Raw genomic sequence first — 121,896 nt, 5'->3', positions numbered from 1 at the left:
ATGAGGAGTACAGGGGACCTGTTCAGGAGCCACCCACAAAGAAACGGAGAATATTGGGAGAAGACATGCAGAGGAACAGACACACAGAGGACCAGAGACATTCTTGTGTCTTTTAAGTTGTGTATATATAGCTATATGTTGTCAATATGTAATATGTAATTGTAATATAGTTGTGGAGAATGCTGTGACAGGCTGTGACAAATGTATGACACTGATGCTGTTTTTTGTTTTGATTAGAGAGGGTATTAAAATAATCTGTTTTATGTTTAATTTTTGAAAATAACTTGGTTCTAAATTCTTTGTATGTTACATTTTAATAGGATAATTTCTCTTTCATTCTTCTCAACCTACACTCACCTTAGACACTCCCCCCTCCACTCACTCACTCATTCACTCACCCACTATTGATTTGTATAGATTCAGCTGAAATCATACCCTTGTTGTGAATTTATCCCTTGATTGTATTGTATAGTATTTGATAGCATAAAGTCTGATTATAGCTGTAAATTGTTACTTTTTCTGTGAAACTGAAGACTGAAATTAAATTATTATTGTGGAACTGTAGTCATTTTGCGACTGTTCATTTGAATGCTTATGCTAGATTAGGCAGGGAAATCTGTTGGCACACCAGCCCCACCAAAAAAAAATTTCACCAGCCGCCACTGGGGCAGTCAGAAATGTGAAGGGGGCATCATGTGTACACATCATGCTCCAGCACTTTTTTTCTGTGCTTATAGTAACGATGCTTTCTTCATTGAAAGGGGTCTATGTGTCCAACCCCAACCTGGAGAAGTGGATTGCACTTTGTCAGGCCTCTACCTTCAGACCTGTCCAACTTGGGTGTCCCACCTGAAGACTAACTGAGGCATGCAAACCCCCTGACCACAATAAGGTGGCAATCCCTCAGGGGGAGGGGGGACTGAAAAATAAAAATAAAATAAATGAATAAAGTAAAATGAAATAAAACATCCTTCATCCAGATTTTATCAACCAACAACATAACATTTATCTTAACTGGATGGCCTAATTCTCAAATACATTTTAACCTAAAGTAGGACTTCACACACTATAGTCAATATTTACAAAACTGAAAGGTAGTCTTATGAATAATAATAAAACATCTTCTCAAACTATTTTATAAAACACAACAGATATACATCAGAACATTTTTTGTCTTCAGTTTGTCACATGCAGCGGACATGGGCACTCATCTCTATGCTTGTAACGCTGCTGCTCCTTCAAAGTCTAAACAACTCCGCGGCAGTGCTGAAACCGGAAACAAACTGTCAGGGTAAATCTTGGCTCACTTCCACACTGCAACAGACAACAGTGATTGGATGTTTAATGAGGGCTGAGGCGTGTGTGCGGGTGTGTGTCTGAGCTGCGCAGCTAAACGCACAGCGGACAGAGAGTTGAGAGTGAAGCCGACACTGGAGGCCATCGTGTGTGTCCCTTTTTCGGCTGATTTTTCCGCTACTGCAGATTATTTTGTCAACTTGTAATGTATATTAATTGTGTGAGTATATTAAAATGTGCTTTCTCAACTTCCAAAATTTTGAAGTGAGGGGGCAAGACATTTATTTAAGGGGGCTCTGCCCCCTCTTGCCCCTGCATATTTATAATATTTTCCATCGTTGCCAAGTTCGTTCTGCTAAACACACTGAAAATTTGACATACTTGAAACTAGTTTCTTTATCACTCTTTCATATTTCTGCGTCCAGGACCAAAGGGCTTTTTAAAGGGGCTACTGGGGGCCTACCAGCTACGTGGCGTCTGTGCAGCAGTTTGTGTGCCTCTTCTAGCATCCACATGGAGGAGCACCGACCGGGGCTGAGAAGAGGCTGCACAACAGCGCCCTCCAGCGCCTGGAAAGCACCATTTCCGCTTTCCCAACCCGGCAGCTTCGATGCGATGCTGGCGGAATGTTTGAGGCGGGCTCCTCAGAAAGACCCAGGTGTTGGGACAACGTCCACGGGCAGCTAGTCCTTATCGCTTCAGTTTTATAACACATCAGCATTACCTGGTCCTGAGCCATTTTGGACACAGGAGTCGACTGACAGACTGTGCAGCTCGTCTCTCCCTCTCTCTTTCTCCCTCTCTCCTTCGTTCTCTATCTCTCTCTCGCCGCTGCAGTGTGGAAGGAGCCCACACACGGAAGAAGCTGGATGGCAGCTCTCTTCCAGAAGTTCACAATGAAGACTAGCGTATGTCTGCTACTGCTCGCCGCTTTTCTCTGCGGAGTCGTGCAGAGCGAAGAGAAGGCAGCCGAGGAGGTGCAGGTGGAGGTGTTGGTGAGTGTGACAGATGTGTTACAATGTCATTCAAACACACAACACAGTAACAACAGCTATAACACATTGACAAAATACGCGCAACAGTGTTAACACTTTAACTCTTCCTACCCAAGGTGAAACCCGAAACTTGCTCCACACTTTCCAGTATGGGAGACACGCTGCAAATCCACTACACGGTAAGACAAAGAGACGGGACTTTAGTGTCTGGTGAAACATAGACAGACAGTTATGCGTGCATTGTTACTAGGGATTGTAGTGAAACCGGCCCAGCTGATGACGAACGCAGTTGTTGTCTATGTGGCACCGTCTGCATGAACCATGTGGGCACCGCTGTGTTTGTGCATTTTCTGACTCTGGACACGGATAACAATCAACTCAGCAGGCCAGCAGCTGATTCTAAATGCCCCTCTGATTGAACATGGGACAGACTGTGGTTTTCAGCCTGTCAGTGTGATTTCTTTGGCTTTATCTCGTGGATCGCTTCTGCTTTTACTATGGAGTGATTGGGCGGTGCAACACGTCAGCAATAACAGCTCTGTCACTGGGGCAGCAGAAGCACAACCAGTTAACCCAGGCACACTGTTTTATCAGCCCTCACACATGTTAATCTGCAGGATCTGAAAAACATTGTTTTATGATTTGAATTTCAGCTGCTAAGGTGTGACACACATGCGAGACACAGCGGACAAGTATTACAATAGAAGATCAATAGTGAGATAGGCTCAAATATATACTGTAATGAAGTTAAGGTTCGCATAGAGACTACATAAAGTGGAGTACATAGTTACAATATCTCTATTATAACCAACATAATAAAATAGTGAACTCGGAAAAGTTTGTTACATCTTATTTTATTAGAAATCATTTAAATCCAGATGGAAATGTTCTCGATCTTGATACCTTCTGTTAGGCACATGTAGGCCTAGCTGAAAACATAGCATACATTGTACTGGCATTGATACTGGAATTTTTTTATTCTTTGGTTTGTTTTTTATTTTTATTTCCAGTGTCCTTTCCAGTGCACTTTTCCTTAATTAAGCATCAATTAAGAGTCTAATTTTGCTCAGGGTGCTTTGCAATTGATAATTAACCCTTAATGATTACGGCCTTTGGTTAAACAAATGACACATGTAAGATTATTGCTGCTTTGTTTACTCTCTGTTCATTTATTGCTTTACTTATCAGGAACAGTCCACATTAATGAATATTGCTGTAAATACGCCTGGGTTAGCCAAGAGGTTATTTTTCAACTGTAGTCTCAGAACAGTTGTAACAAAGTCACCCTAAAAAAGATTTAAAATAATAAGTTATTGAGATGATTTATAAGCCTGCAGAGTAATAGAGAAAAGAGAATGTTAATGTTAGGACATGATTATTCATTGTCAGGTACTAACTGAAAGATAAGCAATAATACAAAGAAATGAACATTGAGCTACATTTTTGGACACTAATAATGCAGCTCAATGAAATATGGTTTTATGAAAGTGGCCAATCTTTGAGCATTGTGGCTTACAGGAACAAAAGGAAACTATAAAGTGAGAAGAGTTTATATTTAAAACAGATCTGGAAGACAAATATAATGTGTTGTCTACTATAAGTGCTTAATTTATCAAGATCTTGGCCATTCATATTATGTATATAAAGTCCAATATAAAGGTCACAAATATTTGACAGTTGACTTGCACCTACTCCTCCCTTTTCATTTCTAACTTTAAGATTTGCACAGTGAGCATTTTTAATATTTTTTTACGCATCCACAATTTATACTTTTATTTATACAGCAGTATATTACATGGTGTAACTCCAACGCTATGTCAAAAACACAATATTTTCATTCTTACTTAAAAAAAGAAGAAGAAGCATGCAACAAGTAACTGGAAATGACACATAAACACATTGAGTTCATGTCTTCATTTCTCGCCTTTTGTTGATTTTTTTTTTTTTACTGACCAGGGTAAACTGATGGATGGGAAAGTGATCGACTCATCACTATCGCGGGACCCTCTTGTTGTTGAGCTGGGAAAGAGGACAGTTATTGCCGGTAAATGGGTTAGACAAATGGGTTTGCGGTGCAGGCTGTGCTACTCTATCAGTGACACTCTGATTTGGTTACATTGAGGAGATGACTGCAGCTTGTTTTGTGGCGGGGAATTTGCTTGCTTTGCTGATTAACTCTCTTTCTCTTTGTGACTTTCTTATCAGGTCTGGAGCAAAGCTTGATTGGTGTGTGTGAAGGGTAAGTAAAAAGTAAAGGTCCATTATGAGCAAAGGGCTTAGTGATTCTTTGAATGACTGCATGCACTCATGAATTGACTTCAAAACATACCACAGTTAATGGTTTTATGATGCGATGTGAGAAACACTTTCTCAGTAAATATGTTTTGTATTTCTCATTCTCATTCAGGCAAAAAATCAAAGCCACTATTCCATCCCACCTCGCATATGGGAAGAAAGGTTACCCCCCTACAATTCCAGGTACTGAACACAGGCACACAGAGTCAGATCAATTATTTCTCCTGTTCACACTACATTAACTGTAAACCACGGCCAAAGAAAGGGTGATATGCTTAAAACCAACATCACAGTATTAATAATAATGTTTTTATAGCCATATATAATATTAATGAACATGTATGCAAAAGGACAAAATAGTCAAATTGGTGTTGAATGCAGTGACCTCTGTTCTACTAGAGTATACATTTACAGAAGCTCTGCAGATAATGAAAGTTAATGTTTGCTCAAGTCTGCACAGTGCAGCTCTATACTACTACACCAGTATTATCACATGCATTTAACATCTGCACAGTCATAGGTTGATGTGGTAGCCTGATTAAGACACATATCACGTAGCCACAGAGTCTTCGGTTTGGTTCTAGGTGTGAAGCAGGTCAAACCTCTATCTCTGCCTCATCATGTTTCCTGTCCCTCGCTGCACTTTCAGCTGGTAAAGTAAGGCAAATATACCAAACAAGCAACAACAACAACATTAGCACAGTCACACTGAACATCTGTTAAAGGATGATTCTGGTTTTATTCTACATTTTTCTAACTATCCACAAATTACATGAACAAAACAAAACAAGACCAACAAATGCATTACGCAACCTCTCTGTACTGTCTAACTTTCGTTCCCTGTCTGTGGCTCTCTGCTCCATTTTTCTCCTGTTGATCTTGAATAATGCAGAAATACTGAACAGTGTGTCAAAAACACAAAAACAACAAAAAAATAAACCCCACGCTCAGTATTTTATAAAAAACACCCGCACAAATGTTACTCAAACAGGGGTAAATATTGCTTTGGTTGGGGATTATTTTCAGGTGTGGATTAGGGTTAGGGTGAGTTTTTAAAGCATCAGGACAGTGTATGTGCTCATATTCATTGTACAAATGACACGTCACCCAGCGCAACACTGCTTTTCACAGCACAATGAAGCTCTACTGTATATACATGGAAATATAACTATCAGGTGTAGCAACACAGACTGAACTTCTTAACACCATCACTTTATTGTTTTTTATTCATATAGAATGTCATCAGTCTTGTCCTTCAAAAATATGCCAGTGACTGTTTTTTCCCTTATTTTAGATGTTAAGTTACATTTATTATCCATATTTATTTACAAAGAATACAACAGATACAGACAGGTGGCAAATTAAAGGAAAAAAACTAATGAATACCTGAATGTGTTCTTGATCTGTCTCAGGTGATGCAGCTCTTGAGTTTGAAGTGGAGGTGATCTCGCTGACGCAGCAGACGCCCTGGCAGAAAGTCATCAATGACGTGTTGCCCCTTGTATGTTTGGCCCTGGTGCCAACTCTGCTTGGCTTGGTGGGACTTTACCTCTACAACAAGGCCAACGCCCAGAAGTCTATCAAAAAGAAAGCAAAGGACAAGAAGAGCAAGAAGAAATAAGGACAAGGCAAATAACTATTTAAATAAAAAAATAAAAAAATGTATTTTGTTTTCCCTCATGTTTATTTATTACAAAATGTGCTTTTGACAAGCGTAGTAAGCAGCTGTCTTTAAAGTTCAGTGTGTGTTGTAACAGCCTCAGTAAGAGTGATGTTTGTACTGTTTGTAGGGTAGTTTGAGAAATCATGCACAGGTGTCTGCCAAGAGTTACAACACTGACAGAAAAGACAGAAACAGAGAAGTTGCAGCTTCATGAACTTGAACTTGCAGCTCATGTGCCAGATCTACAATGTAGAAACAGCAGCTGCAGCAGAGCTTTATAATAGTGCTGTACAGTTCATCACTGAAAGAGATTAGACAAGCACAATTGAAGCAACAGTTATAACAGCATATTACAGGATTGCAGTATTATAAATTGTCTTTGCTCCTTTACTGGGGATTGCACAAGTACAAGTAAGAAGATGTTACTTAATTGCAACAAGACATTATGTCAGAGTGCAAGGACGTTTTACTGCTTCACAGAGAGCTCACAGCAGCTCACAGTAGTCTTTGTCAGAGTCTTCTTTGGATGTTTTGTAACTGTATTGAATAGCTTCTTGTGTAAAAGCCTGCTTCATCATAACCAGGTAAAGGGCAGACCATTTAGAAAACGCACAACTGAAGAACAGCATGTGTTACTAAGAGATCTCCTTGGAGATGATGGTAGTATCATCTCTGCTTGATATTCTTACAAACAAAACAGAAATGATCAGAATAATGCTAAGTGTTAACAGATTTGTGAAATAATACATAAGCTTATCTGTAGCTATTTTCCTCCAATATGTTTTAGTCTCTTGAACACAACGTTATCATGGGAGGAAAGGGACCACCCAGCAATCTGATTACCTCCTATGACTGTTTAGAACTTCACAAGAGGAAGTTGGATGCATCTACTTGAAGGTCTAGCCAAAGATGAGACAGGGACTTGTGTAAGAAAGGATGGAAAAATGTTTTAACCGTGTCATGATGACCTTGTTAAATGAAAGGAAATGAAAACTTTATTCTTAAGAGATCCTCTGCTTTGATATCATCATGAGCACCAGTATATCTACCGATCTTGTCACATCCTCTAAATAAATAAACTCTCTGCAGCAGTGTCATCCAACAGCCTCTAGATTTGTAGTTGCAGATTGAGGAAACTGCACACACATCAACTTTAGACAAACTACTGATCGATACTATACAGGAAATGTTAGATGCAAAACATATAATATTATACTGGTGTTTTTTTTTTTTACTTCTTTCATCCTGTTGCTTGGTTTCCACTTGGCTATCTACAGATCTTATGGGTTTCTTTTGCACCATGGCATCCACATCACCAACAGTATATTATGGACAGCAAGTCTTAATGCAGATGTATATGATATGTATGTAATTATCCATGACTGGTAAAGCATGCAGCAAAATCAGGTAAATTAGATTTTTAAGAGTGATAGTGAGAGGGGAAAACCACCTGTCATGTTCTTTATTTCCAACAAATACATAATCAATTTTATCCATCTTTCAGTGCATAAATAATTTCTCAATCTTAGAATGAAAGTCAGTCTGTCCATCTAATTAATCTATTAATTTGGTTTCAAGCCAGTTGTCTACTGTTGGTAGCTCCACCAAGTGTGTTTTATCCTGTTAACTATAAAATCACTTACATTACTGCCAATATTCTCCATGCATACCACTGAATTTTAGATTTTTATCTTTTCTCTGCCTTTGGTTTCATTTCCACAAGTTATGAAAATTAACTTGCAGACCCACGACTTGCTTGAGTTAGTTTATGCATGGCAGTGGAGGGTGTTATTATCTTTTCTGTTCAGAGTTGCATCAATGTCGTGTGGTAATGCAGTGCAGATTTTTGCAATCTGCCTTACATTACCACCAAGACCAACCAACTTTCAATAATAGCAGACATGATGTTCCTTGAAGCAGGTCATCAACTCAGTTTCAAGTTTCAAGTTGTTTGTTATTACTGTAACTGCTTTACACATTTAAAGTAACGTGTATGACATTGTACCCATTGACTGTATATAGTTTAGTTTAGTTTAGTTTTTGGTCACCAAACTCAAACATACATGTACAAACAAAGCAAAGAATCTTATGTCCCCTTTCCTTTTCCTTCATCTCCACTGCAACTAGTGACAAGCCAAGTATAAATAAATAAATAAATAAATAAATAAAGCAGTTTCTGACCGAAAAAGTGTAGGCTGAAGTCATTCAATAGATACCAATGTACATAATGAACACAAAACCTCCACAAAAATTGGCTATGTACATAATGCACACACAACAATACAGTGTAAATACACACATGCACACACACACTCTAATATTTGCTTTGAATTAGTTCAAAGCTTTGTTTTTGTAAAGATGCAGATTCCTAAAAAATCATAGTGACCTATATCAATATCTTATACACAGTCAATGAGTGTCACAAACATACAAAACAGGTACGTTTGTTTTAATACACGGCGTCGCACAAAGGCACTATATTCTCTCGGATTAATACAGGGACAGTACTCCGCTCACTCGGGTGATGGCTGGCTGCTCTGAGTGTCTACCTAAGCACCATAGACTGGTACCCTTCCGCGATTAAAAATTATAATAAATGTATTGTACAGAAAAAATGAACATTATTTACATTTTATATTCTTTCAAATAACAGCACTAAAATTAAAATATAAATCGAAAACCTTTTTATTATTTTTATTAAAATAAAATATAAAGTCAGAGGGCGGAGCGGAGTTGCACTACTTCTCGCGGCGCAACCTCTTCCGGTCCTCTTTCCAGCTTCCCGTTCAACATGGTGAGTTCGTGACAATTGTGGCCGCTCGGCAAAAACAGAAAAAACTGTAATTTTATTCGAAAAATCTCACATAATCAGTCCATCTCGTGTATTTTAATCACACAGCTCAACCACAATGTAGGAATCTGCTCTCAGATATCGCTCTAAATGATAAAATAATGAGTCGGGGCCTAATGCTAGCAGTTAGCAAGCTAACCGTTCTGTGCATGTGTTCATGTGGTAACGCTTCTGTTAATGTCAGGAGAAGTGAGCAGAGAAAAAAAGGTTAATATAAGCATATTACACTCTCAAGATGTTAACTAACACGCCATTTAAAATAAACCAGCGGAAAACATGAATTTTTATTTTGTATAATGGCTGCTGTAATGTCAACTTGTGCTGTCTATGCTCCTCTACGGACTGAATATAATACATTAGACACACATTAAAGGATTATAGTCATTCTACAACATTATGATTGCAGAGCCTCTTTGGTTATTTTTTAGTGGTATGCGGAGTTGTACCTCCAAATGTTTTGAGTTCTTTTCCTGCAAATGTTGAAAGGCGTACACGAAAATGTACTCATACAAATGATTAAAAGTAATTGAAAATGTCTTCAGTTTTGAATGTTGAATTGACAAACAAAGAAAAGAAAAGTACTGTAACTGTACAGTCTTTTAAATCTGCTTTGTGGCAACTAATAATTCTTTATTGGGGCTGGGTACTGTTGGATAAATATGAAAAGTTGTAAGCAATACATGTTTTTTTTGTTTTTTTAAACATAAGGTTTTTCTTCAACCAGCCTTAACTAGATAATTTAAACCAAACTGTAAAGCATTGAATCCTAGCTTATGTGGCAGTTTTTGATGAAATTGACACCAATATGATAGTTCAAAAAGAAACAGTGTGGTTCATTACCTAAGCTCTTGCTTCCAGGCTGTAATTTGTAGCTCTTTCTAAGTGTGGCCTTTGTTTTACAGACCAAGAAAAGGAGGAATAACGGTCGCGCTAAGAAGGGCCGTGGGCATGTGCAGCCCATCCGCTGCACCAACTGTGCCCGTTGTGTCCCCAAGGACAAGGCCATCAAGAAGTTTGTCATCAGGAACATTGTGGAGGCTGCAGCCGTGAGAGATATCACAGAGGCTAGCGTCTTTGACTGTGAGTGTTGTTTGATTCCACCCCACACATCAATAATGGTCTGTTGTGCATTTTTGTCTCTTGCTGCTTGTACTCATCTGTACCTTTCTCCCCCGTGTCCCCTCTGCAGCATACGTTCTGCCCAAGCTCTACGTGAAACTGCACTACTGTGTCAGCTGTGCCATCCACAGTAAGGTGGTGAGGAACCGTTCCTGTGAGGCCAGGAAAGACCGCACCCCACCACCCAGATTCAGGCCCACTGTGAGTAACATCCACTATGCTATCCTGTTAACTGTCACATCTGCTCAGACAAGATCACCGTTTAGTTTATAATATACCTTTTTCACAGTAGATAAGTTACAGCTTTGCTTAATGAGTTGTTGACCAGCAGTGAGACCTGACATCAATCTTAATGTTCTATTTTTGTGTTTTTCAGGCCGGTGCACCAAGAGCTCCTCCAAAGCCCATGTAAAGCATTATTTGAACATGCTGTACTACTGGCAAATAAATTGAAAATTCTTGACAAAAACTTTGAAAGTGTAAGGCTCATTGTTCTTTGCTATCATGCGTTTGTAGTTGTAGGAAAAACAGGCCTGTCAAGTATTTTATTTGGAATAGACTTTCTTACAGTACAAAACTGACAGTAGTTTTAAGATCGAATTACGCAAATGCATAATTACATGATACACTTAAAAAGGCTCTGCAGTTACTTAAAGCGAAAGACCATTTACAGGAGTTGGGAGGTGAAAGAAGAGTGAAACTGAAGGAAACAAATAGTGCAACAAGGGAAACTTCAGAAGTTAAACATTTGAACACAAGATTTCACAAAGGTTTTTTTTCTTCTTTTTAAGGTAAAGTCAGGACTAAGTCTTCATTTGGTTATCCTTAAGATTAAAATGGAAAGATGGGTTGAGGAGCAAACAGCATTGGTACCACATGCATCAGGTTTAGAAGCACATTACTTTCAGTGTAGCACAATAAGAGAAACATCTACACCCACATTCTCAACGTATGAAGGGGACAGAAGGCGGAACCTTTTCAGATGAGTTTTCCTCCAAAATTTGCAACTTAAATACAACTTCGGCAGAGGATTGCCTACAACATGAACTGTCCTCCTGGCTGTTACTGTTTTTGTACAATTTGGGTGACAAAAGGTCTGAGGGATCAGGTCAATAAAAGTTTTCTTTGGCTTTAGTGGTCAGCATCAAAGTTCTTCCCTCTTTTGATGGATCTATAGTCAACTGATTGCAAAAATGATAAATGAATTCTGCCTACTAGTAGGTTTTAGGTCCACAGCTGTAAAGACTTAAAAATGTAAAAATTCCAACTGTAGGGGAAAAAAATGTAGAGAAGACCTCAGGCCAAAGGCACAATAGCAAAGTACTAGACAGAAATCACACCAACTGATGAAGTACCATACCTGGGTCTCTAGTTGCAATTTTTTGCTTAAATAAAGAATATACAGTGAATGAGTGTAAGAAATCAGTTGGGCTTTTTTGGCAAACTTATGACAATTTCAGTGATGTGCAACAACTACGATGTCAAATGATCAGTTATGTCAGATTTTAAAGAGCAGGGAACATAGTTTTTGGAGTCTTTTCTACATGTTGACCACAGAATGAATTGTTGGTATTAAGGCAAAATAATTGGACTATTAAATTGAAACAATTACTTTGGAAGAGAAACTTTTAGCATCACCTACTTAGGTTTGTGTTTCTGTACTAGTGAAAAAACTCACCACAGTGCACTGTGCCTTTCTTTTAAGACTCACAACAATGTGCACTAAAACCAACTTTCTGATCAGGTAAGTGTGGTTTCACCTAAGAAAAAAATCTAAAAACATAAGTAAATTTAGATAAACATTTACATTTATTTAAAAAAACAAAACCCCAAATGATATTTTCTAAATGTCTCCTTCAAAACTGAATGGAGATAACTGAAAAACAGACATTTTTACCATCTACAAGGTTCAACGGACAGCAATGAAAAGAGGAATTTTACCTTTTGCGGTTTTCTTACTAATTCACATTGTATATACAAATTTGTCATATACTTTGACTAACTTTCCATTTATACAACTGTAATAGCAAAAAGTGCTAAAGAGCAGGAATTGGCAGTTCTTTGGCTCAGTCATGGAGAAACTGTATTTGGTGCCATAGAGAACCACACTTATGATGAGCTAAAACTGAACTGAAAAACCAAATGCTTTTGAAATTCCTCTTCATAAAAACATAAAAGTTTCTGCACATTTAGTTCAGTTTATAATGATGGAACGGAGGAATTGTTTAATCACTAAAATGATCATTTAGAGTATGGACTGGTTCTGTGGCTTCTGTGTAGCCTGCAAAGGACCCCTGAAAAGCAGCAATTCTTGAAGCCATAAGAATATAAACTTTGAGACTTTTATGAAATGAAATGAAAATATTATTTCTGATAAACATATGGGGAAGATCTAGCTAATCTACACATTTTTCTGCACCACACAAAAGTTCATGTGCTCAAGTCAAGTTGGAGGATCTATGAAAATTCAGTTATTCAGTCTGTCAGTGTCTTTCCCAAACTTAATTTCTGACCACTTTTAGAAGAGGTCTGTGATTATTTTTGAACTCAATTCTGATGTCTAGATTCAACAGGTTTGCTTCTTGGACAGCACTAACAGGAAAAACATCAGGTTTAAAACATTGATCTTTCTTTTACACGTGTAAAGTATGATTATTAAATGGTTGTGCAGAGCTTCTTTTTTTTTTAAGCAGTGCTATCAAGCATAAAGTAAAGCTGATAGTTAATGAAACTCTCCTTATTGTGTTCAATGTGTGCAAAATCAAATTGTAGCCTGACACATTTCAGATGCTTCTGCACTGTGTTAACAAGACAGGAGAATTTATTGTAGAAAACCACTGATTCTGAGAAACACCCCATCCCTTCTCCATCACCAGAGACTTTCTACAACTAACGTGTTTTCCAGGAAAAATTCAAATAAAACATTTTTTGGATTAAACCCGTGAGGACGGTAGTAAACTGCCACTCAACACTGCACTCATTCAGTCGTAGCAGCATGTGTCAAATGCCAAGCACATTATTCTTTGATACATTAGCAGAATCGGTTCTTTGCTAACAATTCAATGAAAAATCAACACTACATTTCTGTTGAGCAGGATGAAGAAAATATTGTGCAAACCTTTAAGCCTATTGTATACAACTGGATTGGATACAACTTCAGTACTTAAATTATTGATCTCAAAGATGATTAAAATCACCCACAAAGATCCTCTGTTTGAAGACATGTCAGCTGGTAGTTCATGTCCTCAAGTCTAGTAAATAAGGTTTGATCAGGGTGAAGAAAGGCACAATACAATGAGATAACACCAAAATCATTAAAAAATAACTTAAATGAAAAAAGTTGGTTTGCAGTTTTATGTAGTTATGAAGAGGAATCTCAGAGATATTAAACTCTTCACTAATCTCTAAAATTGTGGCAGTGATGCTCCGTTACCAGTGAGAAAAACACATTGTGATGTTTTCTCACCTTGAGAGAAATGTGCAGGTCATTAATGTATTCTATAAAATAGTTTAATATAATCATAGTATTCTGGCAGGTATCAGTGCAACAAAAGCAGTCATACAAAAGAAAAACAAACATATCATACTTGGCGCCACACGGCATTCACACAAATGAAGGCCTTCATTTTTCACTTTACTTCCAAAAACACAGGGTCTCTCACGTTCTCTCTCTCTCTCTCTCTCTCTCTCTCTCACACACACACAAACAAACACACACACACACCACACTCGCACTCAGATCTGTTCACCGCCCCCCCCCTCCCCAGCCCACCCAAACTTACAAATAAAAAGTGCGTTTCTAATCCACAGACAACCCCTCAAACATCTATTCGACTACGACCTGGTTCTTGAGTTTGGTCTGCACTTCATGTAGCGTTATAAAAACCACACTGTATGCAATCTACTCCTAGTTGGAAAAAACTTAATGTTTGTTAGGGAATCAATTAGTTGAAAAAAGTGCTTTTTAGAAGAAGGCATCAAAATCTCTACAGACGCTATCGACTTCACAGTTAACTTTTTAATGTCATATCTGTTAAAGAGCACAAGAGGGGAACGTTATCAGGTTATGGGCTGCAGTCAGATTTATCAACTGTAATTTGTGCGTCGGGTTTGAATCCTGAATTTTGGAGCAAGGCACGTCTGCAGATGAAAAAGTGCATTGGCTCTTCATCTGCATTAGAACACATTTGATTAAAAGTGCATTTTAAATTGATTCATTGTTCAAAGTGCATTAAAATTTTCAGGAACACATGTGAGCTTTCCATTCATAGTACATGTCATATACATAAATATACATATCAGTGCCTGTTTGAGATACTTCCATGCCTTCACTGCCCCTTTAAGCCCCCTGTGCAGACCAAACCCAACCAGGTCCTTGTCTCAGTGTAAAAATAGCTCTAGGTGAAGCAGGTTGTCCACCCTTTATCCTCAGTCAAGGATGTGCTCTCCGCGAACGATGTGTGAAGAAAATTCATAGCGGTCCTGGCTCCGGTGGCCACAGATGTTGCACTCAAAAGGCTGGCGAAAACCGTGGCAGCCCATGTGGATGGTAAACATGACATGGTCCAGGAAAAGCACACGACAGTGCTCACATCGAAAAGAGCGCACTGCTCGGCCCTCCCCGTCAACAACCCGATAAGCCTCCCTGCAGGTGGAGGAAGGTGCTGTAGGTGAGCTGGGAGTTGGAGCAAGAGCAGGAGGTGGGGGTACCGAGTGACCTCCATCCTCTCTTTCCACCTCCCTGTCTTTGGCGTGGCTGGGGCCGTGTCTGTCCCTACTCCTGTGGTGTACAATCAGAGGAGGCGCTGGGTTATGGTTGTGGGAGTGGAGGAGATGATGGCCGTTGTTACTGTGCAGAGTCGGAGTCAGAGCAGTACTGTTGCACGGCTCATCTGGCATGCTTTCGGTGTCCGTAGAGTCCTGGCAACCGTTGCTTGGTGAGGACGCGTGACTTCGACCCACAGGAAGGTCCTCGTGACCTTCTGCTGCCTCCCTTCCCCCGACACCCGCACCTCCCAGCCCAGCTCCCGTCCCTGTACAATCCAGGCGCGGGCCGAGAGCAACAGGAGTGTGAGCGGAGCTGTGGATCGGCCCGAGTTCTGATAAACATGAAGGGTGAGTAGTGGGATGGTGTAGAGGCCTCAGTGTGTCTGATACCCCTCCTCCTCCGTTACCTGCTAGACCTGCGTACTCTCCTCCCAGACCAGTAAAGTGCGGGCCTTCGAGGTCCCCTGGGTGCATCTCCCCATCTTTATCCAGACCAGTACTGAGCTCATAAGGTGCATCTCCAAGGTTGAGACGTATGTGCTTCTGTCCTGCAATAAAGAACCACAATCTTTTGATATTGTACTATGGAAACTTCTCACAGAAGCATTTCCCTAAAAATATTTGGGCTCGGCCAAATAGATGAACAGCCTGAAAAGGTTTTTGATTCATTGCGGATCTGGTAGTTGGCAGCGGTTAGTTATGTTGATTGATTTCAAAATCATTTTCTTATTAAATTTACCCCCTAAAAACATTTTAGTTAAGATGACTGGTATGGATTCTGTTATTAGTCTAGTTATGGTGGTCAAACGTGTTATCCCAGAGGGGTTACACAGCGCAGGACAAACAAAGATCCTACAGTCAAGAGAGAGACTCTGAGAGGCTGTACTAGGCACAACAGGGCTGAGGCTCATGGGAATATAAGTCTGTAGTTTTGCAGGTACTTGGTTATTAACTGAAGTTTCTTTTCAGAGGTTCATCAAAGTCACTGCAATTCATCCTGAGCAGGGCGTGAATAGCTGTAAAAATTCTCATGGCAATCCATACCAAGTGGTGGACCGACAGACCATGTAAAAATAAAACTTTGAATTATGGTGTATAATAAAGTTTATGAATGGTCACTATTCACTTGTCAGCTATTTAATTGAAATGCCTGTCTTAAGCCAGTGTTCACAACTCCCTGGGACAGCCATGTGCAACAATAAATTTCAACGCAAAGCACAGAATAAACTGATTCTGATTCACATTGATATTTGGTTTGAAGTGAATCATACAGCTTGTGATATAGCTACATAAAACCCAGAAATCTGGATCTCATACCACTAAGACCAAAAGATCAATGCTTATACACATGGTGCCCAATTCCAGGAGTGATTGTGGCTTTCTCAGTTTCCTCAACCTGTCCGCTCTGAGACCAAATGCTCACCTACAAATTTTTGTGGTGTGGATCTCTTGCGTTTGGTGATGCTGTTGGCGAGCCGATCGATAAATGCCATCTTGTCTGAGGAGGGTTGCAGTAGAGAGTCTGGTATAAACTCTAGCTCCCTCATCTCCTCTCCTGCACAAGATACAAACAAACTGTTGTATATTTTAGGTTTTAAGCAATCCTAAAAGTTGAAAGCTGGTTTTCATTAGACTCTAAACCAACACTGGATATAAAAGTTGCTGAAAGTGAGGGATTGTGTGCATTATCCTGTTATGGAGGTAGATTACATTTCTACATTATATGCTGTTACAATCCCTTCAGAAACACAACATATTGTGATTTACCTGAGAAAATGTTTTGTCCCTCTGACATGTTATCTCCATTAATGTCACACAACACACACCTGGATTCTGAGCACTGGTTGGCTGCTTTGACTCCAGGCTCTGTAAGTAGCTGTGGCAACGCTCACGGTGCTCCTCCAAGGTGCTCTGCTGCTTGTAACTACGGCCACAGTAACTGCACTTATAGGGCTTCCCTACAGTTGGAGAGGACACTGAGGACAAAGTAGGAAGATAACATTATTATTGTTTTTGTCCACTATTACACAAAAAAGTCAATTATCAGGGTTGAATCTACCCTACCTGCATGGGTACGAAGGTGGCCAGTAAGCGCATCTCGTCTTCGACAAGCATAGCTGCAGAAGGGACATTTAAAGGGCTTCTCCCCTGAGTGCAGCTTGATGTGACGGAGCAGGTTACCCTTTTGAGTGAAGGAGGCACCACACTGATTACACTGGAATGGTCGCTCACCTGTGGAAAGATCAAACCTGTTAACACAACTTCTCTAACTACATCTATGATGTCTGGCACACTGCCTCACATACAGATCCATCTATTAAACTGCAAGAACACACAGCTTTTAAAATGTCATCCATCATCCGATTAGTTCCCCCCCCTGGCCAAGTAGGTTTAAATAAGGTGTCAGCTCTCCACATTTAACTCAAAAAAAAAAAAAGTATGAGTGTGCATTGACATTTCTTATTCAGCAAATCAATATCAGTATTTTCAACAAATATTCAACCCCATTTCATGCTAAAGCTCAAAATCTTTTGTTCTTCTTTTTTTAAAGGGATAGTTTGGGTTTTTTGGCATGAAGTTGCATGAAATCCTCACCATCAGTATCGTGCATCAGCAGTGGCTTTTCCCCCACTGCGTCCTGTGAGCGGAGTTCCGGCTAGTTTCTGGGGTCACAAAGATAAAGCGTTTTGCTTCGAAAAACAATATGAGTTCAAAAGAGTAATACATTTGCATCACAAAATCGTTGTCTGTAAAAAAGTCAGACCTCACAATCACCTGGCACTATTTTCCCTCCCTTCGTATCACTGCGCACTGCCGCCCGTTGACAGCTGGGCACCTTTCCATCAGCTGTTTCACGGTGTTTACATGCTTGTATATGCGAGAGAGCTAACGTGAGAACTAGAGAGAGGTAAATATATTATTAGATAAGAAAATATATTAAAAAATGGTGAGGATTTGCGATTATGCAGACAGCAGCTGGTACGCTGGCCTCCACATCAATTGAGATCTCTTGCATCTGTGGCATGACAAGTTCCCATTCGTGGCAGCATTAGCTCTCCACCTCTGTCTGCATTAATTGACACTTTGAACAAGTGCACCACCATTTATCGCTCACTCTGTCTCTCATCACAGCTACAGCTGCAGGTCCAACTTCAGCTTGGACGTCTGTCTCTTTCCTCTCTCTCTGCCCGTTCTAACTCCATCTGACAAAGCTCGGTATCTGTATATTCGGGTTCATAATGGTATCCCTTTGGCTCTGTGGTAAAAGTCTTCATCACTCGTTTCATAGTCAGACATATTTACGTTTACCATCTGAGGATGTAGGCGGCAGCGCACAGTGATACGAAGGGAGGGAAAATAGTTCCAGGTGATTGTGAGGTCTGACTTTTTTTACGGACAACACTTTTGTGATGCAAATGTATTACTCATTTGAACACATATTGTTTTTTGAAGCAAAACGCTTTATCTTTCTGATCCCAGAAACTAGCCGGAACTACTTTCTTCAACACCAAAAGCGGGCCAGAACAGTGGGGGAAAAGCCACTGCTGATACACGACACTGATGGTGATGATGTCATACAACATCATGTCAAAACACCCGAACTATCCCTTTAATCCATTTCACAAAAATGAAACTCATTTTATGCTTTCTCACAGTGAAGGCTTGTCTGAACTAAATGGATCAGTTACCTGTGTGACTGCGTTTGTGCACCATGAGAACATTCGGCCCAATACAGATCATTCCACAAATGTCACACTTGAGCTTCCCATTTGGCAGTCTGGTGGCTCCAGTTGGCATGGTTTCAGGATTAGTGAGCTCCCTGTAGCCTCCAACTGCCTCAGTTCCTTGTTCTGCGCCTCCTTCCTCTACCCGCTCCCCTCTTTCATCCTCAGTACTGCGACCTGGGTCTTCATCACTGTACAACTCCACTTTTATGGAGTTGGCTACGGAGGCACAACAGCAAAAATTAAAAAGGGGCTTGAGAGAGATAAACTGTTGACCAATATGTTGAAGGACAAATGAAGTGGCACAGAAGGGTTAAAACAGGTTTATAGCACGTGACTTATATGATTAGAGTAAGGCTTATTTATCAAGTTGATACTGATATGCTTTACAATATTATCGTTTGTGTTAGTACCTTTGTATTTCTTCATGAACCAGTAGATCTTTTAGAAGTTTGCATACATTCAGCAATCAATGTTTTACAATATTTACTGTGGACAAACCAAGTTCAGCCTTTATTCTGGGTATTTGAAGCTACTTATAGCTGTCCTATATGTCTTATATTCTTTAGGCAATAAACAGATATTGGCTATTAGTCTAATTTTTATTCAGTCATGACAGCTCTAGTTTGAGGAATGTTTTCATGTAATTAAACAAGGAAAACAATCGACTGATTGATAGATAACAATGATTTGACATAATACAACCTCCATATTTTTGCACCAGCCATGATACTTTTGCAAGAAAGTCTTTCACACTTTACACAAAACTGTGGGATTCACACAAAGTTTCTCACTGACCACTAAGGGAGCGACTAGGAGAGGTCTCCTTGCTGTTGGGAGTGCTCACTGTTGGGCCTCCAAGGGCCCCAGAAAACTCCCTCTCCATTGAAGAGTCTCCACTAGCTGCAACCAAAAATAAAACAAAAGAAAAACTTTTCATTTAAATATGGTGAGAGCTGAGGTTAATAATACAGTATGTGTGGTAAAATAAGGAGACCTACCTGATATGTAAGACCGGCCATTGCAGTCATCACCATCCATACTAGTTCAAACTTATTACTGAAATGACAGTTATGTCAGAGGTAAATCATCTCTCTCACGCACTGATTCACTAGTTTATAATTAAACACATTCATAACTTAATGTATCATAACACCTCAGCAATCCCCATTAATATCCAGAAAATCAGAGAGTAGTTATCAGTAGAGGTCCAATGTGATTGAGTTAAATTGGTACTGCAAGGACATTCACAAGTTAGATGTTTTCAAAAAACTTCCATTGACAAAAAATAATAAAATATTGAAAGCTAGCATAAATATTAGCTGTCTACCATTAATTGTTTAAATGCATAGGTACATTTGGACTGCAACATGTATTTGTAAAATTAGCTCCTAACAATAAATATGCTGAAGATGACGCTAGCTGGTGTAGCTAGGTTAAGTAATCGTTACAGAAAATAGTTTACACGCTGCTAACTTAGCCCCAACTTTAACCTTAGCGGCCACACGTCAGCTGACTGACTCTTATAATCTGTTTGACTTATGACAACACTGATAAACTAACTCAATATTAAAACTATCTATAATTAGGGAGACAGATTGGTCTCAAGTCCAGATTGTAAAAGAGAAAGATAGCGTTTACGTTGTCGACACTTAAATATCTGTAAGTTTACGAGTCGGCCTCGGTGGCTAACACGTTAGCTTACTGCATGTGATGGACATTATCGTTAGCCGAGTTAGCTAAAGTCAACACCACAGCGTTACAACAGTTTTCCATCCTCGACAGCTTCCTAAACAGCGTAAAACAAACTAACGGCTATGTCATACGGGTGATCACGGAATGCAGATAACGTTGAGTGGTGCTACTAGATGACTGTCTGTCGCTATATTGGACATGCAAGTCTCTACTGCGCTTTGTTTAACGCTAGCATAACAAACCAGCGTTAGCCTGAGCTAGCTTAGCAACCACAGCCAATGTTTCCTAAACGGTTGCTATGGCAGCCACCGCCTCCCTACATGCTACAGCTAGCTGCTGGTTTGCTCCACCTCGCTCTCTCCGGCCTCAAAACCGTGAAGCTTAGCGGAGGCAGACAACTTTTAAGATGCTTTTTTAGAAGATGTGCAGTCCATTTGTCACTTGTGCATTACCTGTCCCTGTCAGGGCCGTTTCAGTGAGGTTATTCTGTTGTTGCATCTGCCTGTTTATAACGGCAGCATCTCCGGCAGCGTTTTACCCAAGCTCCAAACAACTTCCGGTTACATCCCAACTGTTACTGCCAATCAGCCAATGTGTGTGATATTCAAGTGATATTCAACTCATCAGCATGTTCATTTATTCACAAATAAAAATGACAACATGAATAGATGCTTTTTTATTACTATCTTTTATTTTTTTACTTGCAATTTTTTATGTTGTAACATATCAATCATTCAACATTGTGTACAAAATGCAAACTGTTGCGACAATCCACATGAATATTTTACAAAACATGCGTCTTCCAGTAATACATGTATAAATCATATACAGAGGCAAATGGAAAAAGAAAAGAAACAGAAACAAAACAAAAAATAAAACAAGTATCAAATGAGAGTATAAATAACTTCCTTAACTTTTTTCTCTTCAGAATAACTGTGTTCAGATAAACATAGCTCGGGGTATTACTTACATTTTTTGATGCTGGTGTCAAATAATGCATGCCAAACTAATATATTTTTAACACCATAAACTGAGGAATATAAAAGTATTTTTCAGATAAATAAACCAGGAATAAATCAGGGAATAAGGAAATAAGTCAGGAAATACCTGATCAAAGACTTGGCAGCATAGTTGCTGGCATTAGAGTGAATGATCAAGCATACTGATGGTGCCTCAAAACGCAGCCTCACAAATCTCTGAAGTTCAGAGATTTATCAGCTTTTGTATCGTTCAGAGTCTGAACGATACAAAAGCTGATAAAACAAGTGTGATGTAGCCTAGACATCAAAGCATTTAGTGTTTTAAGCAGTACACCCTTATCTTCACGAGTACAAGAAGTACGAAAATGTATTTACTGTGTGCATGTGTACTCTTAGCTTAACCAAAAAGCTAAGTCGCCATATATGTGTCTGATGTCCTTACCATCTGAAAAGTTTTCATAGTCATTAACCCCCTTAGGAAAACCCCAAGATTTGTAACAAAAAGGCCCAGTCTCCATTGATTTATTTGATATTTTTCATTCACTGACACATCTCCTTTACATTTGTTTTATAATGCGATAGCAAAAACAAATTAACAAAAAAACAAATAAAAAAACAAAAAAACATTCCACAATTAATAGTCAAGACTCATATTGAGTAAACATGTGATTATCTCTTGAGACAGGACAAACAGACAGTGAGAGAGAGTGGCAAAAAAGGATTGAGAAAACTAAAAAGACAGATTTTTTGTGAGAGGATAATTGTTCCCCCCCACCCCCAAAAATATGACAGTTGAACTGACAGCACTGCCTTATTCAATCAGGATTCAGACATTAGAAGAACCTGTAAAGGTAGAAAGATAAGGCATTTTTGTGCCCCTGACCCATTAGCTTTAATGAAAAAAAATGATTTTGTGGATAGATAAGCATGCTATTTTCTATTTCATTATCATATAGATATATATATCACATAAATTATATTTCATTAACTGAAATAAGAATTAAAAAACCCTGAAAACTAAACTAAATACTAACTACTAGAAAACTAAATTAAAAACCACAATGAACACTGCAAAATGAACTAAAACTAAATAGAATTGCAGATGAAATCAGATTAGTTTTCATTGTCACTGTAAAATAAAAATAAAACTACTTAATCACTTGTTAAACTAAAACTGAACTGAAATAAGACAAAAACAAACTGAAAAACTAATGAACATTTCAAAACTATAACCCTCCTCTGTACAAGCTCTTCAAATGTTATAGGGGTCAGTGACAAACAAAGATTGGCAAAAAAATATCTTAAAAATGGTCTTAAAAGCAGCATCAGGTTTTTTTAAAACGTGCATTTTGTATTTTTATTTTATTTTAATGTCATTTGAAATGACATTTGCAACATTTTCTTTTACCAAAATTAAGACTGAATGCTCCAGAAAATGATTTCCCAGATTAAATTTAATATTTAGAACAATTGTATTCCATTACCTTTATTTAATATGAAAAAAGTTATAATCTAAGATTGCGCCACACTAGTTGTTATGGTGTTTTATTGAAAATTTAGCGTTTATAAGCAAGTTTAATTTTTGGTAAAAAGTTTTTATGGTTACACCACTTAAACATTTTTGCCATAATCCTGTAAATGTATTAAAGGCACAAATTATATGCTGGATCCACAAAAAAAGAATGTGTACAAGATATTCATACCTTTATTTTCAATTTGTATCCCCTTTAAATTTGACTAAGACCACACGGACATAAAAACACGTCATTGGCCCATAGATGAGGATCTCATGTCGTTGGGTCAGGGTTAAACTTTCAGTGGTGATTGTGGCCTGAACCTCAGTCTGGAAAAGTCCACAGGATGGCTGTCAGAAACATGCTGCGACGCACAAAGAGTGACCTCTACTGTACAAATTGGCCAGAAAACACGTCCATGTCAGCCCTGACGTATGAGCTGGTTTTACGACGGTGTGCTTACACAATGACAGTTTCCGTCACTTTGACTCGCGAATCGTAACCGCGTTGAACGAGCGTTTTTCTGTTGCCAAAATCAGCTGCGACGACAATTTCGTCCTTTCAAACTATCGATCAACACAGATTCACACAGCAGATAAAGAGAACAGTCCAGTTTTGGGATAAGTACACGCTGTACTTGCTGCAGTGAAACTCTGAAGTTGAGCTCGAGGCCCAGCGGAGAGCTCGAGCGGCGGCTCCCAAAAAGTTTGTTGTTGTCACGTGACGCGAGACGAATGTGGCGATAAAAGTTTGTTTAGATAGTAAAACTAGGTGGCGTACTTCATTATTAAACCCCGTTCAACATCGTTGCACCACAATGCCTCAACCAAAATACCGAAAGATCGCAGTGATAGGTTACAGGTCTGTAGGTGAGTAAAGTGTGCTAACCGGCTAACAGGCTAACGTCCTGGCTTTGTTTTCCGTGTATCGGGCTGACTCCACTCACGATAGATTACCCATGGTAATGTTGATTTGTGTTACACGTGGTTGCTCAGACGCTGGTTATTAAGCCACACGGAACACAAATCAGCCGTATGTTGTTGTGTAGCTGTAGCCATATGTTAGTTGTTGCAACCTGGTCTGCGACAACAAAGTTTCCTCAGCCGGTGAGGTCCTGACATGGTGCCAAGTGTTTGGGTCTTTTTCAGTCTAGCGTGACAAACATAAGTAGTTGATTATGTAATGTCCCAAAATGAGAGAAAATCAGCTTTTAACGACATGTGCCAAAGTTAATACGAGTCTCATATAGTATAAACCCCACAAATTATGCGACCCATGAGGATTTAGCTAATATCACAGTCATATATTTGGTCATATTTCCATTGTTAACGTATTTATTATATTTTATCACATACTGTACTCAGTTAGCAGCTGTAATTGTAAAATGGTGATTCCATAGTATTAAGATATGGTCACAGATTTTGATAGAGACAGATACATAGGGGGTCAAAAGTGTGTTAAATGTGGTAGGTCTGTGTGGAGCACTAACACCACACCTGTATCACATCTCTTGGTCTTAGTTGATGCTCAATCTGACAGATTTTGGTACATCAAAATATTAGCTATCGAAATTTTCGACCTATGTACACACTGCATAGGTACCTGTGTTAAAATGTTTTGTCCTTTGTAGGTTTTCATAGGACGGCATAAACTGTTTGTGTTGCACTTATGTATTGTAATGACAAGGCCTGTTGCTAAAAAAAATGTTGTGTTAAAATGGTAGTCATGTCATGTTATGTTCATTTTCTTCGCACAGGAAAGTCATCTCTTACAATACAGTTTGTGGAAGGACAGTTTGTTGACTCCTATGATCCCACCATTGAAAACAGTAAGTGTCATTTAAACATGTTTGTAAGGCATTGCAGGTCAAAACAATCTGACAGGATTTTGCTGAATGTTAAGAAATGTTCTTTAAAACTTGTTCATTCCCCTCCCCAGCCTTTAATAAAATGGTCAGCGTTAATGGTCAAGACTTCAATCTTCAGCTGGTTGATACTGCTGGACAGGTGAGTTGTTTATCCGATCCTGATTGACAAATTGCCCATTTAAAGTGTCGCTTTTCTAGAAGTTATGATCTTCTTTGCCTGACTCTGTTTGATGATGTTTTATATTTGGTCATACCCAATGAGATAATAATACACCTCCTCTATCTGTAGGACGAGTACTCAATTTTTCCACAATCCCACTCATTGGACATCCATGGCTATGTCCTTGTCTATTCCGTGACTTCTATGAAAAGGTGAGTAGATGGTTATGTTTTCACATCTGTATGAATATTGTTGCACGCACAGTCAAAAGTCTCAGGTATCACAATGTTTGTGTTTTCTGTATTCATGAAGTTACTTTCAAGTCAATTTCACTTAATTTGGGAATTTCCAAATGAGTGAATTGTCAGAAAAATAGATGCATTTAATGTTTTGATCTTTTAAGTTATTTGTCAAGTTCCAGGTTATTAAAGGATTTTTTTCCACGTTTATTTGTTTTATTTTTTGTCAGAAATTTAAAAATGTCATCAAGAGATTAATCAAAATAATATTTAGATTAATTAAATATATTAATTAAATATACTAAAGTATAGGTTATTTGGACTGTATATGTATTATTCAAAGTTTCCAACATACAAACGTGATGTACTGATGGTATGCCTTCTCTCAGATAAATATTTAAAAGTACTTTAATGTCTGTCTCTGTTCAGTTTTGAAGTTGTTCAGGTTCTACACGACAAGCTGCTAGACATGGTTGGAAAGATTCAGTAAGTTTACTCAGATCTTTTAAAGTTCCATTTGTCCACAATTATATTATTTGTTTTTTCCATATTATTTTCTTTATTTCAACCATAATATATTCTTTTTAGGGTTCCAACCGTTCTTGTTGGGAACAAAAAAGATCTCCACATGGAAAGGTAATAAAACTAACACTGATAATGTCAGACTTTTTGCTCTTAAAATATACATTAACACTCAATATTAAACATTCAACATTTTCATGGAAAGTGCAGACCTCTGTTACCGTCGTTAAAGGAGATGTCTGGTAGTATTTTCTATGTTCTGTAGTGTCAACAAATTTTTGTCAAACAAAATTGTAACCATGAAATAAACAATGTATTAATTTTATCAAAAAGTACTGCCTGTATAGCCATTAGGGTTGCAAAGGGGTGGAAAATTTCCGGTAAATTTCTATGGGAAATTAAGCTGGGGAATTTTGGAAATATTCCAAATTGGAAACTTTCCATGGGAATTAAGGGAATTATGGGAATTAAATGGGAATTTATGGCAACTGAGGGTTTTTTGGTGGAAAGGTATCATCATATGATTGATTAATTGGATAAAAAAATTCCACCCCTTCATTAAAAAACAGAACATTATTTTAAGTTGACGATGAAAAAAGAAAAAAGCCTGAGCTGTTGAAGTTATATTAAATTATACAATTATTTATAATTTAATATTAAAAAAACTAAATGTTGTTATTCTTAATGGTTTCACGCACAACTCTGAAAAAATACAACAATGTGTCTGTGAAGCTGTACATCCCTGACAGGGGTGTGTCCAATGTGTCCTGGTGGAGATACAACTCATAAAATCCAAAATATACAAGATGTTTTTAAAACTATTAGTTATTGTTATTTACTTAGGTGCAAATGATATAACTAGTAACATCAAAGTTCCACTCCTGTCTGTTAAAGTGATATTTACTGTATAAATTGTGGTTTATTTGGTTTTGACCAGTTTTATTTTTTCCACCATAATGCTAAATATAGCACTTACACATAAAAATATCCCTAAATATATATTACCATATAATGTCATCAAAACCACAGGCTCAAAAGTCTGGCTTCAAGTTGTGTGCTCTGTGCTCAAAAGTGTGGTCTAGGATTGTAGAAATCACCTGTGCATGTGATGGAGGAATGCACAGTGCATGTAGGGGGCGTGGTCTCAGATAGCATAGATATTCAACTGTAGTGCATGATATCTGGTTGTTTTAGTTAGGATTATGGTAAACTATATTTAAGTTCCCTAATAAGAACATACCTTCAGTTTAGTAAATTCCCGGTTTATTCCCGTTAATTCCCATGGAAAGTTTCCAAGTTTGAAAATTCCCGGAATTTTGCAACCCTAATAGTCATGTCTTATTACTCTGTGCCATAAAGCTCCAAACACATCAGTGGACCACATTGTTGTGCCACTTTTTTTTTTTCTTTTTGAGTCAGTCCCTCATACTCTGTCCTGCTGCCATAAATACTCATGAGCACACCAAATCTGCAGCTAAGACCCCAAATATACACAATAGACCTGTTTGAGTAATGTTTGGTAGAATAACAGTGCCAAAGTGTTTAAGGAAATATTGAGCCTTAAAAAAACAGATACCCTTTCCTACAAGGTGCTATGGATAAACACCTTCTTTTCATGTATCAGAACGACAAGAACAAAAATATAGAATAACACCAGCCCTCTGCTTTAAAAGGAAAATATTATTTACTCATCTTTAATATTTCTGTCACCATCCACCTACACAAAAAGAATAATCTAAGTCACTCTGTTAGTGATGTGAAATAAGTTTTCTGTTTTGATTAAGTGATATTTCCATTTAATTTTTCTCAGGGTTATCAAGCCAGAGGAAGGAAAGAAACTTGCTGATTCCTGGGGTGCTGCTTTCATGGAGTCCTCAGCCAAGGAGAATGAGGTAATGATAGATATTTCTTTGCATACGTGGTCGTCGATGCAGTCGACATTATGATGTCCTAGCACACACACTCACACACTGCTGACAATATTCTTGCAATACAGACTGCTGTGGAGGTTTTCAAGCGAATCATATTGGAGATGGAGAAAGCCGACGGAAACGCACCGTCAGAGGAGAAGAAGTGTGCTGTGATGTAGAAGTGTACCCAGGACCTCAGTAAGCTTGTTTGCTGAAGACAGGAGGCACAACTTCACCAGCTTTCCAGTCGTGACCTCACAGACACCAAGATGCTGCAGCGGAAATCTGCTGCTGCTCCATTGTGATACCAGATTGATTTAAACAGCATGGCACCTGCCCAGACAGGGATACACTATTACACTAATTATAACCATATGGAGAAGTTTGAAAGAGCAAGGATTAGTCTTTGTTTTAGACAGAGAAGCACATTCATTGAACACTTTCTTTAAAATATTGAGATGTAATTTCTCACTGGGCATAATATTGATTTTTGAGTTTAAAACAAATGCTCAGAAAACAAAATAATATTGCCAAACATTTTAGTCCTAGGTAATCGTATCAAATTTTTCATGAATATATAATAACTAGATGTAAATCTTATATTGAGACATCATTGGCTTATGTCTCATAACTTTGAGTAGATGAATTCATATCCAGTGAGGGCTGGTTAATAACCTTTTTGAAGACTGGTGTATTATTTCATCAGGTCATTTTTGACAGTGATGGAGAGTCACAGTTCACATTGCTTTAAATGTGGTGTTAATATGTCACTATTTCTCACAAAAGGTGGATTTCCTCAAACACCCCAGAATGAGATTTCACACAAGAAATTTCACTGTAGTTTCTCAGTTCTTTTCACTGTAATTTTTATTAACTCATCTTCAGGTACCTCTCACCAATGAACTCTTGAGCTGTGTCTTCATGGATGGATGAATCTATTTGTACATTCAATGACTCACATTTTGGGCTCTTCTGCTAAGCGGATTAGTCTACTTCCATCGCTTCTACAGTTTTAATTTCTCTGTTTTGCCTGTAATAAAGCCGTTATCTTATGGAAGCCTCAGAGAAATTTAGTATAGATTAGAAAATATATTTCATATTATGTTATGGCCCTTTTATACATTATAAATAGTCTTAGAAATGGGTTTGGTACTATTGGTTAAATTTTGAGTGATGCAAGTTTGCACTCCCCTTCAACACAGTATGTGCTCACAAGTGCATTATTATTATGAACATAGTTGACTTGCAATATTTTTTTAAAATTGCATTTTATCTGTGTAAGAAAATGGCTAAGGGCCACTGAGTTAGCTTAGTAATTTTTGAACTCATGGTTTTGATGTGATGGTTCATGCAGGCTTGAGAAAGACGAACCAGGATGTCACGCAATGCATTAAATTCATATTGCGGACCTATGATCACTGTCAGACAATTGAGATCCTTAATGACTTGTTCTTCTTAGCTCCTGTAACCTTAAAAAGACATGATAGACTGTGGATTATTTCACCTTAATTCTCATGTTATTCCTCTAGTAGGTAATTGTAACATTTTAGTGCTTTGCTGAGTAAGTAGTTGATTGATGGATGATTGATGATGGTTGAACAGAAGCTGGTGATGCTGTGTCTTGTGCCTTACAGATCTTCAAACTCCCTCATCTGCTTCCCGTCATGACTAAAGGTGCTCTTAAAGGGGTTTTTTTTTTCCTTCTGTTGACTTGATCCCATGGTTTTAGGTGCACCTAAACACCAATATTCCCATGTTGGTCAATGTTAATTCAGAAATCTTGCTGTAAACAGTTTTGTATATAAATAAATCTGTTACTCATTTGATGTGTGGATTTTGGCTGAATTATTATTTAGGTAGCTAAACAAAAGTGCCCCCCTCCATTCAAAAATGTGATGTGGAAATTTGAAGCTTCCAGTGCACAAACACTGAATAAACTTAGTCAAGTGTTATTGGAACCGGTTTTCTTTTTTACCTTGTATTTAAAAAAAACAAACATCTTTATGCACCACAACAAGGCAAATGCCTTTTATGCACAATCCTACTTAGCAATAATCCTGTTTCTGATTCTGGAGGAGACATCTTAAAAAAATGTACTGCAGCAGCAGGTCATTTTTATAAATAAACATGCACGATAAATAGGCAGCATTACATATAACAATGTACCGCATGTCATCCAGTACTATACATCCAGAAGAGGCAGCAGGAGAATTTGATTAACCTTTTCAGCCCGGACAGTGTTCTGAGGTGAAAGTGTGATTTCTTTTCTTAGGATGGAAGAAATCATGACCCGCCCCCACTGTACGTTTTGATTGGCTTACCCTGATATTCTTACCCTACCCTAACCAATCGTACTCCTCATGTCTCTAACACTCTAACTTTACCAACCCAATTAACAAAAGCAATAACGCACACTAGCCAATCGGAGGTAGAGTAGGGCGTGTCATGACCTCGCTGTCCTAGATGGGAAGTTAAGAAATGAGTTACCGACTGCGCGCTGCCAAGACACAAGTTGTGGCGGAAGTAGTCGGGTAGTTTGTAAGATCTTGCTCACTGTACACGAACCCGGTTACAGGAAGGCAACACGGCCAATGGGATATGGAGTGTGTAAGTTATCTAATTCACACAAGCTTTTATGGCTCTGTAACGTTCTAATAAAAAGAGTACATTTACATCTAAAGTTACGCGACGTGACTTTCCGAAGTATGCTAATGGTAGAAGCTACGCTAACATTATATGTTGTATTCGCTGTTATACGACAGAGGTGAGACTGTGACCGTGTACGGGAGGAAAAACGGACACACTGTCATCCACTGTTAATGTGTAATCTGAAAAAAACAAATGTACTTCATACGAAAACCACAGCAGTAGCGTTAGCGAAGCGTTAGCATTAGCAAGCGTCCCAGTCTGTTGACATTAAGGAGCCAGTCTACCTGACTCTTTAATTTCAGCTTCAGCTTTTCCGTCTGAGACATTATGTGGCTTACTGCCTTGTTTCTGAGGTTAATTCACACTGGAAATGGACTGAAACCATCGTCATATTAACGCCTGACTATCATTAGAGCGAGCTGGCCTCTCAATGTTGGTTAATTGTAACAAGGTTTGTGTTCAGGTTGAAGCATTAGCCATGTTTATGTTTAACTAGCGGGCTGCAGTAATGTATAATGGATGTAACTACAACCCTTAACTAAAGTCACGAAGCAATATATGCCTGTCCTGGGATATAATACAATGGACCTTATTAATGAGACTTGATTGAATAACACCTTAATAAAACAACATGAAGCCCGGCTTCAGCATGCACACATAATTCTTACAGTTAACTTTATGTAATCCCAACTATAATAATCTTTATCTGTGCATGACACTTCGCAACCATAGACTGGAGTGTAACGTCTAGTATTATACCTTATCGTACAGAAACATATCAGCTTCATTTTACAGTAACTGTGCTGTGGAGATTATTTGTTTTTTGTGTAATAACAATGGGTGTAACGCTGAATTTGTTCTGCAAGTTGGTGGGAGGTTGCATAAACAAATTATGATCTTTATCTTTAAGCTTCCTGTAAGTCTTGATGATCTTGAGTGCAAGAAGGAGCCAGTCATAGAGGGTAAGGGACTAGTAGAAATCACATTGAGACCAAATTGAGAAACATTTAAAAAACTGAACAGCTGTCTTCAATAGTCTCTGTCACATCCCGTCAGACCCAGAACACAATGTGTACACCAGGTTTATGAAGTCCCATCGGTGTTATGACCTCGTACCTACCAGCTCCAAATTGGTTGTGTTTGATACATCGCTTCAGGTAAAACAAAAGATTTACATTTTAAAAAATGGAGTCTCTTCTCATAAGCCTATTTCGATTGAAACTTTTCATGTCATTAATTTTACAGGTCAAGAAGGCATTTTTTGCACTTGTTTCCAATGGGGTGAGAGCAGCACCACTGTGGGACAGTAAGAAGCAGTGCTTTGTTGGTAAGCATGATTATGAGATGGCTCCATTTAACTCTGCATAAAACAAAATTAAATGGGACTGACATAATGTTTCTGATGCATCTCCACAGGTATGCTAACCATCACCGATTTTATTAACATCCTTCATCGGTACTACAAGTCTCCATTGGTAAGATGGTGGATGTCTAAAAGTATATATGTAATTTATTTAATGTCAAACTTGAACAGCAAGGTTGTTTTGTAGGTCTATAACTATTATGATGCTGCTATGTGCTATTGCTGTCTTTTCCCTTTCTATTAAGAACTTGCCTTGATTTCTTTGAAAGCCCCACCTAAAGAAGACAACATTTTCTCTTGTAATATTTCAGGTTCAGATATATGAGTTGGAAGAGCACAAAATTGAAACATGGAGAGGTGAGAATGTTTGCTGAGTTTGGCATGTATTTCTTATCATTTACTCTGATAATCTAGAAGGTTAACTACAGTGTTTGTTCTTGTTTTCTAACAGAGGTGTACCTTCAAGACTCTTTCAAGCCCTTGGTTAGCATATCACCCAATGCAAGGTGAGTTTTTATAATTAATGTTTAGTCATACTTTTAAGCACCTACATTTTGTTATTGTTGGTGTCAAATATCACTTTTGGTCCCTGCATGCTGGGGTATACAACAAGGAGGCATCTGATGGTTAATCCTGTAGCAGTAGTATCCTCTATAGTGTATTCTGTAGTCAGAGTCTCTGTACATATAGCGAGGCATACACAAAACACCTCATTAAAATGAGCTATGGCTACAACTAGTATTTCTCTAATGTTGTCATTGATAAAGACAAATTATTAACTCAATGAATTTATCAGTATTTCATCAAACCTTTTGTTGTTTAGTTCAAAATAAATTGTCTTAAAAATCACGCTTTAGGTTATTACATATTATAGAAACCAATGACTGACAAACTAACATTCGTACTAAGCTTGTTTTCCTTTTAACTGTCTTATATCAAAACATACTACGTCCCAGTAACATGAGTGATTTGATCCTCTTTTACCTTCTCTGATTAGTTTGTATGATGCAGTGTCGTCTCTGCTGAAGAACAAGATCCACAGACTGCCTGTGATTGACCCCCTGACAGGAAACACTCTCTATATTCTCACGCACAAAAGGATTCTCAAGTTCCTGAAGCTTTTTGTATGTCTCCTTGATTTCTCTCTCACATTGAATACTGTAAATTATTGGCTACATCTTGTTTATTATGATAGTAAAATTTCCAGCTACAGTTAACAAAACAATGTATCCCACTATTTGTGTGCAAGTACATTCAGTCCCCTGCAAGTTCATCGAAGTAGTCTCTTGTTATTGTTTTCAGATATCAGAGATGCCCAAACCCTCGTTCTTGGGTCAAACTTTAGAAGAACTGAACATAGGAACATTCCGGAACATCGCGGTGGTGCGTGCAGATACACCACTGTACACGGCACTGGGTATTTTTGTTGAGCAGCGAGTGTCAGCGCTCCCTGTTGTGGACGACAAAGGTGGGTGGGCTGGTTGTAATGACATCCTTGTTGGTTTTGCACGGATGACCATGTGTGCTTATGTATTGATCTCTCTCTCATTCTCTCTCTCATTCTCTCTTTCATTCTCTCTCTCTCTCATATGCAGGTCGAGTGGTGGACATTTACTCAAAATTTGATGTCATAGTAAGTTGCAAGCAGTCCATCTGTACTAACTTTTTTGTTGATAAGCTATATTGGAGAGCAAGTAGAGATCTTACCCATACTCTTTAAGCTGAGAGTATGTTCAGCTTTATATACAAATGGTAGAAATTTTAGCTATACTGATTCAAACTAGATTCAAAAGCTTCTTCTACTTTGGCTTTCTGGATAAATTCAGTATAATATTCACTGCACAAACTCCATCAGTGCAACAAGAATTATGTCAGATGTTCCACTTTGACTTTTTCCCTCCAAACAATTTTAAGCTACTATGAAAGAAACTTTCACAGTCGTGCATCCTGCCCTTTTCATTGGTAGGCTGAGGAGGGCTCAAAGAAGAAACAACCTTTATCAATTAGAATTTGAAAAGAAAATGCCACTTAGAGCAGCAGTAATGAGTATTGCACAGCTCTGTAATTGTTGTACTGATGGAATTAGTGTTTGTACTGGAAATAGACATTGTAATCTATTATTTGAGACTTGGCCAAGCTTTTCAAATCATGAGCAGGGCTGGTTAATGACAGTATTGAATTTACAGGACTTTTGCTTTGATGTGATGAATGACCTCAAGTTGTGAAATATTTAATTTAGTAGATTACCCAGGAACAGACAGTCCAGTGTGTTTTTTAAAATCTATAGGTCAATGTATAGAAATTGAAATCATAAAATGATTTCTTTGGTGATTTCCCACATGAATTTCTGGGTTATAGCTTAAACTTATTTGCTTTGAACTGTGTAAGTGAAGACGGAGAAACATATTTGACCTCAGGCTCTGTGTTTATGTAGAACCTGGCAGCAGAGAAGACGTACAACAACCTGGACGTGACTGTGACCAAAGCCTTGCAGCACCGCTCTCAGTACTTTGAAGGAGTACTGACCTGCAATAGGCACGAGACCTTGGAGGCCATCATCAACAGACTGGTGGAGGCCGAGGTGAGAGTTTGATCAAGTCACGCTAACAATCTTGTCATTATGTGTCACTGAACAGCTGTTTGTTGTAGCCAGTGTTCTTTACATATTCTTTTGGCTGTAGTAGAAATTAGGATTAATTTGCACACATACTAATGGTCCTCCTGTGTGTTCCTCAGGTGCACAGGCTGGTGGTGGTAGATGAGCAGGAAGTGGTGAAGGGAATCGTCTCACTTTCAGATATCCTCCAGGCACTAGTGCTTACAGATGGGGATGAGGGTAAGTAGAGTTACCATCGTAGGAATATAGTAGTATAGTAGTACAGTTCATATATTTTCCTAAATATATCAATAGTAAACCAAGTGACAATTTGACTTTTCTGTCTACAGGCACCGCTTGAGGAACAAACAAGGAAAAGCTATAAAGTGTTAAGTGGAGACCAGAGCAAAGGGAGAAAGAACAGGCATGTGAGAGGGAAATTATGACATTATACTGATCATCATCATCATCCATCTCACTGTAAACATTGCTAACATATATACACAATTTTCCCTCTCTGCAAAAATATGAAGTTCACTAAGTTTCAGCAACTCAGCAATAAATATTGTAGTACAGGACATATCAGACCTCAAATTCCACATCACCCGAGTGAGCCAAAAAAGACATAAAAGCACAAGAAACTTCTGAAGAGGAGCTGGTGCCGCTCAGGATGACCAGCATCATTCCTCATCTGTGGCTGCTGTACTGATCAGCAAAGAGGACCATCACGTATGACTTATGAAGGTATTCCATATAATATAAATGAATTGTTAGAAAAAACAAATGATCAGTTACCAGCTAAAGGAAAACTGATTGTAAAGCCTGTATTGCCTTTTGTTGGCAGCATTTCTTCTATTTGGATCAAGGCAGATCTGGATACAAATCATTCTAAGTGTAATTTTAAACACTGCATAACTTTCTCAGATCAACGTTTTGTGTTTGTTGTTGTTCTGGCATGTTAAGACATTCGCCTCAGCCCTGTTCTTTATTAACATTATACAAGAAGTGAGATGTTATCCAGCTCAAACGATCTTATTCCCCTTCCAGATCGCTTGATTCTTTAAATTCAGATGGAGTTTTTTTTGTTTTGTTTTGTTTTGTTTTGTTTTGTTTTGCTTGACCTTAAACAACTAAAATTTGCACATCCTTTGTGTGAAGCTTTTACAAATGATATAGTTTACCATTCAAACACTAGGCACACCTTGAAGACTGTCAATAATCTGCACCTCAGTTTGATTTGAAATGTATTTAATCAATGTTAAAATAATCAGCCATCAGTTAACATGATTTGACTAATTTAACAGACTTTTAATGCTCATTTTTTGTTTCAAATCCTCCTTCAACATTCGGACTGGATCAATTTAAGGCCACCTCCAATTAACCGTAAAAATGGGTTTTATGTTCAGTTAACACAGTTAGCGGCGTGGAAAGAATTCAGTGGCTCAGGTTGTAATCTGTTGTGTAGCCAGACAGCAAAGTAGCAAACCTGGAACCTAGCACTTCAGGCTCCCTAGACCATCTCACTGCTTTAAGTCCAGAGCAGCATCAGCACGTCTGCTGTTAGATGACTGTTAATTGTGCTGTGTTCTGCTTGAATGCATAACGCCAACATATTTATGGGTTTTCTGTTATGCCAGTTTGTTTATTTTTAACGAAGTATAAAGGATTATACAACTTACTTTAGAGACATATTCTTCTGCTTGTTTTGTGACCCACACTTTGTGGTTTTGGCATTATTAGCAGTAAAGGGATTTGTTTATTGCTTCAGTGCTACTCACATTTTATTTGGAAAAGTGATCTTTCACTTGAGTACTAATGGTCAAATTACCAATCTTTGATATTATTCATTTGCAACAAACCTGGTTTGTGATTACTGTTGTTGTGTTATGTTAATGTCAGTAACAACATGTTGTGCGTTCATCAGTTTTCTTCTCGTCTTTATCAAAAATCTCTAAATGCCAGCATTTCCCTTCCATTTCCTTCAGAGGATAAGCAAAGGAACATTTCACACTTCCTGTTTTGGTATCCATGAAATGGAATATGTACAACTGTATGTAATTGCACAGATTTTGTACTAATCTGCATCGAGATTTAATTTAAAGGATGAGCAATAAAGGTTCTTTGAGAGTTTGTGTAGTGAAGTGGAGTTAATTGTTACATGCATGTATATCATATGAAACTGTCTAAACATGTTTAGTGGTAAACCGTGCCACCTATAACTCATTTACACTTTATCATCGACAAACATATTTAAGAAAGTGAAATGAAGAAAAACAAATAGACACCATATAGGAAAACAATTGTATTTCTTAATCTATGTATATTAGAAGTTACATGATTGAAGTCCTGAAAGGGTTTTTACATGGATATGGATGTGGTTGTCCACGACTGGACAGAGACGTCGGCTCTGTTGCAACCTGATGTATAATACCTAATTTCTTTGACACAGAGAGATACTTGAAGCAGGGTACTTAACACCTTAAATATGCTATACATCTTTAACATTGTAAGGCAAATACTATTGAACAAAATTCCCCCTTTATTGTACTAATGTGGTTGACATCCAACCACCTATCAAACTGTCCTCATCTGCAGCCAAAATCAAACAGCAACAAAGTGAAGTCAAGTTCTTCTTACGAACACACCATGAGACTTAAAACAATTCAGTGCAGGTGATTTAAAAATAAAAGTATTGGTCAACGACAGTGTGGAGACATTTCAGTAGTATTTAGTGTCAACATTTCTTTAAAAAAAAAAGTCAGATTATCAGTTTCCAGTCATAGTATACTGAAGTGGATTGGCATGATTTGTGAAAACACTGGAGGCCATGAGCGGAGATGTTTCTGAGAACAATTTGGTTGTAGTGCTGTGAGGTCAGTAGTCATGCACACGTGGCCTATCAGGCTTTCATATAGGGACTTGCAGCGAAGAAATATAAATAACACGGGAGAAGCTATTCACAAACAGTACCTGTAGACAGTGATTTGTGACAATGTTAGCTTAAGGGGAACAATTCACATACATTTGCACATTGAGGAGGTTTGGTGAACAAAAGAAACTGAAGGGAAACACTTCTTATAAATCAAATACTGCTCAGCAGTAATAGAGGGCTGTAAGAGAAAGTCTGACACATACAGTTATGTTACTTCAGAAGTCAGGAGATGATTCTGTTTACCAACAGCGAGACAAAAGTCCTTCATTTTTTCCCACCAGCATAAAATCAGATATAAAAGAGCATCACCTAAATATGAAAAGAAAAATCACATGAAACTTCCATACTGACACAAAATGAACATAAAAACAAACAATCATTTAGTCTCCTGGATTTAGTGTATTTAAAAAGGATTAAAAATAGAACTTTTTTGCCCCGTATTTAAGGTACAGTGTAAATAGTGGCGGCTGAATGTCTTGAAGGACTGGAGCAATGTTCACTTGTGGCAGCTTACACTGACTAAATCAACAGACAACAGCTGCATTAAGAACAGGACACTACAGTATAAATATACTACATGTACCATGGTGCTAAATGCCGCATGTAGTATTTTGTGAAAGTAATGTTCCTATTTGAGGCCGATGACTGTGTCCCTGGCACCTGCAACACTCTACATCTAACCCTCCATCCTAATGATGTACATTTATGTTAAATTATTGAGAAGTGTTTATTTTGCTAAAGCTGGTTTTAACAGACAGACAAAAAAAGCTTGTTTATTGGTAAGCACACTGAGGACCTGAGGTTTACATCAGCTTATGGGAAGCGCTCCAGGCAAGCCGTCCAAAGGCTAAATCATGTTTAGCAAAGTGCCCTAAAGCTCCAGTGACTCTGAAATCTCAATACACCTTATTTAAAGTCAATGGGCTGCATGTATGCCAACTGTCTCAACTACTACATGCTTACATGGTAGTTGGCAGACAGCTAAACAACACTGTTTTAGCAGAACCGGATGGGTTACTTGCCTTAAAGGATTTCTAAGCAGTTTTAGATGTGCCTGTTTGGTGTCGGTGTAGCATGGAGAAACCTACACAATAACCTCACAAAAACGCATACTATAAGCAACATCTGATCATTTCAGAATAAGTAGAAATAAGTAAAATACACCCCTAACCCTCCCGGGTTGCCCCATTACAAAGACGGTAAGAGCGAATGCTGTTTGTTCACTATTAAACAAGTTTGATCCAAGAGACTTTGAGGAAATATCAGCAACTGAGTTTTTAAAATGTTAACTGGTTAATTACATGTCCTGCTATTGATTGCATACAAGTACAGAAAATCCAAGGATCGTTGTTAGTACGGAGTATAGAGAGGAGAAAACGGTTCAGGTAGGGCAGCAGTAGCTGAGGACAAGACAGGAAAGGTGTTCTTGGTAGTTTGGCTGGGTAAGCGAGGTAGGGTTTGTCGGAAATCAAGTGGCTTCACAAACTGGCAGGAGTGTTGATGGAATAATATTTTACAAAGTGCCACTCTCCATCATATCCTCTTTCTTTGTGCGTTCTTGAAAGAAGGCCCGGTGCCTTCCTCTCTGTGTGCTACAGTCTTGAACCGGGTCCTCCCAAGTGCCATTTCTCAGTGCTCTTCGGACTTGGCTCAGACTTTAATGTCCTCCTGGATGCTGAGCTGGGACAGGGTCTTTTTGATCCGCAGAGCCGTCAAGCGGGCAGCACCATTAGCATACCAACACTCCCTCATAATCTTGCCCATAACACGCAAAGCCTGGAACAAAAGGAAGACAAAAGCAAGTAAGGATCAAGAGTTTACAATACAATATAAATTAAGCTGAGAATACAAATGTAGTTCAGGTAACTCGATGTATTGCATTAGAAGGCTTTTGTGGAAACACCTTGTTCCTGCTAATTTATCTTGAAAATGTCAATAAAAAGAAAGTTGTAAACAAAAAAAGAGAAAAGAAGCAGTTTTAAAACTCTCTCTCTCTCTGGTCTTATTTCCATGGCTGTGGCCAGTGTTTCTAGCAGTTGGGATCACATTGGACTGAACAGCATAGATTCTGAGATTTGGGAACAAACCAACATCACAACAATAAAATCCAATGGGACAAAAACACAATCAAGAACAATCAGATCAACTACAGCCTAAACAATACAGGATGTTTTTAAAACATTTTTTACATGAATTAAGAAATACCTTGAAAATGTAACAAATTATGCACTGGACAAGACTTTTTCAAATTAAAAAAATTAACTTATAAGTGCTCTCTGGTGGAGAAACTCTGTAACACAAACACTTTCCAAATGACCTCAAACATACCTTTCTGTACAGCAATTGACAGTTGCACGTTAGCCAACATATACAATGACACCACATTTCTGCTTTAAGATAATTGACTTTACTACATTGAAACCACTTGTTTGAGGTAAAATCAAGAGTGAGCACACTTGAAATGTGCATCTCTCATGGAACGTGGAAGGTATGGAGGGTGGTCTTTACACTGCATGATGCATGTTTACAACAGAGTTTGGATGATCAGTTTAACCTGAGGGTCCTATTTGGTAATGCCATCATATTCCTAGACGTCCTTGTACTCTGGTGAGTAAAATGTTATTATGTCAGATATGAATAATGGCACAAAAATTAAATGGACTTTGATTCAAGCATCATAAAACAGACCTTGAAACATTTACATAGACAAGAATGTAGTTTCAATTCAGTTAACTACATTTTCATTACCTCGTAGCTCTGCCACCAATTTGGGATGTTGGGTCTAAGCTTTTGGTCACACACCACCTTCCTCATCTCCTCTATGGAAGGGTCAGAAGGTACCAGGTCATAGTAGGGCAACTGATACTCTTCATGGATACCTGATAGCACAGGACAACATCATGGTCAGATCAGTGCTGTATGCTGTATTAAGCAAAAAAACAAACAAACACAGGTTGAGTAACCAGAGTGAAATTAGAAGAGTCTGACCTCCACTGTTACTGCGGCGTGCAATCTCCCAGTAGACCAGACCAAGGGCATAGATATCAGCACATTTGAATGAGTCAAAGTGACTCATGTTGATAGTCTCATCCAGCACCTCTGGAGCCATGTACCTGTGAGACGTACAAAACAATCCCAGTTGGTAATCATGTACAGAATGAAAAGAAGATGCTGTAAAAGGTATCAGTGGGAAAAGACGGTCAGTATTAGGTCAGGAAATGTAGGCGGATGTGTTGACACAGACCTCTTGGTGCCCACCCTTTGATTAGGGGCGATGTCGATGGTGTCTGTGGCAGAATCGTGACGGACAGCCAAACCCAGGTCGGCGATTGCACAGGTGCAGTTCTTCTTCACAAGGATGTTCTTGGACTTTAGGTCTCGGTGGGCGATGCCTGGCTTTCCTACCAAGATATAAATGGATATGACAATCACTTGTGTCACTTTTATTTCCACAAAGCAGTACAAAAAACCAAACAGAAACACTACCTTGTGTTCCAAGAATTTCCATGTGCAGATGTGCCAGGCCACTGGCAGCTGACAAGGCCAGTTTGATCATTCCTTCAGTAGTGACAGAGTAGCGGTTCAGGTAGTCAAACAGAGAGCCGTGTTCATGGTAGTCTGACACCAACCACAGCTGGGTCCATGTGCCGTTGTCTGAACACGATAAAGAGGTATAGAGTCAAAGAAGAAATTCTATGTTTACTTGTAGTGATGAACTGATTTAGATTAAATATACACAAGAAATAAAACACAAGCATCAAAAACCCTAAGCTATACATTTTTCATCCATTCTTTGCACCTTTGTTGTCAGCAGCTATAAAGCCCAGGATGTTCTCATGGCGGAGCATGATGGTCTGATAGATTTCAGCCTCACGGAACCAAGAGCGCTCTTCCCTGGATGAGAAGATCTTCACTGCCACGTCACCACCCCTCCAACGTCCTCGCCACACCTCCCCGAAACGGCCCTTACCAATGATCTCCTGTAGGACGATTGTCCTGGCCACAGTCCGCTGGACAAACAGAGGCAGACCTGTTCAGAACAGAAGAGAATGAAGACCAGTTATCAGCCGTCAGTCTAGTGATACAAACGTCACCTAAACACAACAAAACCATTGTGAACTACAACATGAATGTTGCCCCGCAGCTACATTGTAACGATGTGCACTGACCTGAGCCTGAACCAGATGTGGACAGGTCATAAATGAGGTCCTGCAGGGTCCTGTCTTTGGACAGGTAGAGGTGGTCACAGGAGGGGTCTTCAACCTCCAGCCTCTGCCTGTGGCTGTAGGCCCTCTGGTGGTACTGATACATGAACACGCCCACCAGCAGCAGCAGACACAGCAGAAAGAGTGGTCCTGCAATCACTGCAACTAGTTCCATCAGCCCCCATGTCCCACCTGGACCGTAGCCTCCCCCCACGCCTGACTGGGTTGTCACTAAAAAGGAAACACAAGTGAATTAATATGTGACAACTGCCATCCAATACAAATATGAAACTGACTATTTTCCATGGTATGAACTGCTTTGTGTCCTTGAAGGAGGACAGTGAGAAGCTTTCAGCTGGGCAGACAGTTAGAAAACTGAGTCAACAGACTGTTGCATTCACTTAAATTGATTATTTTCAGTTATTTCATAAAGAAATATTCAAATCTGCACACTGAAAGTGAAAAGCTGTTGTAACTAGGTATACTTCTACTGTAAAAAGTCTGCTTATTCCCATTTTAATCAACAATGCTTTTCCACTCTGCCCTTGATTTAGACCAATTAATTATTTTCTGGATTCCTCAAGTTTGCAATATTCTGGTGGGATTTGATGAAAACATATCCACACTCAATGAATATGACAACCAGAGAACCAGGCAGAGCTGCTTTGGGTTCAAATATCAGTCACTTTGTTTATACCAGATGTTCCTTTTTGTTAACAACCCTCACATAAACCTGTGTTTTATGTTCATACTAGCTATCCTTCCTGTCACAATATTCTACCCTGACATTCTTATTCCCATACACTATGCAAACATCTAACCACACAAACCACCAAGGGAAATGCTCATATTCTAACAAAAAGGGTGTATGACACTCACAGGAACTGAGATGCTTTAGATAACATCTCAATGTTAGCTGTGACTGAATGTGTGCTATAACTAGGCCACAGAGTCATTTTCAGGGCTAAAGTTGAAGATTGGGAGTTGACTCGCTCTGAATTAGGAGCAGGTTAAGCAGGGTGTTAAATGAAAAAATTGATCATCTGTCTTGTACAACGCTTCACATTTCTCACCAGAGGGCACTTTGAGGTCAATGCTGTTGCAGTAGTCAGTGTAGCAGCAGTGGATGTTGAGTAAGCCTTCTGCTCCGAGGCAGTAGAACGGCTGTCCAGGTGGCACAAGTTTGTCACGTGTGATGCAAATCCGAATGTGCTGCTCTTGGCCATCGATGAAGGAAGTGGAGGCCAAACAGGCCCCATCGGTCTCGCACTGGGAGCCAGTCTTGTCACACTGGGCTGTTGTGCAGTTACACCAAAGAGCTGCAGAGATGTAGAAGAGAAAAAGAAGCAACACAGTGAGAAATATGATAATTTGCATGATTCAGAGTAGGACTGGACAATATATAGGTATTGTATAAATATTGAGATATAATACTAGATATCATCTTAGATTTTGGATATCGTAATATGGCATAAGTGTTCTCTCTTTCTGGTTTTAAAGGCTGCATTAAAGTAAAATTACATAGTTTTCTGGACCTACAAGACTGTTCTAGCTGTTCTATTTGCTTTTACCCACTTAGTCATTATATCAACATTATTATTGATTATATATCAAACGGTAACAGCCAGTCGTGACTGTTGGCAAAACACCAAGAGGAACTTCGACTGTGGTTTCTTTAGCTTGTAAAACTCCATTTTTCAGTCATCGAAGATAATAGCAAAAGAATCGATATGCTTTGTAAAAGGTGCCAGTGATGTTGAAGAGTAAATCAGTACAACCCCTTTAATATTTTAGGGATTCAAGGCAAGATTTTCAGATGTTTTCAGTGTTAGAGGAGGATGCTACTGGCATGGTCAGGAAGAAGAGGAAGTGCTGGGGGTGTGGTGTGTTCGAGTGGCATGGACTTTAGGACAATGGGTGGAGGGTTTATCTGAGGGCATGTAGGAGCAGAGAGTAAATGACCAGCTGTGACTGTCATTAGACTAACAAGAGAACGAGACTTCCTATGTGAATGTAGAAGTAATGTTATTAAGACACAGACATTCCAGTAAGTCTGGTGGATTCTCGGCAGAAAATCGTCATGCTAGAGCCCGTCCTGATTGTGTCAAACCCACAGCCATGTCCACGTCAAATATGGGAAATATGCTGTTAATGTGTTTCAACATCATTTGACTCATACAAAAACGTGGCAGATACTGGTGGTTAAAAAACGAGAAACAAAGTAAGGAAATAAGGAAGATTAATGCTGACTAAACATGAATCAAAACTAACATTTCAGATTTTCCATGGCTATATATGGATATATGTCACAATTTGAATCTATATTGGGCTAATTGTTTTCAGCCACAAAGAAGAACTTGAAGAAGAAATAATGAAGTATTTCGGAACATGCCGAGACCACTGTGGTTAAAACGCAAAAATATTTCAAGTGGTTAAAACATAACCACAATGTATATAATCTTTACTTGTGAAATATAACAATATCACCACTGCAACTCAGCTGCATTAGAACGAGATCATTTTAGCTACATCTTTTCAGATTTCAGCCAGAACAGAGCAGGACAGAGATGTCATACTTTACAGCATCATGTCTTACAGCCTGTTCCCCGCTATTACAGACGACAATGGGAATGAGAAATAAGACATCTCAATATGCACAATACAGGACACAGAGTGGGGATTCAATGACGTGCAATATAGTTACAATTTGTTCCTGACGCTATTTAACAGATAGTTAAGACAGAGGGATGGAGAAGGAACTTTTCTTTGTTCTAGGGGCTAGGTAATTGGGTGATATGTACCCTAAAATGAAAGAATATGTGCAGGATACAACATTTGAGTAAACGCAGGGCTAGGACAGCCATATAGTAATGTTGAATTTACAGGATTTCTGCAGGATTTTTCAGATAAGAAATTCACCAGGTAAACTCAAGACAGACATCCCCCAATTTCCCATCTGGCTATTTTATCTAAATGATTTCTCAGTTCTAGGGTAATCAACAGTATCACATTATTACAATATAAACACTGATTCATGTTATGGGTTGAATAGAGAAAATTAATATCAGCTGAAATATCATTATCAGATTTATAGAAAACTTCCAATTAATCAATATCAGTATGGGCCTCCAAACTCTTGTATAGGTCAGGCTGTATAATACTCCTGCTGCTAGACACATCTTAATTATCTATACATTCAAGCAAGAGCAGACTACTGATGGAAACTACTGAAGATGAACTAATAACCAGGTCCTCAGGTCTCAGCAATAGTGAGTATTATCACCTTTATCACCCGTCTCTGTAGCTACACAGTCAGAAGAGTTTTTACTTGTTTGATCCTGGATGCTCCACACTTGAGATTATTATCATCTGACCACCTCATGCCATCATTACTTCACTGCCTGCCAGAATAATATTAGGCATAGTTTAAAAGGCAGAGAAACGCAAAGAAAAGACAAGACAAGGCAAGACAAGAAAAGGAAGGGTTGTAATTTGAATGCACATCCTCACTCACGCATTTCTTAGGACTACAAATAAAAGCAACCTGGCTTCAAATCTGAGCAGGACTGTTTGTGTTTACAGCAGAGCTCACATTATAAACGCTGTTTCAGACTAGCATCAATAACCAACAGCAGAAGACACACCATGAGACAAGTGTTAGTTGCATTTACACGACAGCCATTCATATAATACCCGTGCAATTCAATAACAGGCGGCTGTCCTGTTTTCCTTTCGACGGGTCAATACAGTGTGTGTTGTCTGGCTCGGCGAGCTAACCTAGCTAACATTAGCTGGCAGCTAACTCCACATTCGTCCGCCGTGATGATGATGAGGATGATGATGATGGTGACAGCGGTCCTGAGCTTATGAACAAAACAAAACAAAACAAGTTACTCACCCTCGCTGGTTCCGCACAGGACAGCCTGAACGACCACCACTAACGACAGCCGTAAATTAGCCATGATCACTGGACTCCCGGTGCATGGTCGCATCACCGCGCATTAAGCTAACTAGTTAGCTCCGATAGATGTGGAGAGAGGCGTGATGATGACAGCTAACCTGTCAGTGCGGCTCACTAACACGATGAACATGATCCACCAGCAGGCAGCAGTACACACTCACAGTACACAGGTCACTATCTATCTATCTATCTATCTATCTATCTATCTATCTATCTATTTGTCTGTCTATCTCTCTGTCTATCTGTCTAGGTTAAAGGTCAACACCATGAAATATTGATATGGAAGATTGGTATCTTTATATATATCGAATGTAAAACGTTAAATCCAGTTTGAAATAGACTATATAAGTGACCATAGCAGGGATTAAATAAGGGATGCATTTCTGCTCACTTTCATATATTTCATCAAACTGCATTTAACCTCCACTGTTGCATAATTTATTTATTGCACGTCAAGTTTAATTTTTGCTCTTGCTGTTTTTGTTCCTATATTTTACACACTTCATTTCTTTAACCAAAGCACTGTCTTTTCCTTTGTAGTGTCAATAATTTTTAATTTTAAGTTTTACGTCCCATTTCAAAGCTATTATTATTGCATTCTGTTAATAGAGTTTAAAAATTTCAATTTAATTGTAATATTACTTTGTTTACGCCAAGACACATTCTTTGTATGCTTGCTTGGCCACTAAAAAGGCTACATTCAGATTCTGATACATACACAAAGGATAAATATTGAAATATGAGGTCACTCAGATTTGGGGACTTTTGTCAACAGCTCCTGCAGAACTACATTTCCTTTTCAATGGCAGAATTAGACTCCAATTGCTGTGAGATTATTCCCCAAATGATTAGAGAGATTAAAGAAAAGCTTCATTTACCATGTTGTCAGCGTGTGCTGTTAGAGAATCGTCGTCTGAAATTGTTGTCTTTGAGTAGTCTTGCCTCCCATCAGCCTTTAGATATTAAAGTTACATTGACTGATTTTATCTCATTTTATTTGTCACTTATGTGCACCAGAACAATATGAAAACACGACATTGACATACAAGTTTGTCACCTGATAAGGCTGCAGCCTATTTTTCCATCCTGCAGATATGAAGGAACATTAGCATTCACTGGAGAAGTCCATTATTCACTCCTTCTATCTCCTTCAACTCCTGAGGGAAATATCTGGCTATTTAGCAACTAAATGGTCCTCAAAATGTTCACCAGCTAGTTACTAAATGTGTCAGTCTGCATGTTGGTGGTATAGAGTTGGTTTCTGAGCATTTCTGCTGAAAACTGCTGATGAGAGGGAAGTTTTGGGCAGAAAACCAAAACAATGAGCTGAAACACAGCGTATAGTTGATGGTAACTCCTTGTTGGTTCATCACTACAAACATTGTCTTTCACATTACACATAGTCATTTGATCCATTGGCTAGTGCAGCTTTAAACACCAATAATGAATGAATGAAGTAATACTCCTTTACTGTCTTATATTTATTTACAATTTGAATCCATGCACTCAAAGAGTTAATTAAAGCAGGAAGTATCATGTTATTGGCAAAAATCAGAAAATGGCAATCAAACTTAAAAGTTGAACTAGAGGATCTCACAGATCCTCCATTTTAATGTATGCTACATATTGTACAATATTTACATGTGGTTACATCGTTAAATACATATGTTAGCTTTTTTTTAGCTAGCTATTTACAGAAAAAAAATCTCATTTAGTTTTTTGTTTCTCTAAATTATAAATAAGTTCATAGAAAATAAACTTTTTCTCTGACTATATAAATCATGTATATATATATATATATATATAGTCATTTTTAGGCATTAGAAGCTGGATGCTTTAAACAGCTGCTGAAGAGTCTCTGCAGAGAAAAAAGAATCCTATGGGTTGTTGAATATTTCCAAGATATTTGATAGCTTGAAGCCCTGAGTTGAACACATTTTTAAAAACACATTATGATGAGAAGTTACAGAGGAGCAGCCCTTTTTTGAAACTTTATTTTTTGTTCTTCTTGTTTTCTTTTTCTTTTTCTTTTTCTTTTTTCTTCTCCTTTTTCTCTTTCTCTGCCTTTTCCTTCTCAGCTTTCTCCCTCTTTCTCTCTTCCTTAGCCTCCTTGTACTTCCAAATGGGTGGTTCAAGGTAGCCCTTTTCCTTCTTCTTCTTCTTCTTTTCTTTCTTTGGCGTTACATCTGAAGGCCTGTTGATGTTGATCTGGGGAATGCAGCCAGAAGGGAACACGCTGTTCCTCCTTGCCATACTGCGAGGAATAAATGCTGAAGCAACTTTGGTGGAGGCCAATGAAAGGATGCTCCCTCTCCGCTCAGTCTCAGCACAGCATGATGCAGTGACAGACTCTGCAGAGTGGATTGAGGGGATGATGTGTGATACTGAGCCGTTGCTGTGACACACTGAATTTTCTTCTAAGTCCTTCTCTGGGTGTTTCTTCAACAGCTCCGGCACAGCCAGGCGCTTTTTCCCAACCTCAGGAGGACTCGTAGGACAGAGTGGACGACATCCAGTTGTAATGAGTGGACTGTGGACACTGGTGGTGATGCGCACCATATGGTCCAAGACCCCATTGTCCTGGGGGTCACGAGGTAATCTGAATCCGAATGTGGATTTGAGCCGGTGGCTAAGTTTTTCCCTGGCACTTTTCTCAGATATGGCCTTGGCTACCAGCTCCTTGAGCTCAGGCCACTCAGGGACGTAACTTTCACAGAACTGCTCAGCTTTGGGACGCAATTTAAGGCGGCGGAGACGATGCAAGGTATCATAGCGACCTGTTTTCAGAGCCCAGTCCTGAGCACATTTTCCTTTGGTGGAGTCTACTGCGTTGAGGTCAGCCCCTGGAAAGAGAGACAGAAGAGCAGAGGAATAAGGAGAGCAAGGGTTAATTTTATCCTGAAATTGTAATATTTTAGGCCTTTTTTCATGCCTGACATTTAGACTTGTCACAGCAGGAAAAGCACAGGTGCCATTAATAATACTAATGATGGCTTCAGTTTAGAAGTAAATGCCCCACTAAACCATACCAGTGAGTAAAGCATGCACAATCCAGGACCCAGAAACTGGAAAAACTAAACTTAATGCTATCAATAATGATTTATTACACTTGTGCATGTTCTGCTATAACACCTCTGCTGATAAAAAATGTTGATAGTTGACAGGAACATTTGACAAAATATAGTCAAATTTGGAGAGGTTGCAGCAATTCTGGTCAGTAAATCAAATTCATATGATATCATAACGCGTAAGCCAAATACATAAAACATAAAACCAGAAGACCTAATCCAAAAGTAAAAAAATTGCCACCTCTGTGTGAATTTTGCTTTTCAGATTATCTTTAACCTTGTTTTAGTCAAATTTCAGGAAACATGGGAGAGAGAGGGGGGTGTGACATGCAGCAAAGGACCTCCAGCCGGGATTCAAACCGGGGTCGACTTTTGAATGCAATATTAACACGATTCTACGAGGGGTTTAATATTGTCAATTATTACCTTTCTTATCAATTTACTGATATGAAATTTAAATAAATGATAGGAATTTGATGTCATATAACTAAGAATATCCACAAAACCACACTGGCACATTGTGAACATGTCTTACTGTGATTATTATCAGGACAAACATATCAATGGTGGATTAAAAAGGTAAAAAGAAATCACAGATATATGCAGTAACACACATCAGCATCACCAAGGTAAATGTGACGATTTACTGTGATATACATCAACTTATGGAGCCCAGCTGTAACTTTAAACAATACATTTACACTAGCAGGGATTTTAAGAAATGCATGGCACCTTAAAAATAGCAGCGCAAGCAGCTAATCTACAACCAGCCTGCAAGACTAGTAAATCACAGATTACTGGAGGGTGTGTTTAGGAGTAATAATGTCTCAGAATGATCTCTTAAACCGGTCTGGCGTCACTGGCTCATTCACTCACGAATAGAGTTAGTGGGCTTCAAATATAGACAGATAAACCGTGGGATGAGCTATTCTGACCACCAGTGCTATAAGTATTAATTTGTAAGAGTCCTGGATAATGAGATAATGTCAAGGTTTCAAAAAAAACATCTATTAATATCAGAAGCTCCTGTATGAGTTCAGCAGTACCGCAGGTAGATGAATGAGCCAGAATAGTGTTCAGATCTTTGAATGTCTGCAAACAGTAGTTTAAATTTAGACAAAAACATGACTCTATATGTGCATGTAAATGTGCTTTCTATGCATTTTGTTACTTATGAAAAGGTTAGAGAGGCGACTGTGCTGTTCAACCTAAGACTCTGAGGACCATAAATGAGAGATGATACATGGTGCTATTTAACAATCAATGCATCCAAATAAAAAAGTAATCAATCATTCAAATCATTTGTGCCAGAAAGTTCATAGCTGTATCCTGCTTGTACGTACCGGCCATAATAAGGGCAGACATCACATCAGTGCGTCCGGTCATAGCAGCTTTGATGAGGGCAGTGAAACCACGGCAGTCCCTTACTTCAGTGTCTATTCCAGGATAGTAGTTCAGGAGATACATGACTGTGTTGACATGACCTGCGGAGAAATACACAAAATTCAGAGGTCGGATCAGCAGTATCTCACAAAACATTTGAAAACCCAAACAAAACGTTTGAATTTAATTTCCTCAGATGAAGGCAATTGTTGGGGTTAGTTAGATATATATCAAATGAAAATGTTACAGTCTCCCTGTTTTCAGTTTATAAGGGTTATATTTATTTGCTGCTGTGAAATGACACTCTCATTGGTAGTGTTGTTTCTTATTGGTTTATCTACTGAACTTGATATTTACTATATCAAGAAATTAATATTTATATTACACTTTGCTTGTGAGTGTTAACAACTAACTTTTCTGTTAATGTTCGGTGTGTAGGTGTGACTTACCTGCTTGGGATGCAATCATCAGTGCAGTGTTTCCTTCATTGTCCTGGTGATTTACATCTATAAAGGGACAGCTGTAAAGCCCGTATACAATGTCCACAAAACCTTTGCAGCAAGCCAACATCAGGCCATTCTGTTGGAAACATTCAACAACAAATAAGGAGTGTTTAAGTGTTTGAAACACCTCAGCAGGCCAACTCTATGATTTACAGGTTGTGAATTATTGCCATTATGAACAAGACTCTCACCCAGCCATTGATGTCCACCTCCATAACCTCCTCCTTTGTGACCCCTCTCTCCAGGACCTTTCGTAGAGAGACGATATCATTACGGGCACACGCTTGATACAGTGTTGATGCTGTGCCTGCATTTGCTCTGTCCTGTGTGTAGTCAGGAAGTACGGAGTCATCAGACAGGAGGCTGTCTGAATCAGACTCACTCCCTGACAGAGATACGTCTTCTTCATCAGGGCCTGAGCCCAGGTGGGGGTCCTCCACTGCAGTGGCCATCTTCCAACAGCAGAACAGGTGGGATGGTACTGTATCCTTTGGCTACATCTACAAGAAAATCAAAAATAGAAACTGGTTGGGCAGAAACTGCTGGATGTTGTCTATAGCAACAAAGGTGCAATCAGGTGCGCTCTAGAGATGAAAACGAATTTTTCTTCCTTGGAAAGCTCTCCATAATTTCTCATGATGCCAGGTTAAAATCATCTCCTTGTTGCAGGCACAAAGTTGTTAGCGAATCACAACATTGCTGTTTGAAAGGCCTCAGAGAACTGGAGATCAACACCATGACAGATCAAAAGTTTGCCAATTGACAGACTGACAAAGCACAACATGAGACTGTCAGTCAGGGATTGAGTGTGTCAACTGTGTGTCATGGTGTGGGTGTGGCTGTGTGAGCTCAGTGTGCCTTTACGATTGAGTAACTGGATCAGCATCTAAAAGCCCTGCTGAACATAGAAGAAGGCTAAAAGAGGAACAACCCACCTTAGAATAACCTCAGTCACATGTGGCCCTCACCAACTCGTGTTTTGGCTCTATCACTGCTTCTTGAAGCCAACATGGTCATCAAAACTAAAGACTACTGGGTTTTTGTTTTCAAACTATGTAATATTTATAAGTACATGCAAATTTCTATACTCTCAAGTTCCTAATATTGTGAAAACAAAGAGATATTCCATGTCTATAAAAAGGCACAATTGACTGTTTTTCAACTTATTTTAACGTTAATTATAACTATAATCTATAATTAACATGTGAAGATAAAGGAAATACACTTACTGTATAGGGTAGTCAATAGCAAATGTATCCAGGTGTCAGTCACACTTGTATGACTTCTTCTTATGACTCCTGACTTCCTCTAAATTTTTACTGTGTTGTCAGAGCAGAGGAAAGGTTACAGTTTCCTCTGAGGCCTGAAAATAGAGGTACTCTACTCATTTCCACCCTACATGTTGTCTTGATGACATAAAACTGAGAGGAGGAGTCTTCACAGACTCCTCTGTGTTCAGCTTTTGCGCTTAGCTCATCCCACTTACAACAGCTTTATCGAGAGGATTATTGACTGCTTTGGCCATTTTCATCTTTCAACACAACACATATGACCAAGTGGTTTTATACAACACCTGGTCGTTAATTATACCTGCTTTTTACTAGACTAAACTAAAAGTTTCTTGAAGTTCAATACCATTGTCTTCTATCATGTCTTTATTTTTTGGGACATTTACTCCCCATGTTTACAGTTTCTGATATACTCTCACAGATGCATTTAACCCTCAAAAAATTTCACTTATCTAATGGGATACTTTATCTGAAATATACAAAGAGGGAAAATAAGACAAGGCAAGACAAAAATTGGGGAAGATAAACAATCACACTTCAACAACATCATCATCTCAAATATGAATACATGTAAGTTTATTAAAAAATCTCACAGAAACCACATAAAGACCTTACCTCTGTCCTCAAACACAGCATTAATCTAATTGTAAATGTATACAATGTTAACTGTAAGCTGCTTAAACTAGAGGAATCTCATTAATTGTTAAGACAGGTGGCTATCAAATCCCATCAGAGATGACCAACATGCTCTCAGCTGATGGACCAGACTCCAAACTCAGAAGATAAAACAAAACTCATTTGACTGAACAGCAGTGGCAAGAGACAAAGGATGGGTGTTTCTCACATTTACCACAGGATGGTGACCTCTCACACAGTTGACCAGCACCAATCTCAGCCTGCACCCTTTGGTCATAACAGAGTGAAACTGATGAAATCTCATATGTGTGTCCTAAATATCAGAAATGTAACTGTATTAACATGATTACGTCTGAAAAGCCTATGTGCTCTATAAAATGAAATCTCAAAGGATTTAGATATATTTTGGCACCACTACAGGACTTAGAAATTAGTATAAAAAGTTCTGAGCTAGGTGCAAAAATATATAATGAAATTGGGTAATTAAAATCATATATGCAGTACAGTAACTCTATGATAATACAACTATGATGATAATAAAGCACATTACGTTTCTATGAGTCTGTTTGTCTGTTTTGAATTAGTTGAAACTCCTGCTCTAGGAACAGTCACTTGACTGAAATGAGTTTGTGAGACGTGACTGGACGTGCCTGGAAAAGAATGACCCCATCTTGACCACAGATCCCACTGCAATTGACCAGCTGTCCTCATCTGCCTGGAGGAGAAAACTGTCTGGTACAAAGCAAACACTCCTAGGCAGAATGGTAGAACTATTTGTCTAAAGCCTTTTAACTTTTTCTCTCTATGTCAACTCACTAAAGCACAGGATTGGGCATGGTTTCTTAAAAGTATGAGACAGAGTTTAAGGTGAAGAAAAAGGACGCCACACTGGGATCATTTCAAGAGGAATGCAAGATGAAGACTTTGGCAAAAGTGCAAGGGAAGACTGGACAACTTCTGGGATACAGGTTTGATAAAGTAAGTGTCTTTGGTCTACGTAGCCAAAACTTAATAAGTCAGGTGATGAAAATAATGATATTCAATGCTATAAATCTTACACATGTACTGACACTGTGTGAATGTAATCAAGTATAGGACACATTTTTACTAACTTGTAACAAGGAGACCACATTTGAAAGTAAGAATATGCCCACTACAATCATCTTTATCATGTTTTAGTTCAGTTTTGTCCCCATGAAATGAAGATTTCTTTTTTTTAATTAAAATGATCAGAACTCTGAGAGCTCCATACAAAACAGGGATGGATTATTTTCATCTTGTAAACACCAAGACATTGATGCTGCTTATCAAACTCCTTTGTCTTAAAAATCAGGGTGGTTTTAAGTTCATTTTTGTGTGACCCTTCTTCAATATACAATGCTTCATGCCTTAATCAAGTTTGTAAATCTTACATCCTTAAGAATTAAATCAGACTTCTTGGATTTGGTGTGCTTTGCTGATCAGTTTAGTCCTCTCAGAGAATTCCACAGATAAGATAAGAAACCACTTAAGCTGAAGCAAAAATAGGAATGGGGGAAGGGTGGAGAGAGGTGAAAAGTGTTATAATTAGCTCAGTCTTTCAATCACTTTCATTTTCTTCACCCTAAATCTATCACACATATTCATTAAAATAATTTAAAATAGAGAAAAGGTATTTTTTAATTTTTATTTTCTCATGGACACCCTCTCTCTCACATGTCCTGTGTGTAAGATTTCAGACACCAGCAAGGACAAACTTTTGGCGGATGAGGACAATCAGGACATCAAGATGGGCTTCAAATGGGCCAGGAAGTCCAGTGTGGCCACACGGTGCAAAGGTAACACTTATGTGTTTTAATGAATTTAGAGGGACACTATGGTTTACTGCTGTGTGCACTTCTCATGTCATCCATAATGGGGAGCTATCTGACAGAAAGAAAGTGCTGCAGACAGAATGGCAGCATTGACATCAGAGATTTTAGTATGAAGGTGTTCAATTTGGTGTTCAAAACTGTGGTTACATTTAAGATTTGAATGACCGAAAGCAACACTGAATGCAAAAGGCACACATGACTAATCCTAATGACTAAATATTGTCTTATTAGGTTTGAACACACACACACGCACACACACACACACACACACACACACACACACACATGCACCGATAAACAATAATCCTACAGTGGGGAAAGATCAGTGCTTTTCAGCTCACAAGGATCATCATTTCAGTAGAGTTTTTAAAAGCTTAACTCGATGGCAAAGAGAGCAAGAGTATTTTGATATTTTTATAGCCGTAATCTCTCCCCAGTGGACTGAGATTCCTGCATGTGTCTGTGCGTGTGTGTGTGTGTGTGTATGTTTGTGTAATACATGTGTGTTACATAGAAGCAACAGCTGTATCAGAGACAAATTTTGCTCTATTTGTTTAGTTTTTTCTTCTTCTATTTCACTGACTTTGTCCATGTTTGGGTTCGTATGAGTTTATGCATAAATCTCCTTGAATGACACTGCCGGCCGCCGTGAGCCTGGACAGCTGTGCTCAGAAGATCATGTAGTCATGAATACTTAATCTTGGTTTTGAGATTAAATCTGCCTGCCTTGGTCCTGCCAGTTCACTGTGTGTGGTATATTTCCACATGAGGAAATGTGTTTGTACCTGTGGTGATAAAGGAGAGTGGGAAGCTGCTTTATTGATTAGAGAAGGGTGAGGTCAGTTAGCAGCTTTATAGATCATGTTTGTTGGATTAGTTTTGATTTACATTCAATCTGCAAGTGCAAGTACGTCTGAGAAACTGGGATTGTCATGGTATTTTCTCTTATACTTTGGTGACTATAGAATCAACAGGTCAAGTAGATTTTCCAGATTTAAAAAAAAATCTCAATAGAGGAAGAGGAAGAAGACCACAATGGAAATTTTCAACTGTATTTTGTTATGCACAACATTCCAACAAAATATGAATTTATCAGTGTATGACATTTTTATATAATATTTGTTTTAATGTGTCAAATAAATAAAATCAAAGCAAAACAAAACCAATACAATAATTTCAGTGCGTGCATGTTCGATGAGTCCTGTGTTTGCACATCTGCAGCCAGTTGTGATACTGAGTCTCCTCTTGATTTATACACAGTGCATAAATCCATGCTATTATATTTTATTCAAGTGTGACATATTTTGTTAACTTACTTTGCTGTGTGGTTGGACAACAGTACACAGATGTACGATGGCCCTGAGGTGCAAAAAACACATTTCACAATCCATGTTTTCTTAAATTAGTTTTTTGTTTTGTTGTTTTGTTTCCTCTAATGTTGTTTGGAATCATTTAACATATTTAATGGAAAAATCATGACAGTGCCGAAGGTGCCACAACCACAGAACAAAAACTGAGAGGGGAAGCTGAGGAGGGAGGTCTGATGAAAGAGGGAGGTATGATGAGGGAGGGAGGAGGAAACAGAAGGGGAGGAGAGAGGAGGTGGGACTGGGAAGCAGATGCTGGCACGGCTGTGCAGCATGTTAGCTACCATCCCCTCCCTCACCGCAGCCACTCCCCTTCCCTGCCTCTGTGTTGCTCCCTCACTTACTTTTGGTCCCTCTCATAATCTTTATCCACTATCTGGCCACACAGAGTGAAGGGAGGAGAGTATCCTACTGCCTCGCTGCTTGTCTTCAAATCATGGGATAGTTACAGCAGTTTTGCTTTAGTCTCAGGGGTTTCTTCTCAAATTTGGAGGATGACCGTGGAGCTCGTTGTACACATTTCCTTCCACCACCTCTTGGGATTATCACAGAAATAGCGTGTGTGTATGTGTATGTGTGCGTTTGTGTGTGTGTATCTGTGTCTGTCCAGCGCTATGCCTACATCTAATATTCTTGAGTCTAGCAGCAGGAGTGGATCATCATGAGAGGGGGTCACCACCAGCGAGGGTGTGGTTGTCAGCACCTGTTCAGAAAACTGCTCAGCAAATGTGGATGCTGCTTTGTCCGAGTCAGAGGTATGTGGATGCTCTGCTCATCAGGAGGAAGTTTACTGTCACTGTTGGTTCACTGTGGAGTAAACACACCAACTTTATCTTTATTTATAATATACCTCTATTAGGTTGTTTCGCCAACCTCCCAAAGTTGTTGCAATTAATATTTTTTCTTGTGCACAATGATTTGCAAAGTTTGGAGATGCAACGCGGTACCACTTTCTCATTGAACCTTTGTTAAATTCACTTTACCTTTCTTTACAAATAATTTTGACTATTTTAAATATTTTTTTATCCATTCACATCCCAGTCGTATTGCATGTTACTGTAATACTGAAAGGGCGGCCACATATAGCTATATACACATATAGCCCCAAAAACAAATGATGGGGCTGTTCTTCTGTGTATCCTTCATATTCACTGCAGAAAAACTGAGAAAAAAAAACAATTATGTTTCTCTTTCTTCATTTCACTTTTACAGGATTCATAAAAATCTAGACAAGAGTATTTGAAAGAACACTGAAAACAGAATTATTTTGTTTATATTACAGTGATTTTACCTGCATTTATACTGTAGATGCAAAAAAATATAAATTGATTGCTGAAAAACACATAACTTCGGCTAATATGTGTATCAACTTTTACGCTAGTCGTCCTTGCATCCAGGCTAATATTAGCATTCTTATGCTAGCCATGTCATGTAAGTGTTGGTTTATTGGTCAACTATAATGTTGCTTGAGAGCTACTTCTTTGAAACTGAATAATTAGCTAAAATTGTGAACTGCTCCATATTCATTTTGCTAGCTAGCTACCTGACCAAAGTTTTAGTTTTGTTAAAATGCTAATGGTAATTCCTTGGGGTTACAGGTCAGGTGACAATTGCCCCTGGATTGAAGACAGAAAAAGTGTTGGTGAATTTTGCACTGAATAATGATAATATTCTATTACTTAAGAGATAGGACTGAAAATGGTGTAATATACCTTTGAATATAAACTTTGGCTTTGAGAAACTTACATCAGCTCCAAAATGACACAGTGGCAGTGTTGTTTGTGGATTTGTACACCTTCAAAAGAGACTGTTCCATATTTTGGATTACATTAACAGTAAATTTGTGGTCTGTGTTTGGAAATAACATGATACAGATATAGCAAGAGCAGCCAGTGATTCATGTTCCAGACGGACTAAAAGTCAGTGATAGAGACACATCTGGATCTCTGCAGTCAGGGTAGCCGCAGATCACTGAATCACGGAAGCACAAGACTTAATGAGTCACTGTCCTAAAATTCCTTTCCACAAAAAGCTTCACTTCAGATTTATGAGGCACAAAATGGTAACGTCATTGTACCATTATTGTCTCTGCATCACTGACATTAATACTATAAATGATGAAAGCATTACATAGTTTAAGACTCTAACTCTTGCTGTTTCTATGCTTTTGGTTTAGATGCATTTTTGACTCCTCGGCTGTTCTATAGATATACTATGTATACTATGTGTGTGGCAGTGACAGTTTGTGGCTATGTATACCACAACGTTAGAGGCTATGTGATGAGAGCATTACCTTTGTCTTTACATCAGTGCATTTTTGACTGATTTTTAACTGCTGTTGTGTTTAGACACAGTATACACTGTGTGTGTGGCAGGGGACACAAACAGAATTTCTTAATCCAAATCGCCGCAATATTGTGACAGAGCCAAGGCAGCTGTATGCACACAAACACACACACACACACACACACACACACACACACATAGACACACAAATATGTCCCATTACTGCCCCGATCCTTAAATCCTCTGTTGTTCCAGTTGCTCGGGGAGTGATTACAGAGCAGCTCTTCTCTTCTCTGCACTGCACTGATGGACGCTGCAAATAGATGTGTGAAATATGAAAATTAAAAACAGCCTTGTTTCGAGATGCCTTGCTTTCTCACTTTTGTTTGCAAAGCTTAATACAACATCTCAGACAGTTTTCTTTGGGATACACATCGCCTATGTGATGTGAAGTCAGTATTGTTATACAAGGTGTTTTTTCCCCCTCTGACTCTAAAAATACACTTTTTGTGACTGCTTTTAGTAGTCACAGTCAAGACAGCATCAGCTCTCTTTTTCAAACTGTTAAAAAAAGATCTGTTTATCTCTTCTTTTGTACCTCTGTGGTCACAAACAGCATTCTTTTCTTCATTTTCAAAGGTCATCCCCCTGTGGTTTGGGGCCTTCTCTTCTGTTTTTAGAGCTTTCTGATCTCCCTCTACCTCCCCTGAAGACTTCCTTCTTATCCTTCATTTCTTTTCATTTAGCACAATGTCCAACAGCTATTTATAAAGACAGAGAAACACCTCCAGATAAAGCATGTTTGAGAAACTTGCTTGGAAATCTACTTAAAAGTCCTGCCAGCAGTCTCACTGTCTCATTACACATACGTCACTTTGGCTTAGAAACTGCCTTGACTAATAGTCCATTAGCCTACCAGTGTGTGTGAGGTCATTGCTGCCAGTATGTGAAGGAGTAAACATGATGACTAACAAGCACAAAACAGTTTTTTCCACAGTGCACCTACATGTGCAGCAGCCTTCATAAAAACTCATTTTTGCACTTTCGTTTTTGGTGGTTGTGTGATTGCCTCCTCTCCTTTTTAACTTGCACTTTCAATCACTCCTTTCCCCCCAAATGTTCTGGGTCCTTAGAAACCACAGGAACTAATCTCAGGAACTAAACTTGGAACTAAAAGTCCCTGTTATGCAATCCTGTTTGCGTTTCCACTGTCTGAGGATCTGGTACATCATGCAAATTAGACCCATGATGACTTAAAAAAATGACAGTGTTTGAAATGCAGTATTCACACAGGAGGAAAAACAACACAGATTGGGCCTGTTTTTCTTTGTATTTACTGTTGCATGGCTGATGTTTGAGATGGATCACACTGTCTTTTGAAATTAGTTGAAAATCTGACAAGGTCGTCTTACTTTACTTGCGTACTTTCTTTACAGTGAGATATGTCCACCCCTCTTCCTAAAATCGATACAGTATTCCTTTTTTTCTGAATTAAGTGGTACACAACCTCTAGAAGCCATAGATTGTACTCCTACACAGAACGTCTGCAAAGTTACTGTACTTTTGAAATGTACTACCCTCTGAGCAGGGACTTTTGGGGGGTAAAACAACCTCCCTGAAATCTCATTTAGACCCTGGACAGGTTCCTGGACAAGTTGCTGCAGCTAATCAGACATGGTTCTGTGTCCCTACAGGAGCAGGGTCCAACAGACACAGAAAACTCAGCCTCGTATTTGCAGAGAAAGACAATTCAAAGTACTTTACATAATGCATTAAAAAAATCAAGCTATAAATACATGTTAGAATATTACATAAATTAAAAAGATGATAATTAAAACAAGATAGTATTAAATACAAGATGGAAATTCAGTCACAGGTTAAATTTAGTCAGAGTCAGAGGAAGTCTTATCTTCTAGAAGTTTGATCCAGCTCTGTGGTGCACAGTTACTAAATGTTGCTTCCTCTGTGCAGAGTTAGTAGACTGCTACCTGATGAGGGAAGGAGATTTTGGTACTAAACCACTGAGAGATAGGCCGTAATTGAAATTATATTCTACAATACAGTGGAAGCCAGTGCAGAGAGCTCTTACTTCTGAGAGGATGTGTTGTAGATAAGAACATTTTCGGGTGGCAGACTAAAACTATGACATGTGACCACAGTGTACGAGTGAGGGTGTACACAAGCAGCTTGCAACGTCGTGGGAAAAAGGAAATGGTGGCGTGAGGAATTGGAGGAGATGGCCAGCTACACTGTAAAAAAAAACCTCTAACTGGGTCAGTTGTCAGCACACAGGATGTAATAGCATGTGATGATGACGGGATATTAATCAGAATCATTCTTGTCATAGTTACTTGAAAATACAATTGACCCACTCTAACTAAAATTAAAAAAAGGTCTTGTGAAAGCAGCTTTCTTGCCTGATCAGAAAGAACCACCATAGGGATACAATTGTTTAGACATACTTTCTCATTCAAGGGAATGTGAAGGTGTGTCCAAACTTTTGACTGTACTGTATCTGGTGAAATGTACATTCACATCTGTTAATGCTTATTGAATTAGTGCCTGTAACTGCCACAACCCTACCCATGGATAAAAGCAGAGTTTTACCTTTTTAAAATTGCTTAATGAATCCACTTGCAATGTAGCTGTGCCCACTGACCAGTGGATAACTGATAGCATTAGCAGCAGCAGTTAGCAATGTCAGTAGCAATGTCTCAAAATTAATTAGTGAAGACTGGACTGGTTGGAGGTGTTTTATTGCAAGTCAAAGCCATGTAAAAGGTGTAAGCAGCAGCACTGTTTAAATTTAGGATAGATAGTGAGAACAGCTAGTCTTGGTTTTGGAAGCTTTTCAACGTGACAGCAACTGTAGTCTAACTCAATCAACATTTCATAGCTACATTTCGAAAGTCTTCAATTTAATGTGGCGCAATGAAGATGACACATTTATGTATGTGTGTTTTTAATTCTGTGAATCTCTCATTCTCGCAAATTATGTCTCAACCCTGCTCAGAAGTGACTGGGTGCAGATGACTTGAGAGTCACAAATTTGTATTTTTGGTGATGACAGCGGTGTGGACTGGGAGGTATTTTGCCTCGGCAGTATTTCAACAGGAGGGAAAGTGGGCTGTTTGAGCCCAAAAGACTGGGTTTGATTGCAATAATGATGATTGCATCCATCAGCATGCACAAAATATGAAGCAGCAACAGCAGCAGCAATCAGCTCCTGCACACGTGACACGCAAATGAAGGCTTGGCACGTAACATGTGCAAAGCTTTAGTCATGCTTAGACTTGGTAAAGTGTCATGCTGTTTAAAGCAGCGCTCCAGCAGCATCTCAATAATTCCTGCTGTTGCTGACCATGACCATTTATGGGGTTGAGTGGGGGATAACATACCCGACGTAGTTAACTGTCTCAAACCCATCTGCTTTAAGAGAGAGCAAGGGATCACATCATCAACACTTCCATGATGGTTAAGTGGGTCATGGGAGCAGATAAACTTATCTCTCTAAAATCAATGCCAGATAAGCACAAATTAACACTACTTCTCACAGTCAATAGTCCAGTATCAGTATGATCATTTTTACACCTAAAATTATCAATAATTTAACTATAACTCTTGCTTTAATTAGACCACCTAGTGTTTCATAATACTGAAATGTTTTCATTTCAAAGAAGCATTCATGTGGTTGATGTTGATTCATTACATCTACCCATTGTGATTCAGAAATGGCTACTAATTACTCATTAATTCATAGCACATCATACTGCTGATGATAGACTACTACAAAGTCTAACTCAAATATACCAACTGATAAAGTACTTTAAAGGACAAGGCTGGGGATTCTCTATATTTTTCTCATAGTCAGCAAATCTCATGCACAGAGCGAAACACAATGAACTGAGTCTACTCTCTGTAGAAGTGTTTGTGTATCCAAAGCCTGATATATTATATTCCTCTATGCCGTAGACCTCCACTGTTGTCCAAAAACTATTAAAATCATGTCAGTGAGCCACACTGCTGCACTGGGTGACATATTCCTTCACCACTAAGATTATGGGCATGTTAGTTTGTTAACAAACATCTCCAAAGACCAATAACAGTTATCATGTTTTCAGTCTCTTGAGAGTAGGCCGTTTACAGTGTACAACCTCTTGACTTTGTACTGAGGTTCTTTGAGAAATATAATGTGCAGTACAACATCAAAAAGTTTTTATATGAAGCACAACAAGCTAGTAAAGCTCTGTGTTCCCACAGCTGCTTAGATGGACACACTCTCCGGAGACTGAAAATACAATAAAATTGGTTTAGTTTTGATGACTTTAAAAAGTTGAGGACAGAGATTTAACAGGATTGCTTTAACAGAAAAGGTTAAAATACACTCTTTGCACACCTGCATTTATAGGACAGACAAGTGTGTCAGAAGAGCTACCATTTAGTAGAAGTAAACTCTGGCACACAGCCTTTTTATTCACAGCCTTTTTTTGGTCAGTATTAACTGCAGAAGTCATTGTGAGGAACATGACCAAAGAAAATAGTGAGTGTCCTGGGGGTCAGGACACTCACAAGAGGTCACTAGATCATAGGCCAGGGTAGGACAACAGTAAAAACAAGGTTTTTTAAGTTTCCTTCTAATTTTTGCTTCCTCTAATTTTTTTTAATGATCTCCACAAGCCTTTAAAAGCTATTCAAATAAAACAAAATGATGCCTCTTTCATTTAACTGGTAGACAATGGAATGTGTGATGAGAGGTCCCAGGTGGACTTTGCTTTATTTTAAGGGGTCGCAAGCCAAAAATGTTGGGAACCACTTTTGTCTACAGTCCACAGTTGACTATCAGCAATGAGGGTGATGAGTAATTATTACTGTGTTGAAGAATACTGCTTCAGTAAAAATTACATAGGAAAAGGTGACAATTACTGACTTGAAACATACTCCAAAAAAACTACACAATCAACACAGTTATGTTAACAGTTACAGTAAATGCAGTTAGTCATTTCCACTCTTGTATTCAGCAGCAGTGGAGTGAACGCAGCACTAGAGACATGGTTGCTGCCAGCGTTGGAGCTGCCAGTGTCCTGTCTGCAATAGGCAGGATTACTATCATAGTGACCCCTGACCAATGTTTTGGTCCCGTTTGCTGCCATCTCTCTGGGTGTGTTGTTTCAACCAATGGGGTTGCAGGAAGAATACATCCTCATCCAGCCTTAATCCATCTGTCTGTCCTCTATCTGAACACAGGAGAGAATTTGTGTTGCACATTAAACCACGTCCCTAACTGACATGTCACACAAATCAGCATCAGCAGTGTATAAAAATGCACTTAAGATTAGTGTTTTAACATTATTCAGTAATAATATCAATTTTGTGTAGAATTGTTTAGTATTATTCAGTTGTCTGTAATGTCTGCTCGCAAGGACGCATTCGCAGCATGCATGCTTACACGCTCTGCTGACACTCCCTGCTGTGTGGAAGGTGGCCCAGCTGTTGCTCTGTGGGAAAGTGACTCTTTACATAAGCGTCTCAAACAAACATGACGAGCTGAGTCGCTCAGTTCAGCTGTGATTTGGATGTCACTGTGACCATCACACACCATTAAGGGTCAGTTCAGAGAAAATGTTGATGAGTTTGTAGAAAAACCTGCATCTCAGCTGCAGTAAGGTGTGCTTATTGTTTCAACAGATGGTCAGATGTGAGAGGTACTGTGTGACCCGACCTTGAAAGCACTATCACAGATAAAAAACAAGGAGACCAGATGGCTGTCAACGCTTCGGGTGATAATATACAGTGTGTGTGCATAGGGGCATCTGTATGTTTGCACCAACTGATTTTGGTCATTTTGTTCTTTTTTTCCAATTTGGGTCCCATATTTAGAAGAAAGACATTTTTGATGAAGCCACTCTGACAATTTGTGCTTAATTGTATGGAGCAAAACATAACTTTTGTGAAATGTGACGGGAATCACAGGAGAGAAAAAAATGCATTCTTTTTTTTGGCATGCTAGCAGCGTGGCTATACGGTTAACATGTCTAGAGTCCAGTTGATCCATCACTCTGGTCCAGACTGAATCTCTTTTTGATGGATCCGGTTAGAAATTTCAGAGAGGATGAATTCTCTGATCTGAAATAACTAAAGTGATTCCCTGATGTGAATTTTAAACCTTTAAAACCTTTAAATGACCTTCCCATCAGCCCTGTGCTTTGTGCTAATTAGCATGTTAGCATGGTAACACCCGCACTAAGACAGTGTATATGATAATCATTATACCTGCTAAACATCAGCATGTTAACTGTTGTTGTTGTGAGCACTTTAGCGTTTAGCATAAATCAGAATCATGTTTGTCACTTTGATGGTAAACACTCATGTACTCATAGGTACATGGGAGCAAAATACCATTCTCCACAATTCAATATGTACAACAAACAAAACACAACTAAAAGTCATTAATAATCACTAAGAAGACAAATGTACACTCCATTAAAAACAGATAACAGACAATAATAATCACTAGTGTTGTAGACTTAAAGCCTTGTTTTGCAACAAATGTCTTGCAGCTGTGTTACTTTCACCTCTTTCTCTTTCACTATCAATTATTTTTCGTTTATCATTTAAATTCCACATTTTTCTAAATTATTTTTCTTTCCTAAACTAGTTTGTTATTTTTGGTCTGCATGACTTTTGATAAGATTCATTTGGAAAATAAGCAAACTGTCCTAACTGTCCACTGGTTCAACTCTCCCTCCCCCAAAGAACCGCCAGATACACAATAACACACTCTTTGTCTCCATCACTCACTCACAGACACACACAGACACGCACACACACAGACACACACAGACACACACACACACACACACACACACACACACACACACACACACACACACACACACACTCTAAATCATCCCATTATAGAAATGAGTTTTTTGTCACTCAGTGTATGACACTGAAGCAGCAGATGATGAATTCATTTTATCACAGCCTTTTTTTTATTGTTTTGCAAGACAGTGACTATTTGTCTCACAGTCATATCAAGGTATCAGCACAGTGACATGATGAGTATGCATGTATTGAGTATGCATGTGTGGACTGGATATATGTGTATTATACTGCTTTTAGGGATTTTGCTGGACACCACATTTGCACCGTGGGATAAAATAAAAGGTCTGGAATGGAGCAAGAAGAAAAACACATTATTTAGTATTTTAGTGTCAGTATGGTGTCTTTTTTAATGGCTGTATCAGACAATGTTGGCAAATGCCTGACCCAGATACTCACTGGCTTCTTGAAAGCTTGTTATTATGATTACAGCTTACATAAATGTGCTGACAGGGAATAGTGGCTTCTGGGAAGAGTCCAAAACGACAAAATGGGGCTCCTAAAAGATTCCACTTTGCTATGATCAGCAGAACAGAGTGAAATGTTAATGTTAGGGTGCTTGATTAAAACAGTGTGGTTGAAGATTAGGTACCAGTTTCCATAGTCAAGAGACTTCAAGCTGGAAACAAAATCCAGCTGTGGCATGAAAGGGTGTCAGCTTCACTGTTGGTTCAGCCTGAGAATGAGGGCAGTTCAGTACAGACATGATGAGCTCAGTCATCATCACTGACTTTAGGTCACACAGAGGACTGGAAAAATCAATCCAGTTTTTATCTGTTAAATATTTCATTCAGTAATCAAATGATACAGTACGTGAAATTCAGTCAGTGCTTACAAAATTGACTGCTTTTACTGAAGTAATACTTCCTTATTCACTGTAGATAACAAAATTAAATGAAATGATTGAATAAAGAGTTTTATTAAATTCTTACAGAAAGTTATTTTTCCCAAGAAAGCATCAGTTTTCACTCTGTGAGTCCGCTCTGGTCACCAGCACAATAGCCTCCCTCTTAATAAATATGTCAGTATGGCAATATGTCAAATCAGTTTGTGCTGTTATTGTTGTTACACTTTAAATGTTCCATATTTCCTCTCCCTTTAGAGGCCAGGATTAAACAATCAAAATACCTGAGCACTAATGTCTTAATCTGTTGTGTTTGTGCACTCAACTGACCAACACAGCAAATGCAATTAATGCAATGGATGTGTCTTATAGAGACACTTTCCATACTCAGTTGTGCTTTATTTGAACTGCCTTTAAAAAACATTTTGAACTGGACAGTTATGTAAATTGTGTGGCCTGTCGTTTTCTCTTTACAGTGTAACAAATGCATGAAGTCAAAATAAAGTAATTTCCACCTATATTCTTAAGACCTTTTTCGTGAGAGCTTATCTGTTTTTGTGTTTATAGTAATTTAGGGGCGGTGGGTACAGTAGCTGCAGCTACTAAAGTTACAGTTAGGGCTTAACGCAGGAAATTGAACATTTTTGTGTAGAAATCTGTCTGCAGCATCTGACCTGAGAGGATATACCCCACAATTAGCTGCTGTACTTTAAGCCAATCCTCCCCCCCACCCCCCCACCATCTTTCTCTCTGTAGCAGAGTCGTACTCCGTGGCATGCAGTGACGGCAGTATTACCCCATCAGTGGGCCCTGTGCCCCACCAGGCCTCAGGCAGCTCCAGCCCCTGCTCACACACCTCGTCTGGAGGATCACGGCACCCGGTCAGCGCCCTGAAGAAATGGCTCACCAATCCTGTCCGCAAGCTGAGCTCTGATGCCAGAGGAGGAGCGGGAAAAGTGGAGAAGCAGATGTACAGGTCAGATGGGAAGCAGCCGCCATCGCTCTGTTCCCACGGTGAAGCTCAGCCAAGGCCCCTGGAACAGCACAACAACTATACCATCCTCCCCACTGGAGACCAAGACATGGTGAGACCCAGAGATTTCAATTTAATGTATACATTTATTCTTTCTGAAGAAACACTTTTTATGCTTGTTTGTGACGCCCTTTTTTTAAAACAATTGCACAGGTGTGGAAAGGCAGTTTGCCGAGGCCAGCATCTCCTTCTCCTGCACAGCCCTTCGGTCAGAGCTACCCATCTGACCTCCTGCCAGGCAGAGACACACAGAGTCTAGTAATGTCCTAATTCTGTATTATTTCTTTACTAATCTTCTCTGATTTTAAAGTGATTGTGGTTACTGTTGGTAGTTCATTAATATGAGATAAAACCAAAACCAATGGAGTATTTCTTTGGAGGTTGTAGAGGAGATAAAAGGCACAATTTGTGTTATAAAATCCACATTTAGACACTGGTTACTTTGTTCGTCTAGCTGACAAGAATATTTTCAATATAAAAATAAGCTGCAGTGCAGAAACAATTGGGGAACGATGTGTAATATATTAAAATCATTGTTGCAATAATTGGAAATTATGCATTGTTTGAAACTGTACTTTTTACTGATGAGAACATATAATTAGATTAGATAGCCAAACAAAGTAGGTAAGAAAAACACAAAAGAACTGTTTGAATTATGCAAAGTCAAATGTGCTCTCAACACTAAATCATTTGCTCCCCTCACAGTTATTTTAACTCTTTCAGCAAAGCCTCTCCTATCAACAAACACTTGGGTAACACAGCTCTCATGAGCTAATTATCTCTAAATGATTGAAACCAAAAGGGGACTCACACTCAAACTATGACTCACAAACATGTTCCTCTACATCCTGTTCAGTTGTATCAGCACATCATATATGCACACACATCATTTGACTTCCACCAATTGTGTCAAATAAATAGAGAATATTCTCACATTTTGCTGCATGTTTGAGCGTGCTGACACACAAACACACACTTCTCTCTGGTAACCCTACACTGTAGTGAAAGGCTCTGTAGAGTGGGATCAATCCTGTGGGCTTTTCTAGACGGCATCTGGAAGTAATCAACTAGCCAAGCAGCCTGTAACAGGCTGAAATGGGGTCAGGGTTGGGGGTGAGCCAAAATTAGAGAGGCCTACAGGCAAGGTGAGAAGCCTGTGGATGTTGGACAGTGCTTCTCCAAAGATGACAGGGTCAGGTTTCATAAGCTTTACATAAGAGATAAGAAGAATCTTTTAAGTATTTTACCACTGAAGTAAATGAATGTCCTCACTTTTAGCCTAAGTCTAAGCATCTTTTGGGACAATATCATTCAATAGACACCTGCAGCTTTATGATTACTTTGGCTCTTTGTTGTTGTCCTGCCTGCGTCAGGGTAAATTAGAGGCCCTCATTGTCTCTTGAAATCAATCATTCAATTCGACATTTTGGAAAACATACTTACTTGGTCTCTTATCTGTAGGATCAACACGAAGCAGCTACTTAGGATCGCTCAGCAGAAAGGCTAGAAACACATAGTTTCATGGTAACACACAATTGTAATTCTCTACCTACCAAAGTCTGGGGATTTCTAAATGCAAGGTAGCTGCCTGAATGGTGTTGACAATGGCCACTAACAAACCTACACCTCTTACATTTCGTCAAGGACAGACCTTACCAGAAATGATGTCCCCAGTGAGCTTTAGAGATTTTTTTACACTTGAAAGAGCCAGTCCAGCTATTTTCCCCTGTTTCCAGGCTTTGTGCTAAGGGAAGCTTATCGGCTGCTGGCTCCAGCTGCATATTTGCCAGAAAGACGTTAGACTAGCATCAGTTTCTTAAAACAAATAAGCAAATTTCCTAATGGATTCCTTTCACTTCCTTGTAATTTTTGGAGGAGCTAATGGACCTTTATTTGTTAAATGGGGAACATTTAGGGCAAAAACCAAGCTAAGCTCTGCAGTTTTAAATGCTCCTGACAAGCAGATCAGAGCCAGAGTGGAGATGGAGTTTCCTCAGATGGCTTTCATAGTCAGGATGTCTGCTCGTTGGGGATGAGAACAGTTGAGAGAGAGGGAGAGAGAGAGGGAGAGAGAGAGAGAGAGAGAGAGAGAGAGAGAGAGAGAGAGAGAGAGAGAGAGAGAGAGAGAGTGAGAGAGTGAGAGAGAGAGAGAGAGAGAGAGTCAAAAAGTCAAATAACTGACCCTGAAAAAAAGATAAAATCAACAGAAAGTGCACATTTGACCTACAAACTGCAGAAGGATTATTATCCAGAGCACTGAGACCGAGAACAAAATGTGGTGAGACTACATTATGTCAAGAGGATTACAGTCACATTCACATTAGAGCTTTTAGGTGAGGAGTGATATTGGTTATATAACAACACACCATTTAGTTACCCCAATCTCTGTTATATGACCTAAATTTGACACATTTTGCTTTTTATTCACCTTCATCCATGGGGCTCAATTCTACTTTTTTAATGTCTTTGCTCCACAAATCTCCCCAGCAGCAGTAGCAGCAGCAGCGCAAGGAGAGACATTAAAAAGTGCTTATTACTATCAGGTTACTACTCAGGGATTTAGGGTGGCATGACTTTCCAAAAGAGGATCAGCAAAATTGCCTTACTGATGAGTTCCCCAGCATAAGACACAAGTCTGCATCCCAGCTCGTCTTGTAATTTTTCCACGGATGTGTGCTGGCAGGTCAGAGGATGCTCTAGAGAGCGTTTAACGATTTAAATGTGTGTGTGTGATGTCCAGCGGTCAGACATCATGATATCATAGGGTTTCACCAGTGGTACAAGAAGTACTCAGATCCCTTATTCAAGCAAAAGTAAAACAATGTTTGTAAAATACTCCATTATAAGTAAAAGTACTGTATCAAGTAAAGGCGGAAAAGTATTGTCAGCAAATTGTGCTTGTGGTATCAAAAGTAAAAGAACTTATTCTGTATAAAAATGGCTTCTGTGACTTAAATATTACTTTATACTACTATTAGATATCATGCTAATATTGATGCATCGATGCTTAAGTAGCATTTGGCTCATTAAAAAAAAGATATTTTTACCTATTTAAATGAAATCTGCTTAGTGTAAGAAGCCAAAAAGTTCGTAAATGTCCAAAAGTAACTGCATTATAGCTGTAAAATGAATATGGTGGAGTAAAAAAGTGCTGTATGTCTCTGAACTGTAGTATAGTTGAAAGTAGCAGAAAATGGAAATATTGTGAAGTTAAGTGCAACCTGAGTAAATGCACTTGAATGACTCACTGTCTGTCTCCTCTTACATAATATGTTTTGATGATTCTTAACACAAGCTGTACTTTCTTTTTTTTAATGTAATCTTAGAGCTACAAATCCAGCATCAACACTCTCCAAGGGGACGACATCTGCATTGTGACTGATGATTCAGGGAGCCAGTGGTCTGCTGTAGTGGACAGCGAGGAGGAGAGAAACATTGCCTTAGAGAAGAGCATGTAGGTGTTGACCTCTGCATTAAAAGAATAGTTTTGGGAAATACATTTATTTGCTTTCTCCTTGAAAGATAGATGAGAAGATTGCTACATCTCGTAACAGAGTGGTAATAATCTTCTCATCTAATTCTTGTTAAGAAAGCAAGTAAGTGTCTTTCCCAACATGTCAGACTATTCCTTTACCACACATGTACTTTTCTGATTTTATTAAAGTGATTTCTTTTTCTGATTATGCTTTATTTGCTGTTTTAATCTCTCTCTCGCTCAGATATGTGCTGACAGAGCTAATAGAGACTGAAAGGTTGTATGTGGAAGATCTTGGACTCATAGTGCAGGTGTGTGTCTCACTTCAAAGCATAAAAAATCTGCTAATATAATTCATTCTGCAACAGTCTTTTTTCATTTGGAAACGAGCATCCTTTGATATGATAGACTTCTGTGTGTGTGTGTGTGTGTGTGTGTGTGTGTGTGTGTGTGTGTGTGTGCGTGTGCGTGCATTTGTGAAGGGCTATATGGTGTCCATGATCAGTCAGGGAGTCCCAGAGGATATGAAGGGGAAGGACAGGATTGTGTTTGGAAACATCCACCAGATCTACGACTGGCATAAGGAGTGAGTCAGAGATATCTCTTTTGTCTTTTTTTTCCTCTTGAATTTGAACAATTTTTAACTGTTTATTTTTTCTGAGCTTCTTATGTTTCATGATGGTCCAGCGTGTGTCATGTCCCCTGTGGCCGTGTGTTTCCTGCACGGCTGCGCCTGAGTGTGTGTGCGTGTTTGTGTGTGTGTTTATTTGGCTGGATGACTGTTCTTGCCTGACCTTTTCTGCTTCGTGTCAAACAGCTATTTCCTGGGCGAGCTGGAGAAATGTGTGGGGGATCCAGACAGCTTGGCTCAGCTCTTCATCAAACATGTGAGTCTATAGATCAGTGAGTAACAAGTGCTAATGAGAATATCCATTTCTAGTCCCTCTGCGTGTTATGAGTTTGTCTGAAAGTTGCGGCTGTCTCACAGAGAGATCCAGCTTTGCGTAAAAGTCTTTGGTCACCTGCCATCCAGATGTTTCTCCATCTTGCAGATCAGTTGTCTGCAGGTGCAGCCACACAATAAAAGCTCTTGTAATCACTCTGGTTTGACTAAAGAACTCTCAAAGCCGACAATCAGTGTTAAAGATGCTCCGCAGAGACCACGCTGTGTGTGGAAATGAGCTGGAATGACATCAGAAGTATTCACCGCCACGCTTTTATTGTTTTACACAGAGCACTGAAAACGCAGATTATGTAACGTCAAAGTGAAAACAGATCTCTATAAATAAAGAAAGTACAAACATAAAACACAGAATAACAGATGAGTTAGCAGGAGGATAAACAATTGCTGTTTTGATTGGTTGAAACTTTTTTCTGCTTGGTTCCTCTATCCTACTTCAGTCAGCATGGTGCAGCAAACCTAATTAAGAAATAACAAATTAAAGTGTTCTCTGTCAGGCACAGGAACTATTTAATGAGGGAACATTTCTGCACTGATTTAACAAAACTTCCCAAAATCTCTTGAAGGTAATGTGAACACAACAAAATTTGATATGGGACAGCTCAGAAGTTTAATCGCTTCTCTGTCCATCTCTGTCATCACACATATACATCATTTGCAGTTACAGTCATATGATCTCTCTCTCTCTCTCTCTCTCTCTCTCTCTCTCTCTCTCCCTCTGTCTTAAATTTTCAGGAGCGACGACTTCACATGTATGTTGTTTACTGTCAGAACAAACCCAAGTCAGAACACATTGTCTCTGAGTACATTGAGACCTACTTTGAGGTGAGAACTTAAATCTGTCACAACTTTATTACTACAGTAAAACATTCATCTTTCACCTATCGCATGTGTTGCTTTGAATTTGTTACAGCACTTAAGACATTTTCTCTCTTGTCTGTCACCTGACAGGATCTCAGGCAGCAGCTGGGTCACCGGCTGCAGCTCAACGACCTGCTCATCAAACCTGTTCAGCGGATCATGAAGTATCAGCTGCTGCTGAAGGTTTGCTTTTTAACACGATTCCACATGCATGACACTGTTACATGTTACTAGTTTAGATTTATTTCCCCCCCCCATAATATAAAATAACAAAACTCAGATTATGCATCAAATTTATGGAACTTTTAGCTCTAAAATAATGCTAATTTTTTAATGCTTCTTCCCCGTTTAAAATCACAACTACTCAAAACTTGTGTTTGGCACCCTCAGGACTTCCTGAAGTACTACAGCAAAGCAGGAAGGGATGTTGAGGAGCTGCAGGTATGAGCTCATTACAGAATGTATAAAAAAATGTAAAACACTATTCTGAATCTGTCTGAATCTATAAACATTTATTTGTGCAACTTGTTACGACTTTCTGAGCTTTATCCATTCATTTTGCTCTATCAGAGGGCAGTGGAGGTGATGTGTTTTGTGCCAAAACGCTGCAATGATATGATGAATGTGGGCAGGCTCCAAGGTTTTGAGGTGAGATTCCTTATTATCTGTCATAGCAGAAGAAACACATACATGTGACTTGGAGACTATCACAATGACTGTGACGAACATACTGTTTCAGGGAAAAATTACAGCTCAGGGGAAGCTGCTCCAGCAGGATACCTTCTCTGTCAGCGAGCAGGAAGGTGGCTTCCTTTCCAGAGCCAGGGAGAGGCGGGTCTTCCTGTTTGAGCAGCTGGTTATCTTCAGTGAGCCAATTGATAAGAAAAAAGGCTTCTCTTTGCCAGGGTACACCTTTAAAAACAGCATAAAGGTAAGAATATCTCTGTGTTTGAAGCGTTTTTCAGGTCTGATTTAGTGGCGGCTGATTGATGACGGCTGTGTGCTCTGCAGGTCAGCTGCTTGGGTGTTGAGGAACATGCTGAGGAAGATCCATGCTGTCTGGTCCTGACCTCCCGTGGGACTGACAGCAGTGTGACGCGCTTCATCATGCAGGCATCATCTCTGGAAATACAGCAGGCTTGGCTCGATGATGTGGTCCAAATCTTAGAGACACAGAGGAACTTCCTTAATGGTACCACAGCTTAATGTTTCCTCAATAAATCTACAGATTTAAGAGTTTCATGTGAGTAATTTGGCATTTCTTCCTGTGCACTGCAGCCCTTCAGTCTCCAATAGAGTACCAACGTAGGGAAAGCAAGTCAAACAGCCTGGGCAGGAACATAAAGTCTCCAACTGGCCTGCGACCTCACTCCTCTGCATCCATGGACCGACGTCAGCAGCCCTGCCTGCTGACTTACAACACCTCCCTGCCCTCGTTGCAACTGCCCCAACACAGCCTGGCCTCAAAAATGGTGAGTTTATATCGATGCTCCCTTCCATCATCCATATTTTTTCTTTGACATCATAAAAATTCACCCCATCCTTGATTTCTTTTTTAAATCTTAAGGTTTCCAGCCCTTGTGCTGCGAGACATCAAGACACTCAACTTCCACTCTCCTCCAACCAGCAGCCCAGTTTGTCCCCCAAGGTAAAATATGGACATGGGACGTCCAATGGCCTGCCGCCCCTCAGCCAACATAGCATGCAGGTACATCAGTCCCGGCCTCACACAACTGTAAAACAAATTATCCAATTCTTTCTTTAAGTAGAAGAAACAAAATTATATTATAAAGGGTTGGTTAAAAAAAAAAAAAAAAATCTCACATACCTCAAGAGTTTTCATTTTTATGTGTGCTGGTTTAGAGCTGTACATGTCTGAGGTGAATTCATCTTCAATTCAACAGCTATTTCTGTATTAAATATGTTAAAAGTCTGAATGAGTGAATATACTGAGATAAACCCACAGGATGTGGAAACTGAAACGTACTTGACTAAATGAAGTTGTTACTCTCTGATTGTAAAACTCATAAAATGATGCAGCTGTGACATTTATTACGTAAGGGGTTCTGTGATCATTATTGGTAAACACCCAATTAGGCATTTATTGTGAGTACAGATAAATATACCTAGTTTAAAATGGTGTAGATGAGATCGGTGGTCTCTTGTAGCAGCTTGATGTTGTCATGATCACTGATGATGAGAGGAAATGACTCTCTAGTCGCCTTTGTCAAATATCCTGTTGTTGTTTCTGCATGGATTTACAAACCTGGTCGACCTTATCTGTTGCCAGTCATTCAGCCATCCAGTTTATGGAAAACTGGCTGACCTGCTGTTTTATCTTATTCATTCAGACTTCCACCGAGAGGAGGAAGTAGCTTGATCACAGTGCTCTTATTAAACATGCATATCTGGCCTGATTCCACCGTGGCTCTCGTCCTCTTATTCTCTCTTTGTGTTTTTGGATCCGCACTGTTTCCATCCTGCTCTACGTGCCCAGTAGTACATACAGGTTTCCTATGCCCCTAAAATCCCTCTTTCTCTGGTGTTAGTCTCTCAGGGAGCAACATTTCCTCACCTTATGTGAATATGATATTTTATGCAACAACTCCGTAATCAAGTTTATGTGAAAGTAAAATCCAATGTTTAAAGCTGGACTAATCAATTTATATTATACTTATTAATCTATTGTTGTTAGGAATAGGTCGTATTTATTTCATTTCGCTCTCCTTTGAACTGACAGCTGCGGCCAACACATTTCAAAATGCCCAACTTTTACTTTGAAGGCTGTTTCCGGCACTCGACTTCCTTTTTCAATTTTCATTGTACAAGTTGGATAAAGGAACAAGTGGACGCTCTGTGGCGCTGAATTGCATTACACGTCTTACGACAGTGAAATAGGAAATACCCCCAAAATGGGATTTTTCATTATACAACGTAAACAATGCAGATGAATTATACTTCGTACACGGACCGTCTTTCTGTAACTGTTTGACCAAACTGAATTTTTGTGCAACAATAGAAATATTAAAGGTGCAGAGTTTGTAGTGGCATCAAGTATTAATATGTATTTTTCCATTAGTGTATAATTACCTGAAAATAAGAATGGTTTTGTTTTCATTACCTGGGAATGAGCCCTTCGTATCTACATAGGGAGCAGGTCCTCTTCACCAGAATAGAACAGAATGCCACTAAATACTACACATTAATCTTTTAAGTAGTGGTTCTTTATACCATTTTGAGATGTACAGTTAATCCATACATTTTTGTCCTCTTAGGATGTGACTGGCAGTGTCCAGGAGAGCGAGCAGTAATGACCTCCGATGACGCATGAACTCACTTTCCCCCTCTGGAGTTGGAGTGCCTCGAGTGAGTCTGGGAGCTCTGTCAGCATGTTTGCTTCACTCCTGTACAGAAGTCATCAAAGACTCTCTGTCTCTGTCTTCACTGTCCTAGATTTCCTTTTGAATTTCCTTCAAATACCACTATGGTGCAGGCTAATCTGGATTTCATCTTATATAATCATATTGGTTTGATTGTGTTCATTTCACAAGACAGTGATAACAGAGAGGAGAGAAATGTATTAAAATATGGATTTTAAGTACTACAGAGACTGTACTTCATATTGTATATGTATAGATTTCTTACTTTTTCCACTGAAAATTCCTTGATGGATATTTTTGTAATGCATACTATTTTCATAAGGGACCAATTCCACATTATTCCCCCAGAGAACTGGGAACTCAAATCCCTTTACACGGTCATACTCTTGTCCTCAAAAGACATAAATGAGTTTACTGGATAACTGCAGAGTCCAGCTTCACTGTGGGATCGGAATCTATATGAGCTGTGTATATCTGTGCATACCCTACAGATTTGCAAATAGCTGTGTTTTCCCTTTGGTGGGCTATTTTAACCCTGCCATTGTTTGAGTGTTATCTGAATGAAACACATTAGCAAACCCACACAAAGCCCACGTCATTATCAAGCAGAAAGAGGAAAAAGGGAACAAAGATAAAACAGAGGTGCTCATCTGTAACTGTCATCTTGAATGTAAATAATCTCATGTGGGATCATATCAGTGTAACTCTGTGGTATTGTGATGTGCTGATACACACACAGAATTAAAGAGAAATGCTGTTCAAATGCTGGTTATCATTTTTATGAGAAACACATTTCAGCACTACACATGCAGCATAAAACATCATGACCATGTTTGTGTATTGTAAATATAAATAGACTCATGAGAACACTCTGGAGGAAATGAAGGACTGATCATGCAGTTTTTGCAGCTTATGAGCACAAAACAATTTCACAACTCCCTAATCACAGGAAACATTTTACATTTTACTTAAAATCCCTTAAACTATCAATCCATAATGCCTCAGTGAAAAGATCCAGGTCTGAACTTGCAGATAAGTTTATGTTATAATATGCAATGTGTACTCATGGCTTTCTTTGCCTCCACTGTCTTAATTAATTTTTTATACTAAATCTAAACTAAATCTACTGTATGTCAGAACAGAGAAGCTGTTGGTATCTAGTTGAGTGGTTAAAGAAGATCATGCTCATAACTATGAATTTGTGAATCACATTATCAATTTGAAATTCCTTAATTGAACAATATAAATATCTATAACAATGTAAAAAATATATCTTTATATATCTATCTTTATATTGTAATTGTAAATAATGTATTTGCCAACAAATTTAGTGAAATTAAAGGTGAGCTGAGGAAATAACAGGAACAAAGCAGAACATTTTCAAACAGGAAGCCCTGCTGAAGTTACCTTACACTAGACTCATTTATATTAAAATCTCTTTTGCTGCTCACATCACAGGAAGCAAAAACAAAACTCTTGTCAGTGTCTTCATATTGCGTGTGCCACTGTGCTCCCACGTGGATTTCCAAAAGGCCTGCAGCACCTTAACACTCCAGCTGAAAGACTTCCTGGATCTCATTCAAATTCCCTTTAACATAGCAAACATCTTAACTGCTTGTTTTGGCTCGAAGCGATCTGTATCTATGACACATCAGGTCCCAGAGGCCCATTGTTCATTTGCACAATGGGCCAGTAGTGCAAGTGAGATTGGAGACGTACACGATGTATTCACACTGCTGCTATTGACAACTACGCCTGCATCTTTTATAACATTTCTGCTCTCCTAAACACTTTATATGTGTTTCCCTGTGAGCTGTACTCAACATGGATACCAAGCAAACCTTTACAGGTCTTGTAAATATGCTGCGTTTGAACTTTGATCCTGGTCTTTATTTCTTTTTAAAGATCCCCTCCAGTCATGTTTTAAAATCCTCTGCTTGAATAAATTGTTTGGCTGTTTTTTCCCCCACAAAAACATTCAATTGCTGTGTAAAATCTTTAAAATTACATCTAGTCCTTCTCTTCCATTGAAAAATCCAGAATCTGTCAATATGTTATGTGTTATGTGTTATAAAAAGGTTTTAGCCCACTGCTGGATGCAAGATGTCTCCCACTTCTTCTCTGGAAGTTGCAGACAGGACCACAATTGGCTCCAAATGACTAACTGAGCACAGAGAAACTTTCCACTTTCAGCAGATGAATGTCAAAACAGCCTTCTAGTGAAAAACTCTGCATCTACATCTACATCCTTCTGCTCAGTGAAGCTCAAACATCCAGCTGAAAGGACCAGAAGAAAAACACATTTCTGACTGGAAGGGAAATTTACTATAATTAGTTTGCAATAAAAATACAAACAGAATTTCAGTGCGGGGAATGACATGCAACAGAAGTTCTTCACTGGAATGAATGTGGGGACGTTGTGGTTTTAAAGTACGCATTTTAAACCACTGGGTCAGCTGGATGCCTCTTGGCTATGATCCTTTGTTTGCATGTTTCTTCTCAAGACACACAACTCGAATGATCTGGAGACTCTAAACTGTCCATAGATGTGAGTATGAATGTGTCTGTCTGGCTGACTGAAGGTGCCTCTCATTTTGAGTCTGGTACATCATGGCAGTATGTGTGTGTGTGCGTGTGCATGTGTGAGAATACGGTGTCGTATTAGATGTCTAACCAGGTTCAGAGGGAATGTTTTTGTTTTTTCAATTTTGTATCTGTCCCAGTAACAACATCTCACCCTTCACCTCCCTGATGAGCTGAGAGGTTTTCTCCTCACAGTTTGCTCATTCATTTCTAGTTAGCAGATGTTTCTCATGTGAAGACAAGCTTTTGTTTTCCATAGTGTACTTTTCATCCTATCAGTGTCAACCCGCAAAAAAAACATTATACTGTTGCTCAGTCTTTATTTTTCTTTTCTTTTTTTCCCCCATTTCACATCTTAAGATTTTTTTTTTGGCTCTAATTTGCTTAATCTTCGTCATCCTTTGAAAATGACTTACTCTTGGACTTTGGCAAGGGTTTGACTGTAATGAGGTGAACTGATCAAAAAGAACTGAAAAAAAGATCACATGACTTCTAGACACAGGTGCAAACTATTGTGTTTGACTCTTTTAAAGACAACAACAAAAAAACAGACATCAAATAATATTCACATCACACAGTAAACATGAAATATGAGTATGAAATATGAGTCCTGTGGTTGAAGTACAGTAACAGTCCAACGTTTAGTCGAGGATTGATGGAAACTGCTGAAGGAAACAGCAACAACAATGCAAACATTGGTGCTTGATTACATATTAAATATGACCTTTAAATACTTTTTGTTTTACAATGAGTGTCTGGACAGCGATGTCTTAAAGGACACTTGATGATAATGTAGACTGAACCTGTGGCTGTTTTCACAATGCCATTTCCCTTGTTTTAACTGTTCCGCACTCAAAGTAATTCAAAGTAATTCATTGTTTCCACAGACATTTTAATATGTCAACATTATAAATTAAAAAAAATCTTCATAATGCATCAAATTGAAACAAATCTGCCGTGATCAGAAGGCTCACGCTAGTGGTTTTTGGGTGAAGCAAGCAAGATAAATGTCAGTGCCAACACAATTAATATGACTGTTAGAAATAGTTTTCAGCTCAGCAATAGATCTGTCAACACTTACAAATCCTGACGTGAGACAAGTTTTTGAACACACAACTATACAACAGCCTTTTTATGTTTCACTGATGTAGTCATAGATTCTGATCCCTGTCCACATTTGGTGTCGAAAAAGAAAAAGCAGGCAGAAACACAATCTGAGGTGAGCTTAAATAAGCAGTTGAAATGTTAATATTTTGTCCTTTTGGGTTTAGCACTCCAATGACAATCCCATTGTTTAAGTGCAACCTCCTTTCCCAGTTCTGCCATCATACGAGATAGTTCTAAATATTCCTCTGGAAATAAATAAATAACTAAAAAAATAAAAATAATAATAACTGCTGGTAAAATTTCCGGCACCTCTTTGCTAATAACAAATAACATTTAAAAACAAAGTAGTAATTTGACTTTTCAGAAACAATGGAGTGATACAAGGCGCCATCTAAAGGCCATGGTATAAAAGAACATCATCACTTCAGGCAGTGTGTATCACAGTCTTTGACATACATCTCAAAAAAGGAGCCATTGGTATAAAAAGAGGATTTTCAAGCCTTGGTGCTTCATCCACACCTTGTTTCATTGACATCGTCTCACAAGGCATCACTGAGAGTTTTCCTCTCATGCTCTGTCTACTCATTTCATACCAAGATGTCAACTAAGCTCATCAATTCTGTCTCATCGTGCTTGTTTTTTCCTTCTCTTTTCTTCTTTTATAATGAGGACAAATTAAACACGCACTTTGGTTAATCCGACTTTTCTTTTAGGCAGCAGTTAAAGATGCAATCACTTTTATTCTAATTCGCCAGCGTGCTCTCCTCGTCTTAAAATGCTTGCTGAAGAAACTTGCTGAGTGGCAGGCAGCAAAAGACAAGGACAAAAAGAAATACAACAAAGCTGCTCCCAGATCAAGTAACACCAGCTCTGACTCCAGATGGATGGGACCAAAAGTTTCTCCTCCTCACTCACAAATGACACAAAAAATTCTGGGTGACGGGTTAGCAAAATCATGACACAAAATGATAAAAACACCCCAAAGCCATCAGCTGAACCTTTGGCTCGGCCAGTCACGGAGCACAGGTATCATAGGTGAAAAGTTTTCAATGTGTTCTTCATGTGGCATTGGTAAGGGCACCTATGCTCTGTGTCTACAGGATTGTCACTCTCTAGGAAGTGTCCCTTTGTCCTCGTTAACGGTGAGTCCTCGTCATGCTCTCAGACGTCACTATTGCTTTTCCGTCTTTTTGAATAGTGCAAATTGAAGGAGGACACACATACCTCTATTCATATTAGAATAAAATGACAATGAATCTAGTTGCTACCTGTTGGTTTTAAATTTTTCCCAAAGCTCTCAAGGATGTAAAGCCAGATAAGATTTGACAAACACATAACGTAATCCCTTCATAACCTTGAATCAATCACAATGATGCTGTCACTTGCAATTAACTAGGTCTCTGTAAACAAGACGACATACTACAGCTTACTTTTTTGTTTCCACTCCAGAAGAGAGCCTGAAATTTCATATCAGGCTTCTGGATATTGACTTTTTAGCTCACCGTGGAGCAGTGCACTGATAGAATAAACATGCTAAATGTGCCCTAATGGCACAATGACTTTTTTTTTTACTACAGTGAAGCCTGAAAACCGCTGTCAAGGTGTTCAAGGGAAGGCAAACAAAAGAGTTTGTCTAAAATCTTATCTGACGGGGCGCAGCGGAGGAGAACTTCTTTGGCAACTCAGGAAGAGCAGAGGAACGTTCAGGGTAACGAAGTGAGTGGGGGCTAATTACGAGTCAAACACTGAAATCTGTTCTTGAAGAACAGAAGGCCATTTTTCGTGTGTGTGGCATCAGAGGAGGCCGGTGGGTAACGAAATTTGGCGTAAATCTTGTCGCTCTCTGATTGGCTGACCCAGGGGAGTTTGATTTTTGTTGCGTGGTTGACAATGACATCATCACAGGAGCCCACATGGAGAGATCCCAGGCCGTCGATGAAGAACTCTGAAAAACAAACAAAAACAAAATATTTCAAACACATACTTGCAAAACTTGGTAAAAGTCTTTGCGAAATTTAGTTCAAACTCACAGAACTATTTAAAATTCTGGTGGAGATCTCAAAGCTTCCAAAGATATTAAATATGTCAAGCTGACTATTGGGTGAAATAAAATGAAATAATGATGCACATGCACATGCCTAAATGAAGACAATGTGCAATGACTCGATTTTTATCAACTATTTAGCCGAGATGGAAAATGGGAAAATTGGACATTAGGGGATTGGAGTGATACAATCTCCTAATTGAATTTAATTCATTTTGATGCATGCATTTAGTTCAATTATTGCAGTACAGTGACTCTGTGATGTTGGCATGTGCTGATAAGAAAATTTCATAGTACAATTCTCCTCGCAAGAGCGATTTTGTTTTTGAATACCATCTCTCTTTAGCGTTTAAACATAATTTAGTGATATTTTTAACTAAACAGTGCAACCTGGTGGTCAAACAGTGTTGTTTCTAAGTCTGCTGTTTTGCTGGCTTTAGAGCCCATATTTTTAGCCTTGACATTTTAGCTTTTTTGTGTGAAATATCTCAACAGATATTTGATTGATTGCCATGGAAACTGGAGCAGACATTCATGCCTCCCTCAGGATGAATTGTAAAAAATGTGGTGATCATTAAACTTTCCCACTAGCATCATCATCATGTCAACATTTTAACATGTTTAATTTTTTTTTAGTTCATGACCAAACTCTGGCAAAACTAATGATATTCCCAACATCCTGAGCTGTTTGTGTTAAATGCTAATTAGCTAACACAACAAGATAAGATGGTGAACATGGTGAACATTATACCTGTATACCATGTTAGCATGTTAACATTAGCTTCCTTCAGCTCACTCTACGATAAGGGCAAAAATTTCTGTGTATCTGTCTCATTCAGTTCTTGTTGCCGTGCCCCGACTGCATACTACACACACACAAGTAGTGGTTATACTGGGATAAGGACAGATAAACAATTATGCACACCAAACTTGAATGAGATGTTTATCTCATGAGATGTGTCCACACTACTGTGACAAAAACACAGGCTGCAAATTTTGCTATTTTCTCAGGCTTATGACTTGTTACTATGTGTGTGCGTGCGTGCGTGGTTAATGTCTGTGGGATGGATGTCTGTCCCCTTCTGTCTTTGTGTGTGTGTGTGTGTGTGTGTGTGCGTGCATTTTATTGTAAAGCACATTGAGTTCACTTGTAACTAAATGCGTTATGCATGCAGTTTGTGGCAATATACAGAGAATACAAAATAAATCAATACATCTCTTTTTATGTTCAACAAGCAGAAACTTTCCTTCATGGGCATATGCATATTTCACATATTTTCTATATTTTCCCGTTGGTATATAAAGTAAACACATTTCTAACAGCTAAATTGTATTTACTAAGTTGTAGATTATTGTTGTGTTATAGTGTATAAAACGAGCACACAGTTTAGAATAGGGATATTTTCTTTACACACTAAATGTGTATTTACCAGCATGTTGCATGTTGTAGCATATATAAAGAGCTACCTTTAGTATTTAATGAGTATTGACAATATTGTAATAATGTAATAAAACTATACAGTAAATATTTTATATATTTTATTGAAACAAAATCTGATCGATCTTACAAAGATAGAACTTTTATGGTTGCGTTTTTTTTCAAATTTTCGATTTTTAAAAATATTTTCTTTGTGTTCCTTTCTTGACACTTTCAATTATATTCTGTTATCTACATTTGGCTTGTTTGATCATATGATTTAAATCACTGTTTGTTTGTCATGTAGTGTGGAACCAAGGAAGACAAGCAATCACTTTGTGGAAGCTCACTAAAGGATAAAGAATATTGCGCAATACTGTAATATCAGAGGTCCCATCTTCTCTGTGTTTTTAATATGAAAGTAATTCTGCTGAAGTGTTTGTACTGTACTCACCCAGGTGAGCGACTCTGGCGAGGCGTGGGTCAAAACCGACCTGCTGGACTTTGTCAGTGCGAGCCAGGAAGAAATTAATGACCCCATCAGTCACAACACAGTTGGGGAAGCCTTGGATGACATGATGAAATCCTCTCCTCATGTGTAAACAGTCACCATCCTCTTCACCAGGCTCAATGGATATAGTCTGTCTGTAGGTGGCAGTATAGCCTGTGGCCTCCCGCACTGCACCACCCACCTGAACACACACACACACACACACACACCCTCTGACGTTAGTGACTGGCATCTCAAGAGAAAAAACAGTAGTTATTTCGCCTGTCACTCACCAGATCCAGAGTGGTCCTCTCTAAAACATCCACAAGCTTCTCCAGCTTGGTGTTGGCTGTGAAAATGAAGTCATCATCCACCCACAGCACGTACTTTGTGGTCACCTGGGAAACTGCCAGGTTCCGTCCAGCAAACCAGCCCTACAGTACGACACACAGCACTTAGCTTGAGATCCAGACAGCAACAACAGGAACGTGTATTTTGTGAATCTTCTAACATATTTGCCATCCACACTTCCCTACCTTTCCAAAAGGCATGATGTAATGCTCGATGTAAGGCCCAGAGATGGTTTTGGGATTTTCACTGTCATCAGCAATTACTATGGTGACAGTGGGATAGTATCTTCTCACGCTGTCGATAAGATCTTGAAGCTTATCATAACGCAGGAAAGTCTTGGTAGCTATAGTAACGAGGGCACTGACATTGTAGTCTGCAGAGAAGAAGGATCAGACAGGAGTTACAGAAAATTCACCTGCAAATACATCAGTTCAGTTTTTACATAATGGAATATTTCACTGTGGTTATGGATGCCGTTTACATGCAGGTGGTGTGTTTGTACCTCCTTTGGATCCTGTGTTGTACAGTTTTGGTGTTACACCATGACGGATCTTTATACTGAAGGCGGCTTGATGCCCCTCTGTCTCAAACTGCACTGAAATATACAAAAAAAAGACTTTTAATTGACTGGATTAGCGTAATAGGATCTAACCTGTGTCATCCCACTGTTGTCATATTGAATCTCAATAGTTGTTTCTGTTGAGCTGTTATTTTTGCACACAGAGAAAAAAACCCATTGAAACTAACACGCTCTGTAGCTGGTAAATGATTGGCAGTCAACCAGAAGAGTAAATCTGATCTTTGGTTTCAGGCTTTGTGCCTGCTTTAGTTCATTCTTTCATTGAACTATTATAGCAATATATTTAGCAATAAGGCTGCTTCCTGATTGGCTGCCCACCTTTACACAAAAAGATGTCTAAACGTCTACAAATATATCCTCCCACCAACCTAGAAGGTTCATTAGTACTGCTTAAAAGAGAATTCATCTTAATTATTCCTACAATGAACAAATGAAGACCAGGACTATAAAATATATATACTTGAAAATGTAGTATGATGCCTCAATTACATTAATGACATACATGTTTTATCCAAAAATGTCATCCATACATTTTTTTTTAAGTAAACATGACATGTTTCGAGGTCTCACCTGTGTCCACTGTGCTGGGGTGGAACAGCGTGTTTGTGTAGGTGACAAACTGCAGCTGTCGGTTCAGGTTCAGCAGGACGCTGCTGGACAGCGACATGTGCATCTCACCGTCACCTTTGACTTTCACCCCATCTACCTCTGCTGCCACATTCAGCGTTCCCAGCGTGGCAGTGATGTTTACCTGCAACAAGATGTACAGAGAGAAGGTGAGATGGTGGAAAGACAACAGATATGTAAAATATGTTAAAGATGCCATACTGAAATACTCACTGAATAATGGTCTCTGGGAAGGTCTTGTAAGGCCAAGCCTGAAAATGTGATTACAATTTAAAGAATTAGTTGTTGCAGCCATAAGACTTTATTTAGTCCACATCCTGAACGGAAATTGAATAAATGTGTGCTCTCTAAGGGGATAGCATACTGCAAATTGTTTTCAGTGCAGACTGTGTGTCAACATGTGTTTATCTGCAGTTTTTTTTAATATAATCTATACAAATACACCTCTTCGCAGATTTACTTTTCAGAGTCCTATTTTTGATATTATTTGATAGGTGCTTGGTATTTGGGCCTCACATATGCATAAATGAAAGACAATACTCAGTCACACAAACATGAATCAGTTCTAGGCTGGTGTTAAAAACTGGTGATAACTTTAGAGTGCATCATTGTATATTTAAGAACAAGTTGGGAGGCAATCGATGGCAGTAAGAAGGGAACAACACTATATTCATTTTATTTGCAAAGCACTGTGCAAACCTCTAACACAGGGGTGTCAAACATATGACCCGCAGCCCAGAACCCAAGGGTTCGAATGCAGCCCACTGGATAACTTTGCACAGTGTAAAAATTGCAAAAAAGTAATTCCAATTTTTTCAACTTGATATAATTATTCTTTAAATCTGAATCAAATTACAAGTCATTTTTTTCTTCAGTGGGCTCGGACACATTTTACCAGTATCTGTTATCAGGTTACCCCTACAGTGGATGGCTTATTATAGTAAAGTTATTTATAGGTGATTATACAATGGTTTTACTGGTCTGGCCCTCTTAAGATGAAATTGGGCTTTACAGTATGTGGCCCATGAACTAAAATGAGTCCGACACCCCTGCTCTAACATATATAGCTCATGTCTTCACTTCACACTACACTAAATCCTAGGATTATCTGGTTCTTAAAGAATGTCTACTACTACTTTCTAAAATATACGAACTGATCCCTTACATTCATTTCAAACAGCAGATTTAGTGCAGTGTGAATGTGTGTGTTTTGATGTCTTGGGTTGAATGTCTCTGATTTTGTATATTTACTGTAAATCTTGTTTTTATTTTCTGTATGTCCTGTATTCAGGGCAGCTGTGGAAAAGACAACAAACTCTCAATGAACCCGCCCTACAGAAATAACAGTTAATAATAAATTATCATTTTAAAAAAAAGTAGCTTTGTTGAACTGTTGTGCAAGCACTACCACAACATCTGGTTTTAACAGTTGGACAAAAGTCTAATCTAACAAATGAGTCCTGTGTAAATGTGTGTCCTGCTCCATCTGCAGTCATACCTGGGATGATGATTGTTTTCAGGGGTCGTACCTCCACCCCCTGTGTTGGATACTGTAAGGGATTGTTTGCCTCTGCAATAATGAGAACATCTGCAGATGACTGTGACCTGAGGGGGTGGGGATGGGGGGTGGGGGGAGAATCAACAGCAGCTGTTAATAAAAGACTGTATCATTCTTGACTGGATCAGTTGGTGGTGGAATAATGAATCCTGAGTGGTTCATACCAAAAGGTTATTGTTTATGAGGGTTAGAGTTAGGGTTAATTTATTCAGACCAGAGAGGGTGAGTAAATAAGAGAGAGAGAGAGAGAGAGAGAGAGAGAGAGAGAGAGAGAGAGAGAGAGAGAGAGAGAGAGAGAGAGAGAGAGAGAGAGAGAGAGCACCTTTAATTATGACATCTCTATTTTACGGTTTGGTTTACCTCTTCTGAAAACTCTTGTACTCCTTGGCCCGTCTCCTCTTCATCTCTTCCAGCTCAGAGGCCTCAAAGGCAGTGTGCAGTGGGTAAGCTGACACCCGCGGGAATAAGAGTTGGGCGAAGGGCAGGTTCACTCCTCCACCCTCACCCTCACATAAGCATCCGTTACGTGCCAACAAGCTGGGGAGCGAATCATCAGGGAAACGTATGTGTGTGTGAGGTAATCAGATTTACGCTGATGTCTGCTGTGCTGAAGCGTTGATAGATGAATGAAATGAACATGTTTTTTTTTTTAAATGCTTCTTACCTCGCCACATTGTCCCTCACATGAAAGGGGATGTTGCTTAATTGGTGGTCTGGTTCTGGGAGCCTCTCCTCCAGATGCCTCTCTACTATAGGCCCTGGTCGCTGCCATACATCCACTGTGGTGTAGCCCCGGGTGGGCCATGAATGGAGGAGGGCCAGTACCAGCACCACAGACACCAGGATGGCGAGCAACAACGTCTTCCTCAGGGAGCGCATCCTAAAACCTGAGACAGATGAGGCCGATGAGAGTTTACAGAATAATCATCACATGCTGATATGTACATTGAAAGAGTTAGCGGTCAATTCATCAGTAATACATCTCCAGAATAACAGACAGACGACAAAATCCTCAGTCCACAGTTGCAGCAAAAATGCATATTTCAGCCAGACCTATTATGTGATTCAGCAGCCTGAGAAAGACAGATCGTGGGAATCTCCCAAATTTGTCTTTTAAGTACAAGAGTCTCTGAGGTACTGCACCTTCTTTCACCCACAGCTTGGCGAGGACACACTGTCCGGAAAATACTAAATACTTTGTGGTAAAATGTCTGTGGAAGTCTTGATTTGACAAACTCATATTAGCCTTACGTAAATGTTTGTTTTCAGTCTCTTAAAAACATCAAGGAGCAACCAGTAAACTATTCAAAACACACACGAGCATGTGAAGTATTGTTTCAAGATGGACTTGTATAAAACTCATCCTCCAATCATCGTCCTGGCTCCAAACAGTCTCCAAATGCCCTGTGGTTACATTTACAGTGGAGCCACAGAAGGAAATGGCTCTCAAGCTCTGGAGAAGTCTTATAACAACCCATTCATTTGAATCAGGTGTTGAGAAGCAGGGAAACATGTAAAACATGCAGGGTAGGGGTGCCCCAGGACCGGGACTGAAAAACACTGCTCTCGATTGTATCCATGTTGCTCTACAGGGCATCAGAAAATGCTCTGGCATCACAATCGTCACATCGACAACAAACAAGTAGCAACATGGACACTGAAACACATTAAACATGTCACAAAACACTAGACACAGTAACATTCATGGAGCTATGGATCAGACACTGATCTGCTGGATTAGTAGAGTGAAGTTCAGATAGCTCAGTATCATCATCAGCTCTAAAGTCAGCCTTTCAATGCTTAATCACACAAAGAAAACTCACATCTGGGAGTTGTTTTCTCCCTCCTTACCTCTCTCTGCTCCTTTTGTTATCGTCTATCATATATCCCCTCCTCACTTTGTCTCTGCTACGTCTACCAACAGCAGATGTCTCGTTTCCAGTAACATGCCAGTTACACAATGAGCCTTTTCTCCTATCGCTCAGCTGAACAAAACCTCTGTTTCCGCTGTGAGTGTTTATGAGATATTACTGGTATGCTGAACTCCCTCTCTGTGGTTGAAGCCATTTCTCCAGCTAGCAGAACCAGTGCTTCTCAAAGTAGGGTATATGGGACCTCCAGGGGGCCTTAAGGGTGTTCCAGAGGGTCCCTGGCAAAAAGGGGGCATTTATTTTTACTGTAATTTCATCCATATTTACACAATGACAGACTGACGATTCAGGCTGACAGACTATTTTGACCATGGGTTTCATACACTTTCTGTTGTAAAACATCTAAAAGCAAAAGTCTTATCAGATGGGAGACTTTGGGACAATATCTTATCAAGTGGTCTAATGCGTGTCAATTTAGGGCTCCTTGATGTGAAAAAGTTTGGAAAATGCCCAGACTGAAGAGGTTGCATTGTCTTTGTTAACCGAGAGACACAAATTCACTGAGAAACTGAAATGCCATAAAACAGCATCTTAGTCTACAGACAGAGTGATAGCAAATCTAACAGCTTTGTTTCATGTTAACTGAGAAACAGCAATCCTAATAACTTACAAAATGAACCATATTCATCTTTCACAATCACTATACTATGCTGAGGTCTTATGACTTATGTTGTGGTTATAACTATCCACTTAACAAAGCAAAAGTGAAACTTAACTCTATTGACCAAAACTGTATTTTTCACTCTGCGTCACTAGGTGGCATTATTAGACTGAAGAATATGAAATAGATTAATGTATTTTTAGGACATGGCAAACAGAGGCCATGACAACTAGTGTGGTCTGATATGTGTATGTGTGTGCTTTAGATGTAGGCATAGAAAAGCTGGTTGTCCTGCTGCAGCTATTGGACACTAATCTATACTGACTGAGCAAAGAATGTCTGTCCAATGATTTCTCCCTGAACAACCTGCTTTCGTCTCATGTTTGCAAATCTGTCAAATACAGTCTGTGTCAGTTTCAGCCAATTCATTTGACAACCATTTTGAATTTGATCAGAAACCCCCACTCCTTTTTTAAGCCACAAAAAAGTTCTAAAGGGAATAAATAAAAGACAAGTTTTTATTTTAACTTTTCAATGCTGTCTGTGGAACTGAAATCTCTCATATGTACTTTGCAAATCCCTTAAAGTCTGGGTAAAGTAAGAATAAATATGTGTTCTGAGTTTGACATACCACAGAAAAATGTGTTGTTAACCACCCTGCCAAATTTTAATGATTAAAAAAAATCGACAAAAAAAGTCAATCAAAGTCACCACCTCTACCCAAAACATGGACGCTATGTCTGAGAGCTTTCTGCTGCTAACTCAGCTGCTAACTTGGCGGCTAGCTCAGCGGCTAGCTCGCCATGATTTTCAGACCCACCCACTAAATCCTGAACACAGAAATCTTGAAACAGTTTGTGAAGCCTAGCTCCACAATTCAAATCTAAATGGTTGAAATGCTTTTTACACATTTTTTAGAAATACATTTATGACCTATTTAATGTGTTTAGAAGAAAATGTCTGAATTCACTTTACACAGTCTTTAACTTCATTTTATGTCCAGCCCTGCATGCTTGTTTAAAGAGTATTTCTTAAGATAAATATACCCAACTGCCTCTATCCAGTCAGTGAAAGGAGATCCTCTGTAGGCACCTGCATCTCCAGAAACCATGAAGACGGTCACAGAAATGAGTGAGTGCCTTCTCCATCTACAGACAAGAAGAAATAAGGGGGGTTTGGGGGTGGGGGGGGTCACACAGCACACATACTATTTAACTGCACAAACAATTACATCATCACATAAAAAAACATTTGTGCTATCATATGTTGCTTCATCAGCTGCTTGCATGCTCTCACAGGACCCAGGGGAAATCATGTAGACTTTGGGTGGGGGGGGATGACCAATTTACCCTTATTATGGTAAGCTGGAGAAAAATCAATGCTGTCTTTAATGGGAACTGGTCTGACAAAGTGCTCCCACTAAAAGCTTCTTCTTCCTCCTTCTACTATTAGCAATAGGTTACAGTGAGTGTACATTATTTCATTATATCAAACTCACTGGTGGATTCACAGAAAGACCACAGTCACTTCTCTTACAGGTATAGCAGACTGAAAATAGAGTGACATTTGGATGTTTTGTTCTAAAGGCAGCACTTGGCACATGGTCATTTTAAGTGCTCTTTTTCCTACAATATCAGCTCTCACAACTGCATAGTGGATCCAATAAAGGAGGACTCTACTGTGTTTACTTAACAGAGTTACTGCATATTAGTTGATCCACTAAATGCAGGTTTTTACCTTGGTTGATCAAGATAGGTGGATATCTTTTTCTCTTCTTTTCCTTTGACGCTCTGCTGGCATCAACCCAGCACACTCCTCCTTTACGCCAACACTAGAGTGACAGCTACATTACGTCTCTCCTACCCTCTTTTTATTTTTTGTATGGTTTAAAGGGTAACTGTGTAATCTGAATTAATTCATGCAACTATGTCGTTTTTTGACAATTTAGTTCAATTCCACAAGTCTCAAAGACCAATTTGCAATTTGAGATTCTCAGGACTTGGGGCCAGGTCACACATTTATTAGATCAAAAAAGATCCCTACGTTTTGCAGCTGCCTTATGAATTTGCCTGATCTCTGCAGTCTTCTCTTCTTGGGCCTGCTCGACAAAGCCAAATATGTAGTAGAATTCTACAGGTATATCTATAACATGTCGTGTTCTTGCCAAAGACAACAATTTGTGATTTCTGGGAAAGGAGTTGTTAATTCTGTACAGAAAAAGAGACTGACAAGACACACCCAAATCCATGTTTTATAGTCAAAGTTGAATATGCCAAAACACATCACAATGTTTGCCTGCTATTTCATTGTTGCTCACCATATCTTCAATTTCCTGCAAATTGTGCTACGCCAGTTTGATTTCCTGCTCACTGTAACAGTCAGAGGACGAATAATTCAATTGAATTATCTTGGTTGTAACAAAGAACATTAAATGAAAGCAACACAGGGGGTGTGGAATAATCTCAGGTTTCTTCACTTACATTAACAGCAATGAGTTGGACAACAAAATACAGTTTATGTGTCTTTACTGTTCAAAATGAATATCACTATGCTGACTTGCCCTGTTGGTGGTGGTAGGCTTTACTGACCTGAGTAGTAGTTTAAAAAAAAGTAGTGCCAATTTTCAGTTCCCAAATACATAAATCTATAGCAAAAATAGGCATAATCACACAATTCCTCTGTTGTGCATTAAATGTGTAGTTTTGAAGACATTTTACTTTAATCAACACAATTGTACGAAGATATGATCATATTTCAGACATGTGATATTTCACATCCAGTGAAAGACTCTAATATAGCGATACAAACCAAAGCAGTATATAAGGAACATGAGGAAATAGAGCAGGTATAATTCTAATAATTACCATCAAACATATACAATCACACGTTTAAACAGTGTGATATCAATGAAGCTTACTAATTAAACCCCACACACAGTCAGTGTAATGGCATCACTCGGTCCTGTCTCTGCATATTTTGCATTTTAAATGATAATGAGCTGTTTTGATGTAACCATCGTCAGACATAATTACAAAGAGGTGAGAAACGATCTGTTTGTCATGGGGAAATGTCTGTATCAGAGGCTGATGAGGAGGGTGCTGTTACAGACATACATGCAGCTCGGTGTCCCTCCCAAAGTACGTGTTACACATTTGTTGCCTCAGTTGAATCCATTAATTTCCCCTAATATTAAATCACCGCAGTTTTTTATCGTGCACCAGCTTCTCCTTAATGCCCGGCATCCCTCAACATATGAAAATGTCAAAGTAATGCAATCATCAGCTCTGCAATCCAAATCAGCGATCATAAAAATCCTGCCTGCAGATATAGCACGCTGTTCATACGGGCCTATTAGCCTACCTTGTAGGTGAAAAAAATCATGCACACAAAGCTTGATGTCTTTACATGTCTTACACACTGAAACACATTTTCCCCTATAGATAGCCTGGCATCTAGGGCGTATATTTTCTTTCTAAGCAATCTGAACGTCTTTCTCATATTTTTTGCCTTGCCCAACAGACAAATCGTCAAATCTTCGTTGGACTTGGAAATATCGTCAAAAATAACGCGCTTCAGACAGAGCTATAGGCCTATTATTACAGCCAAATCATAAGAAAAGGGAGCTCACCTCAGTCAAAAGATGCAGTCTAAGCTGTTTCACCCCCGTTCTGCGCGGAGGTCGCCCCTCTTCATGTGTGTATTCCTCAGTAGTCGTGGAAATGGATTTAGATTAGATATGGAAACAGAGCAGGGGCCGCATATAGCAGCACTGCAGGCTGTGGACGGACGGACGCTCCCCTGCAGCAGCAGCAGCAGCACAGCGGAGAGCGCACCGCACCTCTTCACGGTGCTCAGCGGTCAGCAGACGGGGGAGAGGCATTGTGATGGCAATACATTTCATGAACTGATAATGGACTGGAAATCAACATATGCAACATTATTTTTTTGGAAAATGAATGCATCATATTAACTAATATTAACATTTACTCATAATCACAGCAATTAGCCTATGTGCGTGTGTGTGTGTGTGTGTGTGTGTGTGTGTGTGTGTATGCAAGTGTGGGTGGGTGTGGGCGTTCTTTGTGTGTGTGTGTGTGTGTGTGTGTGTGTGTGTGTCGTATGTCTGCATCATGTGTTGGCATGTTTGAGTCCATGCTGAGATGATTAGTCTCATTTTTAAATGAGCATTTATCACTATTTAAATGATTCAGGTTTAACATAAAGAAATACCTCTATTGTATTGCTGTGTGCTCACTGGATAAAGACGCTTTAAATATGCACCTGAACATGTGAGCCTTCTTAGAAGACAGAAATCTTGTTTTGCCACATAAGAAAATAATCCACATGATCGTTAAATTGGCCAAACTAGTTACACGCTTCATTCATCAGGCCAATGGAAGTCTGGCTCCTGTCCCAAAGTGTGAGTTTATTTTATATCAAGAGCAACGGTAACAGCTGACATGTGCGGCGGAGGTACCGCCCACTGCCTGTATGCCGGTGTCGTAATCTAACATACCCTAGGTTAGACCATAGACTGTATAGATTGAGGAACCCGTTGACGAGCGCTGACATTTACCAATGAGAGAAGAGCGCCTCTCACATCGACCAATCAGCTGCCACCATGTTAGCCTTTCTGTGTTTGTTGCTGTCACTATCGGGACTACGGGAGAGAGTCAATATGGCTGCTTCCTTGGTACGATGGCTAAAAAGACTGTACGTTTTCTCGTTGATATGTCCGCTCTGTGTCCTGGCCTTCTTGAATTTGGAAGAGCTGAACGAGATGAAGTATGGGATTCAGATTCTTCCCGATCCGGTCATCCTGGGACAGGTGAGCGAAGGTGTTTGTGGAAGCTAGCGGGTTAGCATGCTAATGAGAAAGTAGGCTACTGTTAGCGAGGGATGAATATCTGACTGTAACTCAAAGCAGGTGAAGAGTAACATGCATGTTCAGGAGGTAATAAGACTGTTTTTTTTTAATTTACTTTTTTAACTTGCATAGCTACACGAAGACGCATTAATGCCGGAGTTATTTCCAGGTGACCTACGCAGCAGCCACGGTTGACAGCTGTCACAACATCCCCAGCTCCCTCACTTTCACTTCACTTTTAAAACTCTACTTTAATGCAAGTTATACAGCAGTAAAGCCAAGTAATTAATTAGCTCTCAAAACTCGCTGAGTCGTGCAAGTATGTGCACGGTCACACTTTACAGACGGGCTCTCAATGTTTCAAGTGTGTCTCAAAACATCTGTCAGGTGCCCAAATGGACAGTGAAATAGGTTTTTATTGCTGCAAAATTCCTCTTGTTCATACTGACCATCAGAAGATCCCTTCCTAACGCACTTACAGTATAAGTGATGGGAGGCCTCTTTTTGTGCAAACATATTTAAAAGTGTATCTGTGTCAAATCAAGTAGATAGCTTTCAATGCTACAGTCTTTTAGTGCCAAAGTCCCTCTTTTTGTTACTATACTTCCAGCTCAGCAGGTAAACACTGTCTGGGGAAACACAAAGAGGGAATTTGATGCTAAAAAGACTGTAAATGTGGCAGATATCCATTGGATACGATAACTCAGATTGCTGAAGTCATATAAGCATTTTTGCTCATATGGACTGCAGGCACGCTAGATTTTGCCCACCATCAGTTACATTAGAAACACATTTGAATTGGATATTTTAATATACACTATGAACTGATTACAACAAGGAAAATGTCTTTCAGTGTTCATATAGGTACCTGACTTGAAAAATTGTGAACTTATTCTTCAAGAATACTGCCGTTTTCATGACAGTGTTTGTTTTTTGCTTTCAGACCAAGACAGAGGAGGTTATGATGGTATCGAGCAAGTACAAGCAGCTGTATGAATGCCGACTTCCAGCACAGGCTGTCCGGTTTCACCAGGATCCTGCTTCTGAACCTGACTCACAAGGGTACACTGGTCCTGACATCCCAGACCTACTTAGTCCACTGCACACTGCCCCATGTCTAGTGAAGGTTGGTTCCCAACTACATATCTACTGCATATACAGTCAAGCCCGAAATTTTCATACCCCTTTTGGACATGCCACTTTTTGTTCAAATGTAAATTAAAGCTGACTGAAATATTTTTTTTACCACAATGATGCCTTTTGTACATCGTCTTTTTATCTTCTTGGAGACGCCTGTGTCACTTCCGGTCAAAAAACAACTTGCTGGTTGAATAAAAGTAAGTTTAAGTCAAAATTTGCCAGGGGGTATGAATAATTTCGGGCTTGACTGTACATCTAGCATCTGTGAATCCAGTTTTGAGATGTTTAAAATGTTTAGAAACTGATTTAACATTTATATTAATGTTAATGTTAATAAGAATGAAAACAGTTTTTGATGAATATCCAGCGGAAGAAATACTCAGATCTTTCACCTAAGTAAACGCACCCTTACAACAATGTAAAAACACAAGTAAAAGTCCTGCTTGAAAAATCCTACTTCAGTAAAAGTGCATAAATATGATCAGCTTGATGAAGTTAAAGTAATAATGTAAAAGTCGTGGTTTGGTCTGTCTGACTGATATACTATTATATATGACATTGTATGATTATTAAACACACAATATGTATTTCTGCCATGGGGAGTCTTGCCTTGAAAACAATAACAAAAGATGGAGTTTGATGACGTGAAGTAGTGTGGGATCATGGCAGTTGTTGTCTTCATTGTTGAACAGCTTCCCCTGGTTAAAACTGGAGCAGCACTAAAGCAGTTTCATGTAAAGAAATCTGTGTTTCATTGTTACTGTTTGGTAGAGACAGGATATAAAGTGGGGCTGCGAGCCAAGCTGCTGCTAATGTTTTCTCAGCTTGTTTCTCTGACAACTTAAGATCCAGATGTTGAACAGGTTTTACCAGGAGCTGAATTATCCGCAGAGGTCTCCTCCTTTCCAAAGGAAACATACATGGGGAGTAAAGGCATTAAGAACATTGAATAAACTAGTTTCACATAAGAAATCAGTGTTTATTCGTGGCGGTTTGCTCAGCTTGTTTCTCTGATAACTAAAGTACAGACGTCTAATGACTAAAATCCTTCATCCGGTTAAAGTGACTCTTACCTTTCTTGCATTTCACACAGCACTTTGAAAAAACTTGAACAGCAACAACAACCCCTCCTCCATCCTATGTCCCACCCCCGCACTCCCTTCCCCTCCCCCACCACCCAGGTCGCTTGGCCAATCATATTATTCGGACCGAATTATATGATTGGTCGGAGTTTTCAAAGATCCAGACGTTTGATGACTAAAAACCCTCATCTGGTTAAAAGATATACTTAAAAAGCGACCAAGTTATTGTAAAAATGTGGCCTAAAACTGGTCAAGAGTCACCTTCAAGCAATTTACTATGTCTACATAAAAACACAAACTCTAAAAACCTATTCTATTAAAATAGGTTGAACTGCAGTCCTGTAATTCATGACATTCAGCAGTTTCACTTTAGCTGAAGCAGGAAATGGCCCCATTCCTCACAGAGATTATTATAACATATAGTCACAAAATAAAAAATACATTTACAACTAACCTGGTCCAAACTCCTGTCAGTTTATAAATGATAAAAAAGACACATTTCTTGTATTGCTCCTTTATATTTTTACTGGTTTAGCTCCCAGCAAAAGAAGAGAAATAGATTGTGTAATATCAGAGCAGACTTGGGGAGAGCGTTACTTATTCTTTTCCTCATGGGCATTTTATCACTGGTATGGAATTCAGATGTCTGTCTCTCCTCTGCTTGCAAACTCTTCTCTAATGTGGCTGTAGGAAAAATGACCTCTGCTCCAAATTGCCTTGATGTAACACACACATTTCCCCCCTCTCAACTTTTTCTCACCCTATTGTGTTGTCAAAGAAAGGTTAGCAGAGTGAGAGGATGTTGACATTAGATAAAAATTCCCGTGACTGATGACACAAAAAATGTTTGTGTGGTTCCTAAAAATAAGACACGCCCGTTGCTCTACCAGGAAATGATGAATACTGTATAAACCTCTCTCTTTTATTAGTACTGTAAATACTCATATATCTTGTAGTAATAGATAGATGCACATTTAGGTCAAGTTGTTTAAGAATCAGGAGATTGTATATAGCTGATCGTTAAGAGTTGGTTCATACTCTTGCCTGATCACATCAGGAAGTGTTTAAAGTTGGCTACGATTGAAAGCAGAGTGAAAAGTCAGTCGTCACAGAGACAGTGGAGATATGCTATAATCTAAAACAGTTACATATTTTCACTCTCTCTCATTCATGGTGTTGCACAACTATTTCTGTTGCAGTGACAGATCCTTGACCCTGACAGCTGGTCAGGGAGAAGTGGGTGTCAATGCTGAACTTTTGGTTTAAAAAAAGTTACTGAAATAATCCTACATAGCATACATAGTAGGAGGTTTCCAAAGCTATTTGACCATCTGACAAGCAGTTGTGACAGAGTACAGTATACTGGTCCCTTAATAGGACAGTTTATTACATTCTTAATGAACAATAATAATTACACCATATACACAGGCACACCGTCTTCTCGCTCTCGATGCTGGTCTCCTGGTCATTCCTTCAGTTAATACTGTAAAATATCACTTGGCTTCAGAGCATTTGCCCACCAAGCCCGCTATCTCTGGAATGGCTTTCTAGTAATTGTCAAAGAAATACGTTCAGCTGAAATCTTTGAATCAAGACTGAAAATCTTTATTCACTACATTACAGTCTACCATCACCTCTTTAACATCCATTCAACATTGATGTTTTTAAATGTCATATTTGAATATTTATTATCTTATTTGCTTGCTGTATATTTTGTCCTCTGTATTCTTTTTAATTGTTAAGTGTATTGAGACCATGCTGCATGATGATTTCCGTTTAAAAATAAAACAGTGTGTCTACTAATTACTGTTTATGTTATTGACATGTTTGCTCTCTGTGCGTCCTGCAGACAAAAGACTGGTGGACATATGAGTTCTGTCACGGTCAGCACATCAGACAGTACCACATTGAAGGTAAGAGCAATCCTGTCTGCCTGTGTTTTAAATCTGTGTTTCATCACGCTTTGATAGCAATCTCTGACAGATGTTGTTTTTCTCTCCTCAGACACAGAAATCAAAGGAGACATTCTCTTCCTGGGTTATTATGAGTCTGAATTTGACTGGAGCAATGAAACGGCAAAGGTAACATTGCCTCCATTGTTGTTCTTTGGATTGTCTCAGCTTTGTAAAAGAGGATTGTATGATTGTATATATCGACTGAAGCCTTGAGTTGTAAGTGACGGAGTGTACTTGACAGTTGAAAGCCTCTGATGTTCTTCCTGTTATGAATTAATACATCCCAGGTCCATTTTGTATGTACAACAGAAATTGGGTGAATTTTTTCAACTTGAGTGAAGAGCGCTAACAGAATAAGTTGTAATTGCTACCAGCCCACTTATAACATTTGAGATCCAGCTGCCAGTCTCAAGTGTTATCGTCTTAGCTTTAGATCAGGGGTGTCGGACTCATTTTAGTTCATGCCTAATTTCATCTTAAAAGGGCCAGACCAGTATAACCATTGTATAATCACCTATAAATAACTTTACTATAATAAACCATCTAGGGGTAACCTGATAAGAGATACTGATAAAATATGTCCGAGCCCACTGAGAAAAAAATGACTTGTAATTTGATTCAGATTTAAAGAATAATTATATCAAGTTGGAAAAATTGGAATTACTTTTTTTTTTGTCACACTGTGCAAAGTTATCCAGTGGGCTGCATTCGAACCCTTAGGGGGCCGGTTCTGGGCTGCAGGTCATATGTTTGACACCCCTGTGTTAGATGATCAAAGCTCATATAATCGCTTTGGAATACAATCTGCAGTATAGATGTGTGAGTCCCAAAGACTATTTCATCATAGTGTGATGATCTTGAGTCGTTGCTGTGTCAGCTTCTTGTCTTTCATCTGCTGGTGGTGATGAAGTACTCATAACTCCTTCAGATAGTGTCTGATTTATTTCAACACATCCAGGGTGATTTGTTATTTTGGACAAATAAAACAGTGGTCATTTGTTGATATTAGTAAAAACAACAAGAGTGCCTCTGGAGCTGGTTCTCCAGTTCAAACATGTTTATAATGGAAGTGTTAACGGGGTGGAGATTTACGCGCCTGATATGCTGTTATGTGATAATGTTGATAGGGACCAATTTGAATAGCATTTTACAAAAGTAACACAATAGACTTCAAATTATAAAATATTAACATTACACCAAATGACTCAATGGCAACGGTTCAATTAGCAGAGTCAGACTCTCACTCATTACTACACAATTGATCTGAAACACATTTCTCATATATACACTCTGTGTGTGTGTGTGTGTGTGTGTGTGTGTGTGTGTGTGTGTGTGTGTGTGTGTGTGTGTGTGTGTGTGTGTGAGAAACAATTCATCCCTACATCTACACAGTACTGACTAGTGATTTTAATAACAATATCAATAATTTGGCCTCATTATACTATGGTGCTATGGTTTATATGATTATATGGCAAGCTTGATAACTTAGAAAAGACTTTACACTTAAGTTTAGTAGTGTATTGATGAAAGGTTGGTGCAACCCAATCTTGCTCTGCAAAGCTGTCATGATGACATCAGACATCAAAACCATTTCAGATGATGGAGTAAAGCAGAGGTGCATTACAATATTGGTTGAATTGAATCTTGTGTATTAAGTCAGTTGAATTAAAACATCTTTTCTGTTGATCTTTCAGGCCTCCAAACAGCACCGACTGAAGCGCTACCACAGTCAGACATATGTAAATGGCTCTAAGTGTGACCTAAATGGATATCCCAGAGAGACTGAAGTCAGGGTGGGTCATTTGAATACATTTGTATTCTTTATTGTCAGTGTGGATTTGTCTGTTTTTCTTGTTTCATTAAGTTTTACTACTCTAAACCCAGTCATAAAGTCATTGGAAATTTGCACGTTGTACCAAAACGACACACTAATGATTTCCCTCAAATTTTTCCAGTTTGTGTGTGAAGAAGGTTCAGGTGACTACATTGCCCGAGTGGATGAACCCCAGTCTTGCCGCTATGTGCTCACAGTTCACACGAGTCGCACCTGCCAGCATCCATTCCTGCGCCCACCATCCACTGCCAAACCCCAGGGTATCGTGTGCCAGCCAGCACTCAGTGCCCAACAGTACATGGACTACGTCAAAGCTCAAGTCTGTGAGTTAACAAAAATCAAGGACACAGTGACGCAGCGTTTAGAGAGCATCCTGCTTCTATCATAGTCATTTTCTGTTGAAGCAGGGCACTGGAGCAGGGCTTAATGTGGGAAAGAAGTATTCAATTCTAATTTTAGAAATATGCTCTTTCTGTTTCTCTTTTGTCCTTCCCCCTCCTCCTTCCTTTGTCTGTTCCCAGCGGACACAAAGCGTAAAGTAGAGCAGATCTCAGAGGAGCTTCGGAGTCTTGATGAGATGTTGGCTGGTAATGAAGGAGCAGATGGAGCAGTGGAAGTAACACCAGAAGAGACAACTCCTGCATCTAGTGATGACCAAGACCAGTCAGACAGAAAAGGTGCATTTTTATACATTAAAGAGTACCATATTTTTCAATACATCACATCATCTAGTCAGTTTGGGGATATTTTTTCAGCTAAACATTTCTTGTATGACATGAGTGTTTGCCTGTTTTGAAACAGAGACTGCTGATGTATCTGAGAATGCTGCATCAGAAGAAGCAGAGGACTCTCACTTCTGGGAGGGAGCTACAAAACCAGAGAGTTCAAAAACATCTGCTTCTCAGCAGGAGAGTGAGGTACTGAAATATATTTAAGAAGTTTTCCCTTTTAGTGAGCAGTGCCTCTTCGGAGTCAGTGCAGCATTTCAGTCAGTTAAATTACTCTGGTAATGTCCACAGTGTTAAAACACATCATTTTTGGCGGAGTAGCTTTATAATGTTTCAAAGTTTAGGTTATATTTCCATGTACTCCAGACTAAATAGATATATATTTCATTATTCATTGCTCTTTATCATGGACTCACCAAACTGTCATTCCAATTACTGTGCAACTGTCTATATGTGTTTTTTTAATATGTGAAGTTGAAGTGAAGATTCTTTGCTGGTCAAGACCAGACCACTAGAGGGTGTAACCTGATTTTTTTCCCCTCCTCCCTTAGGCAGATGATGATGGCTATAATTCACTTACAGACAATAAAGTCATAGATGATGGTGATGAAGGTATTGTATTTCGCCACTGTTCCTTTGCATCACACACACACACACACACACACACACACACACACACACACACACACACACACACACACACACACACACACTAGGCAGACCAATGTAATTTATGATTATTGTGGTCACCATGTTACAGCACAGCTGATTTAATGTCTCCTGGTTGCAACTTCAGAGAGCCTCAAACAAGATTAATATTACCACAGTCTTTTGTTTCTGTGCATTTCTGTTGCCTGGTTTTCACATTGAACAAGTGTTGTTCCATGGTGAATTTGTAACAAGTTCTCTCTTCAATTTAATCTACTTTTAGCTGAAAAATTCAACTTTAAAATCATCACAGACCCAGCAGACCTGATGAAATTTGTCCAGCACCTCAAGGAGAGTAACAGGAAGGTAATTGCTTTCCAAGATCATTACAATTCATGTCTGTGTACCTGTCACAGTATATTTTTTTCTTTGCAATGCCTATATATTCCAATTCAGTGCAGTATTTGTTTGTCTTTAGAAAGCACAAAAGCAAGCCACAAGTCAAGCAGAGAAACAAACAAGTGACAGATTAACAGAGAAGCACAGTGAGGAAGAGAAAGATGAAGATGAACGGCTGCTACAGGAGTTTGAGGATGAGATGGCTGACCTTTCAGTGCCATCTGATAAGATTGAAGAGATAAAGGAGGAAATGCAGAAGGAATTTGACAACATCATAAATGAGGTAACTGGTTTTACACAAATCAAATCATACATATTATAAGACAGACATACGACTGTGCAGTAATGCTTTGACATGTTTGGCTTTTCTCTGTGCTGTAGGCTCAGCAAGAACTGGAGACAGAGGGGCTGAAAGGGGAGTTTGATCGCACTCAGGCGACACAGACACTGGAGACGACACTAGATAAGCTACTTGACCATTTGGAGGAGAAAGATGTCCAGGATGCGGAGCAGCAAACAGCAGGAGTTCAAAGAGCCAGCGACACAACCAGGGGCAGCCCCAGCCTGGCTCCAAAGCAGCCAGGTAACTGAACAGACTGCCACTCTGCAGTCATGTGCACTGTGTATTCACCTCCATCCTCTTCATATTTCATCATCATGTTCAGTAGATGTTTGTTGTGACATATACCATCGCAGTATAGCTACACACATGGGATCTGATGCAGAAAGAAAATGAATCCACTGAGAGCTGACGTTAGATTGATATGTTCTGTGGTTAGTTAGTCTTCTTCTCTCTGCTGCCATTAATGTGTCTGTGGGTTAATTTATTTTCAGTAATTGAAATCAAAATCAAAAGTTACTGAAATCAGTCACAGTAATTGAACGCTATGACAGCATGTAATGTATACAGAGAGTGTTTTGGATTCTTGCCTCTCACTTCCTCCATCCTGTGTCCGTGCTGATTGGTTTTGAGGTCAACTGTTTTGTTTGTCCCTCTTTTGTCTCGTCACCCCAGACCAAGCAGCTGACGACCATGTTAAGATCAAAATTACTAAGTATAAGACGGGCAGCAGCCCTGATGGGGAGGTCAAAGTTCAGGAGATGGGCGAAGGCGACCCCCAATGGCAGCACATAAAGGACGTGGTTAAAGAACAGCTAGAGAAAGCAGGACTGAAGGCCGAAGGTATGAAGGGAGTGCCCAAAACATTTACGGCCTTTTTTCTCTTCCATCTGTTATCTTGAGCATACAGTACTGTATTTCTCTTATCATCTTTGTCAACAAGCATACAATTTCTACAGTGCAGAAATTAATTGGAAAAGCAGTGATGGGACAAAGGGTGCAAACTGGGTAAAATCATTTAGAAATCCACCCAGGAACTGAGCAGTTTATAAACAAAGTCAAATTTTAAAAAGCAACTCCATCCATACTATTAGTATTCCTTTATTCACAGGTCTAGTCATTCGAAACAGACTAAATATCAGGATGATTATTAATACTGAAGACCAAAAAACTGTTTTGCCATTAAGATCACAAAAGCAATCAAGAAATGTCTGACAGCAGTTAGCTGATGCTTATCTTAAAGACAAAAAGAAAAAAAAGGTGTGCTTTCCATGTGTGTACAGTCTCTTCCATCCACTGTTGTGCATGCACCATTTTTCATTCAAACCATTTGTTGCTTTGATGTGTGTTACAATTTTCTTAATTTGAACCATTCTGAAATGCACATATTTAATTGGAAAGTCCCCCCCCCCCCCCCCCCCCCTTTGCTTCCTTTTTTAGGTAAAATTGAGGTGAAAATCCTTACACGAAAGAATGCAGAGGAAGCAGGTGATCAGTGGCTGACTGAAGAAGATACAAAGTCCTTCAGGGAGCTTCTCATAAATCTCCTGGTAATTTAAGTGGTGATAATGCATTTTATTGGGTTCATTTGGGTCCTTCTGGATGTGAGTTTATGCACCATTATTCTGTGTTTGCCAGCAGCTGTGTGCTGTAGAGTTTGCTTAGAAAATAGTTTTAGCTTGTATGAGGTTGAATAGAAACAGCTGTTCATATCTATGCAGCTGCTCTTCCTGTATAGCAGATTATTGTCACACCATTAAACTGTAGTCATGAAACATTTACAGTACGTTTAAAGCTTCGAGTAGTCACTTGAATTTCTAAGCACAAATTACATTCTCAATATATACATATAAAATATTCAGATACAGAAAGTGTTTTAACATCTATCATTTTCTTTTTGAAATGGTTTCTTCTAGTATGATAGAAATAAATGTGCTTGATATTAGATGGCATGATCCACTTTTTCAAAATAGTCGTCTAACTAATCAGTGAAATATGGGTGCAGAGAATAACTAATGAGTTTAGCAGGTTTAATTGTCTTGCCACCCCTCATGAACGTCATAGAAATGTCTACACTTTTATGAAGTGAAATGAAAACATTAACCTACTGGGGAAAAGCAGAGAAGATGTGTCAGAATCTGGGTGGCAAGTGTGCTTTTCACTTTCCTAGAAGAAGTAAACTTAAAGGTAACATGTATGTGTGTTTTGTCATTGGTGTAAAACATTATTCCCATGTAGACTGCCACAAGTATAGTGAGCTCTTTTGTTATAATCAGTTTTATTTAAAATTTCCAGAAAGCCAAATAAACTTGATCAGAAAGGTCACTGTTAAGAAATGATTTGTTTACATCCCCCAGACTGGAGGCACAGAAGAAGTCTACAAGGAGCAAAAGAGGCAGCAGGAGTTGGAGAACAACTATAGGTTTGTGTGGGGAGAGTCCCAGGAGGAGTCGCAGCCATCCAGCACCTCTGACTCTGACGATGTAGACATCTGAGCTCATTCAGTACATCCAGTGCACCTTTTGTGATGGTGAACTCCTGTGGAGACCAGCAGGGAGGAGGGCTCTGAAATGCAACCGCAAATCTGAAAAAGAGCCCATATGATCCAATTATTGCTATTAAACCTGGCAGATAATGTCATCTCACCTGTTTGCATAGTCAGAAAATGTGTCTTTGTGTCTTAAATAGGCAAGAGTGTCTTTAGTGGGCACCATGTATGTTGCACGATAAAACCGCAGTGTCAGCTGTAATTGTGCAGTTGAATGAAGTTATGCATTTTCCCCTTTTTGATGGGATTCAGTTTTCATAGGTGGCTGGAAAAATCCAGGTGATGTACAAATTGTACCTTTTTTAGAAATATTTCAGTGAGTTTTCCTGAATATGTGCATCCAGTTCTTAAGTTGTTGGCAGCACACTGTGTGTCCACAGTTAACTTACTTTTTACTTTTACCTCTACATGACACAGCAGGAGGAAATGTGCATGTTTCAGACTGGACAAGTGTTTGCACAGGTTGTGTCGTTTACTTTCTGGAAAACAAAGGACAAACAGTCAAGGGTTCACATTTGAGTTCTCACCTGTCTTTGAAGCCTTCCGATACGCTGCATTTGTTGATTAAATTACCGGTAGATTACAGACGTGTTTGTGCACATGCTGTCGCACTTTATATTTTTAGGAAAAGGTTCTGTAAACGCTGAATTATACATTATTTCTTTTTGGGTTTCCCTTGGTCTGTCATTTGTACTGTTCAAAAGAAAAACACTGTAAGAATGTCAGAAAATGAAATTTTTTTAAATGTGTATTTTGTTTTTGTTTCTAATAAGAATTTACCTTGCTTAATTTAGTAAAGGAAAACAAAGAAAGCTATAATGTCAATCACATTACCAAAATAATGAATCCACACAAAGTTTTTGTAATGATCCTTCAGAGGTGTACTTTAAAGGGCTGAATTTGTATAGTTTGTGAATAATTGTGGCTCTGTGGATCTCAATGTGTACATAATTTCTGTGTGAAACTGTTTTTGAATTGAATTGTTGTATGTTAGCACAAATCTAATGGGGCTTGCATTGCCTGAGTGAATACGTTTGTGACCGTGCAATCTTGTATGTGAAACTTAATTTCAGACTTTTTCAGACACATGATTGGGGCATTTGTTCTTTTAAGAAGTCAGCACCAAGAAAAGATTAATGTGTTGTTGGTGTTTTCCTATTTTGCCACAAGAATTAATGTTGTTATCTGATCTGGGGTCTGTATCAAAAAGTCAGTTCTGTGGAGCTGTGTTTTGGCTGAACATACTATTTACTGTATTGTAAAGCTGGTTCATGGCTACATAGGAAAACCCAGAGGTAGCATTTGAGCCTATTGATAACCAGCTTTACCGGTTATCTGCTAACATCATTGTTTGTCTGGCCATCTGAATTTACTGAAGTTAAGCCTGGTTCATGATACAGGCCCCATGTCCATTACATGGCTTAAATGGAGGAAAATCCCATCCCTATGATCACAGGTGTGCCATCAACCTGTCCTGTGATTACAAGTGTGCCATAACACTCATTTTTGTCTGCATCACACGTCAAGCCTCACCCCTCAGCTGCACACATTATTTGTAAATGATGACAACTTAATATAGAGGGAGAAATTATTACTATGTCCTTTAATACAATGAGTAACAAACACCTCATGGCTTCAAGGTCTGAAAAAATCTTAGGTCCATCTGAGCTGCCTTGTAAATAAAAGTCTTTGAGCACTATTCGCTTGTTCTTTTGAAATAAAACAAACTACCATAGAAGTCTTGTGGATATGATTCAGCTATTTGTTTATATTGAAATGTTAGATAAGGATGAGATTATATGTTTGTGTTCATCATACTGTATGCCCTCAGGCCTTTATAAAGGCATTTCATAATTCATGTCCTCAGCCCTGGGTTACGTGTTTGCCCTGGGATAATTTAGCCTCTTTTCACAAACACATTAACCCAGGGTTAACCTAAATCCAGGGCTATAGGATTCAGCTCTGAGCTAAAAGCCCTGTGAAAGACACTACTAATATTTACATCCTATAATAACAAGTGACTACTCCAATATTTACTTTAGCCCCTTTACACATTGGCACCTTTTAGCCCCTGTGTAGTTGATTTTCAGGGGATAACCCCACAAACTCTGGTGCAGGGCCAGCAAGCCTGTAGTCGGGGGTTAGCACACTTTGAAATGTGCCATGATTGTGACAGGGTGGAAGCTTTATGGCCCTGAGCTAGGTGTAGTGACAGAAGCCCCTGAGATTGGGTGTGTCTGTAATCAAGTTACTATTCATTGAGCAAATTTGCTCAGCAGTTAACAAAGAGCGTGAGTATCGTAAAAGCAAGCCGCTACTTCACATCTCATATATATCAGCGGAATAACAGTGTGTGCCGTCACGATGAAACACGACTTTACATGATGTGATTTCTAATGTGACGTAGGTGGTGTAGATGGTCACCATGGTGATTTACAGGCAGGGTCCATTTGTTTTTTTCTTATTAATGAAGAAGCCCTAAGTCGACCAAATGTTGCCAGGTGGGATATCTGTGCTCGGACACACCTGCCAGAAGCTGGTATTTCTTTGCGACACGTGTCTGTTCCTGCACATTTCTTTTGAAACTCTTGACCGGAATCACATTTTTTTAGACGGAAGTCGGTCAGCAGTCAGACAAGTTAAATGTAGTTTATGCGGCGTTGTGGGACTTTTTTTTAATTGACATTTTTCGGTCATTAGCGTTACTTTTCGTGGCTTGACATTGTCAGTGTTTGCTCGGTTGGTCAGATACTTAACTCTGTAAGGTTTCCTTCAGCTAGCCTCATGTTGAGGCGACAGGAAGTATCGCTAACTTAACATTAGCACTGAAGTTAGCAACAGATATCGGCCCAGACAGTTAGCACCTAGGCCAGGAGCCAGGGATCAAACGCTGTCATTTTTTTTATTAGTTTTTACATTCAGAAGGTTATATCCTTGGCGGCGTTTGCTTATCTTTCTCGCTGTTCTTTCAGGGTAGCTGTTTGCAACCTTTGAACTGTTCGTGTAGCTAGCTAGTAGAAGATAACGCGACGTCGCGGTCAAAACTGGCTCAGTTTACGCTTTTCAGAGTTGTCGATGTGTTTCGTTACGATGAAGTAGCTGTCGGATAAACCAGCTGCTATGGTGCCTGTGCCACGGCTGGTGAGTAAAACCACACCTTGAAATGGGAGTGACATTACTTCACAGATGTCACTTCACCCATTTCTTCACACACGTCATTGCACCGATGACTTGAAAGTCCATGTAGTGAAACTTGTGTCCATGTTGTCTCTCTTTTTCTCTTGTCCAGCACCTGCCACATTGAACGACTGACAACGAGACACCTGGTCCAGCATGAAGGCCCTGGGATCTAGATTCTCTTTTTATGCTGGTTTTGTGGTGGGGACCTTCACACTGTACGTGTTTTTGCGACAGGTGTGGTTTGAGAGGACTATTTCAGAGCAACAAACCAGCGGCTTTGAAAAACTTCATGACTACCAGCAACAGCTTGAGGAAGAGAGGAAGATATGGAAGAAGGAGAGGTCTGCTCTCTTCAACCTGAAACACCCTCATCATACAGGTACAGGTGTCTCAATAGCACACCACACTCAAAAAGATGTCCACATACAGTAGCTTAAAGAAGTATATCAATACCACGTCATTATCCAGACTGTTGTATTATTTAAGGATTCACTTCCTCCATTTTTCACCAGACCCCATTAAACAACAGGATCAAGTTTCCTTGTAAATGTATTTATTGCCTACATGGAAGTCACTGCATTTAGTTTAGGGCTGCAGCTAACAGTTATTCTCACTATCAATCATTTGTGGATCTGTTGAGTATTTTGGATTAGTCAATGAATCCAGAAAATAGTGAAACGGGTGCATCGCTGTTTCCCAGAGCCCTGTTCAAATATCTTGTGATGGCTCAAAACGATATTTAAATTTAATAGTCAGCAACATTTTATTAACTAATCATTGCTGCTCTCATTTAGTTAGGATGTGATTGACAGATTTCATTTGTTTTGTGTGATTTGGTGTGATTTGATAGTCTGTATTACACTTCACACTTGCATGAGTTGTGAGTTGTTTGGTCTAAGAGTTTTGACAGGAAATATTCAATGTAACACTTTTTATTTTAAGTATTAAGACAGAAGCGCTCCAAGACAGGGGATCACCAACTGCAGTAATTAAAAAATAAGTTAACTATTTTTGGCCTCGAACCATGAACACACAGGAAGTGATTAAACACAGTCAAGTTTGACAGGTTTCTGTACTTTTTGAAAGCTGCAAGAAGGCAGATTAGGAGGTGTGGCGCTGTTTAGTGAAACATTCATTCAGTCATTGCATGATTGCAGCTTTAATATTTCAGTACATTAATATGGTTGATGTGGCATACATATGGGAACAGGGACACACAGGGAGATGGAAAGAAAAAGTTATGCTTACAAGAAAAAAAATGTATCTGTTTATTTAGTGACATATATATTATATTTATTATATATAAATTCTCACTTTATCACTAATCTGTCTACAACAGGTTTTATGATTTTGCAATTTTCAAATAATAATACCTAAGTTTGTTTAGAAATGGAGACATGGCACTCTTCATAGTAAACGATCACCATATTTTCACAATAACAAGAAGCTAAGCACACAGCAGAGGAAAACAATGTATCAGGCTTGGACTGGATGCACAATACTTGTTAGTTGGATCAGTTCATTGTTGTTGTAGCTCAGCACATGAGATTTGTTAACAATAAGAAAAACAGTCTTTGAAACAAACATGTTGAACAGTTTACACTGAATACTCTCCAGTAATTCAAAATGCGTATAAACAGTTTATTATGGAGAGATGTGATTCTAACATTCATGTCCTGCTTCCAGGTGAGGACAGCCGTATGGCTGATGAACTTTACAAAAAGGTGCGTATTCTCTGTTGGGTGATGACGGGACCCAACAACCTGGAGAAGAAGGCTCGGCATGTTAAGTCCACATGGAGTCGCCACTGCAATGTTGTAGTCTTCATGAGCTCTGTGGACGACCCCGACTTCCCAACAGTGGGCCTGGGCACCAAGGAGGGCCGAGACCAACTGTACTGGAAAACTATACGGGCCTTCCATTACGCTTACGAGCATCATATTCAAGAAGCTGACTGGTTCCTGAAGGCAGATGACGACACCTACGTAATAGTAGACAACTTGCGTTGGGTTCTTGCAAACCACACCCCAGATGAGCCTATTTATTTTGGCCGCAGGTTCAAGCCCTACACCAAGCAAGGCTACATGAGTGGTGGGGCGGGTTATGTGCTGAGCAAAGAGGCTCTGCGGCGATTTGTAGAAGGATTTAAAAACAAACTGTGCACTCACACTACCTCTGTAGAGGACCTGGCGATGGGGCAGTGCATGGAAAAAGTTGGGGTGCTGGCAGGGGACTCCAGAGACACTGTGCACCGGGAGACATTTCACCCCTTTGTCCCTGAGCAGCATCTCACTTCCAAGTTTCCTAAGAGCTTTTGGTACTGGAGCTACTGCTACTACCCCATCTCAGAGGCAAGTGAAGAAAGCTTTCTTGAATTTCTCTACGTGTCATTTTTGTTAAAATAAACCTGACATGTCTATGTGCTGGTCAAACTGGTAGAGCCACAGTAACCATGAATATGGGTAGTGGTGACTGATCTATCACATTGATACACTATTACATTTAGTGAGAGGTATTTCCTGAGTCGATTATCTCACAATAGGCATATAAATGTGTCAACATCTATGCCACCGAGCCGTTCTCGATGAGGGTTTCTGCATGTACAAACTGTGATTATTTGATCATGTATCTCAACCATTTTCTCTGTTTTCCTTCAGGGTCCAAACTGCTGCTCAGATGTGTCGGTGTCCTTCCACTACGTAGATGCTTCACACATGTACTTATTGGAGTACTACACTTATCACCTGCGTGCCTTTGGCTACAGATACCGCTACCAGCCTACCGCCCCACTTGGCTACAATTTTGAGCAGTTGAGCTCTGTGGATGACGCTGAAGGGAAAAAAGAGCGGGCTTCTCAGGAAAAAGGGCAAGGAGAGGGGGACGATCTGTCCAGGACTGACAAGAGAAAGGGTGCAGATCCCCCTCCTGCAGCTGGTGAAGGCGCCCCTGCTGCACCAGCAGGAAAATAACTTATTGGGAGTATTGAGAGGAACGGATCATTAATGAGGGGATAATGTGTGTTTTGAGTGTTTGCTTATTCATTCTGATAAATCTGGCAAATTTTTCTACACGAGTAGAATAATGATCCTCTTTGAGCTTAAGTGTCCCCACAGTAGGTCCATTGCTTGAAGATTCTCCAGCTAAAATACTGCTACTAATTTACTGTGACTGCAAGACTGAGTTGTTTTTTCAGGTTGGTTAGGTGGTTATTACAACAGACTCTTTAAAAGAGTAACCTTAAAACCCAACCTACCTTTTAAACAGACTTTCTTTTTAAGTGGGGAATACCTTTCTGTACACCTTTTTTTAAGGTGTACCGAAGTATTCCAAAGCCAGTTAAATTTGGTTTTACTTTATTTTGTTTTAATCCTTTTTTATGGAGAAGGTAGCCCCACCAAAACTAGATATACCACTCTGCAGTGAAGTGGTGCTTGACTTGAAGGAGTTGTTTGACTTGATTCACACGTAATTAGCTATGTGCCTTGGAGGACAGTGAGACACAGTAACGCGCCTTGAGCTAATCAGATCCAAGCAACATGTGTGAAGTCAACCAAAATGTGCTGCAGCTGATCATTATCATAGCAGGAGGAGCACAGACATTATTAATAACACTAACAATGACTTCATGTAACACTTTAGTGAGGACAGTGTGACAGCATGAACCACACCTGGCAAGTAAAACTCTAGCAGGTTAGTTGATTCAGCCATTGTTAATTTTATTTAGTTACACCTGTGGGTTTCCTACTGTGTCATGTCAGAATATCTCCTGTTCATAGAAAAACTAATACTGAGTGCCTGATGGAGTGCATTCAATCAGATGACTCGATGTCCAGCATACCTGTTTAACCTGTTTTGCATCTAAGTTTGCTTTCTACTACACTTGACTAGAGCTGCGGACAAAGACACTGGCACAGAGAAAGGTAGTTCTGTGTTGAATTAGGCATGTTTTATTCAGTCATTATGATGAGAGTCCTGTTTTTACTGTAATTTTAGGTTTATCAAGGACATTGTAACGTGAAAGTGAAGGCAGTTTTCTGGGTTGAAATGCAATGAAATAATTTTGGAAACTATAATCAAGTGTCATGGAACAGAAGAATCTCAGTATATAATACACCTTCCCAACATTTCATCTTAAAATGCAGGTCTTAAGTTTCATAGGAAAACTTGGATGCATTCATGTTTCTCTGGCTGACAGAAGCATTGATGTGATTGTGTCTATCTGAATGCTTTAAAAGTGGAAGTCCAAATGGCTAAATGTCGACATTTGTCTAGATTCCAGCCAAAGATCACACAAGTCAGTATTTGTGTCCGTGCGGTCCTTCTAACAAATAGTTGGAGAAAATTGAAGCAGAGCTGTCCTCCTCTCACATTTATACTTGGAGCTGGTTTTTCTAGGTGCTGAATCTTCAGTTGACAAACTCTAAGGATGTTGATCTGTCTTTAGTGGTTAGACACCTACAGTTTTAAGTTGTCATTTAATTTTTTCTGTAGAGCGAAACGCTGTGTGTCTACTTCCATATAGCAGCACTCAATACACACAATTGAGTTAACCTCGCCCTGCCCCAGTGGACTTGTTAGCTTGTGCCTTTTGTAAATTGAGATTGTATGAGCCGTCAGCTGCACACATGACTTTGCACTGTGACATTACCATGATGAGAGTGATGCTTTCAGATGGACTATTATTTAATTGAATCCTTCCAATGTAATGAGTATGGCCTTTGTTCAAGCCAGCAGATGACTTGTTCATGACAGTGTTTTTCTGAATAAGCAAGATTTTGTTTTGTTTTATACAATTTTAGTTTCTGGAATATTGTGTGATCTTTAAATTCTGGGTGGCTCAGATAGAATTGGACCTTTTTTTCTTTTGTTAGTAAATATTTGTATATTCAAATTTAAAGTAGTCATAACAGTTCCTTTACTACTTTGTAACCAAACAAGGATTATTGTTCGTGCTTAATTTTGTTGGAGATACAGTAATGACCAAATACAGAAAACGGCTCCATGATTTTAGTGGTGATTAAATCTGAACATTTGTTTTACTTAATTTGTGAAAAGTAAATGTTGAATGCACTTTTGAGTGTTTCAAATTGTTGTTGTTTTTTTCTATTTTAACCACTTTAACCTTTTTAATTCTCGTTGAAGTTTAAACGTATGAGGTAACTAATGCCTGTCAAAATGCCTTTTGTAAGTGTTTACACTCCATTTCCTTCGGTACGAGCACAGAGCATGTCGAGGGTTTTTGTTTTGTTTGTATTAAAAAATGGGAAATTCTAGTTTAAACCAAATTAGCATGTTTTACATAATGGTTTCTTTTCAAATATTTGCTTTCAAGTGAATTAACAGTCGTGGGTTATTGCAGTGGGGAAGGGCTGATTACCATCAGTGGGTCAAATTTTTGCTGGACTCCAACACAGTAGTGATACATACCCAGTCCTCGACAATCGACGTCATACAACTTTGACATTTTATCAAAGGGAAAGGTTGTACAGTACTGTATTTATATTTGAAACGTATTTATGTTGGTATTGACGTCTAAATTGAGTCAATACACTTTAGCGTGTAAATGAGTCTGTGAGCGCACGTCATCGGTGTGCAGGATCGTTTTCAGTGAATGACTTTAATCACTATAAATAAATGCATATTTTATGTATATCTTGTTTTGTTTTCACGTTTTTTTACATGTTATTTCATTTCAGAACATTTTCCAGAGACAGTAGAAAGCCTTCATGCATTGTTAATATGGCTTTTTCACCTCTCCGTGGTTAAATAACAAACAATGTCCTCTGTTGATACAATAGCTGTGAAGCTTTTTCAGCACTGTGAGAAACTGAAGGACTGGCAGTCTGTGTTGGAGATGAGACGAGGTGTGACATCCCCTCTACAGAGAGCACTAGACCCTGAACAGAGAGAACAAGGTTTGGTCAAAACATTGCACAACAAAGAACCTTTTTTCAACACGGGGTGTCGGTCAAAGTTTCTTACCTCTGCTTGTCGTGATTGATGAATCTGCCTCTCCTTGTCTGTAAATACTCCTGCACACACGGACAAGTCATTCCTGTTTCACATGAAGAGAAGAGCAGCTCTGAATAACCTGCGCCCTGTTATCATGAAGCCAGCTGTTAGTTTTACACCTGGCACTGCTGCTGCTTAACGTGAAACTTAGTGTTTACAATCTTTGACCAAGTTTAATTCCGATTATTTTTGAACAGAAAGTAGTTGCAATAGTTGCCCCTTAACTTTGTCCACTCTGATTTTCAGCACATAAATCGGTCTGTTTATATAAATGTAGTGTAGAGCCCAATCAATAAATCGGCAGAGCTGATACACAGGCTGATATTATCTTTTTGCAGATATGCCATAGTCTACATTAGAAATATTAAGAAAATGCAGTACAGAAATGCTTAAAGTATATTCCATTAGCAAATGTGTACATTATAGTTTGTCAATCCCCAAATTTAAACTTAACTTATCAAAATGATCTATATAAACAGTGAAAATACTAACATAATGAGATTTTCTTAAAGTCAGCACATCATTAACTTGTTAGAGGACTGTGGGACAACTGGGAGCTTTTATTTCTGGTGTTGATGAAACTGGAGTATGCACTAATGTTTCAGTATCTATCCAAACTAAATGTGCGGTGACTTAAAGGAATCAAGAGAAAATTGCACGACTTTTATATTATTTGCTTTCAGTGTCAGTGAGGTCACTCACTCATTTTTCGCCCCATCAAATCAGCAAAGATGTGATCCAGGTCTCCTGTTCAAGATAAGCAGCAAGTTTTCAACTCATGCCATAAAAGATAAAGTGAGGTGTCATTACAGAAAAGACAGTGATCTGGTACAGAATTCAACTTCAAGCTCTTACTTTTTCTTGACCATCGGGTGTTTTTGTTACCTGTGAAAAGAGTCACAAATTAGCTGAGCTGACAGGCTTACAGTGCTGCTGGATGAGGCTTTTCTGCAAAAGAGAACTCACTGATTGGTTGAGGAGCATTTCTGCGTCCCATTAGACCCACAAAGTTGTCATAATCATCATCAAATCTCTTCAGCTCTGCATCTTCTCTATCGGTACACTCTGGCTTAGTCTGGAAGAGAAAACAGAGAGCAAATTATATGTTATCCTGTTGAAAAGCTGCAGGATTTGAAATGTGGGTTGAAATCGCATGACTGTAATAATTACATAAACTCTGGTCAATCGTACCTCTGTTAGCGGTTTGTAGACGCCCTCCTCACACCATGACCTCACAGGAAATGAGACGAGGATGACTAAAGCAACTAGTGAGGCAAATCTGCAGCAGTTTGGGATTCTCTCCATCACTCTGAAACGCAGTAAACACCATAACCAGACTGAGAGCATAAGACATAAGACATAAGACTTAGGTGCTGATTTACACATGCCGAAATACTTTGAGTTCTTGCTCACTGAATCTCAAATTATGACCACTGAAGTACTTTCTATGTCACATAATTATAATAATATATGTCGAGTAATTTTGCCTGTCTAAAGGTTGTGTATTGTGTTAATTGGCTCTTTATGTTTAAAAATGAAAACTATAAACTATATAAACTATTTCAGCTGACAGATGTTTCCTCTCTCACATAATGTCATTAATATTAACATCAACAATCATTTAACATGTTTATTTTACATATCAGCTTCTTCATGTCTTTATGAGGATCCTGTAAGTTTAGTCCCAACTTCCTGTATAATATTTACCCTCTTCTTATACAGCTTTCTCTTCTGTGTGACGATGTATTCCTGGTTAACTTCAGAGTTGAAAGTACAAAACGTTTGACATGTCACTTTTATGATTAAATAATGCATTAAAGTAAACTGAATAAAAGTTACAGTTTTAAAGCCTCCATACACTCATATCACATCTATAACAAAGCCAGTTTATTAAGTGAAGTTAGATGTGATTAATCTTATCCATGTAATCAATATGACCGCTTACAGCAATAACCCTCTAATTGTTATTTTATCCTTGAATTAAATCAGAGAGTGTTAGGGTAATAAAACTTCTTGTTGACTGTGGAGCACTACATCTTTTTATTTTTTGTTAATATGTAATTTGTATGCTGCTGTTGTAGTCTTTCACACTGTGTGAGTATAATCTGTATCTGTAGAATCACAATCATACCCAACATCAGGTTATTTACTGACAGAGTTTCAAAGACTAATAACCACAGTTTGGGCTGTAAAGAAAGGTAACACTATCATAACTAATGTATGCAGCAACATGTTTGCATCTGACTATGAGTTTTATGAAAAACAGCTTCATATTTCTCTGAGGAGTCACCGATCACACTCTCAGATGAGTTTTATTGTATAACTGGATTTCAACTAATTTGGTGGTTTATAGATTAATGTTTGAAATACTTTTCATTGTCCTGATATCGTCATTATTTTCTATTTATGTTTTTGTGTTTCTTTCAAGGCTTTTATTCTTTTAAATTAGCATTTTAATGGTTTATGTTTTACTTTTTAATGCTTATATATATATATATATATATATATATATAGTCAAGCCCGAAATTATTCATACCCCTTTTGGACATGCCACTTTTTGTTCAAATGTAAATAAAAGACTGAAATATTTTTTTTACCACAATGATGCCTCTTGTACATCGTCTTTTTATCTTCTTGGAGACGCCTGTGTCACTTCCGGTCAAAAAACACTTGCTGGTTGAATAAAAGTAACTTTAAGTCAAAATTTGCCAGGGGTATGAATAATTTCGGGCTTGACTGGTATATATAAAGCATTTTGAATTTCCCTTGTGTATGACATGCTATAAACGTAACTAAGGTAATAACTATTAATAGATGTAATTAAGTATTAACTGATCACGTAAAGTCACAAGAATTCCTTATACATTCTGCATTGATCAGATTTGTGTTTTGTCTTCATATTATGAAGTCTTACTGATGTCCTAATAATCTTCTAGGCTCATGGAAAGAATAAAGTTATTTAGTACTTATTAGAGCTGTAAGTAAAATAGAGACAGTAATTGGTAACCTTCCAGTTCATTAATTCACATTAGGTCAGCTGAACATGAAAACATTTGTAATTAGTCTGTAGGTATTCATCAAATTAAAATATATGAACAATAAAGGTTAATAAATTGATTATCAATATTTACTTGAAACCATTGAAAACTATCTTCATGAGTTATAAGGCATCAAATTATCATATAATGGACCAATAAGATAAAACATCATTAACATAAGTAGTAAAATCACAACCATAACTTTGTAACCTTAAATATTATATTCTAAAGAAAATGTACCCTCTATTAATGAACAAAATAACCTATAATAAATTCAAAGTGTTGCAAATGACTGTAAATATCTTTCTTAGAGTCTTACCTGTTAAAAGCTGCAAGAAGTCTGATCCCACAGAATAAACCACTGAAATGTGAAACCACCAAAAGCTGTCTCTCCGCTCAGCAGCTTTTCAACCTCAATTATTATAGTCTTCGAGCTCATCTGCGATCCAATTAGAGCTCCACCCGCTACCCAAAACACACGCACACACACACACACACACACACACACACACACACACACACACACACTTCCAATTCGTTGCATCTTTCTCATTACAAACATTTCTTATTGAATTAACAATCAACATGAGATTTTGGAAAAATCTTGAAAAATTACAAATCATATTTTAGGTTGTGGTTATTATGTAGTGTTGTTAATTATTTCACAAAGCCCATTCTTACCGGCTATCATGTTAGAAAAGACAGGGGAACAATCCTAAAACATTCACCAACAATTCACTGTACATTTGATTTAACAGGAACAATACAAACAGACATGGTTACATAGAAGTAATGCAACAGACATAATGTGACTAAGCTGTCTATAGTTCTATAGTTGAAGCTTTCAGGTTCAATCAAACAGATTTAGGATGAAAACAACAGAACAAATAAGACAGACTGCACATGAGAATATGAGTAAATCTACTGTATGTGTTCATGACTGTATACACTGACATATAGGAATGTGAGTTTGTGTGTGTATGTAGTTTAAAATGTTTTTAATATTGTATTTTTAAGTCTGATGATTACAAGCCGTTGACCCTGTGCAGTTATGACTCACTCTGGTTTGCAGCTCCTTAGTTTTTTTTATTAATTGACAGATTATATATGAAAATATTTGTTGTGTACTTAAATATGGTTTTGATGAAAGAGAACACTATGACTGTCAAAACATAGTAAACTGTTTATTTGGTCTTGGTTAAATAATGGTATAATAGCCTTATTATAGTTAGAAGGCCTGGCCCCAGATAAACAGGATGATACATGTGATAAAATCATTGCATTGAGAGATGTACATGATATATTCTTAGCAGAGTTTGTGTGTCCCAGCAGATATTGAATTTATTTATAATGTGTACGCCCTGCAGGCGGATATTGCTGTCCTGTCTACGCTGTCATTGGTTGGTGCTTCTGAGCCAAATAACACCCACACTATCTGAATCGATGAGCAGTTCATTGTGTCTCTTTCCTCCTCAACGCCTTCCGACGCCGCTTCCTTCCCAAAACGCTGGGTGGATTTATTGCACCCACTTGGGGTTCATAATGCCAGATGTTATACTCTCTCTCTCTCTCAAAAAAAAATTGACCAGCAAATGATTTTGGGCCTCTCAGACAAGCAGTGAACATCGTAAACTCTATTACTCTATAAATTGGATTTTATTTTAGAACCAAACTCTTACATCGCTCATTCATTAGTTTCTGTTAACTGTTTTTATGACAAAAAAAACTCTTGTTATATGCATATAAAGGATGATGGGACTCTCATGTCTCATCAGGGGAACTACATGTTCACTGTGTTTGAAATGTTGAAGCAGCCTGGAAAAGTCACTATTAGACACATCTATGTGGGAACAGGATGTGGATTTATTACACCCGCCCGGGGTTCATTATGTCAGATGCGATACTCTGTCTCTCAAAACAAAAATTGACCAGAAAGTGATATCAGGCCTCTCAGACAAACCCATCATGTGTTCATGAAAGCGGTGAATATGTTTTTTTAATTAGTAGTTATTTTAGAACCAAAACTCTCACATTGCCCGATTATTAACTATACCAGTCTATAATTTTACATACTACATACTTTTAATCTTTTGTCAAGTCTTTGTTTATTACTGTCTTCTACTGTCATCTTCTTAATATCAGCCTTGTTATTGCTTTCATGTGTCTTGTGTCTTTGTTTTTTATTGTCCTGCCTTTTCGTTGTCAGTCAAAACACATTGTAAACTCTATTATAATAATAATTAAATGTTATAAGACGAGCCGACTGATATTAAAGGGAAAATTACTTAATAAATCAGGGGGGTGATGTCATTAGGTTTTCTGCTGTGAAGAGCTGATCAGATCAAAACTGCAGCCACTTAAATTATCGCTGAATGGTGTTTAATAAAGTCAGATTTATGTCACACGCTGCTTGATGAGAATGGAATAAAATTGTTGTCTTCTCTGTCCTAACAGAGATTTATGCTGAGTGGAGAAGCTGAAACTCCCCAACATATACATGACTGTGTGGTTTGATTAAAAGCTTTTGAAAAGCTACTAGATGGATTTTGTAGTGAGATTGTTTTATCAACTGCAGTATCCAGGTTGTCTAATATCTAATTGTGAATAAATCTGAAAAATGTGACCTATCTAAACTCTTTTCCACATTTCACCCTCTTACAGTTTATGTAAAGTTCTGCAATTACAGGTAGATTGTCTTTTTCTGCTCTAAAGTTATTTCTATCAGTTACTTTATTTTCACTACATTATCACTACACATGGGTGTACAGTATTGTTTATTTTTAGATTCCCTATTTTCTATGTGTTAAATCCCATCACTTCTTAAGTTATAATGATTACAGTAAGTTTCATCTTGTCATCTCACTGAGTATAATAATGTAGTGGTTGAGGGTGTGCAGTCTAACAGGACCCATTGAAATGCTCATTACACCCCCACAATAAGAAAGTGTTAGACAGGACAAACAACATACATACTAGCCCCACCAGTTTTAAAGTTCATGGCTGGGAGTGAGCGATGGAAACGCCTGTTACTGTGTTCACCAAATTCCACAGCAAATTAGATGATGAAATGTGTTGAGTGCAATGTTTGCAGGGTAAAGTCTGGTGAAAGAGACAATACGATGATCCAACATGTTTTTGAGGTGTTGATTAAGTGCGATAGATACAGTCTTCTGAGAATAAGGACACTAAACACACACACTCACACACAGTCGCAGTCACACACAACATTTAGTTATTGATTTTAGTTTTGTGTTACATGTTAGCCCAACACCAATCCTACTAGACATTCATACCCCTCAACCAATCAGCTGAGGTGCTGGGCTTTCAGGACACTGATTAAAAACCTCCTCTAACTCTTTGTTTCTGCCTTCAGTATTTTATCTTTTTTTTTTTCATTCATGGTAAATGGACTGTATTTTATTTTCTAGTCGTTATGACCACTCAAAGTGTCTCATCCACCCATTCATACCCTGATGGCAGGGGCGACCACGAATGGTGCCAACCTGCTCATCAGGAGGACACTAACCACTCATACGCATTCACAAACCATTGGCGCAGCAACGGCAGCAATTTGGGGTTAAGTACCTTGCCCAATGACACATCGACATTTAGACTAGAGGAGAAAGGGATTGAACCGCTCTATCTCCTGAGCCACAGCTGCCCATTTAGAGGTTGGACATGTTGCAGTATTTGGTAACGTGTCTAATTTCACATATCCAAGTTCTAAAGTCTAAAATTCAATGTTGTGTTTTCTGATATTAGTGACCTGATCTATTACTGTAACACCATTATTAAACATAGACTCTAGGACTTTAACCTGGATCCTACAGACCCACAGACCCCAGAGGTATATACTTCTTGTCATGTTGGTATGATGAGGGTTTAAATTCAGACATGGTAATTGCGTTGGGATGGTTAGTGTGATCATGAGTCAGAACAGTGATTCATATCAGAAGTTAATACTCTGAAGACACAAGTTATAATAGCTAATCAAAGCATGGCTGCGTGTGAAGCAGTCAGCTTGCATTGACATGTTGTGATGATTTTTGATTGGACTCTGGGGGTTTATTGCTCTGCATTAACTAGTATCAATTCTTTTAAATTCCCAGCAGAAAAGACAGCGATCCAATTAATTATCACATTTCATAAGTTGTCAGGTGTTTCTTATATTGTTAAGTTGGTGAAACCCAGCGGGCTGCCTCTTTATATCCAGACTCCCTGAATGACTCAAAGGGGAACACAGAGCAAGTTGAGGGCTATATCACCTATTAACTCCACATTTATACAGTATGTCACCTTTGCTTCAATCTGTAAATGATTTTAACTTTGTAGCTAAACAGTTTTGTGCTACTTTTTGCTTTTCTTTGTACAGGCCTTGCTGTTTGTACATATGGGCAGCTGCAGATCGAGCCTCCTTTCACCATCCAACTAATCCATCCTCAGCATGCGACAGAGGAGGGGCAGCACCTCCCCCAAGTCAAATAAACAGAAGACTTAACAATCAGTGAAAGCAATGCATTTCCTCCTTTATTTCATTCATTATTTCATTGAAACAGGAAAAGTAATAGAGAAAAGTGATGAGACGATAAGGAGACAGAAGTGAACAGAACTGGAGAAGACACTAAACACTAAACACTACAAACAAACAATCAAAGACATTAATCCAATAGCAAATCACAAAAGTTTATGATTTTAAAAAAATTAAGTGTTACTGAAATAGCAGGACAGAGCCGTTAAGGAGGACCTTAAGGTGGTGACTGAGACAACAACCCAATCCATAAACTATCATTCTGAACAAAAAAGACTATTCTTCATTTCATTTTAATAAAATAATAAAATAGCATGATATGTTGTTTTCTATTCAGTTTCTGTTTTCCCTCCATTTTTCCTCTTAGCTCATCTGTGTCTTACATTGAATATTTTATTTATAATTACTGCATGGTTCCATCTATTTTATTTCATTTTAAAATAGGTGTTTGTGTTTGTGTGGGTGCATCCACACACATGTTTGTGCTCAAGTTGGTTAAATGGGCAAAAAATAAGCAACTTTTATGGCCCTTTCTGGCAGAGTCCATCATCATCATCATCATCATCATCATCATCATCATCATCAAGAGCCATTAAGACCTCCACATTTTTTTCCCTGTCTACTTGTGAGGAACTATCCATGTCCAGGCTCCCCCCGACCACCACACCCTCTAACAGGCGATCAAGCTTCTGCCTCGCTGTTATTGTTTTTTCTCTTGTTGGAGTATTAACTGGAGGACAAACTATCTCTGAGGAATACTGCAGAATTTGCCAGAGCTGGCAAGGAATGACGTCAGTATAAGAGTGTACTTAGTGGTTACACATCACCATCTAGTGCTGTTGAATCAGCAGAACACACACAAAGATGCACACACATGTGCGTGCAGTGACAATCTCATTAAAAACATACAACAATGACAGCAAGATGATCCCTTGATCAAACATTTATCTTTTCTTCTTCAATTCTGGCAGAGATTATGACACATGAGTGATTTAAATCCCTGCTATGTACATGAGATAACTAAATGTTAATTACTTAATAGAAGTAACCCAACAGCAGTGTGCAGGGCACTTTGCTCTCCTGACAATATAAATATAAAATGATAATACATGTACCACTATGTTCAAAATGTAGTACAATGTTGGCCACTTTTACAGGTCACAAAGCTCTCTGGATGTGAGAA

At 38.9% G+C, this 121,896-nt stretch overlaps 11 protein-coding genes across 12 annotated transcripts; 7 read left to right on the top strand and 4 right to left on the bottom strand.

Annotated features, from left to right (window-relative positions):
* Nucleotides 1–1,879: 1,879 nt before the first annotated feature.
* Nucleotides 1,880–6,251, top strand: fkbp11 (FKBP prolyl isomerase 11). Its single transcript, XM_053316491.1, has 6 exons — nucleotides 1,880–2,291; nucleotides 2,408–2,470; nucleotides 4,248–4,335; nucleotides 4,497–4,530; nucleotides 4,699–4,769; nucleotides 5,999–6,251. Exons 1-6 carry the CDS (start codon nucleotides 2,166–2,168, stop codon nucleotides 6,205–6,207), a joined length of 591 nt encoding a protein of 196 aa, XP_053172466.1. The 5' UTR covers nucleotides 1,880–2,165; the 3' UTR covers nucleotides 6,208–6,251.
* Nucleotides 6,252–8,988: 2,737 nt separating this feature from the next.
* On the top strand, nucleotides 8,989–10,688 carry LOC128356060 (40S ribosomal protein S26). Its single transcript, XM_053316493.1, has 4 exons — nucleotides 8,989–9,043; nucleotides 10,003–10,180; nucleotides 10,290–10,420; nucleotides 10,596–10,688. The coding sequence occupies exons 1-4, from the start codon at nucleotides 9,041–9,043 to the stop codon at nucleotides 10,629–10,631; spliced, it is 348 nt and encodes a 115-aa protein (XP_053172468.1). The 5' UTR covers nucleotides 8,989–9,040; the 3' UTR covers nucleotides 10,632–10,688.
* Nucleotides 10,689–14,016: 3,328 nt separating this feature from the next.
* On the bottom strand, nucleotides 14,017–20,945 carry LOC128356054 (zinc finger protein Eos-like). 2 transcript variants are annotated; one of them, XM_053316484.1, is made up of 8 exons: nucleotides 20,859–20,945; nucleotides 19,713–19,770; nucleotides 19,510–19,614; nucleotides 18,676–18,930; nucleotides 17,051–17,218; nucleotides 16,813–16,962; nucleotides 16,410–16,541; nucleotides 14,017–15,534 (listed from the first exon to the last, which is right to left on the bottom strand). In XM_053316484.1, exons 2-8 carry the CDS (start codon nucleotides 19,750–19,752, stop codon nucleotides 14,648–14,650), a joined length of 1,737 nt encoding a protein of 578 aa, XP_053172459.1. In that variant the 5' UTR covers nucleotides 19,753–19,770; nucleotides 20,859–20,945; the 3' UTR covers nucleotides 14,017–14,647. The 2 variants fall into 2 exon arrangements, with proteins under 2 accessions (XP_053172459.1, XP_053172461.1); XM_053316486.1 differs by lacking the exon at nucleotides 20,859–20,945 and adding an exon at nucleotides 19,868–19,889.
* A 2,433-nt stretch (nucleotides 20,946–23,378) lies between these two features.
* Nucleotides 23,379–29,424, top strand: rhebl1 (Ras homolog, mTORC1 binding like 1). Its single transcript, XM_053316492.1, has 8 exons — nucleotides 23,379–23,769; nucleotides 24,657–24,728; nucleotides 24,839–24,906; nucleotides 25,057–25,139; nucleotides 25,596–25,652; nucleotides 25,755–25,802; nucleotides 27,499–27,580; nucleotides 27,685–29,424. The coding sequence occupies exons 1-8, from the start codon at nucleotides 23,718–23,720 to the stop codon at nucleotides 27,775–27,777; spliced, it is 555 nt and encodes a 184-aa protein (XP_053172467.1). The 5' UTR covers nucleotides 23,379–23,717; the 3' UTR covers nucleotides 27,778–29,424.
* A 664-nt stretch (nucleotides 29,425–30,088) lies between these two features.
* Nucleotides 30,089–36,336, top strand: prkag1 (protein kinase, AMP-activated, gamma 1 non-catalytic subunit). Its single transcript, XM_053316490.1, has 13 exons — nucleotides 30,089–30,205; nucleotides 31,158–31,209; nucleotides 31,304–31,404; nucleotides 31,493–31,574; nucleotides 31,664–31,722; nucleotides 31,922–31,967; nucleotides 32,062–32,116; nucleotides 32,608–32,734; nucleotides 32,913–33,078; nucleotides 33,206–33,243; nucleotides 34,045–34,191; nucleotides 34,347–34,446; nucleotides 34,557–36,336. Exons 1-13 carry the CDS (start codon nucleotides 30,197–30,199, stop codon nucleotides 34,565–34,567), a joined length of 993 nt encoding a protein of 330 aa, XP_053172465.1. The 5' UTR covers nucleotides 30,089–30,196; the 3' UTR covers nucleotides 34,568–36,336.
* A 703-nt stretch (nucleotides 36,337–37,039) lies between these two features.
* On the bottom strand, nucleotides 37,040–45,376 carry LOC128356055 (activin receptor type-1B-like). The gene is made up of 9 exons (XM_053316487.1): nucleotides 45,242–45,376; nucleotides 42,417–42,662; nucleotides 41,308–41,574; nucleotides 40,938–41,168; nucleotides 40,625–40,792; nucleotides 40,383–40,539; nucleotides 40,127–40,251; nucleotides 39,887–40,017; nucleotides 37,040–38,914 (listed from the first exon to the last, which is right to left on the bottom strand). The coding sequence occupies exons 1-9, from the start codon at nucleotides 45,333–45,335 to the stop codon at nucleotides 38,789–38,791; spliced, it is 1,545 nt and encodes a 514-aa protein (XP_053172462.1). The 5' UTR covers nucleotides 45,336–45,376; the 3' UTR covers nucleotides 37,040–38,788.
* Nucleotides 45,377–47,317: 1,941 nt separating this feature from the next.
* ankrd33ab (ankyrin repeat domain 33Ab) lies at nucleotides 47,318–51,521 on the bottom strand (the record flags this gene model as incomplete). Its single annotated transcript, XM_053316488.1, has 5 exons — nucleotides 51,488–51,521; nucleotides 50,450–50,758; nucleotides 50,205–50,334; nucleotides 49,716–49,856; nucleotides 47,318–48,147 (listed from the first exon to the last, which is right to left on the bottom strand). Coding segments are annotated over exons 2-5 (1,362 nt in total), but the record flags the coding sequence as incomplete, so codon positions are not given.
* Nucleotides 51,522–55,999: 4,478 nt separating this feature from the next.
* Nucleotides 56,000–75,881, top strand: arhgef25b (Rho guanine nucleotide exchange factor (GEF) 25b). Its single transcript, XM_053316483.1, has 16 exons — nucleotides 56,000–56,158; nucleotides 66,172–66,500; nucleotides 66,602–66,706; nucleotides 69,775–69,902; nucleotides 70,168–70,234; nucleotides 70,406–70,509; nucleotides 70,741–70,810; nucleotides 71,620–71,709; nucleotides 71,836–71,928; nucleotides 72,136–72,186; nucleotides 72,316–72,393; nucleotides 72,485–72,676; nucleotides 72,757–72,937; nucleotides 73,024–73,217; nucleotides 73,313–73,453; nucleotides 75,021–75,881. Exons 1-16 carry the CDS (start codon nucleotides 56,065–56,067, stop codon nucleotides 75,054–75,056), a joined length of 1,953 nt encoding a protein of 650 aa, XP_053172458.1. The 5' UTR covers nucleotides 56,000–56,064; the 3' UTR covers nucleotides 75,057–75,881.
* Nucleotides 75,882–80,261: 4,380 nt separating this feature from the next.
* Nucleotides 80,262–87,059, bottom strand: b4galnt1b (beta-1,4-N-acetyl-galactosaminyl transferase 1b). The gene is made up of 10 exons (XM_053316426.1): nucleotides 86,547–87,059; nucleotides 86,243–86,419; nucleotides 85,823–85,929; nucleotides 84,538–84,575; nucleotides 84,268–84,448; nucleotides 83,620–83,712; nucleotides 83,303–83,490; nucleotides 83,060–83,200; nucleotides 82,731–82,968; nucleotides 80,262–80,760 (listed from the first exon to the last, which is right to left on the bottom strand). Exons 1-10 carry the CDS (start codon nucleotides 86,759–86,761, stop codon nucleotides 80,543–80,545), a joined length of 1,596 nt encoding a protein of 531 aa, XP_053172401.1. The 5' UTR covers nucleotides 86,762–87,059; the 3' UTR covers nucleotides 80,262–80,542.
* A 6,016-nt stretch (nucleotides 87,060–93,075) lies between these two features.
* On the top strand, nucleotides 93,076–105,543 carry os9 (OS9 endoplasmic reticulum lectin). Its single transcript, XM_053315048.1, has 15 exons — nucleotides 93,076–93,242; nucleotides 94,225–94,407; nucleotides 97,353–97,416; nucleotides 97,508–97,584; nucleotides 99,153–99,251; nucleotides 99,414–99,615; nucleotides 99,814–99,969; nucleotides 100,094–100,209; nucleotides 100,572–100,632; nucleotides 100,952–101,034; nucleotides 101,147–101,350; nucleotides 101,449–101,650; nucleotides 102,083–102,250; nucleotides 102,848–102,957; nucleotides 103,765–105,543. Exons 1-15 carry the CDS (start codon nucleotides 93,093–93,095, stop codon nucleotides 103,900–103,902), a joined length of 2,013 nt encoding a protein of 670 aa, XP_053171023.1. The 5' UTR covers nucleotides 93,076–93,092; the 3' UTR covers nucleotides 103,903–105,543.
* A 1,030-nt stretch (nucleotides 105,544–106,573) lies between these two features.
* c1galt1lb (core 1 synthase, glycoprotein-N-acetylgalactosamine 3-beta-galactosyltransferase 1, like b) lies at nucleotides 106,574–112,784 on the top strand. The gene is made up of 4 exons (XM_053315051.1): nucleotides 106,574–107,096; nucleotides 107,245–107,514; nucleotides 108,822–109,486; nucleotides 109,793–112,784. The coding sequence occupies exons 2-4, from the start codon at nucleotides 107,289–107,291 to the stop codon at nucleotides 110,102–110,104; spliced, it is 1,203 nt and encodes a 400-aa protein (XP_053171026.1). The 5' UTR covers nucleotides 106,574–107,096; nucleotides 107,245–107,288; the 3' UTR covers nucleotides 110,105–112,784.
* The last annotated feature ends 9,112 nt before the right edge of the window (nucleotides 112,785–121,896 follow it).

Source organism: Scomber japonicus, chromosome 3 (genome assembly GCF_027409825.1).
Source record: "Scomber japonicus isolate fScoJap1 chromosome 3, fScoJap1.pri, whole genome shotgun sequence".
In the NCBI taxonomy this organism is placed as follows: Eukaryota; Metazoa; Chordata; class Actinopteri; order Scombriformes; family Scombridae; genus Scomber; species Scomber japonicus.
The sequence above is the reverse complement of the archived record's forward strand: the minus strand, read 5'-3'. Positions and strand labels throughout refer to the sequence as shown.

Excerpts from the sequence above, each read along its gene's own strand:
- fkbp11 (XM_053316491.1), top strand. The coding sequence starts at position 2,166 with ATGGCAGCTCTCTTCCAGAAGTTCACAATGAAGACTAGCGTATGTCTG. Across the intron at positions 2,292-2,407 it reads AGGTGCAGGTGGAGGTGTTG|GTGAAACCCGAAACTTGCTC; the intron begins GTGAGTGTGACA and ends TTCCTACCCAAG. Across the intron at positions 4,336-4,496 it reads AAAGAGGACAGTTATTGCCG|GTCTGGAGCAAAGCTTGATT; the intron begins GTAAATGGGTTA and ends CTTTCTTATCAG.
- LOC128356060 (XM_053316493.1), top strand. Across the intron at positions 10,181-10,289 it reads AGAGGCTAGCGTCTTTGACT|CATACGTTCTGCCCAAGCTC; the intron begins GTGAGTGTTGTT and ends TCCCCTCTGCAG. Across the intron at positions 10,421-10,595 it reads CACCCAGATTCAGGCCCACT|GCCGGTGCACCAAGAGCTCC; the intron begins GTGAGTAACATC and ends TGTGTTTTTCAG.
- LOC128356054 (XM_053316484.1), bottom strand. The coding sequence starts at position 19,752 with ATGGATGGTGATGACTGCAATGGCCGGTCTTACATATCAG. Across the intron at positions 16,963-17,050 it reads CCACCTTCGTACCCATGCAG|TGTCCTCTCCAACTGTAGGG; the intron begins GTAGGGTAGATT and ends CTTTGTCCTCAG. Across the intron at positions 15,535-16,409 it reads CACACCACAAAAATTTGTAG|GACAGAAGCACATACGTCTC; the intron begins GTGAGCATTTGG and ends TCTTTATTGCAG.
- rhebl1 (XM_053316492.1), top strand. The coding sequence starts at position 23,718 with ATGCCTCAACCAAAATACCGAAAGATCGCAGTGATAGGTTACAGGTCT. Across the intron at positions 24,729-24,838 it reads TGATCCCACCATTGAAAACA|CCTTTAATAAAATGGTCAGC; the intron begins GTAAGTGTCATT and ends TCCCCTCCCCAG. Across the intron at positions 25,653-25,754 it reads GACATGGTTGGAAAGATTCA|GGTTCCAACCGTTCTTGTTG; the intron begins GTAAGTTTACTC and ends TATTCTTTTTAG.
- prkag1 (XM_053316490.1), top strand. Across the intron at positions 31,723-31,921 it reads GGTACTACAAGTCTCCATTG|GTTCAGATATATGAGTTGGA; the intron begins GTAAGATGGTGG and ends GTAATATTTCAG. Across the intron at positions 34,192-34,346 it reads ACAGACTGGTGGAGGCCGAG|GTGCACAGGCTGGTGGTGGT; the intron begins GTGAGAGTTTGA and ends TGTGTTCCTCAG.
- LOC128356055 (XM_053316487.1), bottom strand. The coding sequence starts at position 45,335 with ATGCGACCATGCACCGGGAGTCCAGTGATCATGGCTAATTTACGGCTG. Across the intron at positions 40,540-40,624 it reads GGAAATTCTTGGAACACAAG|GAAAGCCAGGCATCGCCCAC; the intron begins GTAGTGTTTCTG and ends ATATCTTGGTAG. Across the intron at positions 40,252-40,382 it reads CAAAGGGTGGGCACCAAGAG|GTACATGGCTCCAGAGGTGC; the intron begins GTCTGTGTCAAC and ends TACGTCTCACAG.
- arhgef25b (XM_053316483.1), top strand. The coding sequence starts at position 56,065 with ATGAGAGGGGGTCACCACCAGCGAGGGTGTGGTTGTCAGCACCTGTTC. Across the intron at positions 70,235-70,405 it reads ATCTTGGACTCATAGTGCAG|GGCTATATGGTGTCCATGAT; the intron begins GTGTGTGTCTCA and ends GCATTTGTGAAG. Across the intron at positions 72,938-73,023 it reads ACAGAGGAACTTCCTTAATG|CCCTTCAGTCTCCAATAGAG; the intron begins GTACCACAGCTT and ends TGTGCACTGCAG.
- b4galnt1b (XM_053316426.1), bottom strand. The coding sequence starts at position 86,761 with ATGCGCTCCCTGAGGAAGACGTTGTTGCTCGCCATCCTGGTGTCTGTG. Across the intron at positions 84,449-84,537 it reads TTCCCAGAGACCATTATTCA|GTAAACATCACTGCCACGCT; the intron begins GTGAGTATTTCA and ends ATCTTGTTGCAG. Across the intron at positions 83,491-83,619 it reads CAACACAGGATCCAAAGGAG|ACTACAATGTCAGTGCCCTC; the intron begins GTACAAACACAC and ends TCTTCTCTGCAG.
- os9 (XM_053315048.1), top strand. The coding sequence starts at position 93,093 with ATGGCTGCTTCCTTGGTACGATGGCTAAAAAGACTGTACGTTTTCTCG. Across the intron at positions 93,243-94,224 it reads ATCCGGTCATCCTGGGACAG|ACCAAGACAGAGGAGGTTAT; the intron begins GTGAGCGAAGGT and ends TTTTGCTTTCAG. Across the intron at positions 101,351-101,448 it reads TTGACAACATCATAAATGAG|GCTCAGCAAGAACTGGAGAC; the intron begins GTAACTGGTTTT and ends TCTGTGCTGTAG.
- c1galt1lb (XM_053315051.1), top strand. The coding sequence starts at position 107,289 with ATGAAGGCCCTGGGATCTAGATTCTCTTTTTATGCTGGTTTTGTGGTG. Across the intron at positions 107,515-108,821 it reads GAAACACCCTCATCATACAG|GTGAGGACAGCCGTATGGCT; the intron begins GTACAGGTGTCT and ends TCCTGCTTCCAG. Across the intron at positions 109,487-109,792 it reads GCTACTACCCCATCTCAGAG|GGTCCAAACTGCTGCTCAGA; the intron begins GCAAGTGAAGAA and ends GTTTTCCTTCAG.